The sequence below is a fragment of the Quercus robur genome, chromosome 6, assembly GCF_932294415.1.
Source record: "Quercus robur chromosome 6, dhQueRobu3.1, whole genome shotgun sequence".
NCBI classification, from domain to species: domain Eukaryota; kingdom Viridiplantae; phylum Streptophyta; class Magnoliopsida; order Fagales; family Fagaceae; genus Quercus; species Quercus robur.
The window spans coordinates 38025001-38144873 of NC_065539.1; the positions used below are offsets into that span (position 1 = coordinate 38025001).

The following is a 119873-nucleotide window of genomic DNA, read 5'->3' on the forward strand; positions in this document are numbered from 1 at the left end:
AGCCCTCCTTACTAAACACTCTTGGGCCCTCTGTACTAACTCTAATGACATTTGGGCTGTAACGCTTCGCAGCAAATACCCCCCAAACCATTCCACCTCTAAAAAGCTTTCTATCACTTGGGATAGCCTCCTCAAAACCAACATCATTCGCTTTCTTGGTACACGGTGGCGTTTAGGCAATGGAACATCAGCCAGCTTCTGGAAAGATAATTGGACTGGTAGGGGCACTATTTGCAGTTTAATTCATGGCCCCCTCACCAAGAATGAAGATTCCCTCAAAGTTTACAATCTTTGGGATCATTTTGGAAATTGGTAGCTGCACCGCCTCTCCTTCCACCTCTCTAGTCACCTTTCAGACATCATTAGAGCTACTCCTAAACCTATCAACTCCCTGCCTCATGACTCTATCTACTAGTTGCCTTCCCCAAATGGCCAATTCAGCTCAAGCTCAGCCTACCTCCTTGCTTGTGAGCTTGATCCCATGATCCTAAAACCCAACTGGAAATGGTTATGGAAAATCCCCACCCTCCTAAGAATCACCACCTTCCTCTGGCTTTCATGCCACAACAGTCTCCCCACAAAACCTCTTCTCCACAAAATAAAAATTATAAATGACCCCAATTGCCCCCTCTATCTTACTACTCTCGAAACAACACTGCATACTCTTAGAGGTTGCCCTTCTGTTCAACCAATCTGGTCCAAACTCACTCCTTATCCCCCTTGCCACTTTTTTTTCCTCAACCTCTCCTCTCGCCTAGATTAAAAATATGTCTACACCTCCTCTTCCACATCCCTCTTCCTCGACATCCCTTGGAAATTAATCTTCTCCATCTCGGCTTGGGCAATATGGTCTGCCAGAAACAAACTGGTCATGGAAAATACCTTTTCTTCCCCGATAGCATCCTCAAAAGGATTCAATCTCTATCCCTTGAACTCTTCTCCTCTCTTCCCCATAAATCTCTGAAACCCAATCGAAAATCCCTCTCTATTAGTTGGAAGCCCTCTCTTTTGGGTTTTTTCAAGCTAAACACTGATGGCTCGGCCAAAGGAAACTCAGGTATGGTGGGTGCTGGTGGTCTCATTAGGGATTATAAAGGCAACTGGATAAGTGGTTTCTTAAGGAATATCGCCTTCACTCACTCCTTAGCTGTTGAACTGTGGGCCCTCTAAGATGGCCTTACTTTGGCCAAAAACGTAAACATCAAAAAACTGCACATTAAGCTTGATGCAAAAGTAGTCACAGACATCATCAACATCCAAAATGATAACTCTTTCTCCACTCACCCTTGTAGTTCCTTGATTTCTGACTGCAGATTACTCCTCCAATCTTTTGAGGAAGCGCTCATCTCTCACACCTACTGCAAGGGCGACCATTGTGCAAACCTTTTGGCTAAAGAAGGATGCTCAATTGCTGATAGTTTCTTATTGTATTTGCATCCCCCTTCCCCTGTTTTGTATCAACAATCTCACAATCTCACAATTATTGCCACAACTCATCATGTGAAATTTTTTGTCTCTGCCTCGTTACTAAGTTATTACCCTTCCGTGTTTATGAGAAGAATTTTGTTATCTGAGAATGGGTTGGGTTTTGTTTATGCAAAATGAGTAATGCTAAGGAGACATAAATTGGCACAATTTTATGTCACAACTTGCGACGTGGCGAGTTATAATTTGTAAGAGTGTAATGGTAGGTTATCACACTTTTACCAATCACAATTCATGTTGTGGCACAAAATTATGTCAATTTATGTGTCCCTAACAATACTACTAATTAGCCGTGGAATCTCAGGCTTGGGAAAAGGTTACATCTACGCAACTTAGGCCTGGGAAAATGTTACTCAAGTAAGCAGCTTTAACAAGCTAAACAAAACGGTGCCTCTCGTGCTCTTTTGAGCGGGTGGAGGTGTGTTCCAGTCTTGTTTCTTTGCAAGTGTTTGGTAGTCTCTGTGTGGAACTCTAGTGTTAGCTCTGTTTCACCCTTTCCTTTGTAGTTGTTAGTTAAGGATGCCTTAGGAGTTAGAGGAACTCTTGAAAAAATTGTCGTTTACTGAAGAGGAAGACAAAGGCATTAATCTTAGCGGTGAAAACACAAAAATAGCAAGAGAAATAGGGAAGAACTTTTTGGTTATGAAGATCCTCACACAATGGAGTATTAATCTTGAAGCTTTGAGGAGGACAATGAGAATGCTATGACGACCAAATAGAGCAGTCCAAATCTCTAAAATCGAAGAGGAACTTTTCTTAGTGGAATTTGGTGATATTAAAGATAAGAAAAAGGTCTTGGAAATGTGCCCATGGAGCTTTGAAAAGAATCTAATGTTGCTTCAAGAGTTCGAAGGGGAGTTGGTACCCAAGGAAATCAACATGAAATGGTCTCCTTTTTGGGTCCAAATTCACAATCTGCCTTTGAAAAGCATGACAAAAGAAACTGGATGTGAGATAGGCAGTAAGTTAGGTAAAGTCATAGATGTTGATGTTTCAAAGAAAGGTGTTTACTGGGGCAAATATCTCAAAGTTAGAGTGCAGTTCGATACAACAAAGAAATTGATCCGAGCCAAGAAAGTCAAGATCAAAGATGATGAACCACGATTGGTCTTATTTAGATATGAGAGGCTTCCAAATTTCTACTATTGGTGCGGAATAATTGGGCATGGTGACAAAGAATGCCCAGAACGAACCAACAATGACAATGGGGTGGTGAAGGAGAAACATCAGTATGGAGCTTGGCTTCGTGGTGAACCTAGAAGGAGAAACAACATGGACAATGGGAAATCAGGCAGCTGGTTTCAAAATGAAACTCCTCTTTCCGGCAAGGGAGGTCAGAGAGAAAATGAGGTGGTTAATCCTCACACGCCACAAGTGACTCAATCTCCATTATCCAAGGTTGCAGAGGCTTCAGTTGAAATTGGGGATCTGACACCCATGTGTACCACAGTAATGCCATTTGCTCACACCAACGAAAAGGAGAGTGCACGAAAGCCTGACACAGCCCCTTTTGAAAGAAATTCCTTGGAACTTGATCAAAGGAGCGAGAAGAGTCAGATGGAAATTTTGACAAGTCTGAACTTGATTAAGCCAAAGCAAAAAGTGATAGCTGAGTTGGAGAACAATGGTACTTTGGAGCAAAGTAAAAAAAAAAAAAAAAAAAAAAAAAAAATTTGTGGATGGGGGCCCAATAGCTATGATTTACGAACCCGAAATGGGCTGGGTCCCAAAGCCTAAGGGGCCCAATAGTGTTTATTGGAGAAGAATAAAAAGGGAGAAAGTTAGTAATAGCCCAAGTTCCAAACTAAAATCTTGCGAGAAAAAAAGATCTGTGTCCAATCCTTTCCAGGAAATTGACTCAAATGCTCCAATATCAAAAAAGGTGAAAGGGAAGGAACTAGTGGGAAAGAAGTATAAAATCAAGAACAATGTGGATGGCGGCATGGTGGAGGCTGTGATGCAGCCCCACCAAGCTCAAACCTTTGTTTGGAACTGTTGAGGGCTTGGGAATTGTCGGTCAATTCGCGCTCTCAAGGATATATTGAGGGTTGAAGATCCCATGCTTGTCTTCTTGATAGAGACAAAGGCTCGCATATCCTTTATGGAAAAGTACAAATACAGGTTGGGTTTCCAAAATGGATTGATAGTGCCAAGTGATGGAAAAAATGGAGGCTTGGCTCTTTTGTGGAAGCAATATGCTGATGTTTCAGTTAAAAGCTATTCCAACTCTCACATTGATGTTGTGGTGTCAGATCCAAATACGAATAAAAATGGCAAGCATATAGCTTCTACGGCTACCTAGATGCTAGCCAATGCCACAAGTCTTGGTAGCTTTTGAATACTTTACACTCCCACCTGAATCTCCCTTGGGTGGTGTTTGGTGATTTCAATGAAATCACTCATTTGGAAGAGAAATCTAGTTGGGTAGAAAGAGATGTCAATCAAATGAGGTCCTTTTGTAACTCACTTGAAACTTGCAGCTTACGAGATGTGGGGTTCATTGGGCATCGACTTACTTTTGTAATGGTAGGCATGGTGATCAACGCACCCTTATCTGACTCAATAGAGTTGTCGCAAATGATCAGTGGTTAGAGCTATTCCAGCAAGCCAGAGTCTAGCACAAATCCATGTTCACATCGGACCATTGTCTTTTAATTTTATACCCCCTTTCAAAGTCACGGGCTCACCATAGGAAAACTAGATTTCAATTTGAATCAATGTGGTCTAGGGATGGAGGTTGTCATGATCTAGTGGAGATGGCTTGGTCCTTAGTAGAAGTCTCAGGGGGAGGGGGGGGGGGGGGGAGGGACAGACCAATTCAAGACTAAATCAAAGAGTGCGAATTGCAATTGCAGTGGTGGAATTGAAATGTCTTTGGGCATGTAACAAAGAAACTCAAAGAGAAACAAGATAAGCTGCAAAGCTTGGAGAATCAAAACTCACTCCATGAAGATGCCCGCCAAATTTCCTCCCTTAGGAAAGAAATTAATGAGCTGTTGGATTGCAAAGATGAGATATGGAATCAAAGATAGTGAACTCTTTGGGTTAAGCATGGTGATAGAAACACCAAGTTCTTCCATGCTATGGCAAGTCAGCGGCAAAAGGATCAATAAGATAAATGGGCTTGAAGATGCTAATCGGGTGTGGCAGGAAAGTGATGAGGCTATTTAGGACATTATTAGCAACTACTTCTCCTCCATCTACCGGTCAGATCAACCTTCTCACTTTTCTCCAGTTATTAATGCGGTGGAAACGAAAGTTACTGCTAAGATGAACGATAGTTTACTACAAGCCTTTCAACCTGAAGAGATCCATGCAACATTGCAGCAAATGCACCCAATTAAATCTCCTAGTCCAGACGGTATGCCACCAATCATTTTTCAAAGGTATTGGAATATTATGGGTCAAAATGTCTCTGATTGTATTCTAAATATTCTCAATACTAGGGTGATGCCTTTAGAAATGAAAGAAACTCACATTTGCCTAATTCCAAAAACTAAAAATCCACAGAAAATTACTGAATACCGCCCCATTAGTTTGTGCAATGTGACATATAGGATCCTAGCCAAAGTCCTTGCAAACCGCCTAAAAACGGTTCTACCCAATGTCATCAGTGAGTTTCAAAATGCATCGATACCCGGTAGACTCATCACCGACAATGTATTAGTAGCCTTTGAAACAATGCACCATATAAATCAAAGGAGGAAGGGGGAGGAAAGGGAAGGAAGGTCTAATGGAAATAAAGTTTGACATAAGCAAGGCCTTTGACAAGATTAAATGGAAATGCTTAGAATTAATTATGCAAAAACTTGGCTTCCATAATAGATGGATCTTTATTATTGTGATGTGCATTACCACTGTATCATACTCTGTCCTCTTGAATGGGGAGCCCAAAGGTGTTATATACCCATCAAGGGGTATTCGCCAAGGAGACCCCTTTTTGTTTTTGTTGTGTGCAGAAGGGCTCTCGGCAATGCTTAAGAGATAAGAGAGATTGGGAAGCACTAGAAGGGTCGCAATGTGTCGAAGAGCTTTGCAACTTTCACATATGTTTTTTGCAAATGATAGCATAATTTTCTGTAGAGTCAAGATGGAAGAATGTAGCAAAATCTGGGAAGTCCTCCATGATTATGAAACAACTTTGGGTCAGAAAATTAACAAAGAAAAAACCTCTATCTTTTTCAACAAGAACACTAATGATGCAATCCAAGGGGAAATCAAAGATCTCTTTGGTGCTCAAATCATTAGACAACATGAAAGGTACCTGGGTCTACCTTCATTGGTGGGCAAGGGCAAAAAGAAAGCTTTAAACCGTATCAAAGATCAGTTGGGCCAAAAGATTGCAGGGTGGAAGGGGAAACTTTTATCAAAGGCCGGCAAAGAAACTCTTATTAAGGCGGTTGCCCGAGTGACTCCCATTTATACTATGAGCTACTTCAAACTTTCGGATTCGCTTTGCAAGGAGTTAAGCTCTATGATCAGCAATTTTTGGTGGGGACAAAAGGCAAATGAGAGGAAAATTTCCTATGTTGCTTGGGACAAAATGTGCAATCCAAAGGCTGTTGGTGGAATGGGGTTTAGAGATTTAAAGGCTTTCAACTTAGCCCTTCTTGCTAAGTAGGGTTGGCGTCTCCTCTTAAACACCAGCTCTTTGCTCCATCAAGTTTTCAAAGCAAAATATTTTGCAGAGATGTCTTTCTTAGATGCTCAGCTTGGCAAGAAGCCTTCCTTCGCTTGGAGGAGCATTATGGTTGCTAAGAATGTTTTGATCGATGGCTTAAGATGGTTTATTGGGGATGGCGAATCTGTTCACATCTAGAATGACAAATGGCTTCCAACCCTAGAAACTTTTAAAGTCATGAGCCCAAGAAGAATCATTGATGGAAGGGAACATGTCTCAGCTCTTATTGATAGAGAGATGGGTTGTTGGAAATCTGAGCTAATTAAGGAATTATTTTTACCCCATGAAGCCAATTCAATCTTATCCATTCCTCTTACCTAGGTGCAAGTTCCTGACTCACTTGTGTGAACTGTAATAGCCAATGGGATTTTCTCTGTCCGTAGTGCCTACCATATTAGTCATAAGGCTTTAATGAAAAAGGAGGGGGGTGAATGTTCTGATAACTCCAAAATGAAGCGTATTTGGAAGACTGTTTGGAAACTAAAATGTCCAAACAAAATCAAAAATTTCATCTGGCAGTCGTGCAAAGACATCCTACCCATTAATGTCAACTTAAGAAAGCGCAAAATCCTAGTTCCTATTGACTGTGATCTTTGTGTTAGGGTTGAATCAAATGGGCATGTTTTTTAGAGCTGTGAGGTTGCTATTGCTATGTGGGAAATGTCTAATTTAAAAATTCCAAGACTAGAGTACACTCCCCAAGGTTTCCTTGATTTGCTTTGGCTAGTAATGGATGCTAAACTAGCACAGGACTTAGAAGCTTTCGCGACAACGGCATGGTTCTTATGGAACAACAGAAACTTTGTCAAACATGGGGGTCAATGCAAGCCGGCCTTCAAAATTCTCGAGGACTCCAAGTAGTATCCAAAGGAGCTTCACGAGGTCTCTGAGCTTCCCTTCCCTAGGCAGCCTCGTCCCCTTAAATCTTGGAGCCCCTCTCAGATTGGTTGGTACAAGGTAAACATTGACGGAGTAGTTTTCAAGGATATTGGCCATTGTGGTATTGGTGTGGTCATGCGAAATGACAAAGGCTTTATAATGGGAGCTCTTTGCAAGAACTTCCCTCATACCCTTGGTGCTTTAGAGGTAGAAGCAAAGTCCGCAGAAGTTGGAGTTATTTTTGTGTTGAAATTGGGTCTCAGAGAGATCATTTTGGAAGGCGATTCTCAGGTTGTAATGCAGGCTGTATCTGACCCAAGTCTTGCCCCAATCTCAATTCAGCAGCTGATTGTGGGAGTCAAATCGGGCCTGGCAAGTTTTAGTTCGTCGAAAGTTGTTTTCACTCACAGGGAATGTAACAATGTTGCTCACCTTTTAGCTAGGCATGCAAGGCAAATCTCAAATTGTACCATTTGGGTGGAGGATACTCCCCCTATGATTGTTTCTCAAATCCTTAATGATGTATCTGGTTTGGGTTTTAGCCATGTTTAATGAAATGTTAAACCTTTCCCTATCCAAAAAAAAAAGAAAAAGAATTTAAACAAGGGCACCAAATTACTTAAAACCCAGCCCACAAATAAGTCAAAAGATGGCCAGCTTATCGATGAACTCGTGGATAATATTAATGGCAAAGTCTTCGATCAAGCAAGGAAGAACACGTAGATTTAAACTATACAAGATAATTTCTTAAACAAATTTAACACCCTTGGAAAATCAAGCTATACTTGTACAAATTTTAATGCGTTGTTGCGTTTTCTTCTATAATTTAAATTTGAGAAATGCTATATATCTGCGTATTCATAATGTTTTCACAACATTTTTTTATAACAAATCACATGCTCTAATTTGAACCTATTACTTAGAATTTGTTGTGAAAGTCTTGTAAAAATGTTATGGATATAGTATTTTTCTTTAAATTTAGGACACAAATTGACTACTAACTTAGTTGTAATAGTAAAATAACATGTGTTCATATCATGTGCAATGCACTGACTTATTTAAAATGATTGTATACAATCACTTAAGTGTGCTTAGAACATATTTTTTTTTTTTTTTTTTTTTCGGTTTTTTTAAAAGATATCGTTTTCCTAGTTGATTGTAGCTTTGGATTATAATTAAATTCATAGTCAAACTTTATCCTCTTTAGTCATTTTTTTAAGGTTAGTTGAGACATATTCATGTATTTTGAGATGTAACTTTATTTTTTTTTTCTTTTTTTTTTTTTGGTGTCAATTGAGTTTTGGAGTTTTAATATATATATATATATATATATATATACACACACATAAGTTTCATTTAATTAAGAATTATTTAAAAATTTTAAGGGGTCATGACCATACATGACTCAACCACTGATCAAAGAAGAAACAATACTGAAATTAACGTAGTTCATTGGTTATCTGATATTACTTAACAACCACATCCACAAAAAAGGTTGTAGATTGGTCGTGCTCACATAGTACAATATACATTGCTGCATGTGGTATGTATGTCAGAAAAAGGTTTTTATTGTAAATTTTTTCTCAAATTCATTTTTATTGTTAACTTTTTTCTTGCACATCTGTTAAAGGTTTGATCATTCACGTATTTTATACTTCTTTGGTTTCATTAAAAATTTATTATTCGTTGGTACACAATTTGGTAATTGTAAGGTTGAATTTAATCAACCATTTTATTGGCTTTATTCCGTGACAAATTTGCTTGTATTTCAGCATTTAGTAACCCTGTATTTAGGTGGGTTTGTTGTAAGGGTAGTGAGTGAGATAGAGTGTTGATTGCTCAAGAGTGTGCAAGAAAACAGAGACTCGCGGCTTGTTCTCGCGGGTAGCTTGCGGCTTCAAGCCGCCAGACGCAGCACACGTGTCAAGCGTGCCAGAAGGTGAACAGTCATGCTAGCTGGAGCTTTACAGGACAAAACAGGACAACTGGCCATACGGTTATCTCGCGACTGGATCTCGCGACTCAGTCAAGTCGCGAGGTCAAGCCGCGAGCCACCCCTATTTTGTAAAACCTGACGTTTCACATTCCTCTCTCACTTCAGTATAAATACCCCATATACCTACAAATGAAAGAGAGCTTCCTGAGAGAATTTTGAGAGAGAAACCCTAAAGAAAAACAAGATCGATTCACCTACAATCTATACATTAGAGTCTCTTCAAATTCCTCAACTCTCTTCCTCTCCATTGTCAAATCCTTGAGAGGCATTTTACCAAAACCTTGTTCTCACCATATTCATCACTGTGAGAGGACTGTTTGGTTTTCTGGGAAGCAATTAGGAAGGAACCAATCTACATTGGTTGATGCTACGGTCTAGTAGCGGAATCCGGGAAGCTAGAAAAGAAAAAGGTTCGGCGCAACCTCATTGGAGCAAGAAGCTTGGAGGGCTTAGGTGCACTGGGTAGATTAGGCTTGGAGGGTCTATTGCTGTCCATGTATCCCAACTACATTTTCTAGTGGATTGTTTACCGCTTGGAGGGCGGCGGAGAGGTTTTACGCCGAGGGCTTCGGTTTCCTCTTCGATAACACATCGCGTGTTGTCTTTGTGTTTGCATCTTCCTTCCCTTTTATCTTTGCCTTTTTATTATCTGCTGTGGGTTGTGATTTTAATTTGGCTTAGATAGTTTTTCCAATTCTATATTATAGCTTATGTTCATTTTCCACACTCTAGTTGTTTGACATAATGCTTGAATTGGTTAAGTTGTAAATTGGGGGTTTAAACGTTCAAGGGTGTTTATACACATATTTGAACTTTCAGTAATTTTATTGCATATGAAAATTTTCAAAATTTTAATCTGGGAAAGGTAAAAGATGATTTTATTTTATGAAAGATCATATTTGAGCATAATTTTGATAGGAAATACTATGTAATTATATATTTTGCATATGTCTAATATTGAACTATACAATATGTATATACAATATAGTCATTGGAATTTAAAGAAGAATAGTCCTCCCAAAAAAAGAAATTTAGGAAATATACGTAAAAGTTGATAAAAGTTGAATTCTTCTAAAAAAAATATTTTTGAATTATGATTACTCTAGTATTAAAATATTAAGATTTGTACATGTGTGTCTATATGTTTTTGTGCCTCTGTCAGGCTTTGCCTTGATTAATATATATTAGTATTATAACTCTGCCTCTCAAACAATTTTTTTTTATTCCACCATGTTATTAATGACTTAGTTAGCTAGTCACTTTGGTTTTTAAGTTTTGAGATTTTACCAAGGTAGTCAGTTTCGTACCGTACCAGCTGGTACGGTCAATATTTTCCATACCGGTCTTGAAATAGTATATAAACATCCTCATTTTGTACCGGTTTAAATCTCGACAGTACCAGGAGTGTTTCGGCTGTACCGGCAGAAATACCAGATTTTGGCCAGAAAATGGATACCGGCTTGAAACAAAAACATAGATTTCTTTGTAATTTTTCACTCACCTAAGATTATTTCTCAACAAATTTTAGATTTTGATGTATCTCTCTCGCATCTCGGTCTCTTTTCTACTTAGCTTTCCATTTTTCTTCGTGGTCTCTATAATGTCTGTGTTCCTCTAATCTTCTTCTTCTTCTTCTTCTTTGTTTTTTTATGCCTTTATTGTTTCTCAAAGAGTTTTGCTTTGGGCGCCCACGTGACGACTGCCCAAAGGTAAGGAGATAAAGACTTGCTTTTTGAAATTTGAAATGAGATAAGACTCAGTGGAGGTAAACATGTGGTCCGTGGAGGAGATAAAATCAAGATAAAAATAAATAAAAGATAAATTGTAAAAGTAAAAGAGAATGAGTGGAGGTGAAAAAATGGTGAGTTATTAAAAACTTTTTGTTGGCAGTTGGTAGTTGAAAATTGAGATACGTGTACCAAAACAAAAATAAAAATGTAGTATTCACCATATTTTTACAACACTTTCACAATAAGTTTTAAGTTTTAGGTTGTTAGGGTTTTTATTGGTGGGGTAGAACAGTCATTTTAGTGGTAGGTTCAAATTAGAACTAATAACAAATAGTCAACTATGATTTGTTGTAAAAATGTTGAAAAAATATTGTGGACGTAGCACATCTAAAAAAAACCGATGTTAAAAATATTACAAATTTTTCTGTATAACCATTAAAATTAAAGTATTACTAATAAAATATGATTTTGATTTTATTTACTATGTTTTTAATTCACATTGTAAGGTTGAATTTATTCAACCATCTTGTTGGTTTTATTCCGTGTCAAATTTGCTTGTATTTCAGCAATTAGTAACCCTGTATTTAGGTGGGTTTGTTGTAAGGGTAGTAAGTGAGATAGAGTGTTGAATGCTCAAGAGTGTGCAAGAAAACAGAGTCTCGCAGCTGGATCTCGCGGGTGACTCGCGGCTGCAAGCCGCTAGAAGCAGCACACGTGCCAAGCATGCTAGAAGTTGAAGCATCATGCTAGCTGGAACACTACAGGACAAAATAGGACAACTGGCCGTTCTGTTATCGCGCGGCTGGATCTCGTGACTCAGTCAAGCCGCGAGGCCAAGCCGCAAGCCACCCCTGTTTTGAAAAACCTGACTCTTCACATTCCATTCTCACCCCAGTATAAATACCCCTTATACCCACAAAAGAAAGAGAGCTTCCAGAGAGAATTTTGAGAGAGAAACCCTAGAGTAAAACAAGATTGATTCATCTACAATCTTTACATAAGAGTCTCTTCAAATTCCTCAACTCTCTTTCTCTCCATTGTTAAACCCTTGAGAGGTCTTTTACCAAAATCTGTTCTCACCATATCCATTACTATGAGATGGCTAATTGGTGTTCTGGGAAGCAGTTAGGAAGGAACCAATCTACATTGGTTGATGCTATGGTCAAGTAGCGGAATCTAGGAAGCTAGAAAAGAAATAGGTTCGGCGCAACCTCGTTGGAGCAAGAAGCTTGGAGGGCTTAGGTGCACTGGGTAGATTAGGCTTGGAGGGTCTATTGCTGTCCATGTATCCCAACTACATTTTCTAGTGGATTGTTTACCGCTTGGAAGGCGGCGGAGAGGTTTTACGCCGAGGGCTTCGGTTTCCTCTTTGATAACACATCGTGTGTTGTCCTTGTGTTTGCATCTCTCTTCCCTTTATCTTTGCCTTTTATTTTCTGCTATGGATGTGATTTTAATTGGCATAGATTGTTTACCAATTCTGTATTAAGCTTTTGTTCATGTTCCGCACATTAATTGTTTGATATAAAGCTTGAATTGGTTATTTGTAAATTGGGGGTCTAAACGTTCAAGGGTGTTTTTACACTATTTGAACTTTCACACATTTACCAATCACATTAATTGTCATATAAATTGTATATGTAATGTAATAAAATTTGTATTGTTTTTATTATTTTCCAAAAAATATTTAGCTTTGTTAGTTTTTAGACCCCTTAAAACTACAATCAGATTAACCTAGGTAATTAGCCAAATGATTACTTAGTCCAAATTACAAGTCTAGGTTATCACAATCAAACAATCATATCATGCATAGCAGCGGAAAGATAAATAACACAACGATATGATAACCCAGGAAAACCAAACTGGTAAAAAAACCTGGGGAGGATTTAACCTAGCTATCCTCAAGGTAAAAAGCAAATCCACTAGAAAGAATCGAAGTTCATACAATAAGACTTACAAGCCCCCACGCTCGACTTCTTATTACTACCCACCAGTAGAACTTACTGATACGACTATGTGCAAGCTCCGAATCCATGGACTTCTTCTTTCTTTGGCCTTTGCAAAACACAAACACCCCCGTTTGTGACTTTGAGATCCCACTCAAAGGTTTAGCAACACAAACTCTCCTGTTTGTGACTCTAAGACCACCCTTGAAGGTTTAGATCATCAACACCTTTGATGACAAGAGAAGGCAGCAACTTCTACAATATCAGATCTTGAGATTCTTCAAGGAATAACACCTGTAGAAGACATAAGAGAGCTTTTGGGTACAAAACCCTAGATCTACAAAAGAGGCACAAGATGCACTCTAATATCTCTAAAAAAGCTCTCAAAACCCCACCTAGGGCTAGCTTATAATGTCCTTTAAATACTGGAAAAAACGGCTCGCAATTTGGGCTTCAAACGAATAAGTTATGGCTTTTTTACGTTTGCTGATTTTGTTGAAATTTTGGATCAATCGAATCTGTCTTTCGATCAATCGAACCAACCAGCTTGTAACTCATTTGTTTTTATCCCAAACTTGAGTTTTTTGTCTTGGGCTTCAATGTAGACCATTCTAAACTAATAAGACTTAGTTTTTGTCATATTTTGTCATGGTTTGCCAACATTACAAACTCAAAACCTAACAAGTTTATATATATATATATATATATATATAGCCATAATTCTGAAATGGTACACCGATATTGACTGGTACCGAAATATACCGTTCCTTTGATTAAACTGAAACGGCCTACGGTAAGAAATTGACTCCCTTAGATTATACCCTATGTTTGTAGTAGAAACACCAATATTAACAATATAGATTCAAATTGAGATGCTAACAAGACAATAACACATTCATTTCTTGTCTTTTGGCTAACTACAAATGGAGAACTCAGAAAGGTTTCTCTCCAAACTAGTTTGGAGAGAAACTCTTTAAATTTTTAAACTCCTCATATATATATATATTATTGAATGTCAATTTTGAAAATTTAACTACTGGATTGCATGTTTTTTATGTTCTTAACATGCATGTCAAATTTCATTCAAATAAGTTGTTATTTATTATTTAAGGTTCGTTTGGATAGAACTTGTTTTGTTGAAATTGAAAACTGAAAACACTGTAGCAAAATAATTTTTAAATGTGTGAATAGTGCCGTGGGACCCATTTTCAATGAAAAAGTTGCTGAAAAGTGAAGTTTGTAGGTGCACTGTTCACTGCTGAAAAGTCAAACACATGCGGCTGGGAAAAAAAAAAGGAAAGAAATGCAAACGTGGATCCGCAAATGCGGATCCAAACGGATACTTAATCAGTGAACTTATTTTTTATGCATAATTTTAAACAAAAATAAAACTTGAAATTGAAACATTTGTAAGCATGGAGCATATAATAAGAACATGCAATTTAACGGCTAGATTTTCAAAATTGGCATCCAATAAAAATATATAGGAAGAGTTTGAAGAGTTTTTTAGTAAACTAGTTTGAAAATAAACCTTACCCTTAGCTATTAGGTTTTAAATGTTTAGAACAATTGGCAAATTGTGAACACAAACTTGTCTAGATATAGATCTTAAAGTCTATAGGTATTATTAGACAATACTCAAGGTGATTCAAGTCAAGATTCAAGAACATACAAGCTGCAGGAAGAAGATTTCATAATCTGTCTGGTTTGACCGATCGAAAGTCGTATCTATAGAATTTTAATTAAGCCCAAACAGCAGTTCAAGCTCATTAAGAATTAGGGTTTCTGATTTACTTCTCCCAGTATATAAAGGAAATCCTAAGCACATTTTTATAAGGCTTTTTAGAGAGAGATGAGTGTGTCTCTTTTGTATTTTAGGGTTTTGTTCCTAAAAAGCTCTCTCATGTCTTCTACCGGTGTTATTACTTGAAGAATCTTAAGATCCAGTGTTGTAGAAGTTGCTACCTTCTCTAGTCATCAAAGGTGCTGATGATCTCAACCTTCAATGGTGGTCTTAGAGTCACAAACAAGAGAGTTTGTGTTGCTAAACCTTTGAGTGGGATCTCAAAGTCACAAACGTGTGTGTTTGTGTTTTGCAAAGGCCAAAGAAAGAAGTAGTCTGTGGACTCGGAGCTATCATGGGGTTGTGATAGTAAGTTTTCTAAATGAAGTAGCAATAGAATGTTAGTGGTCTAAGTTCTACTATGCAAACTTCAATTCTTTCATAGTGAATTTGCTTTTTACTTTGAAGATAGTTAGGTTAAATCATCTCCAGGTTTTTTACCGGTTTGGTTTTCCTAGGTTATCATATCGTTGTGTTCTTTATTTTCCGCACTTTACAATGATATGATATATGTGTGTTAACCTAGATCTAATAATTTGACTAAGTAATCACTTGGCTTATTGACTAGGTTAATCTAGTTGTGTTTTAAGGGGTCTAAAAACAAACATTAACAAATAGTGTGTTTTTTATCATCTAAATTCTAACCAACTCACGTTTTAAAAAAAAAAAAAAAAAAAAAAAAAATTCTAATCAACTCACAGAAGGTTTGGCAAAAGATATTAAATTGAAGGACAAAGTCACATGCTTACTTACTCTTGTATCAGTCTTAGGTTGCAATCTTAGGTTGGAGTGTTTTTTTGGTATTGAATTATAAGCCAAGTTTTTTGCTCTTAGATTTTATATACAACTTTTTAAAATCTTTTTTATTTTTTATTTTTTTTATACATTTTTTTTTTCATTTTTTTAAGGTGAAAATACAATCTAGGTCCTTGAAGTTTGCCTATTGTGTGCTTTTGGTCCCTTAAGTTTCGAGTGGGCGCAATTAGATCCTGAAGTTTAAAAAATGAGTGTTGTTGGTCCTTTTATTATCTTCCGTTAAATTCTTGCTTATGTTTCTAACAGAGCATTGACATGACACTTAGGTAGTTGACTACTTTCTCAATATAACCCAAGTCCATAAAACATAGGTAGTTGACTACTTTCTCAAAATAAAATCATATTTGACTGAGATGAAACACACACCAAAGTGGCAACACATCATCACGTCCACAAAGGTCTCAGTGATTATGTGTGCTTTGAATTCCATTTGGTATTCAATTGTTATTCATTTTTCAACAAGGGCTATAGATCTAAGAAATGGTTTTTCTCACTTAGATTGATTTCAAAATTGTTAGTTATTAATTAAGAGTTTACATTGTGTTAAGGCCATATTTTGTTGTAATTGGATAATCATTTGACAAAATGTACTTTACTTGTAATTGGGTAGATCTAAGATGGATTTAGTACTTCATGAAACATGTTGTTCAAGTCAAGTATTAAAGACATGAAGATTGGTCCAAGAAACAAGTGAAGAAAAGCTGTTCATTAAGTCTCGACAGATAGCTCGACAGATGCCTACTATCGAGACTTAATGTGAAGCTTGACATATAGCTCGACAACAGTTCGATCTATCGAGAATTACGATTTCAGAATTTTCAGATCTGAAATTTGGCCCAGTCTTGTATATTTGTTTGGGGATTCTTTTTTCTCAACCTTAGACATATATAAGACTTATTTTAAAGGTCGTCATACATGGATACAGAGACCAAGAGACTTAAATTCTTTGTGTGAAGCTACTGCATTTGTAACCGAATGCTTCCAGATCTTTATTATTGATGAAGTGAAGAACTTTGCAGCTAACAACATCTATTCAAGTTGTTGGAGTTAGTCACGTACTTGAGATCCATGCAAAGGGTTAGTCATTAATTGGAGGTTTGTGTATCAAGGGAAAAAAGGCTACTATAAGATCAAGTCCAATTGGTTATTGGAGCGAAGGTTCAACTGTAGGTTGATATTTCGGGATAGGCCAAGGGTAGTTGGTAAAATTTCTTATACTTGTAACCGCTTGATTTTTGATTAGTTGATTGTTGGGAGTGGTGACCTTAAAATTACCCGGTGGAGTTTTTGTCTTGTGAGATTTTCCCCTTTTGTCAACAAATCATCGTGTCAAATTTATTTTTTCACTGCATTTATTATTTTTGGTGATTTGTTGGTGCCTTCATAATTTGCATGCAATTGAATCTAATTAATCAACTTGGGTAATTGAATTACTTAACCGGGGTCAAGCAATCTTAACCCAACAAGTGGTATCAGAACAGGTACACTCTAATTAGGTTTTAATCTTTGTTGTGTGATCCATTGACCCCTATTGTTATGGATCGTGGACAATTTTTGATTATTCCTTCTTTATTTGATGGTACTAACTTTGCTTATTGGAAAGTACACATGAGAGCTTTTTTGCAGTTCTTAGATGAGAAAGTCTGGCTAGCAGTTGAAGTAGGTTAGACAAAGCCTGAAGAGCCACCTGCAACATGGGATGATACCAAGATCAAGGTTGCCAACTTTAACAATAGGGCACTGAATGCTTTGTTTAGTGATGTAATGAATGAAGAATTCAAGAAGATCTCTTCCACTGACAATGCCCAGGAAGCTTGGACTATTCTTCAGAATACTTATAAGGGCACTAAAGCTATTAAGAACTCTAAGCTTCAAAGGCTCACTACCAGCTTTGAAGAAATTAGGATGGTTGAGGATGAATTGTTTGATGAATTCTATGCCAAGGTCAAGGTCATTGTGCATTTAGCATTCAATCTTGAAGAACAGATTCTGGAGCCCAAGATTGTTAGGAAGATCCTCAGATCTCTTCCAGAGAGATTCCATGCCAAGATCACTGCCATTGAAGAATCAAAAGATCTTGACTTTATTCCTTTGATGGAATTGATTGGGAACTTGCAAACCTATGAACTAGGGTTAACAAGGGTTGGCAAAGGTGGTAAAGGCAAGAACATGGCCTTGAAGATCAAGAATGATGACAATGATGAGTCATCTGATGATGAGGATACCAAGCTAAAGTCACATATAACTAGACAATTCAAGAAGTTCATTGAACATGCGAATGTCAAAGCTGGTGATAGAGATCACAAACAGAATGCTTTCTCTCAATATAAATCCTAAGACAAGGGCAAAAGAGAATCCAAGGATGCTGATCAAGGCAACGGTATTCCTGCTGGACCAAAGTGCTGTGGGTGTCATGGATTTGGACATATGAAACAAGAGTGTCTTACATACCTCAAATCCATTGGTAAGAGCAAAGCCTTAGCTGCCACCTTAAGTGATTCAGAACTAGAAACAAATTCCAATGAGAGTGACCAAGAAGGGATTGTAAGTGCTTTTACAGCTACTGTTGAGTCTACTGAGGGAGAAGTAGAGGTAGTTGATGAAGAAGAAGAGCTGATGGAGTCATAGTTTGAAAAGATGGATGATCAAGAACATCTAATAGAACAGGTCTCGGGTATGATCACTCTCTCTTCTCTTGTAGTACATCTTCTAATGCTTTGAATAGAGCTATTTTTGTTCCTCCTACTAATAATGATAACTCTGAAAACAATGAGGTAATTGATATTAAAACTGAGAATGTAAGTGAAGATAGGAGTGATAAGGGAAAATCCATTTTAGGAGCACCCTCTAAGGTTGGTAAGAAAGAAACTAAGCAGAAAAATCATTGCTTCACCAAAGAAGCCACATTTCTGTTACTACTGTGGAGCATTTGGGCACTCGTCCAAATTGCTATAAGTGGTTAGCCACTTAACAAAGCAATAGTGTGTCATCTCTGGGGAATCAAAATCAACTCCAACTCTTTTTAGTCCCTCTTGGTGAACTTCTTAAGACAGTCATGCTTCTTTCGAACTTCAACGGTTTCAACTCTCCTCCTAATCCATTTGGACAAAAGTTTATGCAGAAGAAAGGATCTCCATCCAAGTCTCCTATCTGGAAGGAAAAAGATCCTAAGTGATTTCTCCTCTTTTCTAATCTCTTACATGGATTGTGTTGTGGTTTGAGTCAGTTTAGTTTTAATGCTTTACTTGTTTGTTTGTTTTTGCTTTGTTTTATGTTTTATTTTTTATTTTTTTAATAAAATTAGAAAAATACAAAAACAGTGTGTGTTTTGTGTATACTATTACTTGTGTACCTTGGATGGTCTTTGAAACAAAATTTTCCAACTTTGTATCTCTTGTAACTTAGATGAGCACCTTCATGCACAACTAAGTAATGTGAGCTTTTTGGCTCTTTTATGTGATTTGTATAATTTGGTTGATCTCTTATCTTTCATATCTTAAATCACTCTTTTTGGCAAGAAGGACTAGAAAATCCTAAGAGAAAGGTATAAATAACCATCTCACTACTAAAACTCGTCAATCATAAAACGTTTGTATGCAATTCATAAAAGCTGTGCTTGGTAAGGTGTAGCACTTGCACAGCAAAACAAGGATGTTCAAGCTTACATAATTGGGTACTTTCTTTTTCTCTCTTATATGCCCATGAATGATATGCTTAAAAGAAAAATATGCAAAGAACATGAAAAACAAAAATAATCAAAATGTTTTTAATATGGTTGCAAGTGTGTTTCTAGGAGATGTGGGGGTTATATGATATACCTCGATGGTGATAGTCCCCATCAAACAGTTATGATTATGTGTTATTGTGTTTGATCCTCATATTTCATTACTTGTCATATAATAATGCTCTTGCTCTCTTGCTAAAGTTTTACACACAACATGCATAATCTTTGCTACCTTTGATACTATTATACAGGTACAATGTGATTTGGCCATCACAAGGAATACATGTGGTAGTATATGCTCTCTAAACTGTCCAAACTTGTTTTGAAATAAAATTTGGTTAGACATGTTTAGTGTGTTTTAATCTAGGAATGCTTTGCATCTAGAGTTGAGGATGTGTTCTTTTTTGTTTAACATGCCCTTTGAATGCTTGCTTTGATGGTTTTCTTGGTTGCATTCATCTTGTGTTGTTTCTCCTCCTCAAAATCTATTCTTCAAGGCTCTTGACAAATACCTCGATACCTCCTCGATATCTGCTCGACACCTCCTCGATACAAGCCTTTCTATCGAGGTTTCTGGGTTTTTCTCAATACCTCTCGATAGATAGCCCGATCCATTGAGCCATTTTCTTTGAGGTCTTTGTCTGCTTGATAGCTTCTCGATACCTTCCTCAATCTATCAAGATTTTTTGCCGTCGACACCTCCTCGATGCCTCTCAATTTATCGAGATTTTGTTCTCAATAGAAGCTCGATACCTCCTAAATCTATTGAGATGCGTTTTCTATATATAATTTATGGTCTGACTTGGTTTTGAAATTTCTCAAATATTTTGATCTCTCTCTCTTCTCTCGTGACCTAAAACCCTCTCTCACCAAAATCACTCCTCCCATCATTTTTTCAGCCTAATCCAAGTCTCCCTCACTTGGTAAGTATTCTTAATCTCTTCTTTTTCCTTTTCTTCATGCATTCATGCATCCTTTGACCTAAGTTTTCTATTTTTGGGGTTTTTTGTATTTTTGTCAAAAATTTTGGGTTGGGTGTTGTTAAAATGAGCTCATATGATCATGCATTGCATTCTAAGTTCATTATAACTCTGTTTCATGCATTCTAGGATTGTGTGTTTGATTATATCTTGCGAGTGCTGTTAGGTTGGATTGGGTTTTTGCCCATGATGTAATTTACTTTTACACGTCACATGTTAATTCATCTTTATACACCGCACGCTCTTTCTTCTTTCCTGTGCCTTAAAGTTTTTGTTGTGCTTCTAATCTTCTCTTTGTCTCTCTCATTTAGTCTCCTCATCATAGCACCCAAAAAGTCTGTTCCTTCTAAAAACTCGATTCGTTGTGGTTTTTCATCTTCTTCTTTTCCTCCTGACCCTGTTCGGTTCCATGATGAGAAGACACATAATGACTTCTTTGAGAACTTTTTTGACCGGGCGATTCATTCAAAACGCCAGGTTATTCTATCTAATTTTCCAGACACTCCTCTATCCAGTGCTATTAGCTCTCGGGGATGGGCTTCTCTTAGTGAGAAACCCTCAAGGTGTCCCAACGTGTTCATACAGGAGTTGTACTCCAACATGCACACCATCGATACCTCTATGCCTCGATTTACTATGGTATTCTGAGGTACACATATCATAGTTACCACAAACTTCATTTCCGAAGTACTACGTGTCCCTAGGGTGGATCATCAGGATTACCCTAGTCATCCTCGTCTCTCTTCCATCTCTAGAGACAAGTTGGCCTCACTCTTTTGTGAGAATGCCATATTGTGGGGAGGTACCCTTAATTTCTCTACAACCGAGTTCTTTAAGGGACCACGGTTCCTTAATATGGTGATGACCTTTGTACTCACTCCATGGTCTCACTATAATACTATCTCTGAGCGTCATGCTGGTTTTCTTATTTCCCTCATGGAAGGTTTCTCTATAGGCTTTCCTTCACACATGATAAAGTCTATTATAGATTGCTATCACAACACGCCTACATGTGATAAGCTCATCTTTCCTATGGCTATCACGCGTATCCTCACACACTTGCAAATCACTATCCCTCTCACTCCTTACTTCTACATCATGGGTGCCATTAGTAAGGGGTTTATTCGGCGGAGTGTGGCACAACTTGCTGCAAAGCCGCAAGTGGAGCCTTCTGATGCAGCCCCAGCAAATCCTGCAGCTTCTTCCTCTCTACCTTCTTCATCCTCTGCCCCCTTTTCCTTTTCTCAGGCTGCTGTCTCCCTTGCTGACATCATGGAGCAACTTCAGCACATGCGTGCTAATTTTGGTAGTCGTCTGGACCATTTATCCGATGAGATGTGTCAGATGAACACTAGAATCGGTTGCATCGCTCGCTGCCAATCTTGACTTGGTGGTTTTGCGCCCCCACCTTCACCAGAACTTGCTGAGGAGTCCTCTTCTTCAAATGGCGGAGATAATGATGATGATGCCTCTGGCTCAGAGTATGATGATGAGATGACGACCTCTCAATGATACACCTTTTGTCACTCGTGACAAAAAGGAGGAGTAGTTTTGTAGATAAAAGTAGTCTAGGTGTTAGGAGGAGAGCTAGCATAGGATATACTAGATAGGGAGTGAGTAGTTTTGAGTGTTTTTGAGGCATGTAGTGAGGTTTTGATGTATTCTTTCTCATTACATGTACCATGGTCTTGTGACAACTTTTATTACATACATTGTATTCCTTGACACACACACACACACACACACACACACATATATATGGACAAAACTTAGGTATAGTACTTTAGGTGCTATTCCTTAAGTTCTCTTTTTAAGATTTAGCCATGTGGTTCTTTAACTAAAAAATATACTTTCATCTCATGAAAAAAAATACACATGGTAGAATCTTAAAAAGGGAACCTAAGGAACAGCACCTAAGTACTGTACCTAAGTTTTGCTCTCTCTCTCTCTCTCTCTCTCTCTCTCTCTCTCTCTCTCTCTATATATATATATATATATGAGATGATGTATGTTTTCTTCACATTTCTCTCACATGTGTTGTTTCTTTTCTATCTTTATGCACATGTTTCTTCTTGTATACAACTTGTCTATGTTTCACACTTGATGCCTTGATGAATTTTGTTTAAGTGTTTTAGTTAAGACAGGTTGCAAGTCTACCATGCCATGATCTCTTTTCTTGCAAAGTTTTTCAAGAGTTCATGTTAGGGTTAGACTTATATACTTTTGCATATTATGGGATAGTAGTGTTAAGACTTCTCTCATAATTGCCTTTTGTGGTTTTGTCACGGATTGCCAAAGGGGGAGATTGTTAGGGTCATATTTTGTTGTAATTGGCTAATCTTTTGACAAAATGCACTTTACTTGTAATTGGGTAGATCTAAGATATGTTTAGTACTTCAAGAAACATGTTGTTCAAGTCTCGACAGATAGCTTGACAGATGCCTGCTATCGAGACTTAATGTGAAGCTCGATGATAGCTTGACAGTAGTTCGATCTATCGAGAATTACGATTTTAGAATTTCCAAATCTAAAATTTGGCCCAGTCTTGTATATTTGTTTGAGGTTTCTTTTCTCACAACTTTAGACATATATAAGACTTATTTTAAAGGCTGTCATACACAGATATAGAGACCAAGAGACTTATATTCTCTGTGTGAAGTTACAACGTTTATACGCCATAGAATTTTGTAACCAAGTGCTTCTAGATCTTTATTGTTGATGAAGTGAAGAACTTTGCAGCCAATAACATCTATTTAAGTTGTTGGAGCTAGTCACGTACTTGGGATCCGTGCAAAAGATTAGTCACAAATTGGAGGTTTGTGCATCAAAGGAAAGAAGGTTATTACAAGATCAAGTCCAATTAGGTACTGGAGCGAAGGTTCAACTGTAGGTTGGTATTTTGGGATAGGCCAAGGTTAGTTGGTAAGATTCCTTCTACTTGTAACCGCTTGATTGTTGATTAGTGGATTCTTGGGAGTGGTAACCTTAAAATCATCTGGTGGGGTTTTTGCCTTGCGAGGTTTTCCCCATTAGTCAACAAATCACTGTATCAAATTTATTTTCCACTGCATTTAGTATTTTTGGTGATTTGGTGGTGCCTCCACGATTTGCACGCAATTGAACCTAATTAATCAACTTGGGCAATTGAATTAATTAACTGGGGTCAAGCAATCGTAACCTAACACATTGTATGCTACTAGATCAGACCAAGCGACTGTGAATTGTTTGAATAATATGGTTTGAAATCGATGAACGGTAAAACCATAATGAAATTGACGACGTGGATAAATTTTCTAAGGAGCATAAGAGAGATTTAGATAAAACAATGTGCTGAGATGTTACCAAACTTCTTAAGACTGGTGAATAATTAGGATTTAGGATGCAAATTTGAACGAGTCCGATTTATGAGTGTCATTTTGGTTTTGTTTTGTTTTGTTTTGTTTTTTTTTTTTTTTTTTTTTTTTTTTTTTTTTTTGTTTAAACAAAATAAGTTGCTACATGGAAAAAAGAAAAGAAAAAAGTGCCATGTCCTTGTTCTGTTACATATATAAGCAAGAATTTAACAAAACTTAATGGAAGGACCAACAATACTCTTTTTTTTAAACTTCAAGTACTAATGACATTCACTCGAAACTTAAGGGACCAAAAAAGGATAGTAGACAAATTTTAGGGACCAACATTGTATTTTCGCTTTTTTTTTTTTTAAGTACAAGTATATTTTATCATACTTTTAACAAAAAACTAAATAAATTACTCCCAAAAGAACACAAAAAATAAATGTCAAAGTTAGCATCGTTGCACTTACATAGTTCATTTGTTAACAACCACAATAAATGCTGAAGATTGCTTTAGTTGAGCCCACAGTCTATTATGCACTAATGCATGACACATGTATGTTGGAAAGATTATACATTATCAAAATATTTTTATCACTATAATTATATATTCTGTTATTTTAAGAGCTATTAACTAGTTGAGTAACAAAACTCTTGACATATTATTTTTCTTGATAATTTTTTTAATTGAAGTGAGAGATATGAATTGAAATGTCTTTGTTGAAAACACCAAAAAGTATTAGGGCCCGTTTAGTAATGTTGTTCTAGTAACGTTATTTAAATGTTGTGGAAATACGTATGAATAAAAAAGTATTGTGGAAATACGTGTAGTATTGTTTAAACAACAAAAACCGTTGTTTAAACAACACTACCAAACATCCCTTCAATTACTACAATACTCTTGGCATGCGGGCCATCTTAAATTATAACAATTTTTTTTAAGGGATTATTGCAACTTTTGTTAACTGAGTTTAAACCAATTTTCATCCACATTTTTTTTTCCATGGCTAATTTCTGAATTCTACTTCTCTTGCCCTCTTAATTTTGAAGAATAAAATACAAATATGACATTATTATGGTTTGATTGGGAAGTAGAATATATATTCGTTTTATCGATTTCCATATTAGAAGATATTTTCTAAAAAAAATCATTCTAAGCTCTCATTATTATGGTTTGATTGGGAAGTAGAATACATATTCGTTTTGCATATAATTATTGTTAAATGGAGGAAAAAGCAAAAAGTTGATTGTATAAAGGATAAATTTTAGCTACAAAATTAAATGTAGCCTAAGGCTACAATCTTACTCAATAAAATAAATATTACTTCATATTTTGAAAATCTAACCATTAAATTGCATGTTCTTTACGTTCTTAATACACATGTCAAATTTTGTATTAATCGGATATTATTGCTATATGATTTATAAACTTATATTTTATGCATAATTTTAAATTATAAAAACTTACAGTTTAAACAATTTATTGATGATATACCTATAAATCTTTAATTTTCTAGAAATTTTGTAAGTATAGAGGATATAAGAAAAAGATGTGATCCAATTGTAGATTTGTCAAAATTTACCTTTAATAAGAAGATATTAAATAAAGTAGTACTCTTAAGTTATAACCAATTTTGTAACTAAATTTTGTCTGTTAGAAAAAAAAAAAACAATGTATCTTACCAATGTATAGCGCTAGGTTCAACTTTGTGTACGGGCTAACTTATCAATACAGTTCCAAATGGGCCATATTACATTTATTGGAAATGAAGGAAAGACAGTAGGTCTTACCCGAATTCAAAAAAAAAAAAAGACAGTAGGTCTTACCCTTACTTTTTTTGCTGAATGGTCTTACCCTAACTTGGAAGGCCTCTTAAGTAATCTTCCATAAAAAATCAACAAATGCTAGATCATGGATGACATCATTCATGAAAACGTGTCTATTTGTAATTATTCAATTTGTATCTATACTCACATGCTTAGCATGTTCTTTTTTTTTGTTGTGCAACTTAGCATGTTCTTACTTTTAGACAAGTCGGCATTAGAATGTTTGTTTTTTTCTAAGATGGACATGAAGAAAAAACTTAAGTTCCATAGATCGAATCTTTGCAATGGTGGAGCTTGAAATTTGTGTTTGGGGAGGCTAAATGATTAACGAGATTTGTATATATTATAATAATATTTTATATAATAATCTAAAATATAATATAAATGCTATTCAAATATATAAGTTGATTACTTTATAACTCAACATTTGAATCCAAAAGTATAGTATTATTTCTAAAATATCATCAGATCAATAGGTTTTACCTTTCCGATGAATTAAATTATAATCCATAAAGTCACAAACTAGACAAAAATACTTGAAATTAAATGCATTAAAAAAATATAATCAAATAACAAATTAAACATTTTCGTTATTTAATTTTTAATTTTTATCTATTTTATAAGTAGTTTATTATACATACTAGCTTGTAACCTTATACATATGTATGAGATACATTTCCAAATAAGTATAATTAAATGTGTATTAAAATTTTACCAAGTTTATATATAATGTTTGTATATATATATTGTGGGGCCCGACAACAGATGGGCCAGATCCACCTGTTCACAGGAAGACTTAAGGCCCAAGCCAAAGAAGATAGTAGTCCAAGCCCAATAACGCAAAGCATCAATGGGCCAGAGAAGCCGCCGAGGAGGGTACAGCCCTCGGCTGGCCCAGAACTACACTAAGGAAAGGGGCAAAAGTGGCATAGTGATAAGCTTGTAAGAAATCTAAAATATCTAGAAAAGGCTGCCCATACTACCTGCCCCAGACATAACTTTGCCTCTCACAGAGTCGTGTTTCTTTAGCCTACTCAACCACTCCCCAACAACTCGGGTCTAAAACTGATGGGACAAGTATCAGTCTTGAAAGGGTCGACCCTACACGTGGACGAAGGAAATTGAACGCATGCGAGTATAAAAGAAAAAATATGTAACCTAAAAGAGGGGCTCCTCCAGTCTCACAGAAAGAAAAAAGGGGCTTCCGAGGCAAATAGACTGGAACCATGCATAAATATCTCAACCAAAACACAGCCGGGTAAACATGACTTAGCTTTTCGATCCCACTCTCTACAAATGATATTTTACGGGCCCATTTACGTTCGAACCCAACTCAACTGCGGTTTAACGCAAATCGTGTGCTTACAATTGGCGCCGTCTGTGGGGAGGCTTGCGTGTTAGCTCGAGCGGTGGCGAGGTTGAGTTTCTGTCGAACAAGGGACTATGAGGACGCCTGTATCACCGGTGACACATTGTTGCTATTCCAATATAGGCCCCCACTAGGGGCTACGTTCCACGGTGTCAACGACATGGGCAAGCCTTGGGGCTTCAAACATCAGGCCAGCTTCCTCCACCTTACTCGAGGAGCTAAAACTTCGGAAGAATAAGCAAGTAAAGAATCATACAAGTTTTGGACAGAACCAAGGCCTTGCATGGTCCTCGGACCCAAGCCTCTGGGGAAACCAACTACTTAAAAAGAATCATACAAGTTTTGGACAGAACCAAGGCCTTGCATGGTCCTCAGACCCAAGCCTCTGGGGAAACCAACTACTTAAAAAGAAGCATACAAGTTTTGGACAAAACCAAGGCCTTGCATGGTCCTCGGACCCAAGCCTCTGGGGAAACCAACTACTTAAAAAGAATTATACAAGTTTTGGACAGAACCAAGGCCTTGCATGGTCCTCGGACCCAAGCCTCTGGGGAAACCAACTACTTAAAAAGAATCATACAAGTTTTGGACAGAACCAAGGCCTTGCATGGTCCTCGGACCCAAGCCTCTGGGGAAACCAACTACTTAAAAAGAATCATACAAGTTTTGGACAGAACCAAGGCCTTGCATGGTCCTCGGACCCAAGCCTCTGGGGAAACCAACTACTTAAAAAGAATCATACAAGTTTTGGACAGAACCAAGGCTTTGCATGGTCCTCGGACCCAAGCCTCTGGGGAAACCAACTACTTAAAAAGAAGCATACAAGTTTTGGACAGAACCAAGGCCTTGCATGGTCCTCGGACCCAAGCCTCTGGAGAAACCAACTACTTAAAAAGAAGCATACAAGTTTTGGACAGAACCAAGGCCTTGCATGGTCCTCGGACCCAAGCCTCTGGGGAAACCAACTACTTAAAAAGAAGCATACAAGTTTTGGACATAACCAAGGCCTTGCATGGTCCTCGGACCCAAGCCTCTGGAGAAACCAACTACTTAAAAAGAAGCATACAAGTATTGGACAGAACCAAGGCCTTGCATGGTCCTCGGACCCAAGCCTCTGGGGAAACCAACTACTTAAAAAGAAGCATACAAGTTTTGGACAGAACCAAGGCCTTGCATGGTCCTCGGACCCAAGCCTCTGGGGAAACCAACTACTTAAAAAGAAGCATACAAGTTTTGGACAGAACCAAGGCCTTGCATGGTCCTCGGACTCAAGCCTATGGGGAAACCAACTACTTAAAAGGAAGCATACAAGTTTTGGACAGAACCAAGGCCTTGCATGGTCCTCGGACTCAAGCCTATGGGGAAACCAAATACACAAAAGCGCCATCGGAGCTCCCTAACTCCCAGTCGACTGCTCGGATGGATTATTTATAAATCATCAGTCTTGGACGACATTCACGCGCTTATCACAGAATGTCCAACTGATATCCCGGTTAGCTTCTTAAGTTTGATTTATTACAAATTATCGGTATAATGCCTGATAGAGCTGACAGATCAGATTTGATTAGATTGTGCTTCAAGGTAGCTTTATCACAAATATTCTCAAAGCAACACACACATAGAGCACATTCGTTCACAAAGTTGTGTTGCCCATTAGATCAACGCTTAAAACATGTAAATCAATTTCCATTTTTATTACGATGAAGAAATAGTACAGTGTACAAATGAAAAGCTGGAATCAGCCTACGTCAAAGCTTACTACATAAGCAAGAAAAGAAAATACAAGAAAGCTGGAGAAAGCCGAGGAGGTATGTCGGAGGAAAGGTTGGCTACAGCTCCGAGACCTTATTCTTCCCCCGCGCTCCTACATGCCCATAACTCAGGCAGCCAAAGAAACCCAACTTGAGCTTGGCACCGTTGAAGGAAATGTGCAGGGAGTGGGAAGCTGAGGGGCTTTCTCTAAATATTCGCCTGCTGCTAAACAGAGGCGCTGATGGCGGAGAATATTTCTTCTGACATACCAAAGTGCTGGCATGAACAGAGCCTGCTTCGGATTTTGACTAAAAGAGGGAGAGACGCCGTTCCCCCTCGGTGGAGATGGAGTACCCTCCTGAACTTGTGCTTCCTGTGCCCATACCTTACTGTGATAAGCCTCATGAAGACACGGCGCTTCTGCGGCGGAGACAGCTCTTTCTTCCCAACCCTCACTTTCAACATGTTATGCCAAGAAAGGAGAACTCCGGATATGGAAGCTGTGATGTGGGAGAAAATCTGAAGGATTTGTGCGTATATAAAGCAACTTTCTCTCCTTCCCATTTATTGGAAAAGGCAAGGTGATGGCAGTCAACTCACGTGGCGTCCCAAGAAACGCTACAGACAAAACAGTCCTGGCTCAACTTCCAATATCAACTGCAACCACAAGATTAAAGAGCCTCGTAAAGGTGCACCTCGGTCACCGTGACATCAGAGAGTACCACGTGGCCAGAAGTTGCAGAAATATCTCTTAATTTATGGGCTAGGTGGATTCGTGGCCCCGGGCCCGCTTTGTGTAAGGGCCCAGGTACTGTGGCCGACGCCGAGTAGTGGACATGGCCGAGGACAACCCCTGTTTGGCACCTCGTGAAATACTTGAGGAAGAGGAGAAACTAAGCTCAAAGAATCTTGGACAGAACCTAGGCCTTGTATGGTCCTCGGACCCAAAGCTAAAAGGGAAAACCAAGTACTGATGCAGACATTGGTCTCGGACAGAACCTAAGGCTTGCATGGTCCTCGGACTCAAGCTAAAAGGGAAAACCAAGTACCGATAAAGACACAAGTCTCGGACTCAAGCCTAAGGGAAGAATCAAGTACATAAGATAAAACGCATAAGTCCTGAACAAAACCCAGGTTTTGCAAAGTCCTCGGAGTCAGGCTTCTTGGGAAATCAACTGCCCTAATGAAGAAATTTCTCGGTTTAAATACTGGAAAAGGTTAAGGCTCGCGTGTTGTGGAGATAGCAGAACAACCTCATGATCGTCAACCTAAGGAGGCCACTCATTCGGTGGGTAACATGTCCTCGGATAACTACTTCTTACACCTTATCGAGCATTTAATACCCATCACGGCTAATTTTAAGGTAAGTCTCATTCCTCACTGGTCGGATTGTTATGTTGAATAATTTTGTTAAAGTTATCGTGGCATCTTTTTATCAATGATTACTTTGGCCTTAGCTATTAGTGATTCAAATGCTATACTATTATGCCGAGCAGCGCTTTCACATTTGTTAGGATATATAAACAAGACATACGAAATAAAGTAACACTAACTTTTATTAATATGAAAAATTATTACAACGTACAAGGAAGGGCTTAAACAAGCCTATATAAAAGTGAACTGCTAAAACAGTAACAACATCCGTAATACAAATAAGTAAACCATCAGGTGTCTTCTGAACTCGCCTTCAAAGTCTCTCTGAAATCTATGCCTCAGTATTGTTCATGTCAGGAGAAGATCCTTATACAAAAATAATGAAGGAGAAGGAAGAAGAATTGGAAGACATGGAAGCACTTCAGCAAGCTCTTGTCACTGAAGAATGCAAGGGAAAAAGAAGATGGAGGACATGAGCGGGAAGGAGGAGAAGAAGAGGGAAGCAATGAAAAGAAAGTAAAAGGAGCAAAAGAGGGAAAAGGGGAGCCATATTAGGTATGCTCATGAGAGAGCAGATGGAGATGACAAGAGAGGTTTTCGACTCAGTCACACCAGAAATGGGGTATGACGAGTCCCTGCTTCGGATTTTGGCTAAAAGAATGGGGAGACAAATCTTGAGTCTCCGCCATCCTTGCCCTGACCGAGCCACCTCAAGTTTTGTTAGGGCATGGCGTTTCTGGAAAGGGAAGGATTCATTCATGGCCGACTACTATGGTGGATGTATTATTGGATTAGGAGTAACCAGATGGAGGAAGTAAACTATAAGAAGGGCCTAAGGGATTCAGATATGAAAGAATCACCTCTGGATTTCTCTTTATATAAGGGAGCAAAACAAGGGCACGTAACACGTTCTGATCCTCAAGGAAATCTGCGAATAAATGCGCATTCATTTCATTCCCCCACGTTATCAGTAACCGTAAGATTTGGGAGGCCTCGTAAAAGGAAGATATTAAAGGCACACTACGAATAACCAAACGGTATAAACGCATCCCGCACAAATCGAGGGAAACATCTCGTAGACCAGCGCATTCCTTGGGGAGGTGAAAAGTCGCCGACGTTGATCAAGGGCCGAATTTAATGATCCGTTATAAATGCTCGATATTATCAAAACCCTCCTATCCAACCAAGGGGTCGGACAGCATGGTTTTGAGGGGCTATTGTGGGGCCCGACAACAGATGGGCCAGATCCACCTGTTCACAGGAAGACTTAAGGCCCAAGCCAAAGAAGATAGTAGTCCAAGCCCAATAACGCAAAGCATCAATGGGCCAGAGAAGCCGCCGAGGAGGGTACAGCCCTCGGCTGGCCCAGAACTACACTAAGGAAAGGGGCAAAAGTGGCATAGTGATAAGCTTGTAAGAAATCTAAAATATCTAGAAAAGGCTGCCTATACTACCTGCCCCAGACAGAACTTTGCCTCTCACAGAGTCGTGTTTCTTTAGCCTACTCAACCACTCCCCAACAACTCGGGTCTAAAACTGATGGGACAAGTATCAGTCTTGAAAGGGTCGACCCTACACGTGGATGAAGGAAATTGAACGCATGCGAGTATAAAAGAAAAAATATGTAACCTAAAAGAGGGGCTCCTCCAGTCTCACAGAAAGAAAAAAGGGGCTTCCGAGGCAAATAGACTGGAACCATGCATAAATATCTCAACCAAAACACAGCCGGGTAAACATGACTTAGCTTTTCGATCCCACTCTCTACAAATGATATTGTACGGGCCCATTTACGTTCGAACCCAACTCAACTGCGGTTTAACGCAAATCGTGTGCTTACATATATATATATTTAAAAAAATAGCCACTAATAAAATAAATATTAGATTATTTGAAATAAATTTAAAAAATTATTTAAATTATTATCTATGAAATTCTAAATATTATTAAAAAAATTAAATTAAATTCCTTAATTTTTGTAATATTGTAAATAGTTACACCAAAATTTAAAAAAAATTAATTGAGACACATAGCATAAAATTAAACTCTAATTTAAGATTAAATTATAATTTATATTCACTTTGACTATATATATATATATATGTACAATTTTTATATATTATATAATAATATAATTAATTTAATAATAAAAATAAAGAAAATTAAAGAATAGAAGAATCAAGAAAAGTCATACCTGTCCTGGACTCTCAGTGATGCCATACACGTGCATGGTGGTAAAATAAAAGGGAAACAAAAGATGATCCTTTAATAGGTTTGCCTTTGCAGACTTGAAATCTATACCATACACGTGGACCATGGTTGTAAATCTTGGAGCAATCCAGTCAGTAAAGAGAGAACAAACTATTGGGATCAGTGGGATGAATAAAGAAGAAAGAAGTTAGAGCAAACAGACCAAACTTAGCAAGTCAAGATGCCGAAGACTAAAGAGTTAAAAGAGACGAGAAGGAAGAGAAAAAAAAAAAAAAAATTAGTAGAGTTTCAATCTGAGTTATCTCTATATCCGATCAATGACATCGAAAGTTGAATTGATAATAACTTTTGGCTAACCCTTAGCCAAATTACCTGCACCAGGCGCAGCCTTAGCCATTGTCAAACTTTTCAACTCAGTGGGTTCCTTACCTTTAAAAAAAAATAATAAAAAAACGTTAGTGGGTTCCAAGTGGACACTATCACAACAACGTGTAATCATAATAGAAATCCGTAATTTGTCAAATACAAACCATGTAGCGTGCAATCATAGGCCCATGCCCATTATAAAAGGCCAACATATTTCTTAAGTTTGCATAACCATAATTCCAATCAAGTCTTGCAAGAGTGCAAAATGTCTACTAAACACTTGCTATTGTTGCTTCTCGCAGTGGTGCTTCTCACCACTCACTCTCTTGCTGACCACCATAAACCACCACACAAGCCACCACACAAGCCTCCTTCAACGGAGGAGACCACCCTGGAATCAAATTTGGATGGCAAACCTCCCAAGGGATACAAGCCACCACCAAAACACAAGCCACCAACCTCATTGGATGGGTTTAATGAGGAAAAACCACCACACAAAGAAAAACCAGTAGGCCCTATAAAACCACCACACAAGCCTCCAGCACAGGAGTCCTCATTGGATGGCAAACCTCCCAAGGGTTACAAGCCACCACCAAAGCACAAGCCTCCAACTTCCAACTGAGTGAGCCTAGCTAGCTAGTTAGACTCATGTTAGTATTAGTATATATATATGCGTGGGTAATATAAAATAAGAGCTGCAATTGATAATATCCTCTCTTCCCACAACTCTTTATGCATGTACCACTTGCTGCTACTTCTAAGCTACTTGTGGGATATGTTCACGTTAATGTACTCATTTTAGTGTCCGTGCCTGTCTTTGCTTATGAACATTGACATGCACTTTGCTCTTGTTATGTATAAATTTCATTGGAACCTGCTTGGGACTTTTATGTGCATCTTTGGTTTATGCTACACAAACGCTAGTACAACAAACTCATCTGGAAACAAAGAAAAAATAACGTTGATTGATGCCATTATAGAATAATTTACTAACGGCACACCCCTTAGCCAAATTAATATGAGACTAGTCGCAAGAAACCAAGCACAATATTTGTATATTACTACTCATCACCTACTTACTACTTAAAATTTTTGGTATCACCGACATTATTAGGTTAAAACATAAATTCTTAACACTGGAATTTTTAATTATTATTTAAAATTCTAAATAGTATGGTATAACCTACATCATTAGGTTAAAATATTAATTTTGCTACATACGTTCAAAATTTTCACCGACAAGTATCACCAACATTTTCATTGATTTGCGTTTTTCATGTGTTGTCAGAAAATATGTGTGTGTATACTGTATAGCAGGGAAAAATTCACCCGGTTTCCGTGGCATGTTTCTTCTCCCTAATATGAGAATGGGCCCCCAAGTATAGTAGAACTGAAAGAAAAAAAAAAAAAAAACTGTGAGTGGGTTTCTTGCACATTTTCATTATGCAAAACTGGCCGTGGACCCTAACATCTTCATTTCACGGTGTAGTCCTTGAGGGGTGGGCTCCCGTCCCGTTAATCCGTTATAATATCTCCGGTTTTCTCATGTTTTAACACCAATAAAAGACATGTGGCAAGCAACAAAACCTAAGGTAGAAAAGTCGCACGTCAAATACCACTTTTTTCTTTCAATTTTCTGTCTTTCTTTCTTCTTTGCATCTTTCTCCAACATCCCCATACTAACGGGCCTCGTCGACCTGAGCACCAGATGCGTCCAGATTGGCAAATCGGAACTTGATGGAAATGGGTTTGGACTAAAATTGTGTGTTTCACAGCTGAGATTATTGGTATAGCAGAACAAGAAACCATGGCTGTTTGGATTGACGTGGCATGGCTATGCAGCTATGAGCATCGAGGCTCGTTCTGGCGGAGCTTGGGGAGGTGAGACATCGGGTTTGATATGGATTTCTGGCCGTGGGAGTTCCGATGGGTTGTGGGTTTGGCATGAGACTTCTGAATATGCTTTGAAAGCTGTGAAAGAATCAGCCATGGAAGCTTTGAAAGCTTCCTCTCCTTCTTCAAAGCTTTGAAAGCAGCCATGATGTTCTTCTCTAATCTTTTATTCCTTAATTTTTTTTTATTCATCTATCCAATTAATTGGCCTTTCTCTTCACATTCAAATCACAATTAATAAAACCCAAATCAAAGACCCAATTCATTGTTCTGTTTTCCATCAAAAGTTGTTCCCATCAAACTTTGAAGCTCTTGAAAGGGTTCTTGAGCTTCCTAGTATGGGTCTGGAGTGGCTGATCATTTTGTGACAGTGGAAACCATCAAAAGATGATTTTGAATGATCATTTTTCGTAACAGGTGATTGAAGCAAACCCAGAAAATTTTTATTGAAAACTGAAAAGGGTTGAAAGAGAGAAAATTATGTGGCTTATTTCTAACCTTAAGATTTGTAGCTTGTCACGTGTCCTTCGTTGGTGTAAAAACATTAGAGGTTGGACGGGATCGAATTATAATAGGGTCATAATTAATTTAATAATTATTTAAAATATAAATATATATATTAAATTAGTACATAATGAAAGAATTAACTAAAATAGTTCAATTAAAACTATAAATTTTAAGTGAGTGTTTGGACCCACAATACGTTTTCATGTTTGTCTTTCCTTTTTTTTTTTTTTTTTTTTAGCATGTGAACAGTAATATCACATAGATTTACTATGCAGGAGATAAAATGCACTGTTTGTTCATGGGTCTCACGACACTATTCACACATTTAAAAATTATTTTGCTACAGTGTTTTAAGTTTTAAGTTTTTAGTTTCAGTAAAAATAAGTTGTATCCAAACAAACCCTAAGTATCTATTTGGATACAATGTTTGTGTTCATGTTTTGCGTGTTGGCCTTTTTTTCAGAAGCGCATTTTTGTCTTTTTCAGTGGGTCATGTGCATTGTTTACGAGACCTCACAAATCTCTTTTTCACTAAAACTTTCATTAAAAATGGGTTTTATGATACTATTTACATAATTAAAAATTATTTTGTTACAGTATTTTCGGTTTTCAATTTTTCATAAAATAAATAATATCCAAATACACTCTATGTCTAATATATCCATCTCAACTCCAAGTATGAAATATGTATCCAATAATAATAATAATCATTTTTTTTTATATAAAAAAAAATTAAGAGCATCAATTTGTATCGGCACAAAAGGACAAAACAGGATGATACGATGTATCATCTTATCATGTGGGGCTCAAGTTGCTTTGTAAGAAACAAAGTCTCAGACTTTTCTTTACAATTTCCACTTTCCAATGCCCACGTGACTAGCTCACAACCCTAAAAACACACTAGAAACAAAAGCAGATGAAATTAAAGGAAGAGAGAAGAAGAAGTTAGAAATGACAGCAAAAGGTAAAAGCTGAAAGAACAAGAAGAAAAAAAGGAGAAGCTGGTATCTAGATGAAACAAGAAACAAACCAATAAAATAGTGGGTAGTAACGCAACTCTATTTTATTTTTTCTCTTTTCTGATTTCTTTTTACTTTTATTCAAATTCTTTACCAGCAGATATTTTTTTTCCAACTAAAATATAGTAAATATTTCATTACGATGTCGTTTAAGGCTTTATTTATTTATTTATTTATTTTTTTAAAAGGGACCTATGAGAACTGCAAGAACTGTGAGGTTTGACCACGGTTCGCACGTGTCTTGCTTTTTTTCCATAGAGCGGTTTTTGAGATTAAACGAATCGTAAAAATGAACGACGTATCTAATTCGGGATCTAGCTTAAAGATCCGTATTTTTCTTATCTTTGATTGGGCCATTATGATCATTTTATTTCCGTTTGAAATCCGCCTATTTTGTTTAATTTTTTTTTTGAAATTACAGTAAATAAAAAAATGTAAAAGTTAGTTGAAATAATAATGTGAGACTCATAAATAATAGTAAAAATAAATTGAATAATAAAATAAATTGACAAAAATAGTCTTTATCAATCAGACACTACATATTTCAGACTTTATGACCCACATTTTCGGCTATAAATTAATTACGTCAACACGAGTTAGGCCAATGGGAAAAATATAAATTGCTCAAGCCAACAACTCATACAAGCTAAACAAGGGCAACAAATTACTTGAGCCCAGCCCACAAATAAGTCAAAGGCATGGCCTGCTTATCGATGAACTTGCGGATAATATAATTGTAAAGTGCAAAAGCCTTCGATCAAGCAAGGAATCATACGTCGATAATTTACACTATGCATGCAAATCTCTTAAAACAAATATAACACCCATAGCAAATCAAGCTGATCCATGTTAAAATCTAATGCGTTGTTACTTGAGACATTCATGACTTAACTTATCGATGAACTTGCGGATAATATAAATTTAACGCGTTGTTACAAATTTAACACTACTATGCATGCAAATCTTCTTTAGTCAATTTCTTGCATGTTTTTTGAGACGTATTCATGTATTTCGATAAGTCTAGAAAGAAGAGACATTATTATATATTTGAAAATTTGGAACTGTCTCTATAGACATAAGTATAATTTAATTAAGATTTATTTTAAATACATGGCTTGTGTACCATGTATTAGTTAGGATACAAATACGTGTCCAAAACTAGACACGCGTCTTCAACTTAATGTGTCAAATGCATTGAAACATTGGATACAATTCTAAACCTTATTTGATCCTAATGTGTCAAATGGATTGATACATACAATTCTAAACCTTAGTTTAAAATTTTGAGTGTCCATGACATGGCTCTATTATTGATCAAAGGTCACTCTAATAAATGAAAAAAGAAGAAAAAAAAATGGAATTAGCATTGGTTATCACATTCACAACAAACATTGTAGATTATTTGTGGCGTCCACATAGTACAGCACACATCAATGCATGCTGGACAGAGGCGGACCTGGGGGGGCCATGCGCCCACCCCCCACCCCCATATTTTACCATTTATTAAGGGCTAAATTATTGCTCCCTCATTAATCACAAAAATCGAAGAAATAAAATTGTAGATCCCCTGATACAGACCCCCCAAAAAAAGTCGTCCATCCCATTAAACATAAAAAAATATAATAATAATAATTAAAAAAATAAAAAAGGTGTTACTTCTGTTTTTAACAAATTCCCAAATCATGGGTAAAAAAATAAATAAATAAAAAAACTTAGAGATACACTTCTCACCAGAGTCACCACACACACCGCCACCAGCTCTCTACAATTCAGCCTCTACAAAATTACAAATACAACTCACCCTAATCACTATTGATTCACGGAACTGTCGTGTCATTGTCGGATCTCTACGGCTCCGTATACTCTTCGCCCCTCTAGAACATATCAATCTCTAAATGAATAAATGATAGTCTTTCTGTCTTTTGTGACTGAGTATAGATAAGTATTGTATTTGCTTTTAGATTGCGTATTGTATTTGTTTTGAAAACCACATATTAGAATGACTTTTAGTTATTATCTTTTTAATATTTATTATTTATTTCATATAGTTATATCTATTAAGTGGCACACTGATAGTAGGATTGCTCTCTACTTATTTATTTTATATTTAACTAGCCTTATTACACAAGTTTTGTGCTTGCCATGAGGCTTTTATTTTTTGGTCTAGTTCCTAGTGTCATAATTTTGCTTTTTCTGTTTTGTTTTGTTTTTTAAATTTGAATAAGTTTGTTTTGAAAAAATAAATTAGTAAGAGAGTGTCCTATTTTGTAGACATTTGAAGTGGAGTTTGAGATATAATTTTACCAAGTTGTTCTCAAGTTTTTTCTCTATTAAACCTAATGTTTAGTGATATTTTTGAACAACATAAAAGTTCAGTTCAAAGAGGAGAATTCTTTTATAGATAGTATAGATAAATAGGACTAACTCTTTGTAGCTTTTTTCCTTCTCATTTTTTATTTTATTTTGTATTTTTATAATTTAATGGTTATAATGAGAGAAGGGAGATTGTTATATAAAAGAGATTTAAACCTTAAATATCTCATTTGAAAATATTAATAGGTGTCAATTGAGTTACAAGACTTTTGATTTTTTTTTTTTTTTTAAAATTTAAAATTCCTTTATAGTATAAAACTTGGCTACCCTAGATATTTTTTTTTGACTCTGCCACTGATGCTGTATGTCTTAAGTATACGTTATTGGTACCACTTGTAAACGATCCTCTGTCCATGACTATTACGTTGGCCTCTAACATATATTATTACTTCTAATCACATATATCCTTGTTTTGGAAACTAATTTCTAATTTCTACTTCTTCTAAATATATATATATATATATATATATTTCTTCTTAACTCTGAAAAGTAAAATATTAAATTTGATTTTAAAAGTAAAATATTAAATTTGATAAGAATATAGTGTAAACATTTATGTTTACGCCATCTAACATGTTATAGAGCCTGTTTGGACAGGCTATTAAGAAATCCTAAACGCACGTTTTTATTAAAATCGTCAATACGCGTGTGTTTGGTATAACGATCTTACTAAAAATTGCGTTATTTAGAACGTCAAATATTACGTTTTGAAACTGAGATACGGGATAGCTTTTTGAAAAACTTCATTGAAAAAGCAAATCACTCTATACATTTTAAAGTTTGAATACCTAAAACACCCTCAAGTTTTTGCTAAATGACAAAAACTCCAGCTAGCAAATAACCTCATTGGTCACCTTCAAGCTTGCTCTTTGTCCAGTGGCGGAGCCACCTTCAAGCTTGCCCTCCCAAAAAAAACTTCAAGCTTAATGTAATTTTAGCAACTTACCTAATCTGCACCACTATATAGTTGCAGACAACACTAACTTTCGCTGGTAGATGCATCTGGGTAGGCACTTGCTAAATAAGCAGTCTTCACACTTTTCTTAGCTCATCTCTAATTAAATCTCCAACATCCTTTTTTTTTTTAAGAGAAATCTCCAGCATCCTAACTCTTCTACCTTTTTTCTTCCAATTCTTCTTTCTTTATTTCTTCATCAGTTCTTCCGTCATTTTTATGAAGCACAGAGAGTGACTTTTTGATTTTACTAAACAACATTTATCAATTACCCATCCTACCTCCACCACGTGTATGGTTGAAACTAGAAGTCTCAAAATTTAGAGTCCCTAGGTGGTCAGGTAATGGTATGGGTCATAAACTCTTTTATGACTTTTCTTTTTTTATCTTTATTTGTTAAATGAACATAACAAACTATTATTATATCTAATAAAAATATACAACAATACATCATGTAATTGGTTGTATTTAATTATTTATTTTTATATATATTGAAATTTGGATGATAATTTAGTAGACAAACTAAATAGTAGACAAACCAAACACTAAGCCCTTTATAGTAATTTGGACCGAAACAACAATTTTAGACTAATACTGTTCACAAGTTTGCCAAACATTTAATTGTGATTTTCAAAATTTTGTTTTCAAAACGCTTATTTTAAAAACGCTATTTTTGAAAATGCACTTTTTTAAACCACTTATCTAAACGGACCCATAGTATTGTTATTATTATTGTTGTAGTATAAAAAGTCGGGAATAATATATATATATATATATATATAGAAAAAACTTAAGTATTTTAACATACACATACAGGGAGAGAGGAGAAAATCTTAAAGAAATTGACAATTATTTAAGAACTCAATAGTATATTTCCTAATTAAATTGATATATACACATATATATATATATATATATATATATATATAAATATATATATAGTTATACTAATCAATGAAGCAAAAATACTATTATTATTTTTAAAGAAAATTATATTCAATGTAGTAATATGTTTGAATTCAATTATGGAACACCTAAGTAATTGTACTTAAGATTTTCCCTAAATACAATCACACCCTCATTCATAAAAAAATTAATCTTGTTTAATTAGAAAATTGAATCCCCCATTCATTGCTAGTGGACTCATCATTGGAGACACTAACAAGGTGTTGGGAAAGTCACGAGAGTTGTTGAAGACACTGCCATTGATAAAGAAATTCAAAGTCGAATTAAAACTCTCTCTCTCTCTCAATTTGTCTGTCCATCTTTGAAACCTAGCTTCTATGACATGCATAGAGAAAGACCCAAACTCATTCTTCGCATTGGAAAAAAATTAATTTATATTTTATACATGCTAGAGATCCACCTAGGGCATAATTTCATACCATTGAGGAAAGGCTTCTTTTTTATAGTTTCCAACCCAATTGGTAGTATCTCAATATTCACAAATGGTAAGCACTTTTTTCTTGAAAAATTATTTGGTGCTCCTGGAATATGGTGACGTGGTTCTCATTCCTCTCATATTCATGGTGAATCCACCTTAAAAGTAATTAGTGGGATTCACCATGAATCTGGGAGAAGGTAGGCATTCGGGAGCATCTAACAAATACTTTCTTTTTGTGAGTTCCAGTTAGCTCAATTAGTAAAGTTTTTTATGGTTGAATAAGATATCTGAGGTTCAATTTTTGCCTACACCAAAAACTGACTGGTGTCTTGGTTTGATGATAAAGAACAATTATCAGGAGCGGACGCCATAGATTAAAACTCTCTCTCTCTCAAAAAAAAAAAAAAAAAAAAAACTCTTTTTTCTTAGATTAATTTTCGTAGAGTCCACTCGATTCAGACTTAGTACTTTCATAAAACCAATCTAGTTCCCATTTAAACTTTATGTCACAAATTATGCTAACCCTTATTAAATATCATGTGAACAGTTGCTTTAAATGATATTTATTTCAAAGTTAGAGATTTAAATAAAACATATTAATAGTTTAAGGTTAAAATAAGGGTAAATTGCAAATTACACCCTTGAAGTTTGGGTTGCTTGGACTATAAATCCCAATGTTTCAGAACTTTAATTTTACAGCCTGAAGTTTGGTTCCGTTAGCAATTCACCTTTGACAGTTAGTTTTTGCTGTTAAGTGACACATGTGCATGCTCAGTGTTTTATTTTTGCCAAATCAGCCCAAAAATTACACCGTTTCAGTAAAAAATAAAAACTTACCTGACACCATCCAAATGGTATAGTTTTTCCCAAGCTAAAATACAAAACTCCAATCCTAAATTACATTGTTTCAGTCATATTCTAAAATCCCAAATCACTCTTATCATCACATCAGCTACTCCTAAATTGCACAGCAGGCCTCAACGTGAGTTACTCGCAAAAAAAATCACCAAAGATGAGTTCACGCTATATGCAATAGTGGCAATGAAAATCCTTTGAAAAATACAAGAGGACGCTCTGGTTTCAAACACTAAACCCAATTCAGCCAATTTAGGGATATTTAGGGATCTTGATTCTTGAGGCATTGCTCTTTGAGTTTTCAAGGCATTAATTTAGATTTAATGATGTTGAGAGGTCGTTATCAAATACACATTTGTTATACCAACAAGCTCAATACCATCCATAATTCCATATAAACCAAAAAGTAATTGAAAACATCATTGTCTAAGATGACATACCGTGAAGATTTTAGAGGTAGTCCTCCCAATTTTGAAAAATCAGTCTTTAATAAGTTTAGAACAAACCCCCCCCCCCCCCCCCTCCCCCCCCCCCGCCAAAAAAGAAAAAGAAAAAACAAAGGTGATAATGAAATCACTTCCCTGCTAATCATTTAACAGAATTTCCGCTTATATATAGTCCTATTTGACCTTTGCTTTCAAAGCTTCATATTGTGTATATCAAACCAGAAAGTACTAAGAAAAAAAAAAAAAAGAGTATTGTCGGGGGCATTTTTTTGCACGTAGCCACATGCTTTTGAAGGTGTGACTTTGCTAGGCCCGGATTTGTTTTGGGGAGGTCAACTCGGAACTCGACATTGGGCCACATAGACCAATGGCTACCGGTGTATTTTTAAGCCTACAAAATAGATAAAATCCAAAGTCTTAGAATCATGATAATGGTTGAAATAAATAAATAATATGCTTAGCATGATAGCTTTAATTAAATGGTGAGTTGATACGTTATTATTATGTTTATTATGTGATGTCCAATGTTAGAAAGTGTTTAATTAGGTGTCCAATGTCCAACAATGGGATGAGTCCAATAGTCCATGTCTAGTTGTGGTTCATGGTTTATGTTCAACATGATAAGGTATGTCTGGCAATAGTCCATGTCCAAATAATATATGTCCAATGGTAGTTCATGTCCAAATGATACAAGTCCAACAATGGTTTATGTCCAAGTAATATATGTCCATTGGTGGTATATCAATTTATTAATATGTATGTTTATTATTAGTGAGACTATGTTTATTAAATGGTGAGATCATGGTAAAATGATAATGAGTTAACATATACTCAATAATGTAATTTCAAAGATGGAGAAAACATTGACTTATCTTTTATGCTTCTGACTCCAGCCGTGTAGCATTACTTTGTTCTTCATGTGATTTGTGGCTCCAGCCGTATAATGTTGGTGAGCTTCATAGTTTGTGGCTCTAGCCTTATACATCATAGTTTGCGGCTCCAGCCGTAGGACAACAGTGGACTTTAGACATTTTAACAGCGTGATAGAATGAGTCTAGTAGTACAATATGATATTATGAGTCCTTCCATGGCGACTTCATGATTGAAGGGGGAAAATGGGTGCAACTGAAGGGAGAGAGAGTATGTACAGCTGTGTGCATAGGTTGGTTAAGTTTATCTCCTTTCATCATACACTTAAATGACTTTCCCTATATAATACTCTTTTAGTTTTTAGTCAAATTTGAGTGATATTGTCTTCCATAAGAAGGGCTTTTGATTTTATAAGTTTTTGCCTTTCATAAGAAAGGGCTTTTAGTAATAAGTTCTTGGAAGAGTGTTTGATTTGTTTTAAGATGTGTGGAGATGGTAAGGAATATGTATATATTGTGAGATATGACATTTGTAATATGTATGGGAATTATATGTAGATACTTTGTTGGACATGGATTCTGTATATGTATAATTTGTGAGACATGGAGCTTAGAGATATATGAGAAGTATGTATGGGTATTTTGTGAGGAATGTGTTTTGTAAAATAAATGGAAGAATGAGATAGATAAATGAAGGTTAAATGTAGTAAAGGCTGCTGCTAGGATTGTTTTTTGTATTATGACATTGGTTATGTTGCTTTCTAAAAAGGAAGATTTTGTATGAGAAATAAAGAATGAGATGGAGATATGTTTTTGGGTAGCAAGATGATGATACTTTAGAATAATGGAGTGTGGAAAAAATGAGTAATGGGTAATGGTGTCGTAATATGTGTGTTGTGTTGTTATCTATGAAGAGAGATTTTGTAAGAGGGATGAAGAAAGATATGAAGATCTTTTAGAGATATGGCAGCAAAATGAATGGAGTTTCAGAATATTGAAGATGAGAGAGGGCTAATGTGTAATGGTGTGCTCTAAGAAGAGATATTTTTGTAAGGGAGATGGAGAAGTGTAAAAATGTGTATTTTGCTGCAAAATGAGTGAAGTTTCTGCATAAAAGGGTGAGATGGATTAGAGAGGGCAAAGATCAGAGAGGGAGATCAGAGAGGACGCCCTTTAGTGTGGGGAGCAGAGAGAGAGCCGACCAGAGAGAGGAGATCAGAGAGAGGGGGTAGAGAAAGAGAACAAAGAGAGAGTCCCTTGGTGTGTGGCTTGGTCCTCTTTTTATAGAAACAAGCTATGTAACTAGATCAAAACTAGTTGAAGGGAAACTTAGCAAATCAGGAAAAATCTTTGACAAAGTAAGTGGTCTTTTGTTCTTTGGCTAAAAGAAGAAAGTTTGAGACTTAATGGTTGAAGTTATAGCTGTAATAGCTGTCAATCACAACTGTTACAATTGGATGATGTCATCTGAATGACATCATTTGCTTGGAGGAAAGTATATGGCATTAAATTCATGATTTGACTAAAGATGGTGAGATAAGCTTTATGAGATTTTTCTAGTACCATAGCTGGAGCTACTGCAGAATGTGCTGGAACTGTTTCAGCTTCTGCAGAAGGTGTTTCTGCTTCTGTTGGAGCTATCTGCAGCTTAGTTGGAGCTGTTACAGCTTCTGCAAAAGCTGTTTGTAGCTTCCGCTGGAGCTGTTTCAGCTTCTGCAGAAGCTGTTGCAGCTTCTGCTGGAGCCGTTTTTGGTGTTTTCAACTAAGTTTTCTCTTTTGGAAAATATATTTGATGAAGTTTTAGATATGTAATTATGGTCTTTTTGTATCTTAACCAAATCTTGGAGAGTAAGGAGAGCATTTTAATGCTAGATATGAGATATTAATATATATATTTAGCCATGTGCTTGGAATTGATTTAGATGATAATAATATAATTGATATGAAATACTATAATTACATTTTTAAACTTATATTATACAATGAACATTAATTTTTATGTAAAGAGCATGGGGGAGTTTTATCATTTTAAGTATTATATGATATGAGAGGCTTACCCAAATGTTACTTATTGCACACTGACCCGTCAGAGTTCAAGGAATTGGGGAAGACACGTCAAGCAACATGCTTTCCTTTATCAACTTTGAACTACTGGAGTTTTACTGAACATACTTCTTGGCCCTTCAAACCACGACTCCCAAAATTCCCTTGATGAGACTCATGAGCTTGGATCATGAGCCAAAAAATGAGATGATGTGCTATGAGCTTGAACCATGAGCTTTGATGCCTTTTTGTCTAAATATGGACTCTTTTGAGCTTTAGAAGAGATTTTCCCAAAATCCATGATAGTGTTGATATGATGCGGGTCGCCAATGAAATGAAACCATGTGGTGTGAAAATTTTGTCCTCAACAAGTATCTAGCGCCACAGACCCCATTTTTGTAGTCGGATGAATCTACTCTAGAGATATTCTTTATTTTGTTAGCTTGTTGTTGAGTATTTATCTTGTAGTGGTGGATGGGTTCTCTTGATGAGGCCTACTCTACGATTTAGGAGTAGCTAACTTGATGATACCGGTGAATTGAGATTTTAGAATTTGACTGAAACGGTGTAGTTTAGGATTGGAGTTTTGTATTTTAGCTTGGAAAAAGCTGTATCGTTTGGATGATGTCAGGTAAGTTTTTATTTTTCATTGAAATGGCATAGTTTTGGAGTTGATTTGACAAAAATAAAACACTTCAGCATGTACATGTGTCACTTAACAGTAGAAACTAATCATGGGGAGTGAATTACTAACGAAACCAAACTTCAGGATGTAAAATCAATGTTCAAAAACTTTTAGGTGAAAAATCCAAGCAACTTCAAATTTTAGGGGTGTAATTTGCATTTTACCCTTAAAATAATATTGCCTAAAATTGTAATATTTTACAAGTAATTTACTGTAATATATATAAAAATTTAAGTATATAGAATTTCTATAAGAAAGTATATATAGGGTTATTTATATTTATTTAAATAGAGTAAACATTACATTAGTGATAAGCTGTATATACGGCAATTACTTAAATTAATTTGACATTCACAAAATTATAATGAACATAGTTATTCTAATAATTATTTTAAGAAATAAAGGGAAAAAAAAGGGTTTTAATCCTTACACAAATTAGGGTTATAAAGTACTATATATATATATATGTGTGGGGGTAAAATTCATCAGTCAACAGTGGGCCTTGGTACCCGTGCGAAGCCCAGCCATAACAGGAAGTGAAGACACGGCCAGAGGGCTCCCAGCCCAATCCTGTTGGGCCGGGCTTGTTTAAGGGGCGTCCGAGGAGGAGTGTCTCCTCGGACGCACCAAATGGGAGTCCAACTCACACCCTTTACATGGTGAGAAATCGTCCTAAATCAAGGGGAAATGCCAGACGTTCAGGGGGCAACCACAACTGCCGCATTAAATGTAAGGAAGCTACTTTTCCAGCCGCATTAATGTAGAAAGGACAGGAGAACAGTATTATCTTGGCCAGTGCAACTCACAGAAAAAAAGGAGGATGTCCTATGGGACAGGCACTCAAGTAGAGGCCCAGATGGTTAACAAGTGTAGGGCCATTATGAATTGAAGGATGCTATATAAGAGAAGAAAATCCCCATGACTAGGGGATCGGAAAACTGGAGAGAAAAAAAAGTAAGGAAAAGAAAGAGAGAGAGAAAGGAGTTCTGTAAACAAAGCATAAGATACAGCCCTATGGACTGTTATCCTAGGAAATTTAATGAAATATCCCCACGTTCAAGTGGTTGCATGGCTTACTAATAGTTACGTTTACTCTGTCAAGACCTAGTTCTGTGACCCACTCTCTACAAATTCATTGTTGAGGGTCTTTTGGGCCAGAATCACCTGCTTGCTGGGCCTGAGCCCCAAAAACCGCCCTTACAATTGGCGCCATCTGTTGGAAGAATTTGTGTCTCGACAAGTGAAACAGTAAGAAATGGAAGGATCAGGCCCGCGCCAAATCAGACGTGCAGATTCTCAACGGCAGGACAATTTTTTAAATATCAAACGAGGGAAAGACCAAGATAATCAGCGAGAGGGCAGCGTGAACACCTCTCACACGAGTAAAAGCCGCTCAAAAGGGAAGGATCATGCATCCCATAAGCAAAACGATCAAAAGGCTTTACAACAAGAGATTGATGATTTGAAGAAAAAGCTGCGCCGAGTACAGCAGAAACGTCCTTCACCCGGCTCGGGCACTAGCAGTGACGAGGATAACGAATACCGACGAAAATCAAAAACCCCTCCGAGCAAGGCCTTTTCCTATGAGGAAGAGAGGCCTCGCAAACGCAGCCATAAAAGCCCATCTTACCAAGGCCTGGCCAACGATGCCATGAGCAAGGTCCTGGATCGCATTTCCCAGTCACCGTTCACGCGTAGAATAGAGAGGGCAGTGCTTCCTCGGCGGTTCCATCAACCAACGTTTGCCATATACAATGGTCGGACCGACCTAGTAGAGCATGTGAGCCAATTCAATCAGAGGATGGCCGTCCACTCTAGGGATGAGGCGTTAATGTGTAAGGTATTTCCATCCAGCTTGGGACCTATGGTGATGAGATGGTTTGATGCCCTCCAGCCGAATTCCATAGATTCCTTTAGGCAGCTGACGCAGGCTTTTAGTTCCCGTTTCATCACCAGCACTAGAGTCCCTCGGCCCCTCGATTCCCTCCTGTCCTTGTCCATGCGGGAAGGAGAGACGCTGAAGGCCTACTCGGACAGGTACTGGGAAACGTATAACGAGATAGAAGGGAATTATGATGACGTCGCCATCAGTACGTTCAAAAGGGGCTTGCCGACAGAACATGGTTTAAGAAAGTCCCTCACTGGAAAGCCAGTCACCAGCGTGCGCCAACTCATGGACAGAATAGACAAGTACAAAAGGGTCGAGGAGGACCAGCAGATGGAGAAGGGTAAAGCGAAGGCCGTCCCTCAGGAGAGGAGGGACTTCAGGTCGGAATGATTTGACAACAGTAACAAGCCGAGAAGGGACTATATAGAACAGCCCGGATCTACTGGGGCTCAGGCAGTCCATGCTGTGTTCCGAGAACCTCTTCACAAAATCCTAGAGAAGGTGAAGTATGAACCTTTCTTTCAGTGGCCGAACAAGATGGCTGGTGATCCTTTGAAGCGCAATCAGAACCTGTATTGCGCGTACCATCAGGAGCCAGGTCACACCACTGATGATTGCAGGAACCTGAAGAACCATTTAGACCAGCTCGTTCAAGAAGGGAAGCTGAGACATCTGCTGCCTCGCCCTGAAGGATGGCAGGAACCATTAAACAATGAAACCAGATAAAGTACGTTGAGGCCACCCATTGGCACAATTAATGTCATTCTCGCCGCACCTGGAAGGACAGGCTCTGTCCCCTTCAAGGTAATGTTAGTGAGCAGTTTCCCGACTGAGCCAGACGACAGGGAATCCAAGAGAGCTAGAACGAGTGCCACGCCATTAATCGGGTTCACGGAGGAAGACAAACAAGGAACTATTCAACCCCACGACGATGCCTTAGTCGTCACGCTTAGAATAGGAGGTTATGACGTGAAAAGGGTGTTAGTTAATCAAGGCAGCGCTGTGGAGGTAATGTACCCTGATTTGTATAAGGGGCTGAACTTGAAGCAGGAAGACCTGTCGCCATACGATTCCCCCTTGGTCAGCTTTGAAGGAAAAATCGTCATCCCGAGAGGCATGATTAGGTTGCCTGTGCAAACAGACCCGGATGTGGTAGAAGTGAACTTCATTATCGTAGATGCATACTCCCCTTACACAGCTATCGTGGCCCGGCCATGGCTTCATGCACTAGGGGCTGTGTCGTCAACCTTGCACCAAAAAGTGAAGTATCCGTCAGGAGGTCAAATCAAAGAGATAATAGGGAACCAGGGAATGGCTAGGCAATGCATGGTGTCGGCAATCTCACGGCGGCCGAATGACGAACCTTCCACTTCAGTCGAGAATGGCTTATAGCAATCAATGACCCTGGTCCCAACTGCGGGTAGTGGTGGACCGGCCATGGAAGTGAACTGTGAGGAGTTGGAGAAAGTACTCGTCGGATCAGACCCTGAGGGGTTTTTTCAAATTGGTTCAGAATTACCGCCCCAGGAGAAGTCCGCACTGATTGCTTTTCTTCGACAGAATGTAGATGTGTTTGCTTGGGACCCCTATGAGGCCCCCGGGGTCGACCCAGATTTCATCTGCCACCACCTTAATGTGAATCCGTCTATAAACCCAAGAGGCAGGCTCCTCGACGACCGTCGAAAGAACATACCAACGCCGTGAGAGAAGAAGTCGCAAGATTGAAGAAAGCAGGGGCTATCAAAGAGGTCTTCTATCCCGAGTGATTAGCCAACACGGTAGTGGTGAAGAAGAAGAGCGGGAAATGGCGGGTCTGCGTAGACTTCACAGACCTAAACAAGGCGTGCCCAAAGGATCCCTTCCTTATGCCCCGGATAGACCGGTTGGTAGATTCAACTGTCGGACACCCTAGAATGAGTTTTCTAGACGTCTTTCAGGGCTACCACCAGATACCCTTGGCTGCCGAAGACCAGGAGAAGACTGCTTTTGTCACCCCAGTTGGGAATTATCATTATAAGGTGATGCCCTTTGGCCTGAAGAATGCCGGGTCAACCTATCAAAGGATGATGACCAGGATGTTTGAACAGCAGATGGGTAAAAGCGTTGAAGTGTACATAGACGACATGGTGGTTAAAAGCAAGTTGGTTCCTGACCATATTGAAGACCTCGGCAACGTTTTTCAAATACTGAGAAATTACAAGCTACGACTGAACGCAACCAAATGTTCATTTGGAGTGGGATCAGGGAAATTCTTGGGTTATATGGTGACTCACAGAGGCATAGAGGTTAACCCTGACCAAATAAGAGCCATCCATAGCTTGTAGCCTCCTCGGAACCCTAAAGAGGTCCAGAAGCTTACCGGTATGATAGCTGCCTTAAACCGTTTCATCTCGCACTCAGCAGAAAGATGCAGGCCATTTTTTCTCCTATTACACAAGTGGAAAGGATTTGAATGGAATGAGGAGTGCACTATAGCTTTCCAACAGCTAAAGGAATACCTCGCCCAACCACCAATTATGTCCAGTCCCGATGCCGACAAGGTTTTGTTTGCCTACATCGCAGTAGCCCCACATGCAGTAAGCTTGGTGCTAATCCGAGAAGACAACGGCACACAGCGGCCAGTCCATTACGTTAGCAAATCACTGCAGGAGGCAGAAACCCGTTATCTTCCCCTCGAAAAGGCAATCTTGGCCATCGTACGGGCCACACGAAAGCTTCCCCATTACTTTCAAGTACACACTGTAGTAGTGTTAACTCAACTCCCCTTAAAGTCCATCCTGCGCAACGCCGATTACACAAGCAGAATTGCAAAGTGGGGAACGATTCTGGGCGCCTTCGACATTAGATACATTCCTCGCACCGCTGTAAAAGGCCAGGTCCTCGCCGACCTAGTGGCAGAATTTGCGGAGCCCACACTAGAAGGAAAAGAAGTGTCGGTATTACTAGGGGCTGATGAGAAGGTGATCAGCACAGTTTCTCCGCACGGACACACTTGGTGGAAAGCATACATTGATGGCGCGGCGAATCAAAGGGGCTCAGGGGTAGGACTTGTCCTGCTCTCACCTGAAGGGATAACCATAGAGAAGTCATTGAGACTAGGATTTTCAGCCACGAATAATGAAGCCGAATATGAGGCGCTATTGGAGGGAATGTGGATGATCCGGAAAATGGGGGGGAAATCCGCGGACATGTTCTCGGATTCGAGACTCATCGTGGGACAAGTAAATGGAGACATGGAGGCAAAGGACGAAAGAATGCAAGAGTATCTGGTTCGGGTTAAGCACTTATAGACCCATTTTCATCACTTCCACTTAACGCACGTACCCAAAAGTGGGAACACTCATGCTGATTCTCTCGCGACGTTGGCTACCTCCTCGGCTCAGCCCCTCCCTCGAGTCATTTTGGTTGAAGAGCTCATCCGTCCATTAACGGAAAAGACCAACGGGATTGGAATGCATAACATCAAGACAGGACCGAGCTGGATGGATCCTCTAGTGCTGTACTTAAAGCACGACACATTGCCAGATGATAAGGTTGAGGCTGACAAAATCAGGAGAAAAGCTACTCGATTCTGGTTGTCGGAGGACTCCAAGCTTTACAGACGCTCATTCTCGGGGCCGTATTTACTGTGTGTGCACCCAGAGGCTACTGAACTCATCCTGGAAGAATTACACGAAAGAGTTTGCGGAAGTCACACGGGGGGTAGGTCTTTGTCTCACAGGGCCTTAACGCTGGGTTATTGGTGGTCGAGCATGCATAAAGAAGCCCTGGAGTATGTGAAGAAGTGCGACCAATGCCAGAGATTCGCCCCGAACATACACTAGCCTGGTGGAGAGTTGAACCCATTGTCTAGTCCGTGGCCATTTGCACAATGGGGTCTAGATATACTTGGTCCTTTTCCCAAGGCAACTGGGAACATGAGATTTCTTCTCGTCGGCACCGACTACTTCACCAAATGGGTGGAAGCTGAGGCGCTGGCAAACATTAGGGACGTCGATGTCAAGAAGTTTCTTTGGAAAAATATTGTCACCAGGTTCGGCACCCCACACACCCTGGTGTCGGACAACGGGCTACAATTTGATAGTAAAGCCTTCAGAAGGTACTGCAGTGAGCTGGGAATTGTTAACCGGTACTCTACACCAGCTTACCCACAGGGTAATGGACAAGCAGAAGCCGTCAATAAAACCATTGTGAATGGATTGAAAAAGAGACTAGACAACGCGAAAGGAAGATGGGTTGAGGAGCTGGCCCATGTCCTGTGGACATATCGCACCACACCTCGAAGGTCCACAGGGGAAACCCCTTTTTCAATGATCTATGGAGCCGAGGCTGTTATTCCACTGGAAGTGAACTTCCCAACACAGAGGACTACCGCCTTCTGCCCTAATGCCAATGACAAACTTCTGGAAAAGAGCTTGGACCTCATCGACGAAAGAAGGGAAGCCGCGATGGTCCATTTGGCTTACTATCAGCAAAAGCTCAAGCAAAGTTACGACGCCAAGGTAAAAACCAAACCATTGGCGCTAGGGGATCTGGTACTGATGAAGGTCCTGGGCACCGCGAGGAACCCTGCATGGGGAAAGTTCGGACCAAACTGGGAGGGACCGTACCGTATCACTTCCGTAGCCGGCATAGGAGCCTACCTTTTGGAAGACTTGGATGGACATGTAGTGCCACGCCCTTAGAATGTAAACAACCTGAAAAGGTACTATAATTAATGAAAGATACAATTCTTGATGTCGTATTATTGCGCAGCTACTTAATCTAAGTGTTAAACAGAACCCAAGTCCTGCCTGGCTCTTCGGACCACAGGCTTGGGGGAAATTAACCGTTAAGCCATTCTCGCTAAGTGTTAAACAGAACCCAAGTCCTGCCTGGCTCTTCGAACCACAGGCTTGGGGGAAATTAACCGTTCAGCCATTCTCGCTAAGTGATAAACAGAACCCAAGTCCTGCCTGACTCTTCAGACCACAGGCTTGGGGGAACTTAACCGTTAAGCCATTCTCGCTAAGTGTTAAACAGAACCCAAGTCTTGCCTGGCTCTTCAGACCACAGACTTGGAGGAAATTAATCGCTTAGTCATTCTTACTAGATTTTAAACAGAACCAAAGTCCTGCCTGGCTCGTCGGACCAAGGACTTGGGGGAAAATTAGATTCGCAGCTATTTCGCCTAACTATTAACTATCATTCTTTTCACATATTTGTTCGCTTATGCTTGCTTCTCAATAGTTAGTGACGGAATAGGCGTCCATTCATGATGAAAACAAAAGAGAAGAGAACAATGATATTTGAAGGGAAATAACCTTTATCATTAAAACCCAAAAGCGGTTCTGTTTACAAACATTAGCAAGGCAAAACAAAACAAAGAACAAAAGGAAAAACAAATAAAATCCTACACTACTTTCCTAAGAGCCCTGAGTAGGAGCGGGCTGATCATCTGCTGCTTGGGTCCCCAGGGCAGTCTCCTTGGCCTGTGCAATGATCTCACTAATACAAAGACTGTCCTCGGGTAACTTGCCCTGCGCGGCCTGCTCTGTATCCCCAGCCTCGGGAATGGAGGAGTCCGTTGGAAGAGGCTCTTCGGAGGCAACTTCATCAGGAATCTCACGTATGTCCTCCGGGAAAAAGAAGTTCTCAGCCTTCCTGAGATCGGAGTCTGCCGGGACAGCTGCCTGATCCAGGGCTACACCCCAGGACGTGGTGATGTATTCCCTGCAAACGGTGGCCACTTCCTCGGCCAGCCTGACCTCAGTATCATGGACCCCACGATCATATGAGGCAGCCACAGCCTTCTCGGCAGCCTCCCTGGCCAAACAGGTCTCCTCCTTGGTTCTTGCAAGCTCAGTCTTGAGCGTCGAAACCGCCTGCTGCTCCGCCGTGAGTTTTTCCTCAAATTGGCGGAGCTGTATGCGCATATCGTCAGCTTGCTTTGTGGCATTCTTAAGGCCAGCTTCCGCGCTCGCATGAGCCTTCTTCACCTCTTTTATCTCATTATTCAGGCGATCAAAATTCTGTTTGAGATCGCTAGCGGTCTTCTTGGCGGCAGAGCGGGACTGAGCCTCCCTATGCAAGTCCTCACGAGCCTTCTTGGCCCATTCCTCAGCAATATAAATTTGTTGAGTGACCTGCGCCCAAAAGGAAATAAAGACCTTGTTAAAATTTGACGATAAGAGAGTACATAATATGAGAACAGGATAGAAGATTCCATTTACCATTGCCATGTCCCTTTTCAATGACATGAAGAGGTCAGGTTGCCGAGTATTTCTGAGACCCTCCATATCACGAGGCAAGAGAAGAGGCTGCTGCAAGGCCTCAGCCAAAAATGATGCCTGCCGTCGTTGGGATTCCCACAGGGTCGCATCCCAGGAGATAGGAGCGCCGTCTAATTCGAGCCGTGGCGACCATGTTCGTTGTTCCCTCCGAATGGCCGCCTCATCTCGGCTATCGACGGACCTAGTCCTCTTGTCTCGGGGCTCCTTCGTCTCCTTGCCCTTCTTCTGAGGCCGGGCCTTCTTGCGGCCAACCTCTCCCTCCTCCGGCTCTTCTACAGGCCTTTTTCGCCTTAAATTGGGCATAGGCTGTAGCGCCGCATCCGATGTTGGGAGGAGAGGGGGAGTAGGAGCCTTAGGGGCAGTTTGTTCCTTCGAGACGTCCTTAGAGGATTACCCTTTGTTCCTGTTGGATAGAAGGCTCCTGAGGCCAGATCTTGGTTTCAAGTCCATTCCTTCTTCCTCAGTCTCTTGGCTGGTATCAACTTGTGCGACGACTAAACCAGGGTTAGGAGCTGCTGAGGCACGATCTAAATCTGTGTCGGAGTCCGAGAGCTCTACTACCTTGGCCGACACCTCTCCCTCCTCGGTAAATTGAAACTGGTCTATTTGTTCTTCTAAGGATGAATGCGAAGAACCAGCCTCCTCCTCCGGGATAATCACTGTGGGAAAGGCACGTTGGGCAGGCAGCTGAACGGGAGGTAAGTCTGTTGAAGCAAGAAACCCTGGTATGGATACGTCAATACGTGCCAATCTTGGACTGCTAGCCCTTATAGCTTGACCGGCGTCTACCAAGGATCGAGTGAGGGGAACAAAGTCCAAAATCAAAGGAGCCGACCGTAATTATCCGACCTCACTTATGAAAATCTCAGATCTCAGGAGGTAATTTAGAGCCGGGACGTTGACCAAGCTTAGCCGAGGGGATGTTCGCTCCTTATCTGCAAAGACTGTTAAAAGGGTTACGTTAGTCTGAGGAGGCATGCAACCAAACCAATAATTTTAAAAGAAAGAGAGAGGGGGGGGGGGGGGGAGAGCTCAAAACTAAGGTCCTCTCCACGAAATCTAGTTCTATGACACCCCACCTGGCGTTCCTGCCCTAGTCGGACAGTGAATGTCGTCGTGCCATGGTCCGGAGACGATCAAATGGTCGTCCTTTAAGCCTTTGCTGGACTTGAGAAGGCAGGATATCAACCTCACTTCGTCGGTCCTGGACTTTAAGTAGTATAAGTCGCCGAGCTTATGGCATTCATAGAGATGAACCACGTCGTGCCATGAAAGGCCGAGGTTCATCTAGTCGTTTAAGACGTCTGTGCACCCCAAGATCCGGAACAGGTTCGCGGTGCACTGGCGGGGGACCAATCTTTGATCACGTAGGTAGTCCCTAGTTATTCTCCCCATTGGAATCGTCATTCCTCCTTCCACGAAGGCTATCATTGGAATTGCGACTTCCCCTGTTCTCCTCTTGAACAAAATTTCCTCCTGGTGGCAATACTCTAAACCTACCTCCGGTGGAATACGATACTTCGCCCTGAAGCCCGCCATACCGACCGGAGAGTCTACCATTTTTTCAAGCCTACCCATCCTCTCTAATCCTAGACAACGTGAAGGCAGTTTGCCTAAAGAAGAGTAACGAAGAAGAAGCGCGCACTTACGGGTAAGAAACTCGACGGAATCTTCAAGAGAATGACGGCGAAGGTAAGAGTGTGCTGAAGGAGAAGGCACTGAGATGTTCTGAGTACTGGAGTGTTCGTCAAAAGTGAGGAATGAACGCCTTCAAAACCTTATATACTCAGAGGGAGTTGGACAGACACACTCCCGCCTAGAGCAAATAAAACGTTGTCCACCGTTGATCTGGTCTCCAACCGTTGGATTGAAAGAGCATAAAACTCCAAAAAGCTGCAATTAATTCCCCCCGGGTCATTAAATGCCTTCAGCATTAATGAGGCACGTGAGGGCACAACCCCGCATGCGTGAAGTAGGAATCCACAACGAACTGTCTAGTAGGTATCAAAATCCCGCATTTCCTCCTCGGACCAAGAGGAAAGAGCCGGAATTTTGAGGGGCTATTGTGGGGGTAAAATTCATCAGTCAACAGTGGGCCTTGGTACCCGTGCGAAGCCCAGCCATAACAGGAAGTGAAGACACGGCCAGAGGGCTCCCAGCCCAATCCTGTTGGGTCGGGCTTGTTTAAGGGGCGTCCGAGGAGGAGTGTCTCCTCGGGCGCACCAAATGGGAGTCCAACTCACACCCTTTACATGGTGAGAAATCGTCCCAAATCAAGGGGAAATGCCAGATGTTCAGGGGGCAACCACAACTGCCGCATTAAATGTAAGGAAGCTACTTTTCCAACCGCATTAATGTAGAGAGGACAGGAGAACAGTATTATCTTGGCCAGTGCAACTCACAGAAAAGAAAGAGGATGTCCTATGGGACAGGCACTCAAGTAGAGGCCCAGATGGTTAACAAGTGTAGGACCATTATCAATTGAAGGATGTTATATAAGAGAAGAAAATCCCCATGACTAGGGGATCGGAAAACTGGAGAGAAAAAAAAGTAAGGAAAAGAGAGAGAGAAAGAGAAAAGAGTTCTGTAAACAAAGCAAAAGATACAGCCCTATGGACTGTTATCCCAAGAAATTTAATGAAATATCCCCACGTTCAAGTGGTTGCATGACTTACTAATAGTTACGTTTACTCTGTCAAGACCTAGTTCTGTGACCCACTCTCTACAAATTCATTGTTGAGGGTCTTTTGGGCCAGAATCGCCTGCTTGCTGGGCCTGGATCCCAAAAACCGCCCTTACAATATAAATCATTCATTATATATTTATTCCACCCCCTAAGGCACAAATTCCTAACCTCTTTTTATATATATATATATATAAAAGAAAATTCCTAACTCAGTCATTGGATATGTCTCTCTTGTGAGAAAATTTAGGCATGTCATGGTTGACACTGTATCGCTTGACTCTCTTTCTAATTTCTGGAATCAACCCAATTGCACATAAAGCAAAATAGAGACGCTAGAACGATATAATAACACAATTTCATGTCTCATCAGAAAGTTTTTAAAAGGCATATTAAAATTTGAAGGACAAATTCATGTGCTCACTCTAGTAGTACCTGTCAAAGGTCACGATCTTAGGTGGGAAATGAAGAAACGCCTGAGTTAAGATAGGCTTCAGTATTCATTGCGCCGACATAGGTCATTTGTTAACCCCCACAAATCACAACAAAGGCTGAAGATTGCTTGAGCCCCCATAGTACATATTACTTGCTGATGCATAAAAGAGTAACAGAATCGTAATATGTTTTTATGCCGACAATTCCTGTCGCAATGATTGTCATTATGATACTGTGACGTAAGAGATTATAAAGGGTTATTTATTACTTTTATATTGATATATATCACTTTTTATATTTACTAATTACAATTAGTCACATTAATTAGAATTATAACAATAGTTATGGTATAAGAGTTCTTTATATTGAGTCCCAATTAAAATATGATCATGTTAATAGATGTCCTAAAGGCAATTGTTAATAAACTATAATAGAAAAGTTTTAATACAACTTTCATAAGAAATATAAAAAACTATCAATAATATTTATTATTTTATCTCTCTCAATAAAATATTTTCCGCAGGTAATAAATATCTAAATCCTACATATCTTGTGCAGTTAATTTTGAAAAGTAAATTACAAATTTGACATTATTATGGTTTAATTGAGAAATATAATACTAATAATAGGCTTAATAGCCAGTAGGGGGTGCTTTGTCATTTCCAGTCCTGTTAATATAGCGAACTCTGACATTTCTTTTCCCATTTTATCAAGTGCCATATTAATAGATATTTTCTACGAAATCATAATAAGCTCTCATGTAAATAATAAATGCATAGAATTATTTTTTTTCGCAGATAAATATCGTTAAATTAGGGAAGTACAGTTAACTGCATCTTATCAGCCAATGAAAGAAAGAAAGAAAGAAAAAACATTGTATCTTATCCATTTCTTTCGCTAGGTTCAATTTTTTGTGGGCTAACATATCAATATAGTGGGCTCCATATTTGAGCCCTTATTACATTGATTGGAAATGAAGGAAAGATATAGTTAGGTGATTAGGTCTTACTGTTGTTGGGAGGGACCTCTGAAATTAATCTTCCATACAAAAACAACAAATGCTCGATCATGAATGACATCATTCATGAAAACATAGTTTCAAGTCCAAGCAATTATAAAAAGCCACCACATTGCACTAGTTTTGCACCATCCTTAATTTGAAGAGCCCAAAATGTCCTCCAAGTACTTGTTAGTGTTACTTCTTGGAGTGGTGCTTCTTAGTCTCACCACTTCCACTCTTGCTGATATAAAAAAACCTCCAGTTAAAAGCCCCCCACCTCACAAGCCACCTTCCCTTGAGGAGACCTTAGATGACAAGCCACCCCCGAAACACAAGCCACCAACCCCACTCGATAAGGAAGAGAAGCCATTCCCTGGACAAAAGCCACCAAGCCCTTTCGAGAAACCTCCAAAAGGTAAGGGAGAGAAGCCACCACCAGAACACATGCCACCAAAAGAGCATTTCCCAGGACACCCTCCGCTAGAGGATGCCAAAGACTCGTACGAGCCGACCGCTGAGAAGAAGCCACTTCCTACTCCAACAAAGTAGCCGCCAGTGCTACCATACAAGCCCCCCCACAAGCCTCCATCAGCCAACTGATCAGTGGTTTAGATGTGTATTTAGTTAAAAATAAGAGCTGCACAACTGCTGTGTTAAGTGTCGACTATGGTTTAATTACTTTAGCGCAGGGTCATGTGCATGCTTAATTTGTACTTGGTTTTTCGGTACATAGTCTGCGTGCATGGACTGATGGACATGCAGGTGGTCTTGTTACGCTTAATTAATTAATGCCACGTATGTTATTATCACCATCTATGACATACACTCTATTCTACGTAATGATTGTGGATAGAAACTCTAATTAATTCATTCTAAAATAAATTAATTATTCTCAATAATTCTGTAAAATATAAATTAAAGTAAAATGCACTTTTTGTAATGACTAGCTATTAAGAAATTTAATTTAAGTTATTAACACGTAAAACCTATATGATATCGCACTAAAAAATTCCGGTAAGTAAAATAGGAATAAATTAATTTAGCTGGCTTTCGGTGGTTTGTACAAATCAACCGGCTCAGTTTCCAATCCGATTAAGATAGGGAAGATTTGTACAAATCTCTTAAACAACTTCTCATAGATCAACTTTATGTGGAAAGAGAGTTGCACGTTATGCACAATTTTGTTTGGGTCCCGTTAATGTGTGTCTTTAGGAAACATATTAAACCATCAATTTTTGGAAATATTTTTTCAAGAATTGAAAAAACTGTCAATACTTTTTTAATTTTTGAGAAAATATTTTTAAAAATGATTAATTATTCTGTACCCTTAGGACACACTAGCAAAACCCATTTTGTTTTAACAATGGTTTATATTCCTATTGGCAGCAATATTATTGTTAGTTTGTCAAAGCCATCAGTTTACCTATACATAGACAAGTGACTTTTTTTTCTTTTTCCTACCTACCACACACAAGAGTTCATTGAGATGAAGGAAACCGATGATAAAGGAATGTCGGTTCGTTTTAGGAAAAAATAAAAAGTATCCATTATTAATGACAATACTCAAGGACGGAGCCAGAACTTGAAATTAGGGGGCAGTTTTATTGTTAATTGTGTGCGGTGATTCTAGCTTCCGGCTTAATTGCTTAACAGCTAATGAGTTTTTTTGTGTGTTTTTTATGTGTGCATCCAGGTATGGACAAAATTATTTTGTTTAAATTTTTTTAAAGGGTTAAGCTGTTTGTTTTAGATAAAATTGGTTGATTGAGTTTAATTGTTTTTAGCTTTACTATTGGTAATTTTTGTTGTTGAATAATTTTTTTGGGCTTGTTTATTTTGCTTTAGATTTTAGATCTGGCCTTTAAAAGCAAGAAAATGCTAGAATTACAAACTTTTTTTTACAAATTATTAATGTGGTGAGTGGTTTTTAGTAAGTAAAAATGCGATGTAAGTGATGAGTTTAGATGCAGACTAATAAAAGTTTACTACCATAACAGTTTGTAAAAATGTTATAGAAAATTTTGTAGCTAGATTAGTACTCCTAAAAGAATCAATGATAATATTAAGGGGGCAAAATGTGATTTTATAGAACAAAATTGCTAAAATTAGTGACTATGTATATATTAATTAAAAATATATATATAAATTAGGGGGGCAATCCAAGTCTCCCTCCGTCCCTGACAACACTTCATTGAAAATATGAAAAGCATAAACTGGTGGTGCTATTCATCAGTCCAAAAAGAAAAATGTTATGGCTAAAATTATTTTTATAATTTTTTTTTACAAAGTTAAAGTGGTGAATTGTTATTGGTAAGTAAAAAAGTAATGTTAATAATAAGCTCAAATAAGAATCAATAAAAATTCGTCACAATATCAATTTGTAAAAATATAGTAAAATAATTTGTTTGCAGCATTTCTCATAAAAAAAAATAGTATATGTAACGGGCCACATGATAAGTGTGCCTTTAGTCACACTCATTTGTGAATGGTTAATTAGTTGCTATCCATTAAGATATGCTTACTATGTTTCTCAAAAAAAGAAAAAAAAGAAAGAAAGAAAGAAATACTGTATATGCTTACTACGGGTCCGTTTGGATTGAGCTTATTTTTGCTGAAACTGAAAACTGAAAACTGAAAACACTGTAGCAATTAAGTAAAAAAACGCGTGTGATGAATTTGGCTGAAATTACTGTAGCGCTACTGAAATTACTGTAGCATATAAATACCAAAATTTTACTCTGATTTTCATTTCCACTCCTCACCGTACCCTAGCTAAGCCTCTGCTGCGGAGAGTTCACGCCCATCCGAGATTGATGAAGGAAGACCTACATCGGTCCGACGCCGGCGAAGAGCCCAGGTGAGAAATCCATCTATCGGAAGACAACACCAGTCCGACGCCGGCGTCAAACCTTCCTTCCAGAAACCCATTTCACCCTTTTCCCTCCGTCGCTCGAGCTCCGACCCATGACACATCTCTTCCCATAAATATATAGGGTCCTTTTTTTGTTCGATTAGCAAGATTGTTGGTTTTATCTGCGAATGGAACCCGATTTACCCAGTACTGAAGGTAATTGTTTCCCCTTTCCAATCGATTTTTAAAATTCCGTAAATGTTGCTCGGTTTTTTTTTTTTATTTATTTTTTATTTTTTATTTTTTCCCAGTGATAATATCCATTGGTTTTGTCTTTTGCAGTGCCCATAATTTAATTGTTTCAGTTAACCATTGAAAGTGTTCAGAAGGCTGGCAATGGTTGCTCAGAAAATGTAATGTTTCTTTCAATCTCTCTGTTTCGTTTGACAATGTTTTTCTTTTAATTTTATTTTTGACATATACTGAGTGAGTTTTGGTGGTCCATAAAGGTTTGGGGCCTCTTTGTTTGATCACAAAGACAAAGCAAGATGGTGTGTATTGGTGTACTAGAGTCTAGAGCTTTGTCTTCCACTGTGTAACCCTGATAATCTGGCCATATTTTTTTCTGCATCATTCCCTTTTTTTGTCCCTACTTTATCCACTACCTCACCCAAAAAAAGGTTCTTGGGATATAGCTGGTCACACGGTTTTCTTTTAGTTCTTGCACATCCTATCATTGCATTGCAACCCTTATTTTTCTTTTCCTATATGCTAATTTTGCAACCATTGTAGGTTCTGTGAAATTTTGAGACTAAAGAAGAATCACACAGTGTATTTATACATGGAAAACCCTTTTCTATTAAACCATTTAGAGTGTTGTAAATTTATCGAATATATTATATAACTAACCCTATTGTTCAGTGGTCTCACCAAGACTTATCAAATTTATCAAATATATTATATAACTAACCCTTATAGATTATTTTGGGGCCAAAAGGGTTGTGAAATGTGTTTTTAATACCATGTTTCTTTCTCAATTTCACTCCCAAAAATGTTTGTTACTCTCTACAAAAAAAAAAAAAAAACTCCAAACTTGTCAGTAGCAACAAGAAACCATATTACTGTGATCCCAAATATTCTCAACAAAGATGTTAGAATTGTGAATGCCCTCTTTTTATCTGATTTTCAATTGTGGTGTTCTTTGGATTGAGCTTCAAATGAAGAAGAGTTTTGCACTTTGATAAAAATGCACTTTCCAAGTAACAGGGCATTGACCGACTTTTGTTGAGTGACTTTAGCATTTAAATATTTTAAAGACATTTATCATATGCAATTTCATGAATTATTATTTTTAATATTTTAAAGACATTTATAAAATGCAAATGGCCTGATGTGGTTGTTCTTTGTTTAATACAGGAAAGATGTTTGAGGGGAAGGTGTTGGGAAATGATCTCGTTGAAGAAGAGAGGGAACTTTCTAAGTCTTCAACTAATAAGGTGCTTGGTTATATACTGAGACAGCTTCTCCCTTTTACTTTCTAAGGACTACAATGGACTTTCTCTATATGTTTAAAACGTTTAAATGTTGTATACTTTTCTCTTTGGACCCTTAAAATCCTTTGCTTCTCTTATTTTATATAATCAAGCATATAAATGTGTTAATTGGTTTTTTGAAAGGCCTAAGGACATATACACACACAAACACATACATGCAGATCTGTACATACATACATACAATACACACGCACACATATCTATTGTGTATGTATGTGCTTATGGTTTCCTTCACAGATATTTTTTACTTGCTTATATTTCTGCATCCTTACCATGGTATTGCTGATGCATCAGAATCACATGACAAATTCACGAACATTAGGACCTTAGCCCCTTTATTATGGTTTCATGGGTGCCAACTATATTGTTTGTTATATTTGGTAGGCTCCAATATTATTTCGTCTGTGGCACCATGTCCGAGAAGAGGCTGCTAAAGGAAATGTAACTTTCTTTCTTTTTACCTATCCAGCTTGTATTGGTGGATTGGTTATGGTAAGGGATCCTTGAGCATCTTTCTGTTCTCTTTGCAGGGGGTTGCTATCAATCTATTTGCTAGACGCCTTGTAACTTCTTGTCATGGCATTCCCTTAGGTGGTATAGGGTATGTGTTCAATCTTAATCACTCATGATAGATGTTTATTACTATATAATGTAACATAAAAGCCATACATATACATTCTGTAATACATATACTAGACATTTGTGTTTCTAGTAGAAGATATTTATTATTGAACATTATATAACTTTATGTGAAGAAAATGCCAATGAGCACATAAGAGTGAAGTGATCTTTATGGAATTTGGAATTTCAATTCCTGTTATATTCATACTTACCCTAAATTAATGTTATTTTGCTGGAAAAAAAGTGATCTTTGGGCTAAATAAGAGTGAAGTTTTTTATTGATTGAAGTTTTCTGCTGTTATCTGCAGTGTCTTTGCTTCAGCCTTCTCCGGTTTTCGAAGAAAGTTGTTTGATTTGAATGTTGATGACAAATATTTGTGGGCACAAGCTTTGACCGGTTTGCAAACTAGCATTAATAGCGAAATTAGAAATTTATATTCAACTGGAAGATTTACAGTTTTGAAAGAGCTCGAAGCAGTTAATACAAGTGTAAAGAAATTGTATCCCATGATCCAAGATGGTGTGGACTTTCAGAGGGACTAGTACATCTTCGTACAAACCAATATGATGGCTTTTTTCATGTAGTTTTAATTGGGCGTGATGCTTTGCTCTATAATGTTAGAGAGAGTAGTAGTGTCTCTGACCCAAAGCTAGGTTGCAAAGTAGTAGAAAGAGTACAATCTTAATTATTGATTCTTTTCTATTTGATATTATTCTACCTGAATGGCTTTTTTTTAAATCAAGTTTCCTGATTAATGTCATTTATTTTCAATATTTTACAATCTATTTGAACACGTTGTGTATTTGTTTTTGCCTTTATATTATGCAAATTTATTTTAAAACTCATTGGAAATCTGTTTTGAGTGTGAACTTCATCTTTTCACACTAACGTATCAGAAAGAGTACAATGCGAGCACTGTAGTACGAAAGTGATAATTGGTCTTATTTCTACTTGAGAAAAATACATAGTCGATGCCAACAACAAAACACTTTTTGTGTGAATTTGGATAAACTATCAAGTTTCCTGAAAGTTGCTAAGATACAGATTGAACACTTGATCCTTATGCTTCCCAACAAAACAAACTCATGACAAAGTTTGTGAACCATCAGTTATGGTTCCCACAAAAATCAGTCATCGTCCGCACATATCGATGCTGTGATATCCATACGAACCTGTTTCATCTCAGGTTCATCCAAGACTGAGACTGCTTCTGCCACGACATCATAATAACCTCTCTCATTACCAAATGATATGCCCCCTATAGATCTGGAACATGAATCGTCATTGTTTATCTCATGTGCTCTAACGAAATTGTGAAGAACCATTGTAGCAACAATGATCAAGTTTTGAGTGCGCATCTTAAAGGGTGGCATATGTCTCAAAATTTCCCATTTATTCTTCCAAACTCCAAAAGTTCGTTCTATGACCGAACGGAGTGATGAATGGAGATAATTAAATCTCTCCTCTGGACGATGCAACACTTCAGAAGGTCGAAATTCTCCAATGTGGTACCTCTCCCCTTTATATGGTGCAAGGAACCCTCTTCTCATAGGGTATCCTGAATCAACCAGATAATACTTTCCTGCAAATAAACACGTTTATTAACATTAATAATATATTAATACATAATTTAATACTGTAATTAAACTGCACATTTACAAACCAAGTGGAGCTTTTGGAAAGTTGTTACTGTCATCATTGAGGCAGCTTGAAAAAATCCTCGTGTCATGCGCTGACCCTTCCCATCCAACGCATGCAAATGTGAACTTCATGTCAAAGTCACATGCGCACATGCAATTTGTTGTGGTGGTCCCCTTCCTGCTATAGTATGGGAGCTGCTCATTCTCACCAACGACGACGGGGACATGGACCCCATCAATTGCACCAATGCAATCCTAACCATATGCCACAAAAATACCACGTGAAATAAAATACGTAGTATGACCATAAATATAATTTAACTTAAATCAACTTAAGATACCAAATTCTTTTAGAAGGTACCTTGAAATGTGGCCAATATCGATGTGAATGTTGAATATGTTCTGGCACATCTCGAAATGTACGATCAGTAGGCTGGATAATGTCTGGTGCCATAACGGTGGCTAACAATGTAACTACTGTCTTCACGTGTCGATGCACTGTCTCACCGGAGCGCTGAAATCTTTCCTGTACCATTCTGTTACCCCCAGCATGACCAAGTACCATCAATGTCATTGCCAGAGACTCTTCCAAGCAAACATTTCTGGTACCGTAATATCCATACTGACGCAGTGTATTACACAATTGTCTAAACACATAGCTTGACATTCTAAAATTTCTTTGACATTTCTTATCATGTCCAGTTAAAATATACTGTACCCATTCGAAGCCTGTTTGTATATTAGTATGCAATGGTACTTTGGTCATGTAGGTATCCACGTAAGCTAGACATGCACACCCAGCTAGATATGCTGCGAGGACAATGTCATCACTCAGGTCGAAGTCTGCGTCCCTGCATATGTTACCGACTTTTATTGCATGTACATTTATTCACGTGATACTATAATATGTAGGGTAAAAACAAGTTGTTAAATTTTAAGTTACCTTTATTAGTTATAGGCTCAAACTATGGTCATACCAATAAATTAACAATCCTAAGTATATGCTTTCACGATTTCATCCAGTGCGATATCAAAATTGTAGATTCACATCTAGAGGGGAAAGTATAGAAACTCACTGGTGCTGGGAATCAGATGAGTCTCTTAGCAAATCCATCCTTTTGTATACCTTGAGACTGCTTTATAACTATTGCACAATGATCTAAAAGATATCGAGCTTAAAAATTCAAAGCCTTCAAATACGGATGATATCTAATGCTACACAACCAAGAGAAAATAATAATTACAAAATAGTATAAGCAATAACAAAAAAAAAAAAAAAAAAAAAATGAGGAAGATAGTACCAAAAACGGAATTGGTGCCTTGAACACGTTTCTTGATTTAGTGGGTTTTATTTGGGTTTGGTGGTGGGTGATGGAGATATTTTCAATTTTCAGAGAAAAGGAATTCAAGGGGGAAAAAAAAATATTAACTTACATGACAAAACAAATGTACCAAAAATATTAACTTACGTGTATATATTACTTGTATATATTACGTGTATATATAACTTATATATATATATTACGTGTATATATTACGTGTATATATAACTGATATATATATATATATATATATATATATTACGTGTATATATAACTGATATATATCTATATATATTACATGTAATAACTGATATATATCTATATATATTACATGTAATAACTGATATATTACATATATTACGTGTATATATATATATATATATATTAATGTGTAATATATACACTCTACAAAATGTATATATATACACGTATATATATACACTGAAATATATATACTGAAATATATACACTTTGTATAACTGAAATATATACATGTAACATTAATAATTAATAACTGATATATATATATATATATTAATGTGTAATATATACACAACAATAATAATGTGATAATACGTGTATATTACTTCACAGCAATTAACGAAATTGAGGTGTCCAGTTAACAAAACTTAAGCCATCAGATATGATTCTTATGTACAAACTACAACAATTTAAAACAATAGGAAGATAGTACCTTAATGCAGCACTTCACAGCAACAATGATCCCATCCTTCACATAAAGATCATCAATCTCCTCTCTATGAGCATTCACAACATCATCAACGATTCACCATACTCAATCCCACCATTACAAAACTGAAACATTTTTTTTTAAAAATAATACAAATTACATAACATAATACTCCAGTTTGGTTAAGAAAGAAAAACCCATAAACTAAAAAAAATATTACAAAATTAGATAAACAACCATCATAACAGTGCATAACCATAAAAAATACAAAAAAGTCAGATAAAAAGAAGCATTGGACAAACATATATAAATATAGCTCAAACATATAGGAATGATGAGCATTGTCTTACATACACACCCATAACAAGCATTAGTTTCTACCAAAAAAAAAGAAAAAAAAAAGAAAAGAAACATAATAGTGCAACAAGTAGAACACTTCAAGTTTGATTATTACACCAAGCTTACACAACCCTATCAAGCCAATCCATTGTTCCTTCACTCAAAATGATAATCAGGGTGCCTTTGGTACTCTTTTTCTAGCCACTTCAGCTGGAGCTCCTTGTTTGGTATAGCTTCAAACATATGCCTAGCCGACTCTTTTTCCATGAAATAGATGGTGCTGAACATATAAAGGTAATGACCCAAGTACACCCCGGGAAGACTCAACACCATATCCAGGATTGCTTTAACCTGAGCAGTTGCTGTAGGAGCAGATGGTGTACGGGCACTTAGACTAGATCTTTCAACAATGACATTTGAGATGCTCTTCAAAGAGTCAGACATCTCTTGCGCAGTTGAACGCTTCTTTTTTGGTTTCTTGGAAATTGGTTTGAAGATGTGGACACTGGTTGCCAAGCCTTTCCCCTTATTCACTGCCGGTCCTGCCCTCGACGATGATGGACCTTCAACCTCCATTGCGTCAACATTCACAACGGGTTCACATTGGGGGTCAATAAATTCTACGTTATCATCGGAGTCCCCAGACCCTTCGGTGGTTTCCGTTGGTATTGGACCACTTGTACAAAATGACTTTTTCCCCGTTGCAACTGTGCCTCCAAACATGATGTTCATGAGGTCACGATTCGGCAAACCCTTCGTTTTAAACGTTTTTGCATCGGGACATGCCTACATGTGAACAAGAAGTAGTTAGAATACAAGAATATAATTTTAGACAGTACAATGTTTCACAATTATGTATTCATCAAAACTAACCGCAATTTTTCGGTTCCACCACTCATCCGTTGCATCAAACCTCCCAGTTGCAGGATCATATCCCAACCCAGTCTCCTTATCCAAACACTTGTTATAAATCTTCCACCTTTTTCTTAGATGATCCCATTTGTTTTTTATTTGCAAAGAAGTCACCACTTTTCCCATCTCACCCAACTGCCGAATCACTTCATTAACCCCAACTTTGGACAAAAATCCAGTGGCATTCCTCTGGCCCTCCATGACTTGAACAGCACAGAACCGACAAAAAGCTTCTAGTTCCAGAAGGTCTTTCCAGTCAGCTCTTTCATCATTACTACCACCCTCAACAGATTTCTTCTGCTTAACCATTTTCCCTACAACTTCCGTCTATACTAATTGAGACATTTAAACAAACAGTTCGGGCACATTTTACAATCAATTAGGCATGCCCACATGATAAGGATAAACTAAACTCACATGTATCCAAATTCCACAGAGGTAGTAACAGAAGCGATGGTTTAAACGAAGGATTAATAAACCCACATAGACATTGAATACAAAAACCACAGAATAGAGAACCACACACAAACATTATTGAATACAAAGAACACACATAAACGGTTAAACTCAAAAAACCACACTTTGATAAAGCTTACTACCACCCTCCACAGATTGAATCTGCTCAACTATTTCTGTTAAACTTCGGTCTTTACTAATTGAGGCATTTACACAAACACTTCGGGTGCATTTTACAAGTTAGGCATGCTCAGCTGAAAAATATAAAGTAGACTCCCATATTTCCAAATTCAACAGAGGTAGTTCCAGATTCAACAGAGGTAGTAACAGAAACAATGGACATAAACGAAGGATTAATAAACCCACAGAGAACCACACAACAGAGAACCACACAACAGAGATTTATTGAATACAAAAAACCACACAGAAACGGTTAAACACAAAAAACCACACTTTGATGAAGCTTAATGGAAAACAACTTACCCGTGAATGAATTGTTCCACAGCAGCGGCAACGATGACCCAAGCGAAGAGAAGCTGAGCTCGAGCGTTTGTTGAACAGAGGTGAGCTTTTTTTTTGGTTCTGCGTACTGGGTTTGCAAACAAAAACTGGTGTGAAGAGTTTTGATAGCTTTGTGGTTGGTGGGTGGGTGAAAGACATTGAAGAGGCTTCGGACAGAGCATTGAAGGGGATTGACTGCATTCTGCCACCGGTAGTTGAGAATGGAAATAGCCGTTTGGATTAATTGCGCACCGTTTTGATCTGATACTCCAAGCCTGGTCTGCAATGAGCGCACCGTTTTAGCACACTCCCAAAGCCATGAACAGGACGCGCAGGAAGTCTTTTTTGTTTCAGGTCTTGCTAGTGAAATGCGTACAGCTTAGTGAAACGGTGCGTACAGCAGTAAAACGGTCCATGAACAGTGATACGCGTTTGGGAATAAATGAAACGGTGCGTAAAAGTGAAACTTGCGTTTGCTGCCCTGCGTTTCCTCACTTCAGCTTGGCGTGGGTCCCAGCTTGATAAAACGCAGCTTCAAGAAAACGCTGGAAAACTCTCAAACCAAACGGACACTACATTATCTTTTGTATAAGTTTGATTTCTGTCAGATTATTAAAGGTTTTCGTAGACTTCACTGAGCCAGCTGATGGTGGCCAGTACTATATATTCAATTAAAATAGTTATGCATTATAGAGTTCAGTCAGTCACATGACTTGTTTTCATCCCTCTTCTAACCACCGCTGGTTTGATTTCTAGTAATAAAGTTGTTGTGTTAATAGTGTGTTTAGATACTGCTTATTTTATTGAAAATTGAAAATTGAAAACACTGTAGTAATTGTAGTAAAATAATTTTTAAATGTGTGAATAGTACTATGGGACCCAGTTTTAAAGTTTTTTTTTAATAAAGTACTTGCGGGTCCCTGAATAGTACATAGGACCCATTGGAAAAGCATAATTTTGCTGAAAAAGCACTGTAGCCACATCTGAAAACATGAAACGCTATTCTCAAAAAAAAAAAAAAAAAAAGAAAAGAAAGGCAAACACAGTTTCAACACTATCCAAACGAAGGCTAAGTGAACGTTTGGATGCAGCTGAAATGATTTTCAGTTGTGTTCAGCGTCTGTCAATGGGTCCCATGCACTGTTTACAGGATCCATAAACCTATTTTTTCAGCAAAATTTTTATTAAAAATAGATTTCATAGTACTATACATACATTTAAAAATTATTTTGTTATAGTGTTTTTAGTTTTCAATTTTCAATAATGAACAGTATCTAAATAGACTACGTAAAAATTCGAGAAACCCTACTCTGCACTTTTGTAGTGTTATTGGAATGTAGCTCAAACTGTATTTATCGTGCCAACATGTATTTAAATATCTTTTTTTTTTTTTTTTTTTAATGGGATGTATTTAAATATCTAATCAACGCACGATGTGGGACTTCAATGCCGTATTGCCATGTGATAAAAAATGATGATTAATAATAGAACTAAAAAATTCATAAAAGCTTCGCTGGGCATGTGGCCCATGGGACCAACCGCTAACTTTTTTTAATTATTAATTATTATTATTTAATAATTATGAGAGAAGAGATTTGATCATTCAGGGTATGTTTGTTTGGAGATGAAATAAAGTGGATGGAATTTTTTGCAGAGAAAATAGAAAGAAAATTTTTTTTTGGAGTGTGCTTGGTTGGGTAAAGAGGAAGGAAAATAAATAGTGGGGTCTAGATGTTTTCTTTTTGGGTCCTTTAAAAAGTTTTCTCCTTATAGTGGGGAGAAAAGTGGGAGGGAGAAGCTCAAAAAATACCCCTCATGTTGGACTTCACCTTTAATGCGTTGGCTTTTTTTTTTCTTTGATTTATGGATGTGTTAGCTTTCTTCTTCTTCTTTTTTTTTTTAGAAAACAATTTTGGGTTAATTAATTAATTTATTTTTTACTTTAATAAAGTTTCTATCTATACACAATTTTCCATCCCTTTACTTTTCCTCTCTCCTAAACAAATACAAATGAGAAAAATTAAAATTTTTTATATTTTCCTACTTTTTCATTATTTCTTCATTTTTTTATCTTCCTATTTTTTCATCCTTCCAACAAAATATATCCTAAATATTTCCGGAACATTACACAAAATACTAGTTGAGGTATGAGACACTTGACAACACCAACCCTTTTTCCTAAATTTTTATATATCATGGATTCGACTGTTTTTTTTACTACTTTGCGCTAAGGTGTTTATGTGGACCACATACGTATTACGGACCAATATATAGATGTTTTTCCTTTCGGTGGGAATGATATCCATGTATAGGATAGGATATAAAAAATCAAAGTAGGAAAATTGGGTACGTAACTGAGCTTAAACTTAAAAGATTCAAGGATTGCATGCAAAAGAGATCGCTGCATCAGCATGGAAAGCAAAGAGATAAATTCGTTTATGTTACTAGCCTTCACCAGGAACAAAGTAACATGCATTGCACATTGTCAAACTTTTGAACTCAGTAGGACCCAACTGGACCCCCTCCCCTGACATGAATAATTGCACATTCAAGAAGAAAAGATATCCATTTTGAACAGTACGTGTCTATGGTAGGGTATGTTTTACATGCTTAATGACGTATGATCTGACGAAATAGGCTCTAATATCCCTTATAAAAGGCCAAGAAGTATTGCTGTTTTGAACCATCCAGAGACCAAAGATGACTACCAGCAAATACTTTCTAGTGTTGCTCCTTGGAGTGGTGCTTCTAAGCACTGCCTCAATGGCTGATCACCATGAGTCTCCCAAATATGAGCGCAAACCTCCTAAGGGAGAAAAGCCACCCCCAAAACACAAGCCACCAACTCCACTCGATAGGGAAGAAAAGCCATTCCCAGAACACAAACCACCAAGCCGAGGTAATGAACCTCCAAAGGGTAGGGGAGAGAAGCCACCACCACATGATCATCACCCTGGACACCTTCTATTGGAGTCTTCTTCCATTGATGGCAAACCTCCTCCCAAGGGAGCAAAGCCACCACCAAAACATAAGCCACCAACCCCAGTTGAAGACGGAGAGAGAAAACCATTCCCAGAACACAAGCCACCAAAGGGTAAAGGAGAGAAGCCGCCACCAAAGCACAAGCCACCAACCCCACTTGAAGCTGGAGAGAGAAAACCATTCCCAGAACACAAGCCACCAAAGGGTAAAGGAGAGAAGCCACCACACAAACCACCAACTGCCAACTGAATGCATAGCTAAATGTTTAGAAAATAAGAGCTACAACTTATGTTATCTTTCATGTCAGTCACTGTTCTATACGTGGAACAGTTACTAGTAGCAGTGAGCTATGTTCATGTTGTGTACTCTACCCGTTTTAGTGTATGTAGTTTGCTCTGTTGCTTATGAGTATATTGACATGCAGTTATGCTTCCTGGTACTACTATCTCAATGAGTTGATCGAATCGTTTTCTATCTTACATAGAAGAACAAAAGGTCACGTTTGCATTATATATTCTCGTAAAGATTCTAATTTTTCTTAATATTGACATCTTATCACATATCTCAATCGGGACCCGTGATTCTCATCCAAGGAAATTAAGATTTTACGAATATTATTCTCAGCAGAACGAAAAGCACCAAAAGTGTATTTCCTAGGACACCCTCCCACAGTTGATGCCAAAGACTCGCACGAGCCGACTGGGTACATTACAGAATTTTGGTCGAAATTTAACTAAGACAATTTATTGCTAACCCAAATTTGTGAGAGTTGTAGTATCTCATCATTGGGTCTAGTGGGGTACTCTATGTAGAGTCTGTGGACACCAGATTTTTGGGACCCACTTGCCTACCCCAACTTTTTCTGTATGTTAAGAGAGTGACGTATGTGTATTGGCGACACTAGGATGATTTATGTGCAAGTGAGCCTCTTTATTTATTTAATTTTTAATCTAAGAGTAGACACTATCTATTGGTTTTTTTAAGTGTATGATTGATCATCTAAAATCTAATTTATTTTAATTACTTAATTAACAAAAGAATTTTCTAAGGCTTCTAAACTAATTACGGAAGAAAAAGTCTCAAATGAAAGATTTAGGACTCAGAAACTCGATTTTTTTTTTTTTTTTGGTATGAACTCAGAAACTCGATTATATACAAAGAAGATGTTACACATCACATAACACCTGCCCAAAAGATAATACTGAATTTTAATTTAAGTAATTGCGGACAAAGGCCTTTTACACAAGTTGAAGAATAAACTTAAATTACTTGGTGGTATTATATTTATGTTACAAAGTTTCAGAATGAAAGTAGGAATTAATTTTTTTGTTACAAAGTTAGGTATTATATTTATGTTACAAAGCACGGATCTCATCGAGCACGTCCACCAAAATCTATCCATGAGCCGCCTGAACGGTCAAGACATGATCCAACGTACGTTGAATGTCTGAATCATCTGAAGTAGTCGATAGAGGAACATCAGCATCAACAACAGCAACACTAGACACCTCAGCCGTATCAGCACCTGTAGAAGAGAGAGGAGGGGGAATAGCACCAGATGACTCACCTTTAGGACGCGTAGAGCCAACTCTCAAATGAGCAGCCCTCTACCTAACGAAGGTGACACCTATGGGAGCTATGACATGAACAGGCTCACCGGCAGGGAAATCAGTTAAACCGAGAAACAACAAAATCCTATGAATGAAAATAGGATGGATAAGAGCATAAGCTACAGCAGAACTCCTATGAACTTCGTTCAAAGAACGAAGAAACAGATGAGGAAAGCTGATAGGCGCACCGGAAACAAAGGCATACAAAAACACATGTCGCTCAAGAGGGATGGGGTGGAGATGAGAAATAGGCCACAAAGAATGACATACTATCCTAAAGAAAAGATAGGCAGTCTCAGTAAGCTTAATTAGCAGACGTGATCCAAGGATCAGAACCCCACTGGATAGAAGACCCAGTGATGTAAGACATAATGTCATCTAGGGATGGAGACTCCTTATAAGGATAGACAAGCTCCCTAACGACCGGAACCCCAATAGCTTCAGCCACTATTCGAGGAGTAATGGTGAACTCAACACCTCGTATCCAACTCCTAACCAAGGTGTTGGAATCATAGACGTGGCAAGAGAGATTCGAGAAGAACTCTCTAATTAGGGCGGTCGGGGGTGGATGATATACCTCTAACAAAGGCAACCAACCTCTACTCTCAAGGTTTGCCCTAATGGCAGGATCAACCTCATCTAACACAACAGAATGCTCAACCCAAATCTTTCTCTTACAGTTCAATTTCTCATAGACCTCTCTGCTTTTGTCATTCCTGAACAACTTACTCCTAAGGGGAGACTCAGAGGAAGTGGAAGGGGTCCTATAGGCTCTAGTCCTCCTAGGCATGGTGCTAGGATAAAGACAAAGATACAAAGCAGAAGAAAAGAACAAAAACCAAAGGCAGATTGCAAGTTAGCACAAAAAAACAGAACAAAAATCTATATGATGCATGAACAATTTAAATATCATGATGCATGCCCTAATTCAGTGAAATTAAGTTTAAATTAAGTTCATGTTCACAAAATTGGCTTGAGCATAGAGTTTCTAACAAAAACCCCAAAATTTTGAAAAACCACTTATTCAATTTGTAACAAATTGACCAATTGATCATCACACAAGATTGAATACATAAATTAATGATCAATTACATCAATTTGACAAGCCAATTTCATCAATTGAAACCAATTTGAACAAAATCCCCAAATTCGGATAAATACAAGCCCTAGAATTTTCAATTTCTTACAAAACACCAAATTGATCAAATTAAACATCATAGATCATGATTATAACATTATAGGATCAAAACCCAATGATCAATTTAAAAAAAAAAAATGGCTAGAATCATCAAAAATCCCAATTTGAAAAGTTTCGAAAATACCCAATGAAATGCATGAAACCATGAAATAAAATGCAAAAGGAGGCATAAAGGACTTACCGGCTTAGAGAGAGGAAAACCTTGCAAAAATTTTGGAGGAAAACGACAAAAAATTTGTTGGTGAGCCTTGTCCAATTCAGAGAGAGAAAAGTTTGAAAAACTTTTTGAAAAGTAAGTTTGAACAAGTCAAACTCTGTTTTTAAAAAACTTGATTCACGATTTTTGATTGATCGAAACAGACAGAGGCTTCTTTTAAAAATTTTAAAACAATTTCGATTGATCGAAAAATAGATTGCATTAACCAAAGCAGACAGAGGCTCACAAAATTTTTGTGAAAAAACACAATTTTTGAAAATAACAAAGACACATTTTAGAAACACCTCAAAGCATTGAAATTGATGAACAAAATGCATGAATATATGATGAAATGTATTTCAAAAACAACTATTTTAAACCCAGTTTTCCCAAAATTAAGATCATCAAACGTTCTCCATAAATTCTCAAGCATCAAATCTATTTTGCATAAAAATTCAAAGTATTTGCAAACTTGGTTGGTCAAACCATTGACACACACAATAACATGTACAGTGTTTAGCAAATAGTAACTTGTATAGTATGTGCAACTAGCAAAATCTTGAGATACATGTGAGGTGATATGTGTATAACAATTAAACACAAAATCTAGAGTTACATCATATAACTCTCATATCTCCTAGATCATAAGCTTGCAATCATGTATGTTTTTTTTTTTTTTTTTTTGCCTTATATAGTACACACAAATTTTAATTATTCAGAAACTTATTAAAATAGCCGGGATAATGTACACACAAATTTTAGCATTTAAATCGAGGCTACACTTTATGATCTTTTTGTGCATGTGCTACACTTTTTCAAGGACAAAATCTTACGATATACACTAAGGTGTTCATGATTGGCTATTGAACAGTGGTGAGATAGTTATTTGTGCCATTCTCTAAAGGTTCAAGTCCGATAGTCAAAGACATGTGACTTCAAAATCAAGACAAAGTGATCAAAACCATAAACCTCTTTCCCACACAACATGCACTACAAAGTTTCAACTAGTAAAGTGCAATAAGTAAACTCATCAAAGCTAAACAAAGTACAAAAGATATGTTATGTGAAAATAAATTGACCAACCTTGTTTTCACAAACCAAGAAAATAGTACAAAACACAACTTGCTTTCTTTTTCTTCCTTTTTTATTTTTTATTTTTTATTTTTTTTATTTGAAAAAAGTAAACAAAAAACAACCTAGAATGAAATGCATGAATGTTATGTAATGCAAATCCAAGAAGCAAAGAAAACAAAAACCAAAGAACAATGGTAACAAAGAATTGCAATGAAGCACAAGGACCATGAAAGCCAAGACAGATCAAGGACACAGAATCACACCAATTACTTGACGAAATGTCTCAAACTTACTTCTATCAAGGGGTTTGGTGAAGATGTCAGCATTCTGTCGTTCAGTAGGGATATACTCAAGATACACAATCTTTCTTTCAACAAGATCCCTAATTAAATGATATCTAATCTCTATGTGTTTAGTCTTAGAATGTTGAGCAGGGTTCTTAGATATATCAATAGCACTAGAGTTATCACAATAAACAACCATGGTATCTTGGGATAACTCATAATCAATTAAAACCTTTTTCATCCAAAGAAGCTGTGAGCAACAACTTCCTATAGCAATATATTTTGCCTTTACAGTAGACAAAGACACATAATTTTGCTTTTTACTCATCCAAGCAACAAGATTGACTCCTACATAAAAACAGTCACCGATGGTGTTTTTTCTATCATCAACGTTACCAGCCCAATCAGAATCAGAAAAACTAGCAAGAGACAGATTAGACTCTTAATTATAAAATAATCCATAATCACAAGTTCCACCAACATATTTAATGATTCTTTTTACAGCATTCAAATGTAAAACTTTAGAATTGGATTGAAATCTAAAACAAACACCAACACTAAAGGCAATATCAGGTCGACTAGCAGTCAAATACAAAAGGCATCCAATCATACTTCTATATAATGCAGCATTGTCTAGTCCAAATCTGTTGACTAGATTTTTTGTGTACTTTGCTTAGTTGATGTAGATTCCTAAGTCCATTTGTTTCACCTGTAATCCCACGAAATAAGTTAGTTCACCAATCATATTCATTTCGAACATAGCCTTCATTTTATCTGCAAAAGAATGAGCAAGAGAGTCATTAGTAGCACAAAAAATAATATCATCAACATAAATTTGAGCTACAACAAAACTATTCTTATCCTTTCTTATGAAGACAGTAGTGTCTACAGATCCCCTTTTGAATCCATGCTCAGTGAGATATGTAGTCAATCTATCATACCAAGCTCGTGGAGCTTGTTTCAAACCATACAGGGCTCTTTTCAACTTATACACATCATCCAGTCTGTGAGGATCAACAAAACCCTTCGGTTGTTCAACATATACCTCTTCTTGCAACATTCCATTCAAGAAAGCACTTTTGACATCCATTTGATATAGCTTGAAATTCAGATGACTAGCTATAGCCAAAAGTATCCTAATGGATTCCAATCTTGCTACCGGTGCAAAGGTCTCATCAAAGTCAATCCCTTCCACTTGTGTGTAACCTTGAGCAACAAGTTTTGATTTATTTCTGATAATAGTGCCATGTTCATCTGACTTGTTCTTAAAGATCCATTTAGTTCCAATCATATTTACACCCTTTGATCTAGGAACTAATTCCCACACATCATCCCAAACAAATTGATGAAGTTTTTCATGTATAGAATTTACCAAATCAACATCTTGAAGTGCTTCATCTACCTTCTTCGGTTCAAATTGGGACAAATAACATGAGTGTGTAATTACACTTATGGCTTTTGATCTTAATCTCATGTTATCATTCAAACTTTCCAATATGTTTGTGGAAGGATGATTTAGCCTCACTCTAGAGGAAGGACCTTTGAATAGAGATGTGGAGGTACCTTTTTTTTCTGATGAAGGATTGAACTTATGTTGTGCTTGTTGAGTCTCATGAACCGGTGTGGATGGTTCCAGACTTGATGGCACAGAAACTGCATCATTTAGCATCATCAATTCTTCATCACTATGCTTCCCAGCATAATCAACAGGAAGTGAGTTATCAACCTCCATAGGCTTACCTTGAATTGGAACAGTATCTTTTGAGCATATTTCATCACTGATCACAACATTTGAAGATTTCATGACTTCTTTGGTTCGTAGATTGTACACTTTATATGTTCTACTAGTAGAGGAGTATCCTAGAAAATATCCCTTGTTACTCTCTGTATCAAATTTTTCTAAGTTCTCTCTATCACGTAGAATGTAACAATCACTACGAAATATCTTGAAATACTTAATAGCAGGCTTCTTTCCTCTCCAGAGTTCATAAGGAGTCTTCTTGGAATTAGGTCTGAAATACAACCAATTGAGTGTATGGCAAGCAGTGTTAACTGCTTTTTCCCAGAAGGATTTGGGCAACTTTTTATTGTGTAGCATGACATGAGCCATCTCTTGAACAATCCTATTCTTCCGTTCCACTATTCCATTCTGTTAAGGTGTCTTGGGTGAAGAGAACTCTTGATGTGTGCCTTGATCATTGTAGAAGGTAGCCAGCTTAGTATTCTCAAATTCTCTTCCATGATTACTTCTGATTCTGGCTATCACATTATCTTTCTCAACCTGCAATTTCTTGCATAGATGTATCATCTTTTCAGGTGCTTCAGCTTTATCTTTCAAAAGTACAACCCAAGTATATCTAGTAAAGTCATCCACAATCACTAGAATATATTTCTTTCCACCTAAACTCTGAACTCTGGTAGGACCCATAAGATCAATGTGCAACAACTCTAGAGGTCTTGAAGTTTGAATACTAACTACAGACGGATTTTTGGATTTCACTTGTTTACCTATTTGACATGGTCCACATATGCACTTATCTATCTTCTCAAATTTAGGTAAACCAACAACTGCATTACATTTGGAAATCTTCTCTAATTGCTTATGACTTGCATGCCCCAACCATTGATGCCACAAATCAACTTGATCAATCTTTGCACTAAAGCATTTGTTGCTTATACTTGGTGTTAAACCATAATAGTTGTCAGCTGTCCTTACACCAACACACATACAGTCACCTCTTTCATTAAGTATTTCACATTCATACTTAGTGAAGAGAACATTCAGTCCATTGTCGTAAATCTGACTGATGCTGAGTAAATTTGCTTTCAGTCCATCAACATACCAAACATCTTCAAAGACTGGCAACCCTGGAATGTCCACAATTCCAATGCCTCTGATTACAAATTTGCTTCCATCTTCAAAAGTGACTGTCCCAATCTTTCCTTCAAAAAGAGTCTTGAATAATCTTTTTTTTCCTGTCATATGCCTGGAACAATCACTATCCAAATACCAAAGACAAGAATCACGTGTCTTTAAGGCAATTAGAGCAGTATAACGAAAATAATTATTATCACATGTGATAAGACCAAGAAACTCAAGGAAAGATTAAACAAAAGCAACAAGGGACAAAGACAACAAGTAAGCAAGTTGATACATAAGCAAAAAGATTTTCCAAAAATCCATGACAACAGGGGTCAAGGATCAGCTTAGAGATCAAAAGATCAACAACAAGAGAGCAACCTGCTCTTATACCACTTGATAGTTTTTAGATCCTTTAAAAATACAATTGGATTAACCCAAGTAATTAGCCAAGTTATTACTTAGTCCAAATTCCAAATCTATGTTATCAAAATCAAATAATCATATCATGCATAGCAGTGGAAATATAAATAACACAATGATATGCTGACCCAGGAAACCAAACCGGTAAAAACCTGGGGAGGATTTAACCTAATTATTCTTAAGGTAAACTTGAATCCATTATAAAAGAATTGAAGTTAATAGGACTTAGACCACTACATCCTATTGCTACCCACCAGTAGAAACCTACTGACACGACCACGTGCAAACTTTTAGACCACAGACTCCTTCTTTCTTGGATTCTTCAACAAGTACAAGCAAACCCGCTTGTGTTTCTTTAGGTTCTTATGGTAGCAACTGAATGATCATCAAGTTCTTGAACGAATCTCCTCTTGATAATCCTAAGCTTGTGTAAAGGAAAGTTCCTCACAGATCTCACAAAAGATTTACACAAACAGCAATATGAGTAACACTAAAACGTGGCTAGGATTTGCCTTATATACCTAGGGTAAAAACACAAAACCCTAAACGTTTTAAATGAATTAGGGCTGAGTTGGAATTCTGCAGAAAAACGCATTCTGCCTGAATTTCGATTGATCGAGCCTAAGCTTTGATCGATCGAACCAAGCCGAAATGTACTTTTGATTCTACATCAACTTAAATCCAACTTTACATAAATTACACAACTTTGAGCAAGTCTAAACATGACTAAACATCTTGTTTTGATCATGGTTTGCCAACAATATACATTAGAGTTCTAAATACATAAGTTCCTAAGTCTTTAGAACCTAACAAACATAGACTACATATTTGATTTCTTTTATTTTCTTTCTCATTTCCTTTCTATTATTCATTTCTTTTCTCTTCTCTTCCCTCGTTTGTAACCAAACAAAGCCTAAAATATAAAACTATGCAAAGTTTGACATTTAATAACACACACAAAAATTCAAAACTAAACAAACCAAATAGTAATACGTGATAATATTAAACAAATCTTTAACACAAATACCCTAGTCTAATCCCTATTATGTTGGGAATGGGTTCCCTTCCCTAGGAAGCTTATCAAGTAGATCTGACAGCCTATATTTCAGGAGATTAATGACATGTTTGGTAGTGGAACTTGAAAACTATTTTGCGTGATTTAAATGTTGAAAAATATGAGTCCTAACAAGTATTTGTAATGGATTCGTTCACAATAGAGTCACTAACGTTTATGTTGGCTGTCAACCTATCACAACCTTCCTTGGTTCTCCTAGTTTGGGATTAGCTGTGAACAAAAATATGATACTAAGTATTGACACAAGTAGTGGTGTTAGCTTAATTTGCCATGGGTGTTAAATTTGTTTATGAAATTTTCTTGCATAATGTTAATCGACATGCTCTTCCTTGTTTAACTAAAGGCTTTTTGCACTTTTTGTTATCCCCAAGCTATCAATAAGTGTCTAGAATCTTGTAGTTCAACTAGTTAATGTCACTTAGACCTTAGTGTTTCCAATTGAAGCATTCAGGAATTAAAAAATCTCTCCTCCCCCATTATTGCTATTGAATTATATATAATAAAAAAAAATTTAAAAAGGATCATCAATAAACTGGCTATGTCTGACTTAATTCTAGACTAGGCTTCAAGTAATTTGTTGTCCTTGTATAGCTTGTAAAAGTTGTTGGCTCGAGTGACCTTTTTATTCCAATGTCCAAACTAGTGTAGATGTAATGTACATTCTAAAACCCAAAATGTAGAGTTATAGATTCTAAAGCTCAAAAAAAATGTGCGTCATAGATTTATAAAGTCTAAAATATGTAGAGAGAGGACATGATCATAAAAGTCCAATCTATGATAAGAACACATGGATCTTTAAGCTCAATCCAGGATTTAGAGATGTGATTCATAAAACTACTTCATAAGGTGAAGTAATTTTGATTTGTCAGTCAAGTTGCACGTTTAATATAGAGAAGAGATGAACTCAAGGAACACACCGTAAAATGAAGATGACAAGGTCCGAGTCTGAGACCAATTTTGCATAATGAAAATATGAAGGATATCAAACCAATACATGTATATTGAATTATATAGGCATCGGAGATTTTATTTTAAAATTTTGTATACTACTTACCTTTTCTTTTTTGTACATGATGGATTATACAAATGGGAGGTAAATAGGTGAGAGAGTGATTTTTTTTTTTTTTTTGGGTGAAAAAATCGATATCTTTAACAAAATTGATATTTTGACCAATGACATACATGATACCACATTTAAAATTTTGAATTGCACTTTGTTTATTTTTGTTTTTATTGTTGGCAAGTCTCAAATCTAGCTATGAAGCGAATCATATTATATTCTATGAAGGCACCAATCAACATTTCTTTTCTCTATTTTTTTTTAATCCTTTTTTTTCTAGATGAATTTATTGTACTAGTATTTATATAGTTTAAAGAAAAGTTCACACAAAAACTTCGACATAAGAAAGCCCAAACCAACATATCATATCATAGGTTCCAATGAAATTTCTACATAACAAGAATAAAGTGCATGTCTATACTTGCTAGACTTGTTAGCAGTTTAACAGTTTGGATGGAGGATGTTCTACTTCTGCTGCTTGTATATGTTCATAGGTAAAGACAGGCATGGAATACGGACACTACTTAAGTGCATTAATTAACATGAACATATCCAACTAGTAGCTATAGGAATATAGGAATATAGGTTAGAAGTAGTAGCAATTGGTATGAATATTATTAATTATTGTTATTATTATTATTATTATTAGCCTGGTGTGTCGATATTAACGTAAAACCCTGCTGGACCAATTAGATTTGTTGACACCTTCGAATCAAAAGATAGTTGTGTTCACATTACTGTTATGGTAAAAAGAGTAGGTTGTTATTAGCTTAATGGAATGCTCTCGAGAGGAAGAAGACATGTTAGCTAGAAGTACGAAGAAACTTAAAGATCACCATGATATGTCAACACCCCAGCTGGGGAAGCACTCAACGTCGGCCTTTTCTGGGAAACTCTAAGGAAAAGCTCATGGGAGCGATTCCTGGAGCATTTAAACAGGCCTTTAGGCTTCAAGGTATCATGCAAGAGGAAGAGGAGTTTGATATTGATGAAGAGCTAGCTCACGAAGGATGGGCATCTGTTTTGTTCTCTAGGGAAGATAAAGCAAGGATGAGAGCCCCATGGTTGTCTGCTATTATTGTAAAAGCTTATGGTAGAAATGTTGGTTTTTCATTTTTATCTTCTAGGATTTGCAGCTTATGGAATCCTTCTCGTAAGCTAGACTGCATTAATCTAGGCCATGATTATTTCTTGATCAAGTTTGACTGTCCACAAGATTTAGACAAAGTTTTGATGGGTGGGCCTTGGTTCATTGGCCAATAGTTTCTTACTATTCGTCAATGGGAACTGGAATTCAAAGTCTCAACTACCTTTCTCTCATCGGTGGCAGTTTGGATAAGGCTTCTAGAGCTTCCCATCGAATTTTATGAGCTGAGTGCCCTCTTGAAGATTGGCCAGGCAATAGGTCCTATTTTACATATTGATTCTCATACAGCTTCCAATGTTAGGGGTCGTTTCGCTAGACTATGTGTTCAAGTGAACCTTGATAAACCCTTGATTAATACTATTCAAATTGGCAAAATGGTCCAGATGGTGCAATATGAAGGTCTGAACTCTCTTTGATTTGGTTGTGGATGTATTGGTCACTGTAAGGAGTCTTGTGCTTATCTGATTAGAGAACAACCTACCTAGGACTCTCATAAAGTCATGTTTGATAATGCTTCTCCTTCCCTAGAATCATCAGAAGTTATCCTTAGCTCTACTTCTAAAGACAAGACGTATGGGGAGTGGATGGTGGTGAGTAGAAGGAAAGGAAAGGCACATCAAGGGACCCTTAGTTTGCTTTTGGAGAAAAGCTCTAATGGAGATGTCACATCTAAAGAAAAAGTTGGTGAGCTTGCATTTGATGCCCAACCTTGCCGTAGAGAAGGGAAAAGAAAAATCTTGGGCCCCACACCCAAAACAGTCACAATCCCTATTGATAAGTATAAAAAAGCTAGCCCTAGAAAGAATGGCAACGGGAAAAGTTCGAGTCCCAAGAGAAGAAGCGCCAAATCTAGAGGCATCCTTGCCTAATTGTTTGGTGATCCTTCCTAGACAATTTCAAACCTACCCTTTAGAGCTTTCAATTTTTCAGCTGGATCTAATCATAATATTGCTTATCCAAACCCTTCATCCTCTCAGAGTACCCAAGCCCTACGCACCCCTCACACCACCTCCATAGCTAACCATGAACCCTCCTTAGGAGCACTAGACAATTTTTTATCAGAACAAGCTCATCCCCATAGGGGAAGACACAATAAAAATGATTTGTAGGGACCCCACTCACATCATGGGGTGGTTCGAGAAGGATCTGATGGAGGCTTGGTTGAACATCTTTCCTTTAACCGAGGAAAGCAGGCAACTGGGTTTCCTTTTGATAACAGACGAGGCATGGATCTTGACTCCGAATCCATGGTGACAGTTCGTCATAGATTGTCTAGCCCTCGCTCCCATTCCTCTAAACAACTTTAGGCTGTTCGTGAGGCATTCAAATCCGCCCCTTTTAGAACTCTCTCTGTGTGAGTTGGAAACGTACCTGATCGAACCCATGATCATAGAGAGAAAGATATTGTTTCGGAGACTAATGGAGTGTGCAACGATGGGAAATATTCATTGGGTGAAGCTCCTCTAGTTCTTTGCTCCCAGGATCATGCATACAATTTTGGTCAAGTGCACAAAGGGGAACCTGGGAGTATGGAAACACTTGGTAACTCTGTTTTCAAAGATGATAAGGATGAAGCCCCTGTTGAGGCAAGCATGGAGCTTGAGGGATATAGGGGATAGATCTTCCCCTATTTGTTTTGATTCCACCACCAATCCTTTTGCTATAATGAATATTCTTATTTGGAATTGCAGAGGTGCATATAAGCCCTTCTTCAAAGAGACTATTTTGGACCTTGTGAATTAGCATCACCCTATTATCATGGTTATTACGGAAAACTCGCTTAAGTGGAAATAGAGCTAAAAGTATTATGGCTTCTCTTCCTTTTGATGGAGCTGTGTGCTCTAATACCATTGGCTTCGTTGGAGGCATTTGGCTACTTTGGCAGTCTGACCTGGTTCAAGTGGAAGTGGTATCCACCACCGAGCAGGAAATTCATGCCCTTATTCGCGTAAGCTCTCATTCTTTTTCTTGGATTCTTAGTTCTATTTATGCTAGTCCTAGACTTTGTGAGAGACTTGTTTTATGGGATAATTTGAAACTTCTTGTGGGCCTACATAACCTCCCGTGGGCCTTAATGGGAGATTTTAACGAAGCAATGAATGAACATGAGAAGTTTGGGGGTAATCCTATTAGCTAAAGAAGAATTAGGCCGTATGTGGATTGTATGAATTTTTGTGGTATGCTTGATTTGATGTTTTCTGGGCTAAAGTATACTTGGACCAATAAGAGAGGCTTGGTTGACTTAATCCAACTTAGGTTGGACAAATGCTGAGCTAATCCTAGTTGGAAATCTCTTTTCTCAAAGGCTAATGTTACTCACTTAGCTTAGGTAAACTTTGAACATTGTCCTCTTCTTTTGAATCTATCTCATCCTCCTCCTTTAAGCTCTAATAGACCTTTTTGCTTCCAACCCATTTGGATGAGTCACCATAATTTTCCCAAAGTGGTTAATGAAGCTTGGGAAGGTAGGGATCTCAATCTCCCAGTGGCAGTTGATGAATTTACTATAAAAGCTAAAGCTTGGAATAAGAAAATTTTTGGTAATGTCTTTGCTAATAAGAGACTTACTCTTGCTCGAATTTTGGGCATCCAAAGAACTATTGCTAACCATCTTAATCCTTTTCTTTTAAAGCTCCAAGCCCAACTTTCAGATGAGTTCAATCAAATTCTCCAATGGGAAGAGGATATATGGGCTATAAAGGCAAGGTCTAATTGGATTGTGCATGGGGAGAGAAAAACTTCCTTTTTCCATTTGACTACACTGATTAGAAGAAGTTTTAACAAGATCACTTGTATTGAAAATGAATATGGTATCTTAACCCACGACATGGAGGAAGTTAAAAGTTTGTTTTTGAATGGGTTTAAGTCCTTATACCAAATTGAGATGGCTTCTAGTAGTATATCCAATCAAATTAACTCGGGGTGGTGTGACCAAATAACTCAGGTGGATGTTGAAACCCTAAGTCTCCCTCTCTTTGATTTGGAAATCTCTAATGCCTTGTTTGCCATGAAACCCTTCAAAGCTCTAAGGCCTAGTGGTATTCATGCTAGCTTCTTCAAAAGGTTCTAGGGGAATGTTGGTGATTTTGTTAGGTATGAAATCAAGCAAATTTTTCTTGATAGGAAAATCCCCCCCATCCTAATCAAACCTTGGTGACTCTCATTCCTAAGCAGGATGGCCTGACCTCTATTAGCCATTTTAGGCCTATTAGTCTTTGTAACTCTATCTACAAGATTTTGTCTAAAATTCTTGTTCATATACTTAGACACCTTATTCCTGCTCTTGTTTCCCCACTTCAATCAGCCTTTATGGTAGGAAAAAGAAGTTCTGACAATGTCATCATAGCTCAAGAACTCATCCATTCTCTGAAAAGGAGAAAAGGGAAGGAAGGATTTATGGTGATTAAAATCAACCTTGAGAAAGTTTATGATAGATTAGAGTGGAGTTTCATTAGGATGGTCCTAGATCATTTTGGTTTTCCTAATAATTTCTCAGAGCTTATTCTTAGCTACGTTTCTACAACCTCTACCTCCCTTTTGTTTAATGGTAGTAAACTAGAAGCTTTCTCTCCTTCAAGAGGTATTAGACAGGGAGACCCTATATCTCCTTATATTTTTCTTCTTTGCATCAAATACATGAGCTCTCTTATCACCAAGAGTTGTGAAAGTAGAGAATGGACTGTTGTTAAGGCTTCTCAGGTGGCCCAAGGTTCTCTCATGTTTTCTTTGCAAATGACTTACTTTTATTTGCTAAGGTAAATACCAGAAACAGTGAGGCTATTTTGGGGGGTCCTTGATAGTTTTTGTGGAATTTCTAGCCAGAAACTCAGCAAAGGCAAGTCTCGTATTGTTTTATCCCCTAATGTGGATGCCCAAACTAAAATTTCTATTTGTAACAAGTTGGTAATTCAAGCCACATATGAGATTGGGAGATATCTTGGGTTTCCTATTTTTTATAATGGTTGTAATTGTAACGCTTTCAACTTTGTTATTGACAAAGTCCAGTCCAAATTGGCCGAGTGGAGGGCCAAAGTATTATCCCCTACAGGTAGACTTGTGCTCATTAAATCTGCATCCACCCTATACCAGATTACTATATGCAATGCCATGCTCTCCCTATTAAGACTTGTTCTGTTACTAATAAGCTTAATAGAGATTTCCTTTCGAGCTTTACCCAAGATAAGAGAAAGGTGCATCTTGTTAACGGGAATACTCACTCTCCCCAAACAATATGGTGGCCTTGGTATTTTCCAAATGAGAGCTAGAAATGAAGCTTTGCTTGCCAAACTTTGCTAGAGAATTGCTAATATCCCCGAAGCTCTATGGGCAAAAATTCTCATTAAGAAATACCTTTCAGGTTCTTTTGTTGGCAGGAAAAAGAATGGTTCAATTATTTGGGTAGCATATAAGAAAGGAGACCCAATTTTTATGTAAGGCCTTAAATGGACCATTTATAATGGACGTTCTGTAAATTTTTGGAAAGGCTTTTGTCATCCTTTGGGGCCTATTAGGAATCTAGTTTAAGGACCTTTGTCTCTCCAAGAGGAAGCTCGCTCTGTTTGGGATGTCAAAGAAAATGGGATGGCTATCCTTTCATTTCAACTTCCAGATATCATCATTCAAGCCATTTCTGCCACTCCTTTTACGAATAATTCAAGATTCCTCAACTTGGGCTTTTTCTAATAACGGCTCCTTCTCTCTTAATGCTGCATATGTTATGGCTAAAGGGTTAAATCCCATGAACATTTGTTCTTCTCCAATCTCTTGGGTCTGAAAAATCAAGTCGAATCCTAGAATTATCTTCTTCTTTTGGTTGGTCAGCCATAATAGCATTACCACATTTGAAGTCTTAGGTTCAAGAGGTTTCACTCTTGACAGTTACTGCCCATTATTTATGGAGTGTTCTGAATCCATCATCCATGTGCTACGTGATTGTAAATATGCCAAGTTATTTTGGAAAAAGCTTGTGTTCCCCATCCTCTTCTCAATTCCTTTTCTTTACCTCTTCTTGATTGACTTAAAGTCAATGCTGTTAATTCTTTTTCCTCCAATCACTTGGGAATACCTTGGGAGGTTCTTTTTCCTATGGGAATTTGGCATTTATGGCTGCAAAGAAATGCTTTTATTTTTAGATTAGGTGTGGTGGAGCCAAACCTGATTGGTACTTGTGTGAAGAAAGGGGCAAAATTTTTTTCTATTGGTCTAGGTAGTAAATCAAACCCCAGTAAAGCTGTCATTCAAATGGCTTGGAAAAGGCCTCCCGTAGGGTGGATTACCCTTAACACTGATGGGTCGGCAATGGGAAATCCTGGCAAAGTTGGATGTGGCGGCCATCTTCGTAACTGTGAGGGAGAATGGTTAGGGGGTTTTGCGAGGGGTGTGGGGTTCACTACTAGCTGTGTTGCGGAGCTTTGGACACTTCGTGATAGATTGAATTTTGCCTCCTCTTTAGGAATTGAGAACCTTATTGTTGAATTAGATGCTTTAGTTATTGTGCATTTGTTGAGAAACTCTGCTGCTAACCTTGCTTTGGATCCACTTTTGAAAGTTCAAAAACGTGTACAAAACACCTTTGAACGTTTAGACCCCCAAAAAACAACTTAACCAATTCAAGCAATATGTCAAACAACTAGTGTGCGGAAACTTAACACATGCTATAATATGAAATTAGTTATAAACTATCTAAGCCATAACAAAATAAAATCCACAGCAGATAAATAAAAAGGCAAAGATAGAGAGGAAGGAAGATGCAAACACAAAGACAACACGCGATGTGTTATCGAAGAGAAAACTGAAGTCCTCGGCGAAAAACCTCTCCGCCGCCCTCCAAGCGGTAATCAATCCACTAGAAAATACAGTTGGGATACAAGGACAGCAATAGACCCTCCAAGCCTAATCTACCCAGTGCACCTAAGCCCTCCAAGCTTCTTGCTCCAACGAGGTTGCGCCGAACCTTTTTCTTTTCTAGCTTTCCGGATTTCGCTACTAGACCGTAGCATCAACCAATGAAGATTGGCTCATTCCTAACTGCTTCCCAGAAATCCAAACAACTGTCTCACAGTGAAGATGATGGTGAGAACCAGGTTTGGTATAATGCCTCTCAAGGATTTGACAATGGAGAGGAAGAGAGTTGAGGAATTTGAAGAGACTCTAAGGTAGAGATTGTGGGTGAAGCAATCTGGTTTTTCTTTAGGGTTTCTCTCTCAAAATTCTCTCTGGAAGCTCTCTTTCAATCGTGGGTTAAAGGGGTATTTATACTGGAGTGGGAGAGGAATGTGAAACGTCAGATTTTACAAAACAGGGGTGGCTCGCGGCTTGACCTCGCGGCTTGACCAAGTCGCGAGATCCAGTCGCGAGTTAACCGTATGGCCAGTTGTCCTGTTTTGTCCTGTAGTGCTCCAGCTAGCATGACTGTTCATCTTCCAGCATGCTTGGCACGTGTGCTGCTTCTGGCGGCTTGCAGCCGCGAGTCCACCCGCGAGTCCCAGCCGTGAGTCTCTGTTTTCTTGCACACTCATGAGCAAACTTCACTCTATCTCACTCACTACCCTTACAACAAACCCACCTAAATACAGGGCTACTAAATGCTGAATTACAAGCAAATTTGGCACGGAATAAAGCCAATTAGATGGTTGAATAAATTCAACCTTACAATCTCCCCCTTTGGCTATTCCGTGACAAAACCCTAAAACAGACTCTAGACTTAACATGTGAGTTGGGAACAGTTGAACAAAACTCACTCACACCTAACTCTAGAAGCTGTGAAGCACTTGAATCATATGAACATAATACTCCTGAAACACAACAATACACCATGATCATTGTAAGCAAAAAATTATAAATGCATATGAAATAGGCAATATGTGATCAAGCAAAGATGGAGTTAATAAACAAATCATGGCTTGATCAACCAAGTGAACACCACAAGGTAGTGATCACAGTGCTCATTCACACTTGGAATGAACACAAGGACATACAAGTTAACAAGCACAAGGCAAGACACTTGTATGCTCAACACTCAACCAATGCATAGCACACAAGGCATATGCATCTAGGAACAATCCTACAAGGGCACAAGAGTGACAGTACATAAACCAAAATGCAGAACATTTAGATTAAAGTACTGATTTCAACATAGCATAAAGGCTGCACTAAGCAAGGTACATACCATAAAGCCTACAAACTATGCATATAACATTAACCCTAAAAGCTTACAAAAGCACATGGGTACAAACCAAAAGCATTCTGAATAACATCATCAAAATATATTAAAGTTTAAACCAAGAGTATAAGTTATGAGTTAGGAACAACTATACACAAAATACCCAAAAACATAAGCATATAAAAACAGAGTTTCTGAATTTGATAACTATGACAACTCCCCCTCAACACATTACTCCCCCTCAACACAATACTCCCCCTTAAGATTTGCTTTTCTGCTTTTCATCATCAATGATATTTCTCCCCGTTTTTGACCGGAATGGCCAAAGGGTCACTGGTCATGCTGAGTTGTGAAGCTGTCAAGTTTAGCAGCCAAGACATCAATCTGGTCTTGCATGGCTCTCATCCTGTCAGAGTGCTTAGTTTGGACTGCCCTGATTCCATCAAGTCTTTCCAGAATGAGTTGGAAAGCATCTGGAGGTGTATCTGCAGAAGTTGAAGCTCTGTGTCTTTTGCCACTCCTCCTAGGTGTTGAGGTTGATGCATGCCCTGCTGCCTCTGCTTCAGTCTCCATTGGGACAGCCTCTCCTTCATCACCTACATCTTCTTCTCCTGGAAGCCTAACACTTATCCTTTTGCAGGTAAGCTTGTTAATTGCAGAGGGTGTGGACATGGGACTGATGTCTTGAGGGATTGGAACACCCTTCCTTCTAAAAATCCTCATTAGCAAACTGGGAAAGATCAATTTAGGCCTAGAGGTTGTTCTAGTCTCATCCACAATGGTGTCATAAATGTGGGAACTTATGTCTATGAAATTCTTTTCTTTGAGATCCATCAGAAAAACTGCTCTAGCACAATTGATTGTAGTCAATTTCTTAATGGGATAGAGGTTAAACATCATGATTATTGTGAGGCACCTCATGTCTACTGGAAAGGCAGTGGTATTCAAACATTTCCCTTCTCTCTGCCCACCTATCCTTTGTTGAACTGTTTCAATAGAAACACTCCTATCCTTGTAATTGATAAATTCTTCATCATCTAATCCTTCAAGCCCTAATGCATCATCTATGACATGAGCATCCAAAACGAATTCTTTACCTCTCACCCAGCAACTTAATTCATTCTCCTTTATCACAGCATTTGAGTAAAATTCCCTAATTAGGGGTTCACACACAACAGGGAAACCACTCAGAAGCTTTTCCCATCCTCTTCCTTCAAAACAGCTGGGAATAAAGGTTTGTCTTAAGTCCTCCAAATCTACAAATCTTTCTTGAATGATTCCTGCATTCAAGAAGTTATCCTTGTATCTCTCAAAGTGGTGAACTGACCTAAATAGTTTAGAATCCATCTTTAATCTTTTGTCAGCCTTCTTTGCAGTAGATTTCTTCTTCTGAGGTGAGGGAGCCATCTGTGAACAATCAGAAGAGGCCACAACAGCATAGAACAATATATGTGCAGAACCAATCAGTACCATGTAATTAACAAAGAGATATCATCCATACAAATTAACTTTAAACACTTAAACAATAAGCTACTTAATCAAACACATGGATAGACCAAGCCTAAGATAGGAAACACATGAACAACATGGAGAAACTATCCTAAAGGCAGATATATGTCATTGAGACATATAATGAAAAAAATGACATGACACACAATCAGAATTTTGAGACTAACAGAAGCTCCCAACAGATTAACACAATAAAACATGCATATTTAGCACAGTAAAACTCATAACCTCAAAATGAACAAATAGAAGCAACTCAACAGCTCAAAGTTCAGAAAAAAAAAAAAAACTTAGCTAAGCACAAGATGAAGAGCAATAAGGAACAACTAAGATCACATCAAATACTAGCAGTAGCATTCGCAAGCTAAGCATGAACAAGGAGTAAAAACCGAAACACAAACCCATTTCTAAATCACAAACATATGCGAAAAAACAAAGGGAAAAGCACAAAAACAAGTATAAAATGGTGCAAAACTGAAAACCCATACCTGTAACTTGACGATTTTGAGCTACAAGAATGCAACAATGGAGATTGGAAATGAGAGCACGGAGTGTTTGGGAGGGAGATAGTTTAGAGAGAAGATGAACAGTCACAAAAGTTCGAGGGAAAACTGAAAAGAGGTTTAAAAACTGCTCTTGTTTCTGCAAAATACGCGATTTCCGCGACTTGATTAAGTCGCCATACAGTCGCCAGCTCAAGCCGCCAAAGCACTCAAGAACAAAATTTTGAAAAATTTTTCTAAGTGTTTTTCGCGACTAGAAGGTCTACTCGCGAGTGAGTCGCGAGCTGAGCCGTGAAAATCTCTGAGTGAACCTCGCGACTGGACCTTCCACTCGCGAACAAGTCGCCAAAGATGACCAGCGAAGATGCGACTGAGGCTCGCGACTTGACATACTCGCGACTGAGCCGCCAAAACAGGGCAAAACTGTATTTTTGAAATTTTCAGATTTTTCAAACAAAATACTTTCCAAAAACACCTAAAACACTCAAAAATCTTTTTGTGCTTGAATTAACAAAGATTGAGCATGTGAAAACATATTTCATCAAGTACAATCACACAAATGAATATGGCATTTATTGAACATAAACTTGTGTGTTGTGTGTGGATACCAACAATGAGATAGTCCTTCGTCTAATGTGAAGCTTCAATGATCAATTCAACCAAGGCATACACAATTAGCACTAGATCATGTGACCAATCTCAATTATAGAAATATGTATATATGACCTCCCACACAACTTGATAACATAACTTGGAGCTTTTCATTTGATTCCACTTTCAATCATAACATTTGATCTTTTTGATTTTTTTTTTTTTGAGGCAATCACCTCTCATTGTGAGAGTGATATTTGACATTTCACCTTAATGAACAAGCCTTTGGCTTTTTGAATGAACATTCACTTTAATATAAGGTCACTTACCCTTTTTCCTAGTCAAATACTAGAATGTGCGACAGGCTTTTGCAGCTCAATATCTCTTTTCATTTGGAGATTTACATTTGGTGAGCTCTTTTTAGCAAAACAAAAATAAAAAGTGGGAAGATATATAGACACAAGTCTATGCATGTCTCAAAGATCAACATAACCATTCACTAATCATTCATGACAAGTTTGAAGATCTATTTACAACAATCACATAGATTTCAAGATTTTTCCCACAGTGATATGAGTGCATGAAAACAAGCAATGCTCGAAAATGCACAAAGCCATTAGCACAAAGGTACAAGGCAAAACAAGTTTTGAGACAAAAACTCAACAAAGTCAATCAAGCTTTTTGATTTTCTAATTTTTATGTGATTTTTGGATTTTTGACACAAGAAACAAAAAGATTGATAAAACAAAATTAAAAATATTCACAAGAAGACAAGCAAACAACCAACAACAAAAACAGCAAGCAAACCAAACAAGCATTGTCGCAGAGCATAGGAAGTATTAATGCATGGACATGTTGTAATGCTTATGCATGAGTACCCTTTTTCACCCACACGTCACTTGCGTTTGGGGTGATTTCCTTATAGGATTGGGTACGGGAGTTAGGGCTTTCAAACCTTCGTGAGAAGCTTTCCAAGCAGTTGGTGAATGCACCAATCATCTTCATCACGTTCATCATTTCGGGATCTCCATTTTGATCTCTAGATTGATCACCTGCCCAAATTCTCCTGTCATTTCTGGGTACTCCTGACCTTTGAGGAGTTGCACTGTTCTTTGCTCTCAGTTTTTGGCAATTTGGTCGAGTATGCCCTTGAAGTCCGCAATAATGGCACACATAAGTTCCTCTAAGACCTCTTTGTGGTCGTGGACGTGACTTGGCACGAGATTCAGACCTGCCCACAGACTGATTACGGGGATTCAGCATCCGTTGGTTCACCACATTCTTCTTCTCCTCCACCTCGAGCTTCTCACCAGTAAGGTCAGCTACAACTGGATCTTTGGCCTTTACAAACTTCACTTCTTTAGTGACATTTCCAGATGAACTACTTCCTCCGGTATATTCCAATCCGGATTTGTCTGAAAAGCTCTTTTGAGATGATATAACATCATCTAGCTTCTTGGTGGTGACCCTCTCTATTTTAACATTCGCTTGCACAACCTCATTCTCAAGAAATCTCACTTTTGTGTAAGTTTCGGACAACTCACCATTCAGTGTTTCTATCTCATATTTGGCCTCCCTATATCGAATTAGGAGACTTTTGTAGTCCTCCTCAGCCTTCTTCATTTTTCTCACAGTAGCCTTGGCCACCCTTGTGTACTCACCCGACTTCTCCAAGAATGAGTTATAATTCTCTTGAAGATTTGCTGTGCTTTCTTCTTCTTCAGCTTCTGATTCTTCAACAATTCCTAGTGATTCATCATCACTATGTTCTCCAAGGTCTCGTACAAGCAGATTCAACTCATCCGAAGACTCAACATGAGCAATAGTCATAAAAGCTGAATAGTTCCCTTCTCCATCACAGCTCTCTTCAGATTCTGAGTCAGACGAATCTGAGTCACTCAAGGTCGTGGCATACACCTTGCCTTTCGATTTCAAATAATTCGGACATTCCTTCTTAAAGTGTCCATGCCCGTTACATTCAAAACAAGTGACACCTTGTATGGGTTGGGATTCTTTTCCATCTTTCTTTTTGAAATCCCTCTTCTCCCTTCCAGAACTTTGGAATTTTCTTTTATCATCAAATTTGCCATTATTTTTGAATTTCAAAAACTTTCTGAAATTTTTGACAAGGTAGGCTACATCTTTGTCAACCACATCTTCTCCCGATGAGTCTTGATCTTCCACCTTCTCATTAATGGTCTTTAGAGCAAGAGATTTACTCTTCCGTTGATTTGGCAGCGACATCTCATAAGTCTGCAGAGAACCAACCAGCTCCTGTACTTTGATATCATCAAGATCTTTGCTCTCTTCAATTGCTGTCACTTTAGCACGAAAACTTTCCGGCAATGATCGAAGGATATTCCTTACAATCTTTGAGTCCTCCGTTTTCTCCCCCAAGTTGAACTTACTGACAACCACCTCATTTAGCTTCCCATAGAAAGAGTCAAAAGACTCATCCTCACTCATTTTAAGCTCCTCAAACCGAGTGGTCAGCATTTGTAACTTGGTGTCTTTCACTTTCTTCGTGCCTTCATAAGTTGTTTCCAGAATCTCCCATGCTTCTTTGGCAATGGTAATGTGAGAAATCCTGTGAAATTCATCTGGAGACACACCACTGAAAATAGCATTGAGTGCTTTACTGTTAGCATTAGATGCAGCAAGTGCTGCCTTATCCCATGTGGATTTGGCTGCCTCAGGTTTGGTCCAACCAATCTCAACAGCATCCCAAACGGATTCATCAACAGAACACAGAAAAGCTCTCATACGAACCTTCCAAAAAGCATAATTACTACCATCAAAATATGGAGGTGCATTTAGGGATTGAGACCTATCCATCTCAAAAAGGGAGTCAAGGATCACACAATGGTAATGAAACCAACAGCAGTGTACCCGCTCTGATACCAATTGAAAGTTCAAAAACGTGTACAAAACACCTTTGAACGTTTAGACCCCCAAAAAACAACTTAACCAATTCAAGCAATATGTCAAACAACTAGTGTGCGGAAACTTAACACATGCTATAATATGAAATTGGTTATAAACTATCTAAGCCATAACAAAATAAAATCCACAGCAGATAAATAAAAAGGCAAAGATAGAGAGGAAGGAAGATGTAAACACAAAGACAACACGCGATGTGTTATCGAAGAGGAAACCGAAGTCCTCGGCGAAAAACCTCTCCGCCGCCCTCCAAGCGGTAATCAATCCACTAGAAAATGCAGTTGGGATACAAGGACAGCAATAGACCCTCCAAGCCTAATCTACCCAGTGCACCTAAGCCCTCCAAGCTTCTTGCTCCAACGAGGTTGCGCCGAACCTTTTTCTTTTCTAGCTTTCCGGATTCCGCTACTAGACCGTAGCATCAACCAATGAAGATTGGCTCCTTCCTAACTACTTCCCAGAAATCCAAACAACTGTCTCACAGTGAAGATGATGGTGAGAACCAGGTTTGGTATAATGCCTCTCAAGGATTTGACAATGGAGAGGAAGAGAGTTGAGGAATTTGAAGAGACTCTAAGGTAGAGATTGTGGGTGAAGCAATCTGGTTTTTCTTTAGGGTTTCTCTCTCAAAATTCTCTCTGGAAGCTCTCTTTCAATCGTGGGTTAAAGGGGTATTTATACTGGAGTGGGAGAGGAATGTGAAACGTCAGATTTTACAAAACAGGGGTGGCTCGCGGCTTGACCTCGCGGCTTGACCAAGTCGCGAGATCCAGTCGCGAGTTAACCGTATGGCCAGTTGTCCTGTTTTGTCCTGTAGTGCTCCAGCTAGCATGACTGTTCATCTTCCAGCATGCTTGGCACGTGTGCTGCTTCTGGCGGCTTGCAGCCGCGAGTCCACCAGCGAGTCCCAGCCGCGAGTCTCTATTTTCTTGCATACTCATGAGCAAACTTCACTCTATCTCACTCACTACCCTTACAACAAACCCACCTAAATACAGGGCTACTAAATGCTGAATTACAAGCAAATTTGGCACGGAATAAAGCCAATTAGATGGTTGAATAAATTCAACCTTACAACTTTAATTTGGCTGCAGGAACTGATTGAGGACCTTTCCCAGGACTCAGATTGAGCATGTGTTCAGAGAGGCTAATCAATGTGTTGATACACTAGGCAAACTAGGTGCTAAGTTTTTTGCTATGTATGCTTTTTGTTTTATCCCACAGGCTGTGGTGGTGAATTTGTTGGCTCTTGATAAAGCAGCAACATCTTGTAATAGACTGATTTTTGTTTTCGGTTAGTTTTTAATATATTTTCCCTTTCACCAAAAAAAAAATTAAAAGCCTGCTAGCGCAAATGTTGTAAGATTGTTGTGTTGTAGTATTGCATCATTACTATTACTTATTCCTTTGGGGCCTCCCATTGTTGGATATTTCTAACCTACAATACAAGTAAATTGGGGACCTCAGCCCAAAACCTTAATTCCATTAGGCTGAGCCACCACAATAATAATACTTAAAAACAACCTGTTAGGGACATTGTGCTACGTAGTGTTAGCAACAAATTTGCAAGTTCCTCTTTCGCTTAATAAGTACATAATCCAATCACAAGAGATTAGTCTAGTGATTCTTAAAATTTCATGAAACAGTGAGGTCTCAAGTTCAAAATTCAATTATTTTTAGTGACACCACTAGCACATGGCATTATATTGTAATGAATTTTTGGTTTTGGTCACGTGCCACCAAATAATCCATTTTAATATAATTATATCAAGTCCAATGCCCTTAAATTATCTTCTTCTTTTTTTCTTTTTTTCTTTTTTCTGATGAGAATAATGATCTTAATTTCTTTGTATCTGATATATCAAGGGTCTCAATTGAGATATGTGAAAACATGTCAATATTAAAAAAAAGTTAGAAACTTCACGAGAATAATGCAGACGTGACCTTGTGTTCTTCTATATCTATATATAGGAAGCGATGCAACTTACTGAAATAGAAGTACCAGGAAGCATAACTGCATGTCAATACTCATAAGAAACAGATCAAATTACAACAAAAACTAAAATGAGTAGAGTACATAACATGAACATAGCTCAATACAATGACTGAGAAGATAGCTAACATAAGCAGTAGCTCTTATTTCTAAAGATTTAGCAATGCATTTAGTTGGCAGTTGGGGGTTTGTGGGGTGGCTTGTGCTCTGGTGGTGGCTTCTCTCCTTTACCCTTTGGTGGCTTGTGTTCTGGGAGTGGTTTCTCTTCCTTGTCGTGTGGGGTTGGTGGCTTGTGTTTTGGTGGTGGCTTTTCTCCCTTTGGAGGAGGTTTGCCGTCAATGGAAGTAGACTCTAATAGAAGGCGTCCAGGGTGATGATCATGTGGTGGTGGCTTCTCTCCCTTACCTGGGGTTGGTGGTTTGTGTTCTGGCAATGGCTTCTCTTCCTTATTCAGTGAGGTTGGTGGCTTGTGTTTTGGGGGTGGCTTTTCTCCCTTAGGAGGTTTGTGCTCATGTTTGGGAGACTCATGGTGGTCAGCAAGTGAGGCAGTGCTTAGAAGCACCACTCCAAGGAACAAAACTAGGAAGTATTTGGTAGTAGTCATCTTTCGTCTTTTGATGGTTCAAAACAACAAGACTTCTTGGCCTTTTATAACGAATACTAGAGCCTATTACGTCAGATGCTTCGTCATTCAGCACTTAAAATATACCCTATCATAGAAGCAGTTCAAAATCGATATCATCTCTTCTTGTTTATTCAATTATTAATTTCTGGAGGTCCATATAGAGTTCAAATGTTTGACAATGTACCAAGGTTACTCCTGGTGAAGGCTAGTGACATGTAACGAATTTTGCTCTTATGCTTTCCATGCAACCATATCCCATAACATGCAATCTTAGAATCTTTTGACTTAATGCATAGTTCCTCAATTTTCTTACTTTGATTTTTTATATGCTAAACATATATATCATTCCCATAGAAACGAAAAAAATCCATATATTGGTCATGTAATATGTATGTGGTCCACATCAAGACCTAACAGCAGGAAATGTAAGAAAAATACAAAAATAGTTGAATTTATCAGAAGGGTCATAGGTTTATATGATATATCGATGATTTTTTTTAGGGTGCGGAGGAGAAGCAAACCCGTTATACATGACACATAATATGGGAAGGGTTTTAATTGTTTCACACCCCTTTGTACACTGTTGGTACAAATTATATATTTTTGTGGGTTAACTATAGACATACTTGAAAAAAAGTGAATTTCTTATTTGATATCGCAGTTATTGTATTTGTGGAATATATATTGATAACATGAAACAGTAATTTCCAATATAAGTGTATGTGTCGTTGGGCTGCAAGCTCATTGAGGGCTTTATGAATTTTCCACTTCTATTATTATCATCATTTTTTTATCACATGGGATTAGAGTCCGATGATACTGCACAGTTTTTACCAACTTTCCAAAAATTCAATAAAAGTGCACAATGGTGTTTCTCCGATTCACACTTAGGATGGCGACTTTATTAATTACTACACATATTGCACCAGTGGTTAGAAGAAAGATGGAAACAAAACAATTCATGTGATTACTATATACCAACCAGTCAAATCTACTATAATTTTCATTCTACTGGCCACCGCCAGCTGGGCTTAGTGAATTGATAAGTGTTAACCTTCAGTAGTTTATAAAGAAAATTAGAATAATCTAATGGGAGCAGAAATTAGAGTTTAAACTATCATATAAAATATGTAGACACATGTATAAATAAAAAATATAAAATAAAAAAAAGATAATGTAATGAGTACGTTAATGAAGGCAAATAACTATCTATTCACAAATGAGGGTGAAGTGTTGAAATTACAGGCACACCAACCACGCAAATTTCTTAGATAGTTTGCGAACAATGCTCCTTCCTCTCACATCAAGGGTGGGCATCACATATGGGTCCCGCCATGAGACCCACCCCTTATGCGAGAGAAGAGCATTGCTAGTACCTAAATATTTTCCATTGATCACAAGGTTGGTAACAAGTTCTATTTCAAAAAAAAGATCATTAATTATGCACAAATGAGTATGAATTGTTGGGATTCGCTAGTTATAATTTTACAAAAGAAAATCCTTCATGAAAGGAATGGTTCTTTTACTTTAAGTGAGTGTTTGGATCCATGATGCGTTTTTGCGTTTGCCTTTTTTTTTTTTTTTTTTTTTTTTTTTTTTTAAGCGCTTATAAACAGTAACATCACATGAATTTATTGTGCAGGAGACAAAATACACTGTTCATGGGTTCCACGACACTATTCACACATTTAAAAATTATTTTGTTATAGTGTTTTCAGTTTTCAGTTTCAGCAAAAATTAGTTGTATCCAAACAGACTCTAAGTGCCTAGATTTTAGACTTTTTTTGAGTATGAGCAAATCAATTACGTTAGATTGTAAGAAAGACACACTTAAAAGTACACCTAATTTGAATTACCAATTTAAGAAACGGTTAGAAAATAATGTCTAGCTAGGAAGAGAAACACCTCTACCTTAGGAATTATCCTCATTTTTTTTAAAGGGGCTATTGTCTGGGGCTAATGCGTTAATTGGATGCTCAAATTGTAATAGGTAATGGGCTAATGGGCCTTCAAGGAACTACTCTTTGTCACTGCAAAAATTAACTGTCATTGTTGTCTTTCATGTATTGGTCCCAATTTCCATTAGGTAATGGGTCGTCATATATGCCCTTGATTTATTATTATTATTATTTATGTGTGTTTTTGTTGTTTGTAAAGTTTGTCCACTCTAATAATGCGTGCTGAAATTCACAAAGAAGAAAATAAAAGAAATTAAGTTGTCATTCATAATAAAATCTATATAAGAAGGATCTCTGTTATATAGCTTGGATACATATACTAAATTAAACTTAGCATCCGTTTGGGTATTAGTACCACACAAATTTTAATAGCTTATTTGTATAGTATTTTTCAAAATATCTTTTTTTTTTTTTTTTTAATGATTTTATGCAAAATATGTGACAAAAAGCTAAAGTTAGCTTACTTTCAAAAAAGATAATTTTGTTTTTGAATTTTTTTTTATTTTTTTTTTTTAAGTTTAGACAAAGCAAAAAGCATAAAGTTAAAGGTTTTGTGCCAAACAGACATTTAATTTACCAACTAACTGCCTAATATCTGTTCTAATAATGTGACTAATTTGAAAGCAAGAAAATTGAATTGACCTTCCTTAAGGTTTACTGAAATCACACTAACCTCCCCATCTTGGTTCAAATTGTACATAGACCTCCTTTACTTTTTAAAATGAACGAAACTCACCTCCTTTGCACATTAACACCATTAGATTTAGTAATAGAAATGGATAGATTTGTGCTATGTACACATCTTCACGAGCCTACTTACACGGGTTAAACTAGCAAAATTGAGTAAGGTAAGTTTTTGACAGAAATTAGTACAGAGCCAATCTCACATCGCTTGGAAATGGCCATGCACCCCCCTTAACACTATAAAAGGCCTCCTAGGCTTTTTTCCAAAACACACTGAAATCACTAGAAAACTAGTGATTCAAGAAGCATTTCTTTTTCTTTAAAAAAAAAAAAAAAAAAACCTTCAAACTCAAAGTTTTCTTAGCAGTGACCATTTTTTGGTCTAAGCCCCTTAGTAAAACATTTACTAACCCTCTGAGTTTTTGTTTTGATAGATTGACCGAGGGGAGTGATCAAAACCAAGCTTTAAGCTTCTTTTCTCTTGATTTATTTTCATGTTTATTTCTTGCTTTATTTTACTACTTTAGGTTTTTGCTTTCCTAGGTTAGTAGCATGCTAGGTTAAATTTATTTTTTGTTTGTTGTATGTTAGTTCTGGGTCGGGTTGGATATGCAGGATCATCCCAGTTTATGAAGCTCCACAAGCTTGCATACACATGCAAGTTCACCCAGAAGAATCAACATTCGTTTGTTTGCTGTTTTCAACCTTTTTAGTTAGTTTAGATGCATGCTTAGGCTTCTATTTATACTTAGTAACATGTGTATTAGTCCCTGCTTTTTTTGAAATGTGTTTATTTTCTTTGTTTGTATAGTTGAATGATTAGGGTTTTGAATATTCTTTAATGAGCACATAAACATGCATAATCACATGTCATGCATCTAAATACGTGGTGTTGTGGTGATGTAGTGAGGTAAGTGCATGCATATGAGTATGAACATGCATGTTTGTTTGAGATGAACATGTGATGTATGTGATGGACTTGTTGAATATGAGTTGGATGTGATATTATGAGATGACTATAATAAGTAGGTATGATTGCTGGCTTGGAAGAGATGATATGAGATGTGATGTTATGTGATGTACGCTAGGTTAAGATACATTGCTTGGATATTTAGAACTAGTTTGTGTGTGCGTGTGTGTATTGAGGATAGCCTACTAGAGGATTTCTTAATAAAACTAGGATGTGAAATACAATGAGTGGAAGTCGGCTTACGAGCTAGGGGAGATTGGGTGCCTAAAGCCTTCTCATCCCCGTACCTTAACTCTGGGCCTAGAATCTAGATATACAAAGCCCTATGCAAGGTGCCCAGTTGGTTCCTGGACCTAAATCAAGTGACAACTCTAAAACCCTTCACCTTTAGTCTATTCAGCTAAGGCGTATTCCCTAGAGAAGTTCAAAGAGCACGTGACGCAAACTGAATGTTGGAAAAGTTTAAGGTCATTGATTGTAATATGACTTTGATCGATTAAATCCATGTTGGATGAGTGTAGTAGAGAATTTTTCAAACCATTGTTTGGATTCTTGTTTAAAGCATTACTAGGATTTTTTAAGCTTGTATACTTAATGCTCTCTGTTACTGCGAAAACCTAGAAGAAGTGTCATGTAAACCTCTTCATAAAGGTCACCATGAAGGAATACATTAATAACATCCAATTGGATGAGATACCATTGGTTCCCAACAGTTAATTCCAATAAGCATCAAACTATATCAGATTTAGTTACTAGTGAAAAAATTCTCATACTAGTCTGACCTCTCATGTTAAGTGTACCCTTTTGCCATCAATCAAGCCTTATACCTTTCAAGACTGTCATATCTACATTGTATTTCAATTTGTAGACCCATTTGCATCGAATTGAATGGTTACCAACAATGAGAGATGTGATAATCCAAGTATTATTTATCCCTAATTCTCAAATCTCAATATCAATGGCAACCCTCCAATTAGCACCTTTCATTTTTAATTGAGAATTAAAATTAATTCTTTGAGATATTTTGATATTTAGTTTTTGAATAGTGAATTCTTTGGATGCATGGAATATGAAGGGCCGCAATTGAGATACATGATAACATGTCAATCTTAAGAGAAATTAGAATCTTTATGAGAATAATGCAAATGTGACTTTTTTTTTTCAACGTGTATATAGTAAACGACTCAACTCATTGAGAATAATAGTACCAGGAAGCATAACTCAATGTCAATAATCATACCCTTAAATAGACATTTTTCGGTTCAAAATCGATAGCTTTTCTCTCAGTATTCAATTATTTGAGTTCAAAAGTTTGACAATGTACCAAGGCTAGAAGAAGAAAGAAAGAAATATGTGCTAATAGTGGCCAGTACTATATATTCAATTAATGGTTTTCATAGACTTCACTGAGCCAGTTGTACTATATATTCAATTAAAATAGGTATGCATTATAGAGTTTAGTCAGTCACATGACTTGTTTTCATCCCTCTTCTAACCACCGCTGGTTTGATGTCTAGTAATAAAGTCGTTGTGCTAATAGTGTGTTTGGATATCACTTATTTTGTTGAAAACTGAAAATACTGTAGTAAAATAATTTTTAAATGTGTAAATAGTACTGTAGGACCCAATTTTAAAGTTTTTTTTTTTTTAATAAAGTACTTGCGGTCCCATGAATGGTTCATGGGACCCACTGAAAAAGCATAATTTTGATGAAAAAGCACTGTAGCCACCTCTGAAAATGTGAAACGCTATTCTAAAAAAAAAAAAAAAAAAAAGTGAAACGTAGACTCAGTTTCAACACTATCCAAACGAAGGCTAAGTGAACGTTTGGATGTAGCTGAAATGATTTTTTAGCTGTGTCCAGCATCTATCAATGGATCTGTGCACTGTTTACAGGACCTACAAACCTTATTTTTTCAGCAAAACTTTCATTAAAAATGGATCCCACGGCACTATTCACACATTTAAAAATTATTTTGTTATAGTATTTTCAGTTTTCAGTTTTTAATAATAAGCAGTATCTAAAGAGACTCTACATGAGAAATTGAGAAGCCCATGGTAAACTTTTTGTAGTGTCATTGGAATGTAGCTCAAACTGTATTTATCGTGCCGACATGTATTTAAATATATATATATATATATATATATTTTTTGTTTTTGTTTTATGGGATGTATTTAAATATCTAATCTACGCACGATGTGGGACTTCAATGCCATATTGCCATGTGATAAAAAATGATGATTAATAATAGAACTAAAAAAATTCATAAAAGCTTCGCTAGGCATGTGGCCCATGGGACCAACCACTAACTTTTTTTAATTTTTAATTTTTAATTATTATTATTTAATAATTATGAGAGAAGATATTTGGGGCCATTTGGTAGAAGAGTTTGAGTAATGTTGTTTGTAGTTTTTTGAAATACGTATGGGTGAAAAAGTGAATGAAAATGTGCGTAATATTGTTTAAAAACTGAAAATTAGTTTTTTGAAAATTCTACCAAACAGGACCTTGATCATTGAGTGTGTATTTGTTTGAAGGTGAAATAGAGTGGATAAAAAACTGTGCAGAGAAAATAGAAATGAAAACTTTTTTTGGAGTTTGTTTGGTTGGATAAAGGGAAAGGAAAATAAATAGTGGGGTCAAGGTGTTTTCTTCTTGGGTCCTTCAAAAAAATTTCTCCTTATAATGGGGAGAAAACTGGGAGGGGGAAGCCCAAAAAATACCCCTCACCTTCAATGTCTTGGCCTTTTTTTTTTATTTGATTTATTCTGGATGTGTTAGCTTTCTTCTTCTTCTTTTTGGTGATCATATGTTTATTTTCTCATTAATTTTGGTTGGTTTTTGTTTTTATTCTTTTTTTTTTTAGAAAACAGTTTTGGGCTAATTTCTTATGCTATTTTTATTTTTAACTTTAATAAAGTGTTGATCTATACACAATTTTTTAAAAAGTATAATGTGTTACCTTTTGTTTTATTTAATAACGACATGATGGTAAATTTATACAAATTTTATTTTTAACCAAACAAAATTTTTTTCTATCCCCCCACTTTTCCTCCCTCCCAACCAAATACATATGAGGAAAACTAAAATTTTTTCTGTTTTCCTACCTTTTCATTATTTCTTAATTTTTTATCTTCTCACTTTTCTATTATCCTAACTGCACATATCCTAATATTTCCGGAATATTACACAAAATACTAGTAGCGATATGAGACACTTGACAACACCAACCCTTTTTCCTAAATTTTTATATATCATGGATTCGACTGTTTTTTTTACTACTTTGCGCTAAGGTGTTTATGTGGACCACGTACGTATTACGGACCAATATATAGATATTTTTCCTTTCGGTGGGAATGATATCCATGTATAGGATAGGATATAAAAAATCAAAGTAGGAAAATTGGGTACGTAACTGAGCTTAAACTTAAAAGATTCAAGGATTGCATGCAAAAGAGATCGCTGCATCAGCATGGAAAGCAAAGAGATAAATTCGTTTATGTTACTAGCCTTCGCCAGGAACAAAGTAACATGCATTGCACATTGTCAAACTTTTGAACTCAGTAGGACCCAACTGGACCCCCTCCCCTGACATGAATAATTGCACATTCAAGAAGAAAAGATATCCATTTTGAACAGTACGTGTCTATGGTAGGGTATGTTTTACATGCTTAATGACGTATGATCTGACGAAATAGGCTCTAATATCCCTTATAAAAGGCCAAGAAGTATTGCTGTTTTGAACCATCCAGAGACCAAAGATGACTACCAGCAAATACTTTCTAGTTTTGCTCCTTGGAGTGGTGCTTCTAAGCACTGCCTCAATGGCTGATCACCATGAGTCTCCCAAATATGAGCGCAAACCTCCTAAGGGAGAAAAGCCACCCCCAAAACACAAGCCACCAACTCCACTCGATAGGGAAGAGAAGCCATTCCCAGAACACAAACCACCAAGCCGAGGTAATGAACCTCCAAAGGGTAGGGGAGAGAAGCCACCACCACATGATCATCACCCTGGACACCTTCTATTGGAGTCTTCTTCCATTGATGGCAAACCTCCTCCCAAGGGAGCAAAGCCACCACCAAAACATAAGCCACCAACCCCAGTTGAAGACGGAGAGAGAAAACCATTCCCAGAACACAAGCCACCAAAGGGTAAAGGAGAGAAGCCGCCACCAAAACACAAGCCACCAACCCCACTTGAAGATGGAGAGAGAAAACCATTCCCAGAACACAAGCCACCAAAGGGTAAAGGAGAGAAGCCACCACACAAACCACCAACTGCCAACTGAATGCATAGCTAAATGTTTAGAAAATAAGAGCGACAACTTATGTTATCTTTCATGTCAGTCACTGTTCTATACGTGGAACAGTTACTAGTAGCAGTGAGCTATGTTCATGTTGTGTACTCTACCCGTTTTAGTGTATGTAGTTTGCTCTGTTGCTTATGAGTATATTGACATGCAGTTATGCTTCCTGGTACTACTATCTCAATGAGTTGATCGAATCGTTTTCTATCTTACATAGAAGAACAAAAAGTCACGTTTGCATTATATATTCTCGTAAAGATTCTAATTTTTCTTAATATTGACATCTTATCACATATCTCAATCGGGACCCGTGATTCTCATCCAAGGAAATTAAGATTTTACGAATATTATTCTCAGCAGAACGAAAAGCACCAAAAGTGTATTTCCTAGGACACCCTCCCACGGTTGATGCCAAAGACTCGCACGAGCCGACTGGGTACATTACAGAATTTTGGTCGAAATTTAACTAAGACAATTTATTGCTAACCCAAATTTGTGAGAGTTGTAGTATCTCATCATTGGGTCTAGTGGGGTACTCTATGTAGAGTCTGTGGACACCAGATTTTTGGGACCCACTTGCCTACCCCAACTTTTTCTGTATGTTAAGAGAGTGACGTGTGAGTATTGGCGACACCAGGATGATTTATGTGCAAGTGAGCCTCTTTATTTATTTAATTTTTAATCTAAGAGTAGACACTATCTATTGGTTTTTTTAAGTGTATGATTGATCATCTAAAATCTAATTTATTTTAATTACTTAATTAACAAAAGAATTTTCTAAGGCTTCTAAACTAATTACGGAAGAAAAAGTCTCAAATGAAAGATTTAGGACTCAAAAACTCGATTTTTTTTTTTTTTTTGTATGAACTCAGAAACTCGATTATATACAAAGAAGATGTTACACATCACATAACACCTGTCCAAAAGATAATACTGAATTTTAATTTAAGTAATTGCGGACAAAGGCCTTTTACACAAGTTGAAGAATAAACTTAAATTACTTGGTGGTATTATATTTATGTTACAAAGTTTCAGAATGAAAGTAGGAATTAATTTTTTTGTTACAAAGTTAGGTATTATATTTATGTTACAAAGCACGGATCTCATCGAGCACGTCCACCAAAATCTATTCATGAGCCGTCTGAACGGTCAAGACATGATCCAACGTACGTTGAATGTCTAAATCATCTGAAGTAGTCGATGGAGGAACATCAGCATCAGCAACAGCAACACTAGACACCTCAGCCGTATCAGCACCTGTAGAAGAGAGAGGAGGGGGAATAGCACCAGATGACTCACCTCTAGGACGCGTAGAGCCAACTCTCAAATGAGCAGCCCTCTACCTAACGAAGGTGGCACCTATGGGAGCTATGACATGAACAGGTTCACCGGCAGGGAAATCAGCTAAACCGAGAAACAACAAAATCCTATGAATGAAAATAGGATGGATAAGAGCATAAGCTACGGCAGAACTCCTATGAACTTCATTCCAAGAACGAAGAAACAGATGAGGAAAGTTGATAGGCACATCGGAAACAAAGGCATACAAAAACACATGTCGCTCAAAAGGGATGGTGTGGAGATGAGAAATAGGCCACAAAGAATGACATACTATCCTAAAGAAAAGATAGGCAGTCTCAGTAAGCTTAATTAGCAGACGTGATCCAAGGATCAGAACCTCACTGGATAGAAGACCCAGTGATGTAAGACATAACGTCATCTAGGGATGGAGACTCCTTATAAGGATAGACAGGCTCCCTAACGACTGGAACCCCAAGAGTTTCAGCCACTATTCGAGGAGTAATGGTGAACTCAACACCTCGTATCCAACTCCTAACCAGGGTGTTGGAATCATAGACGTGGCAAGAGAGATTCGAGAAGAACTCTCTAATTAGGGCGGTCGGGGGTGGATGATATACCTCTAACAAAGGCAACCAACCTCTACTCTCAAGGTTTGCCCTAATGGCAGGATCAACCTCATCTAACACAACAGAACGCTCAGCCCAAATCTTTCTCTTACAGTTCAATTTCTCATAGACCTCTCTGCTTTTGTCATTCCTGAACAACTTACTCCTAGGGGGAGACTCAGAGGAAGTGGAAGGGATCCTATGGGCTCTAGTCTTCCTAGGCATGGTGCTAGGATAAGGACAAAGATACAAAGCAGAAGAAAAGAACAAAACCAAAGGCAGATTGCAAGTTAGCACAAAAAAACAGAACAAAAATCTATATGATGCATGAACAATTTAAATATCATGATGCATGCCCTAATTCAGTGAAATTAAGTTTAAATTAAGTTCATGTTCACAAAATTGGCTTGAGTATAGAGTTTCTAACAAAAACCCCAAAAATTTGAAAAACCACTTATTCAATTTGTAACAAATTGACCAATTGATCATCACACAAGATTGAATACATAAAATAATGATCAATTACATCAATTTGACAAGCCAATTTCATCAATTGAAACCAATTTGAACAAAATCCCCAAATTCGGATAAATACAAGCCCTATAATTTTCAATTTCTTACAAAACACCAAATTGATCAAATTAAACATCATAGATCATGATTATAACATTATAGGATGAAAACCCAATGATCAATTTTTTAAAAAAAATGGCTAGAATCATCAAAAACCCCAATTTGAAAAGTTCCGAAAATTCCCAATGAAATGCATGAAAAAATGCATGAAACCATGAAATAAAATGCAAAAGGAGGAATAAAGGACTTACCGGCTTAGAGAGAGGAAAACCTTGCAAAAATCTTGGAGGAAAACGACAAAAAATTTGTTGGTGAGCCTTGTCCAATTCAGAGAGAGAAAAGTTTGAAAAACTTTTTGAAAAGTAAGTTTGAATAAGTCAAACTCTGTTTTTAAAAAACTTGATTCACGATTTTTGATTGATCGAAACAGACAGAGGCTTCTTTTAAAAATTTTAAAACAATTTCGATTGATCGAAAAATAGATTGCATTAACCAAAGCAGACAGAGGCTCATAAAATTTTTGTGAAAAAACACAATTTTTGAAAATAACAAAGACACATTTTAGAAACACCTTAAAGCATTGAAATTGATGGACAAAATGCATGAATATATGATGAAATGTATTTCAAAAACAACTATTTTAAACCCAGTTTTCCCAAAATTAAGATCATCAAACGTTCTCCATAAATTCTCAAGCATCAAATCTGTTTTGCATAAAAATTCAAAGTATTTGCAAACTTGGTTGGTCAAACCATTGACACACACAATAACATGTACAGTGTTTAGAAAATAGTAACTTGTGTAGTATGTGCAACTTGCAAAAGCTTGAGATACATGTGAGGTGATATATGTATAACAATTAAACACAAAATCTAGAGTTACATCATATAACTCTCATATCTCCTAGATCATAAGCTTGCAATCATGTAAGTTTTTTTGATTTTGCCTTATATTGTACACACAAATTTTAATTATTCAGAAACTTATTAAAATAGCCGGGATAATGTACACACAAATTTTAGTATTTAAATCGAGGCTACACTTTATGATCTTTTTGTGCATGTGCTACACTTTTTGAAGCACAAAATCTTACGATATACACTAAGGTGTTCATGATTGGCTGTTGAACAGTGGTAAGATAGTTATTTATGCCATTCTCTAAAGGTTCAAGTCCGATAGTCAAAGACATGTGACTTTAAAATCAAGACAAAGTGATCAAAACCATAAACCTCTTTCCCACACAACATGCACTACAAAGCTTCAACTAGTAAAGTGCAATAAGTAAGCTCATCAAAGCTAAACAAAGTACAAAAAATATGTTATGTGAAAATAAATTGACCAACCTTGTTTTCACAAACCAAGAAAATAGTACAAAACACAACTTGCTTTCTTTTTCTTCCTTTTTTATTTTTTATTTTTTTATTTGAAAAAAGTAAACAAAAAACAACCTAGAATGAAATGCATGAATGTTATGTAATGCAAATCCAAGAAGCAAAGAAAACAAAAACCAAAGAACAATGGTAACAAAGAATTGCAATGAAGCACAAGGACCATGAAAGCCAAGACAGATCAAGGACACAGAATCACACCAATTACTTGACGAAGTGTCTCAAACTTACTTCTATCAAGGGGTTTGATGAAGATGTCAGCATTCTGTCGTTCAGTAGGGATATACTCAAGATACACAATATTTCTTTCAACAAGATCCCTAATGAAATGATATCTAATCTCTATGTGTTTAGTCTTAGAATGTTGAGCAAGGTTCTTAGATATATAAATAGCACTAGAGTTATCACAATAAACAACCATGGTATCTTGGGATATCTCATAATCAGTTAAAACCTTTTTCATCCAAAGAAGCTGTGAGCAACAACTTCCTGTAGCAATATATTCTGCCTCTGCAGTAGACAAAGACACAGAATTTTACTTTTTACTCATCCAAGCAACAAGATTGACTCCTACATAAAAACAGTTACCGATGGTGCTTTTTCTATCATCAACGTTACCAGCCCAATCAGAATAAAAAAAACTAGTAAGAGACAGATTAAACTCTTAACTATAAAATAATCCATAATCACAAGTTCCACCAACATATTTAATGATTCTTTTTACAACATTCAAATGTAAAACTTTAGAATTGGATTGAAATCTAAAACAAACACCAACACTAAAGGCAATATCAGGTCGACTAGCAGTCAAATACAAAAGGCATCCAATCATAGTTCTGTATAATGCAGCATTGTATAGTCCAAATCTGTTGACTAGATTTCTTGCGTACTTTGCTTGGTTGATGTAGATTCCTAAGTTCGTTTGTTTCACCTGTAATCCCAAGAAATAAGTTAGTTCACCAATCATATTCATTTCGAACATAGCCTTCATTTCATCTGCAAAAGAATGAGCAAGAGAGTCATTAGTAGCACAAAAAACAATATCATCAACATAAATTTGAGCTACAACAAAACTATTCTTATCCTTTCTTATGAAGATAGTAGTGTCTACAAATCCCCTTTTGAATTCATGCTCAGTGAGATATGTAGTCAATCTATCATACCAAGCTCGTGGAGCTTGTTTCAAACCATACAGGGCTCTTTTCAACTTATACACATCATCCAGTCTGTGAGGATCAACAAAACCCTTTGGTTGTTCAACATATACCTCTTCTTGGAACATTCCATTCAAGAAAGCACTTTTGACATCCATTTGATATAGCTTGAAATTCAGATGACTAGCTATAGCCAAAAGTATCCTAATGGATTCCAATCTTGCTACCGGTGCAAAGGTCTCATCAAAGTCAATCCCTTCCACTTGTGTGTAACCTTAAGCAACAAGTTTTGATTTATTTCTAATAATAGTGCCATGTTCATCTGACTTGTTCTTAAAGATCCATTTAGTTCCAATCATATTTACACCCTTTGATCTAGGAACTAATTTCCACACATCATTCCAAACAAATTGATGAAGTTTTTCATGTATAGAATTTACCCAATCAACATCTTGAAGTGCTTCATCTACCTTCTTCGGTTCAAATTGGGACAAATAACATGAGTGTGTAATTACACTTATGGCTTTTGATCTTAATCTCATGTTATCATTCAAACTTTCCAATATGTTTGTGGAAGGATGATTTAGCCTCACTCTAGAGGAAGGACCTTTGAATAGAGATGTGGAGGTACCTTTTTTTTTTTTTCTGATGAAGGATTGAACTTATGTTGTGCTTGTTGAGTCTCATGAACCGGTGTGGATGGTTCTAGACTTGATGGCACAGAAACTGCATCATTTAGCATCATCGATTCTTCATCACTATGCTTCCCAGCATAATCAATAGGAAGTGAGTTATCAACCTCCATAGGCTTATCTTGAATCGGAACAGTATCTTCTGAGCATATTTCATCATTGATCACAACATTTGAAGATTTCATGACTGCTTTGGTTCTTAGATTGTACACTTTATATGTTCTACTAGTAGAGGAGTATCCTAGAAAATATCCCTTGTTACTCTTTGTATCAAATTTTTCTAGGTTCTCTCTATCACGTAGAATGTAACATTCACTACCTAATATCTTGAAATACTTAATAGCAGGCTTCTTTCCTCTCCAGAGTTCATAAGGAGTCTTCTTGGAATTAGGTCTGAAATACAACCAATTGAGTGTATGGCAAGCAGTGTTAACTGCTTTTTCCCAGAAGGATTTGGGCAACTTTTTATTGTGTAGCATGACACGAGCCATCTCTTGAACAATCATATTCTTCCGTTCCACTATTCCATTATGTTAAGGTGTCTTGGGTGAAGAGAACTCTTGATGTGTGCCTTGATCATTGTAGAAGGTAGTCAGCTTAGTATTCTCAAATTCTCTTCCATGATTACTTCTGATTCTAGCTATCACATTATCTTTCTCAACTTGCAATTTCTTGCATAGATGTATCATCTTTTCAGGTGCTTCAGCTTTATCTTTCAAAAGCACAACCGAAGTATATCTAGTAAAGTCATCCACAACCACTAGAATATATTTCTTTCCACCTAAACTCTGAACTCTGGTAGGACCCATAAGATCAATGTGCAACAACTCTAGAGGTCTTGAAGTTTGAATACTAACTACAGATGGATGTTTGGATTTCACTTGTTTACCTATTTGACATGGTCCACATATGCACTTATCTATCTTCTCAAATTTAGGTAAACCAACAACTGCATTACATTTGGAAATCTTCTCTAATTGCTTATGACTTGCATGCCCCAACCATTGATGCTACAAATCAACTTGATCAATCTTTGCACTAAAGCATTTGTTGCTTATACTTGGTGTTAAACCATAACAGTTGTCAGCTGTCCTTACACCAACACACATACAATCACCTCCTCCATCAAGTATTTCACATTCATACTTAGTGAAGAGAACATTCAGTCCATTGTCGTAAATCTGACTAATGCTGAGTAAATTTGCTTTTAGTCCATCAACATACCAAACATCTTCAAAGACTGGCAACCCTGGAATGTCCACAATTCCAATGCCTCTGATTACAAATTTGCTTCCATCTTCAAAAGTGACCGTCCCAATGTTTCCTTCAAAAAGAGTCTTGAATAATCCTTTTTTTCCTGTCATATGCCTGGAACAATCACTATCCAAATACCAAAGACAAGAATCACGTGCCTTTAAGGCAATTAGAGCAGTATAACAAAAGTAATTATTATCACATGTGATAAGACCAAGAAACTCAAGGAAAGATTAAACAAAAGCAACAAGGGACAAAGACAACAAGTAAGCAAGTTGATACATAAGCAAAAAGATTTTCCAAAAATCCATGACAACAGGGGTCAAGGATCAGCTTAGAGATCAAAAGATCAACAACAAGAGAGCAACCTGCTCTTAAACCACTTGATAGTTTTTAGACCTTTAAAAAATACAATTGGATTAACCCAAGTAATTAGCCAAGTTATTACTTAGTCCAAATTCCAAATCTATGTTATCAAAATCAAATAATCATATCATGCATAGCAGCGGAAATATAAATAACACAATAATATGATGACCCAGGAAACCAAACCGGTAAAAACCTGGGGAGGATTTAACCTAATTATTCTTAAGGTAAACTTGAATCCATTATAAAAGAATTGAAGTTAATAGGACTTAGACCGCTACATCCTATTGCTACCCACCAGTAGAAACATACTGACACGACCACGTGCAAACTTTGAGACCACAGATTCCTTCTTTCTTGGATTCTTCAACAAGTACAAGCACACCCGCTTGTGTTTCTTTAAGTTCTTATGGTAGCAGCTGAATGATCATCAAGTTCTTGAACGAATCTCCTCTTGATAATCCTAAGCTTGTGTAAAGGAAAGTTCCTCACAGATCCCACAAGAGATTTATACAAACAGTAATATGAGTAACACTAAAATGTGGCTAGGGTTTGCCTTATATACCTAGGGCAAAAACACAAAACCCTAAACGTTTTAAATGAACTAGGGCTGAGTTGGAATTCTGCAGAAAAACGCATTCTGCCTGAATTTCGATTGATCGAGCCTAAGCTTTGATCGATCGAACCAAGCCGAAATGTACTTTTGGTTCTACATCAACTTAAATCCAACTTTACATAAATGACACAACTTTGAGCAAGTTTAAACATGACTAAACATCTTGTTTTGATCATGGTTTGCCAACAATATACATTAGAGTTCTAAATACATAAGTTCCTAAGTCTTTAGAACCTAACAAACATAGACTACATATTTTGAAAATCTTAACCATTAAAATGTATGCTCTTTATATTCGTAATACGCACGTCAAATTTCATGTCAATTGAATGTTATTCATTATTTGATCTATTAATTTATTTTTATGCATAATTTTAGCCTACAAAAACTTAAAATTTGAACATTTGCTTAATGCCATAATTATTGATTTTTTATTTTCTAGAGATTTTGCAAGAATGAAGAATATAATAAAGAAATGTTATCCTCCAATGGTTAATTTTTCAAAAATCACATCCAATAAATATATATTGAATAGGGTTATAACCAATAGTTACAACCAACTTTATAGCCAAATTTTCTCCTTGCTACTATTACCATTTTTTTTTTATGTGATTTAGCTTTAAATCACCAAGCCATAAAAATTACTACTTGTTTGAGTTGATGTAATAAATTTGAATAATAATTTTGTGTTTATCAAATGATTAATTAAATAGTAATATCACTTTTTTTTTTGGAGGGGGTGGGGGGGGGGGGGGGTGGTAAAAAAGAACATCACCTTCTCTCTCTTAGTCAAAGACCATTAATTGTATTGGGTGTGATCTTCTTATAGTGTAACCTAACCCTCAAACTCATCATTGGTAGAATGCAGGCTATTTTTATCTAAGAAGTTATTTCTAAATAAAAGGGTTTTATTTCTTACATTGTTTTTCTCTTAAAATAAATAAAGTTTATTGATCAAATAGTAAATATTATCCAATTTAAACAAAATTTTACATATATGTTAAAAATATAAAAAACTTGCAATTTAATTGTTAGATTTTCAAAATTTATATATAATAAAAAAATATATGAGAAGTTTGAAAATTTTCTTTCCAAAATAGTTTAGAGAGAAAATAAATCTGATTTGAAAAAATCTTTATATGCACGTTAAAAACGTACGAAATATGCAATTCAATTGTTAAATTTTCAAAGTTCACATTTAGTAAAAATATATATAAAAAGTTTTAAAAATTTCTTTCCAAACTAATTTGAACTTGTCGAAAAGACTAGAGCCTGGCAGGCCATTATCCCTTTGAAATTTGATTGTTGTTTTTCGTAGTGACAAAGGGTAGTCCCTTGAAGGCCGATTACCTTTTACAAATTGGGCATCCTACACATTAGCCCCTTGAAAAAAATGAGTATGCTGAGTCGGACGTAGATGTCTTTCTCTTCCTAGAGTCAAAGTAACTTTAATTTCAGGAGTGTCTCCTCTTACACTCTAACGTCATTGATTTGCTCATCATACTCCGAAAGTCCAAAATTTATACACTTTAAGTCAAAAAAACCATTGCGTTCATGGGGATTTTCCATTTGTGACACTACTAGCAAATCTCAGCTGAACGGAAAGATAGTTTTTTGAGGAACGGAATGATAGTTGAGTTTGAACACGATGAAAAAGTTTGTTGAGCTAGTTTATCCATTTCCATTTCAATTTTCCCTCTTAACTTTAATTACTCGCCGGTCATTTCATTATAAATTAGAATAACTGTCAGTTGCAATTATAAATCTTGAACTTAGGCCTTTTTCCTAAATTTATAATTCCAGTTATTCTAAACTAGAAATGCATATAAATTGGTTGGCCTAACAAGTGATTTTCTCTCTGAGATCACACAGCTGATTTTAATATGTTTCTTTGAATGCCGATTGAACTTTTGGTAAAGATTGGAATTTGTATTAAATCCCTAATACAACCCCTTAGAGATAAACTTTATACCAGAAGAGAGTTCTATTTAATCTATTATTTCATTTTAACAATTAATTACAGTCCTATTGGCAGACAGAAATATTATTGTTAATCTGTTAAAACCATCAGTTCAGCACATTGTTTTTTTTCCCACCTAACAGTCACAAATTTAAGTACATAGTCATAGAGATGAATGAAACCATCATGACAAATAAATGTCTAAATGTTTCAGAAAAAAGTATCAGTTTTTAAATACAATTTCATTGAAAATATGAAAGCATAGATAAACTGCATCATAATGGTGGTGCTATTGATAACTCCAAAAATAGTATTTGTAACAACTCACATGTGCCTCTAATTTCAACACTTCACACTCATTTGTGAATGGTTAATAATATTATTTGCTATCCATTAATTAAGAATCTTAGTACATTATCTTTTGTAAACATTTGTCTACATATTTTATATTACGCTATGAAGTTTGATTTCTGCCCCTATAAATCAGATTATTCTAACACATTTATCAGTGGTTTGATTTTCACAGGCTTCACCAAGCTCAGCTGACGGTGGCCAGTACTATTTAATTAAAAAATGGTTTGTATTGTATTAATAGAGTCACATGACTTGTTTGCCTCTTTCTTCTAAGTTCTAACCACTGGTGAGACTATCAAAAAATAAATAAATAAATAACCACTGGTGCAGTGTTTAGTAGCTAGTAAAGTCGCCATCCAAAGTGGGAATTCGAGAAACACAATTTTCCACTTCTTTAATGTGTTTGGAATGTAGCACTGTACATTTATCATGCCGACATGTAATCTACTCACTCAAGATGTGGGACGTCAATGCCATGTTATGAATAAATAAGAATAATGCTTTTTTGAGGAAGAAGTAAGAATAATGTTGATAATAATTGAAGTAAAAAATTCATAAATGCCCGAATGGGCCTTGTAGCCTAATGACACATTCCCGTTTCCTATATTTCATGTGTTACACCGTTTTCTTTATGGACAAAGTTTAGTTACAAAATTAGTTGTAACCTTAAATTGACTTAATCAATATCTTTTTATTGGTTGTGAATTTTGATAAAATCTACAATTGGATTACATCTTCTTCTTATATCCCCATGTTTATAAAATTTCTAGAAAATTAAAGATCAATAACTATATCATTAATACATTATTTAAATGGAAAGTTTTGTAGTTTAAAATTATGCATAAAATGTAAGATTATAGATCATATGGTAAATAATATCCGGTTGACACAAAATTTGACATGTGTATTAAGAGTGTAAAAAATATATAATTTAACTGTTAGATTTTCAAAATATGTAGTAATTTTTTTTTTTTAGAGTAAAGTTGTAGCGTTAGACTATAACCAATTTTATAGCTAAATTTTGTTATTTTCTTATCATACTTTTTGTGTCACATCTTATACTTTACCAATAATGCAAGTTATATTGGTATGACATATATTTGATTTTTCTTTTTTTAATTTGATCATTTTATAAGAAAAGTTAAATAAATACATATTAATTTATGATTGATAGAGTATAAAGTGAAAAAAAAAAAAAAAATCGAGATTTTATATTTGAAATGCTTAACTGAACTTCTAAATTTAATTGCTTTTTCCCCTACATTTCTAAGGATAAGGTGTTGATGTGGACCATGTACATATTACGTGACTAATATATGAATTTTCTTCCTTATAGTGGGAATCATATCTATGTTTAGGATATAAAAATTCAAAGTAAGAAAATTGAGTAACGAGCTTTAGCTTAAAAGATTCTCTAAGATTGCATGCAAAAGAGATCTTTGCATGGAAAGCGAAGAGTTAAATTCGTTATGTCACTAGACTCACTACTCACTGGCCTTCACCACGAACAACCTTAGTACATTGTCAAACTTTTGAACTCGGTATAGGACCAGATCGGACCCCATATATGACATTAATAATTGCACATTCAAGAGGAAAATATATCCATTTTGAACTGTGTCTATGGTAGGGTATATTTTATGTGCTGAATGACGTATGATCTGACGAAATAGGCTCGAGTATCCGTTATAAAAGGCCAAGAAGTCTTGCTGTTTTGAACCATCCAGAGACGAAAGATGAATACCAGCAAATTCTGCCTAGTCCTAGTGTTGCTCCTTGGAGTGGTGCTTCTCAGCACTGCCTCACTGGCTGACCACCATGAGTCTCCCAAACATGAGCACAAACCTCCTAAGGGAGAAAAGCCACCCCCAAAACACAAGCCACCAACTTCACTCAACAAGGAAGAGAAGCCATTACCAGAACACAAACCACCAACCCCAGGGAAGGGAGAGAAGCCACCACCACATGATCATCACCCCGGACGCCTTCTATTGGAGTCTACTTCCATTGATGGCAAACATCCTCCAAAGGAAGAAAAGCCACCACCAAAACACAAGCCACCAACCCCACTTGACAAGGAAGAGAAACCATTCCCAGAACACAAGCCACCGAAGGGTAAAGGAGAGAAGCCACCACCAGAGCACAAGCCACCACATGATCATCACCCTGGACACCTTCTATTGGAGTCATCTTCCATTGATGGTAAAGCTCCTCCCAAGGGAGCAAAGCCACCACCAAAACACAAGCCACCAACCTCAGTTGAAGAGGGAGAGAAGAAACCATTCCCAGAACACAAGCCACCAAAGGGCAAAGGAGAGAAGCCACCACCGGAGCACAAGCCACCACATGATCATCACCCAGAAGATCATAAAGACTCGCAAAGGCCACCCCGAAAGAACTTGAAGCCTCCAACTGCTGAAAAGAAGCCACCAAGTCCTTCTCACAAGCCACCCCACAAACCCCCAACTGCCAACTGAATGCATAGCTAAATATTTAGAAATAAGAGCTACAACTTATGTTATCTTTCTTGTCATTCACTGTACTATTCGTGGAACAGCTACTACTAGCACTGAGTTATATATAGGTTCATGTTGTGTACCCGTTTATGTAGAGTTTGTTGTTAGCTGTGTTGCTTATGAGTATTGACATGCAGTTATATATGCTTCCTTGTACTACTATCACTAAGCGTTGAATTATTTTCTATCAGACAGAAGAAAAAATAGTCACGTTTTTGCATTATTCTTGTAAAAGATTCCAACTTTTCTTAATATTGACATTTTATCACATTTCTCTCAATTGAGATCCTTGATATCCCATACAAGGAAATTAAGAGCATTATTCTGAGTAGTTTAAACTAAAAAAAAAAAAAGCTACCGAACGAGCATCTCCCTAGACACCATCCTGCGGTAGAGGATGCCAAAGACTCGCATGAGCCGACTGGGAAAAAGATGCCCCTTCCTCCTCCAGCAAAGAAGCCGCGCGCCATTGCCACGCCACAAGCTCCCTTATAAACAACCTCCATAAGCCAATTGAATAGATTAAATTGATTTGATTTAGATGTGTATGAGTTGAAAATAGGAGCTGCAGCTGGTGTTGAGTGTCTATGGTTCGGTTTCTTTTAGTGCATGGTCATGTTTTTGCTATATCCACTACCGGAAAAACCAACTTTTTTGAAAAACAAAGCAATTTTATGTAGAAATTCCTCAAAGCATAGTATTTTATGAATAAAATGCATGACTATGAGATGAAATGCTTTTCAAAAACACTTGATTTGAACCCAGTTTTCACAAAATTAAAATTTTCAAACAATTCTCAAATTCTCAAGCTTCATACACATTTTGCATAAAATTCAAGGAATTTTCAAACTTGGTTGGCCAAACCAAAATCATACATAATAACATGTACAAAGTTTAGCAAAGAGTAACTTGTGTAGTATGTGCAACTAGCAAAAACTTGAGATACATGTGAGGTGATATGTAAATAGAAATCAATCACAATTTCTACAAAATTCATCACATAAAATTGAAAGAGACAATCGCCTAAAGAGTTGCATCATATAACTCTTACATTTCCTAGAAAATAAGCTTGCAATCATGTAAGTTTCTTGATTTGCCTCATAATGTACACACCAATTTTATTTGATCAGAAACTTATTAAAATAGCCGGGATAATGTACACACCAATTTTATTTTATTGATTTATTTAAAGTCCAATAATGTACACACCAATTTTAGCATTTAAACCGAGGCTACACCTTATATTCTTTTTGTGCATGTGCTACACTTTATCGATCACGAAATCATATGATATGCATTAAGGTGTTCATGATTGGCTAGTAAACAGTGGTGAGATGGTTATTTATACCTTTCTCAATAAGTTAAAGTCCGACAATCAAATGCATGTGACTTCAAGATTAAAATCATGTGATAAAAAACTATAAACATCTTCTCAC

At 37.2% G+C, this 119873-nt stretch overlaps 8 protein-coding genes and 1 long non-coding RNA gene across 14 annotated transcripts in view; 6 read left to right on the forward strand and 3 right to left on the reverse strand.

The window, feature by feature from the left end:
* Window positions 1–1648, reverse strand: part of LOC126688655 (uncharacterized) — a 2566-nt gene extending 918 nt beyond the window's left edge. Inside the window, exon 1 of the long non-coding RNA XR_007644327.1 lies at window positions 1–1648. This exon is cut by the window's left edge and continues 160 nt beyond it. This is a non-coding gene — a long non-coding RNA (uncharacterized LOC126688655).
* A 30876-nt stretch (window positions 1649–32524) lies between these two features.
* LOC126688654 (early nodulin-75-like) lies at window positions 32525–33207 on the forward strand. The gene has a single exon (XM_050383427.1). The coding sequence runs from the start codon at window positions 32577–32579 to the stop codon at window positions 32931–32933; it is 357 nt and encodes a 118-aa protein (XP_050239384.1). The 5' UTR covers window positions 32525–32576; the 3' UTR covers window positions 32934–33207.
* A 24542-nt stretch (window positions 33208–57749) lies between these two features.
* LOC126688662 (early nodulin-75-like) lies at window positions 57750–58430 on the forward strand. Its single transcript, XM_050383439.1, has one exon. It carries the CDS (start codon window positions 57790–57792, stop codon window positions 58165–58167), a length of 378 nt encoding a protein of 125 aa, XP_050239396.1. The 5' UTR covers window positions 57750–57789; the 3' UTR covers window positions 58168–58430.
* Window positions 58431–60205: 1775 nt separating this feature from the next.
* On the forward strand, window positions 60206–63406 carry LOC126688660 (protein BPS1, chloroplastic-like). Of its 2 annotated transcripts, XM_050383436.1 has the most exons (6): window positions 60208–60685; window positions 60812–60882; window positions 61886–61965; window positions 62407–62463; window positions 62553–62623; window positions 62952–63406. In XM_050383436.1, exons 3-6 carry the CDS (start codon window positions 61891–61893, stop codon window positions 63184–63186), a joined length of 438 nt encoding a protein of 145 aa, XP_050239393.1. In that variant the 5' UTR covers window positions 60208–60685; window positions 60812–60882; window positions 61886–61890; the 3' UTR covers window positions 63187–63406. The 2 variants fall into 2 exon arrangements, with proteins under 2 accessions (XP_050239394.1, XP_050239393.1); XM_050383437.1 differs by lacking the exon at window positions 62407–62463 and having other exon boundaries at window positions 60206–60685.
* A 201-nt stretch (window positions 63407–63607) lies between these two features.
* On the reverse strand, window positions 63608–69077 carry LOC126688656 (L10-interacting MYB domain-containing protein-like). 5 transcript variants are annotated; one of them, XM_050383430.1, is made up of 6 exons: window positions 68488–69077; window positions 66301–66422; window positions 65361–65499; window positions 64646–65135; window positions 64335–64539; window positions 63608–64226 (listed from the first exon to the last, which is right to left on the reverse strand). In XM_050383430.1, exons 3-6 carry the CDS (start codon window positions 65396–65398, stop codon window positions 63772–63774), a joined length of 1188 nt encoding a protein of 395 aa, XP_050239387.1. In that variant the 5' UTR covers window positions 65399–65499; window positions 66301–66422; window positions 68488–69077; the 3' UTR covers window positions 63608–63771. The 5 variants fall into 5 exon arrangements, with proteins under 5 accessions (XP_050239387.1, XP_050239386.1, XP_050239388.1 ...); XM_050383429.1 differs by having other exon boundaries at window positions 64308–64539; XM_050383431.1 differs by lacking the exons at window positions 63608–64226; window positions 64335–64539; window positions 64646–65135; window positions 65361–65499; window positions 66301–66422 and adding exons at window positions 66578–67422; window positions 67510–67862.
* Window positions 69078–71165: 2088 nt separating this feature from the next.
* On the forward strand, window positions 71166–71926 carry LOC126688659 (early nodulin-75-like). Its single transcript, XM_050383434.1, has one exon. It carries the CDS (start codon window positions 71206–71208, stop codon window positions 71734–71736), a length of 531 nt encoding a protein of 176 aa, XP_050239391.1. The 5' UTR covers window positions 71166–71205; the 3' UTR covers window positions 71737–71926.
* A 25189-nt stretch (window positions 71927–97115) lies between these two features.
* Window positions 97116–97722, reverse strand: LOC126688661 (early nodulin-75-like). Its single transcript, XM_050383438.1, has one exon. The coding sequence runs from the start codon at window positions 97711–97713 to the stop codon at window positions 97279–97281; it is 435 nt and encodes a 144-aa protein (XP_050239395.1). The 5' UTR covers window positions 97714–97722; the 3' UTR covers window positions 97116–97278.
* Window positions 97723–105093: 7371 nt separating this feature from the next.
* Window positions 105094–105829, forward strand: LOC126688658 (early nodulin-75-like). Its single transcript, XM_050383433.1, has one exon. It carries the CDS (start codon window positions 105109–105111, stop codon window positions 105637–105639), a length of 531 nt encoding a protein of 176 aa, XP_050239390.1. The 5' UTR covers window positions 105094–105108; the 3' UTR covers window positions 105640–105829.
* An 11794-nt stretch (window positions 105830–117623) lies between these two features.
* On the forward strand, window positions 117624–118599 carry LOC126688663 (early nodulin-75-like). Its single transcript, XM_050383440.1, has one exon. It carries the CDS (start codon window positions 117658–117660, stop codon window positions 118396–118398), a length of 741 nt encoding a protein of 246 aa, XP_050239397.1. The 5' UTR covers window positions 117624–117657; the 3' UTR covers window positions 118399–118599.
* Window positions 118600–119873: the final 1274 nt, after the last annotated feature.

Excerpts from the sequence above, each read along its gene's own strand:
- LOC126688658 (XM_050383433.1), top strand. The coding sequence starts at position 105,109 with ATGACTACCAGCAAATACTTTCTAGTTTTGCTCCTTGGAGTGGTGCTT.
- LOC126688661 (XM_050383438.1), bottom strand. The coding sequence starts at position 97,713 with ATGACTACTACCAAATACTTCCTAGTTTTGTTCCTTGGAGTGGTGCTT.
- LOC126688656 (XM_050383429.1), bottom strand. The coding sequence starts at position 65,398 with ATGGATTTGCTAAGAGACTCATCTGATTCCCAGCACCA. Across the intron at positions 64,540-64,645 it reads GATATTGGCCACATTTCAAG|GATTGCATTGGTGCAATTGA; the intron begins GTACCTTCTAAA and ends GCATATGGTTAG. Across the intron at positions 64,227-64,307 it reads CTTTCCAAAAGCTCCACTTG|GAAAGTATTATCTGGTTGAT; the intron begins GTTTGTAAATGT and ends GTTTATTTGCAG.
- LOC126688662 (XM_050383439.1), top strand. The coding sequence starts at position 57,790 with ATGTCCTCCAAGTACTTGTTAGTGTTACTTCTTGGAGTGGTGCTTCTT.
- LOC126688659 (XM_050383434.1), top strand. The coding sequence starts at position 71,206 with ATGACTACCAGCAAATACTTTCTAGTGTTGCTCCTTGGAGTGGTGCTT.
- LOC126688660 (XM_050383436.1), top strand. The coding sequence starts at position 61,891 with ATGTTTGAGGGGAAGGTGTTGGGAAATGATCTCGTTGAAGAAGAGAGG. Across the intron at positions 61,966-62,406 it reads CTAAGTCTTCAACTAATAAG|GCTCCAATATTATTTCGTCT; the intron begins GTGCTTGGTTAT and ends TATATTTGGTAG. Across the intron at positions 62,464-62,552 it reads AAGAGGCTGCTAAAGGAAAT|GGGGTTGCTATCAATCTATT; the intron begins GTAACTTTCTTT and ends TTCTCTTTGCAG.
- LOC126688663 (XM_050383440.1), top strand. The coding sequence starts at position 117,658 with ATGAATACCAGCAAATTCTGCCTAGTCCTAGTGTTGCTCCTTGGAGTG.
- LOC126688654 (XM_050383427.1), top strand. The coding sequence starts at position 32,577 with ATGTCTACTAAACACTTGCTATTGTTGCTTCTCGCAGTGGTGCTTCTC.